General features: G+C 47.3%; 1 protein-coding gene across 6 annotated transcripts; it reads left to right on the forward strand.

Annotated features, from left to right (window-relative positions):
- Positions 1 to 20422: 20422 nt before the first annotated feature.
- Positions 20423 to 106782, forward strand: TMCC1 (transmembrane and coiled-coil domain family 1). Of its 6 annotated transcripts, XM_044301175.1 has the most exons (8): positions 20423 to 20557; positions 34117 to 34159; positions 39785 to 39893; positions 40049 to 40759; positions 99139 to 99399; positions 100064 to 100758; positions 102800 to 102935; positions 105117 to 106782. In XM_044301175.1, the coding sequence occupies exons 4-8, from the start codon at positions 40244 to 40246 to the stop codon at positions 105429 to 105431; spliced, it is 1923 nt and encodes a 640-aa protein (XP_044157110.1). In that variant the 5' UTR covers positions 20423 to 20557; positions 34117 to 34159; positions 39785 to 39893; positions 40049 to 40243; the 3' UTR covers positions 105432 to 106782. The 6 variants fall into 6 exon arrangements, with proteins under 6 accessions (XP_044157110.1, XP_044157111.1, XP_044157116.1 ...); XM_044301176.1 differs by lacking the exon at positions 34117 to 34159; XM_044301181.1 differs by lacking the exons at positions 20423 to 20557; positions 34117 to 34159; positions 39785 to 39893; positions 40049 to 40759 and adding an exon at positions 59776 to 60035.
- Positions 106783 to 132876: the final 26094 nt, after the last annotated feature.

Below are 132876 nucleotides of genomic sequence, written 5' to 3' on the forward strand. Positions count from 1 at the left end.
GCACATCGAATACCTTCCGAAGAGAAGCAACAAAACCGGAAAACTCGGCAACCACCGGATTGTTGTTCTCCCATAAAGGGCTGGCCCAGGCCAAGGCCTTGTCCGAGAGCAGCGAGATCAAGAAGCCCACCTTTGATCTCTCAGTAGGAAAGGCATGTGGCAGCAACTCGAAATAAATGCCCACCTGGTTAAGGAAACCTCGGCACTGAGTTGGCTCTCCCCCAAAGCGCTGTGGAAGGGGGGCAGAACCGGTCATACCCCGAGACACCGCAGGCGCAGCAACAAGTGTCGGGGTAGACTCTGGCGCAACAACCGGAGCGGCAGTAGGAGCGGGCCCAGGAGCGACAACCGACCCATCGGCAACGGAAGCGAAATGAGCCGTGCGTTCAAGCAGGGTTTGCAACGCCACAGCGAACCGACCCAACAGGTGATCCTGCTGATCAAGTCTGGCAACCAGCGTAGGTAGCGAGGATGGCCCTGTACCGTCAAAATTCATGGCTTGGTCCTAATGTCATGGAACCATGAACCAGACGTACAACAAGAGATAAGTGGAAATAAGAAGGCTTTATTGAAAAACAAGCCGTAAGCAAAAGTCCAAACGGATGGCTAAACCGAAGCAGGGTCTTGCGTAGACAGAGGTCAGGAACCAGAAGGGTAGTCAGACGAAGCCAGGATCAGGAACCAGCAGGGTAGTCAGACGAAGCCAGGATCAGGAACCAGCAGGGTAGTCAGACGAAGCCAGGATCAGGAACCAACGGGGTAGTCAGACGAGGCCAGGATCAGGAACCAGAAGCAGCAGCAGTCTTAGAAGCATGTGAACACAGGAGGACCAAGCAAGGAACTGAAGCCACAGACCTCCTATATATATGAGCTAGGCATCCAGCTCCTCCCAGTGGGAAGGAGAAGCCGCAGGGTGGGAGGCTACAAGAAACCCAGAAACCAAGATGGCCGCCAGCACATGTCAAACGAAGGAGTACAGTAAGAAGGTAAGACCATGACAATCTGTTGTTTAGTTTTTTGTTTCAGTAGTGTTTACATTTACATTCCGCCGTTCCGTTTTTCCGTTTGGTTTCTGTTTGTGATCCGTTTTTTTGTGGATCGCAAACAGAAACAGAAGCATACAATAACGTTGAAACAGTAAGTACATAAAAACATTGGGCTGGGCATACCATTTTCAATAGATGATTAAGCAAAAACGGAGCGGATATGGAAGACATACGGATGCATTCCATTTTTTTTCGCGGAACAATTGACTTGAATGGAGCCACGGAACATGATTTGCGGGCAATAATAGGACATGTTCTATCTTTGAACGGAACGGAAATGGAATGCACACGGAGTAACTTCCGTTGTTTTTGCGGACCCATTGAAGTAAATGGTTCCGCATACGGACCACAAACGGAACCCGCAAAAACGGAACGGAAACGGGAAAAAAAAAGTTAATGTGCAAGAGTCCTTATACTACCAGTTAAAGGGTTTGTCCACTTCTATTTTTACTGTCTGAAAAACGGAACGCTTAAAAATATATACTTTAATAAATACACTTATTAAAACTTATGTGCGGCTCGCCACCATTGTATCTCAGGCCTCCTGCATTTGCGGATCCGCAATACACTGGCCCAGTTACGTGTGCATTCCGCATTACGGGTGAGGACCCATTCACTTCAATGGGTCCGCAAATCCGGAGATGCGGAATGGTGCGGAACGGAAGCACGGAACGGAACCCTATGGAAGCACTACAGAGTGGACACTATGTATCATTATGTATCACTATGTTGCTCTCCATCTGCTACATATAAAACTAGCTGATCTGCTGCAGAGGGAAACAGCTGGTTCTGCTCACACATTGAATGTTATGAGCGCATTATTAACAACCCCAGCGCTCGCCATCTCCCCATACACCCCATCAGCGCACTAATCTTGGTTTGTTTAAAACCCTTCTATTCTATATTGCGTCTGCTCGGCGCGTTTCTATACTTGTTTACATAGCATGTCATCAGGAGCAGAGTAGGGTAACTGCGCGCCCCTGCACTCAGAGCATAGCAGTATTATATGGGGTACAGTGAGCACTGCCCGCCGGCGTGTTAGCAGCGCTCACACAAGAGTAGGACTGCACGCCGCTGATGGCGCGCGCGCAGTGACTGTACGCAAGCAGAGCCTCCGGCACTATGACGGCCGTCACACATTAGTTTTAATAAGTGTATTTAAGTTTTCAGACAGTAAAAATGTGTTCAGTTTGTGGTAACGCAAACTAGTGTATCGTGTAGTACTTTGTCCACTTCTATCCTGAGGTTAGGTCATCAATATAAAAAAGCGGACAATGACCTCAGTGTATACGAAAAAACCACCATTGACAAATCCGAATATATGCCAGCAGATCACTAGGTACGAAAATTCTGTGCCACTAGATCACCAGGAACCATGACACAACCAGATAACAATAGTAAGACCTCAGTACCTAAGGACCAGGGACCAGCACCAGTACATGACACTAGATCACTAGGGAATTATCTTAGTGCCTACGACTAGGTCAACAGAGAATCACTGGACTACTAGATCACCAGGGACAAAAGCACAGTATGTCCCGCTAGATCACCTGGAGTCAACATCAATATATCCCGTTAGATCACCTGGGACCAACACCAGTATATACCACTAGATCACTAGATCACCAGGGACAAAAGCCCAGAATATCCCACTAAATTCCTTTTTCAGTATACACCACTAGATTGCCATAGATCACTATATACTACCAGATACAAATAGAAAGACCTCAGCATACGCCACTAGGATCACCAGGGACTGCCATCGCTATATACCACTAGATCAGAAAGAAGTGACCTCCGAGAAACCACTAGGTTAATAGAGAGTCACTAGACCACTAGATCACCAGTATAACACATGGGATCACCAGGGAGTGATCTTAGTATACACCACTAGACCTCCAGGAACGGACACCGGTATATACTACTAGATCCCTAGGGAGAGAAGGTGCAGGTGTAAGCAGAGAATCACTGACAAGATCACCAGTGGAGAAGTTCAGTATATACCACTAGATTGCCAGGGACCACTATATACCATCAGATTACAATGGAGAGAAATCATTATATGCCACTAGATCACCAGGGATTGAGCTCAGTATACAGGTCCTTCTAAAAAAAATTAGCATATTGTGATAAAGTTCATTATTTTCTGTAATGTACTGATAAACATTAGACTTTCATATATTTTAGACTCATTACACACAACTGAAGTAGTTCAATCCTTTTATTGTTTTAATATTGATGATTTTGGCTACAGCTCATGAAAACCCAAATTTCCTATCTAAAAAAATTAGCATATTTCATCCGACCAATAAAAGAAAAGTGTTTTTAATACAAAAAAAGTCAACCTTCAAATAATGATGTTCAGTTCTGCACTCAATACTTGGTCGGGAATCCTTTTGCAGAAATGACTGCTTCAATGCGGCGTGGCATGGAGGCGATCAGCCTGTGGCACTGCTGAGGTGTTATGGAGGCCCAGGATGCTTCACTGCGGCGTGGCATGGAGGCAATCAGCCTGTGGCACTGCTGAGGTGTTATGGAGGCCCAGGAAGCTTCAGTGCGGCGTGGCATGGAGGCAATCAGCCTGTGGCACTGCTGAGGTGTTATGGAGGCCCAGGATGCTTCAGTGCGGCGTGGCATGGAGGCAATCAGCCTGTGGCACTGCTGAGGTGTTATGGAGGCCCAGGAGGCTTCAATGCGGCGTGGCATGGAGGCAATCAGCCTGTGGCACTGCTGAGGTGTTATGGAGGCCCAGGATGCTTCACTGCGGCGTGGCATGGAGGCATCAGCCTGTGGCATTGCTGAGGTGTTATGGAGGCCCAGGAGGCTTCAATACGGCGTGGCATGGAGGCAATCAGCCTGTGGCACTGCTGAGGTGTTATGGAGGCCCAGGAGGCTTCAATGCGGCGTGGCATGGAGGCAATCAGCCTGTGGCACTGCTGAGGTGTTATGGAGGCCCAGGATGCTTCACTGCGGCGTGGCATGGAGGCATCAGCCTGTGGCATTACTGAGGTGTTATGGAGGCCCAGGAGGCTTCACTGCGGCGTGGCATGGAGGCAATCAGCCTGTGGCACTGCTGAGGTGTTATGGAGGCCCAGGAGGCTTCAATGCGGCGTGGCATGGAGGCAATCAGCCTGTGGCACTGCTGAGGTGTTATGGAGGCCCAGGATGCTTCAATGCGGCGTGGCATGGAGGCAATCAGCCTGTGGCACTGCTGAGGTGTTATGGAGGCCCAGGATGCTTCAATGCGGCGTGGCAAGGAGGCAATCAGCCTGTGGCACTGCTGAGGTGTTATGGAGGCCCAGGAGGCTTCAGTGCGGCGTGGCATGGAGGTAATCAGCCTGTGGCACTGCTGAGATGTTATGGAGGCCCAGGATGCTTCAATGCGGCGTGGCATGGAGGCAATCAGCCTGTGGCACTGCTGAGGTGTTATGGAGGCCCAGGATGCTTCAATGCGGCGTGGCATGGAGGCAATCAGCCTGTGGCACTGCTGAGGTGTTATGGAGGCCCAGGAGGCTTCAATGCGGCGTGGCATGGAGGCAATCAGCCTGTGGCACTGCTGAGGTGTTATGGAGGCCCAGGAGGCTTCAATGCGGCGTGGCATGGAGGCAATCAGCCTGTGGCACTGCTGAGGTGTTATGGAGGCCCAGGAGGCTTCAGTGCGGCGTGGCATGGAGGCAATCAGCCTGTGGCACTGCGGAGGTGTTATGGAGGCCCAGGAGGCTTCAATGCGGCGTGGCATGGAGGCAATCAGCCTGTGGCACTGCTGAGGTGTTATGGAGGCCCAGGAGGCTTCGATAGCGGCCTTAAGCTCATCCAGAGTGTTGGGTCTTGTGTCTCTGAACTTTCTCTTCCCAATATCCCACAGATTCTCTATGGGGTTCAGGTCAGGAGAGTTGGCAGGCCAATTGAGCCCAGTAATACCATGGTCAGTAAACCAGTTACCAGTGGTGTTGGCGCTGTGAGCAGGTGCCAGGTCGTGCTGAAAAATGACATCTTCATCTCCATAAAGCTTTTCAGCAGATAGAAGCATGAAGTGCTCCAAAATCTCCTGATAGCGGCTGCATTGACCCTGCCCTTGATAAAACACAGTGGACCAACACCAGCAGCTGACATGGCCCCCAGACCATCACTGACTGTGGGGACTTGACACTGGACTTCAGGCATTTTGGCATTTCCCTCTCCCCAGTCTTCCTCCAGACTCTGGCACCTTGATTTCCGAATGACATGCAACAGTCCAGTGCTGCTTCTCTGTAGCCCAGGTCAGGCGCTTCTGCCGCTGTTTCTGGGGAATGCGGCACCTGTAGCCCATGTCCTGCACACGCCTGTACACGGGGGCTCTGGATGTTTCTACTCCAGACTCAGTCCACTGCTTCCGCAGGTCCCCCAAGGTCTGGAATCGGTCCTTCTCCACAATCTTCCTCAGGGTCCGGTCACCTCTTCTCGTTGTGCAGCGTTTTCTGCCACACTTTTTCCTTCCCACAGACTTCCCACTGAGGTGCCTTGATACAGCACTCTGGGAACAGCCTATTCCTTCAGACATGTCTTTCTGTGTCTTACCCTCCTGCTTGAGGGGTCAATGATGGCCTTCTGGACAGCAGTCAGGTCGGCAGTCTTACCCATGATTGCGGTTTTGAGTAATGAACCAGGCTGGGAGTTTGTAAAAGCCTCAGGAATCTTTTGCAGGTGTTTAGAGTTAATTAGTTGATTCAGATGATTAGGTTAATAGCTCGTTTAGAGAACCTTTTCATGATATGCTAATTTTTGTAGATAGGAAATTTGGGTTTTCATGAGCTGTGGCCAAAATCATCAATATTACAGCAATAAAAGGCTTGAACTACTTCAGTTGTGTGTAATGAATCTAAAATACATGAAAGTCTAATGTTTATCAGTACATTACAGAAAATAATGAACTTTATCACAATATGCTGATTTTTTTAGAAGGACCTGTATACCATTAGGTCAATGGAGAATCACTACACCACTAGGTCACCAGGGGCAAAAGCCAAAATATCCCAAAGATCACCAGGGAATGATCTCAGCATAGACCATAAGAAATGCACTTAGACTGGCATTTTATGCGCCAATATGTTGGAAAAAGATCCACCACATTTATTAAAGGGGTTTTCTGGAGGTTTTAGGGCTCATACACACAAGCGCAATGGCTCAGTGCCTGTGCTGCGGACTGCAAATGGTGGTCCACAATGCCCGGGCACTGGCTGTGTGCACTCCATTTGCAGATGCAGACCCATTGACTTAAATGGGTCAGCGATCCGCAAGATGCAGCCAAAGATAGGACATTTTCTATCTTTTTTTTCGGTGCGGAGGTGCTTCGTAGTGCTTCCTTGGGCTTCCGGTCAATGCCTCCGCTCCGTAAAAGATAGGTGACAACGTATCTTCGGTCGGATCTGGCGGATGGCGAACCCATCTAAGTCAATTAGTCAACATCCACAGCACAGAGTGCACACGGCTGGTTTGCATGGTGTGCATGAGCCCTTACACTTATGACCGATAGGTCATCAGTATCTGATCAGTGGAGGTCTGACACCCGGGAACCCTCCCGATCAGCTGTTTTGAGAAGGCACCGACACTCGCAGTAGCGCCCCAGCCTTCTCTCGGCTTTCTGTAGGCCATATGACCATTGAAAGTGACGTCACTGCACATTGAAGTAAATGGGGCTGAGCTGCAATACCAAGCACAGCCACTATACAATGTGTGGCGCTGTGCTTGGTGAGCTGAGAGAAGTCCATAGAAACATAGAATGTGTTGGCAGATAAGAACCATTTGGCCCATCTAGTCTGCCCAATATACTGAATACTATGGATAGTCCGGGGTGCTACTGCAAGTTTCAGTGCCTGCTTCATCAGCTGATCACCAGGGGTCCCCATATGTCGGACCCCCACCAATCAGATACTGATGACCTATCTACAGCATAGGTCATCAGTATAAAACTCCAGGAAAACCCCTGTAAGTGAAGTGCGGCCGTCCATGGGCCAGAAATCAAAAATCTATATCCCATTAGATCAGAGTAGTAGCTGGAGCTTCTGACACAGAGCTCCATACTCTTTATATAAAAAGCTAAAGGGGCTTTTAGCTTTAACCCTTAAAGTACGTGACCATCGCAGCCAGTCTCTGGTGGTGTGATACATACTGCCAACATATGGTTCAAGAGAACCCCTTTAGATGATAATATTCACACTACCTACAGCCACCACTAGAGGGAGCTTATGAGCTTACAAATCACATGAAAGCTCCCTCTAGTGGTGGCTGAAGGTAGTGGGAATGTTATCATTACACTCTGTTAAAAGGTGGACCTTCACTTCAAGAATAAATGCTACTTGTTGAATGACGTCTTTCTCACTCAATGGAACAATGACTGCTGTGTATCATATTATATTATATAACATTATATTACGCTAATGTAAACTGATGAATAAGCCGTTGTCCCGGAATCTGATAAACAGCCCCAGGGAAGTGGCTGATATAAACCTATTGACTCTGCTCATGTTGTTTGCTGAAGGTTGGAATGATGTCATGTGCAGAATTATTTCCTGCTTTGTGGTTAAATGCAAAGGGGAACTAACAGGTTTCACTGTAATTAAATCTTTCTTGCCAGTATATAGACACATCCGATTGACGCTTCACTATTAGTCGCTACAGATGCAAAGTTGTCCACAAAGTGGGAAGAGTGACCTTTTATGAAAGTGAATGGGGCCGGCTGCATCCCAGAGATATAAAATGGGAGTGCCCCTTTGGATTAAATCTTTTATCACTTGCAGTACCACTTTCTACCACTACCCTAGGTGATGCATCTCTTCCATAGAGAATAATGCAACAGCGCCCCCGCCTTCTACTGCGCAGGCTTGGCAGTAGTAAAAAGAAACTGCCCTTGTAAAGGCCTTTCCAGTGAATCATGGTTCCAGTATACTTTGTGTTTCTATTTCTCACCATTTCTGGATCTTTCCCCTCCTTCAGTGAATGAAAACATTTTGAAAACCCCCTAGGGACCTGATACTTTGTGCAGCTGCAGGGGTTGTTACAATGCATTAGCACAGGGAAGAGCTATCAACCTAGAGCGCAGGAGAGGTATTCCAGTTAGAGGATAACTATTAGATAAGCGGGGGTCATACAGCTGGGACCCTCACTGGTCACGAGAACGTGGGACCCCATACCCCATGTAGCCCCCCTGAAATGGACCGGGTGGCAGGTCGGAAAGACAAGCCGCTGCTCCATTCATTGCTATGGGAGCATCGGATATAGGGGAGTGCTGTACTCGGCTATCTCCGGCACTCCCATAGAAATGAATGGAAGGGCTACGCGCATTTCCAACCAGAATCGTGGCAGTACCACATGCAATTAAAAATAAAATCTCCATCTAAATATACCCTAAGAGAGCATCACCTGCGCTGATATCTGCAAAAACACTGCAGCTGTGTGAACAGGTCAGGTGGGATTTTAACAAGGAGATTTCCATTCACTACCAGCAAGCAGAGACCTTTGGTGACTAAGGAGAATGAAAGGTCCCTCTGCCAAATAGGAAGACAGCAACATTATGAATGGCACAGTATCACAGGGTGCCAGTGTACAAAGTGCAGACAGATGATGGCCGCGCTGCTGTGTGTCTGCCGGGGACTGACAGATGCTAAAGGACTCGGCCATTGTCAGCCTGTGGGGCTGAATGTGCAAGTTCTGTCACTAAACAAAGCAGCTTCTTGTTTTCTGGAATGTGTCAGCGTGGTAAACTATGCGGCCATGAGTTGGGGGGGGGGGGGGTCAGATGACTGGGGTAGGGGTGGCCTGTCATTCTTAATTTCTCATACAGAGTGAGGGACATGCAGGGCACACTGGGTGCAATCGTATCATCACCGGTGGCCTTGTAATGTACATCATACAATATACCGGTGCACCGCCTGTACTATAGTGTGCAGGTGTAATGTACAGCATATAATATACCAGTGCACCGCCTGTACTATAGTGTGCAGGTGTAATGTACAGCATATAATATACCGGTGCACCGCCTGTACTATAGTGTGCAGGTGTAATGTGCATCATACAATATACCGGTGTACTGCCTGTACTATAGTGTGCAGGTGTAATGTGCATCATACAATATACCGGTGTACTGCCTGTACTATAGTGTGCAGGTGTAATGTACATCATATAATATACCGGTGCACCGCCTGTACTATAGTGTGCAGGTGTAATGTACAGCATACAATATACCAGTGCACTGCCTGTACTATAGTGTGCAGGTGTAATGTACAGCATATAATATACCCGTGCACCGCCTGTACTATAGTGTGCAGATGTAATGTACATCATATACTGCCTTTACTATAGTGTGCAGGTGTAATGTACAGCATATAATATACCGGTGCACCGCCTGTACTATAGTGTGCAGGTGTAATGTACAGCATATAATATACCGGTGCACCGCCTGTACTATAGTGTGCAGGTGTAATGTACAGCATACAATATACCGGTGCACCGCCTGTACTATAGTGTGCAGATGTAATGTACAGCATATAATATACCGGTGCACCGCCTGTACTATAGTGTGCAGGTGTAATGTACAGCATACAATATACCGGTGCACCGCCTGTACTATAGTGTGCAGGTGTAATGTACAGCATATACTGCCTGTACTATAGTGTGCAGGTGTAATGTACATCATATAATATACCGGTGCACCGCCTGTACTATAGTGTGCAGGTGTAATGTACAGCATACAATATACCGGTGCACCGCCTGTACTATAGTGTGCAGGTGTAATGTACATCATACAATATACCGGTGCACCTCCTGTACTATAGTGTGCAGGTGTAATGTACATCATACAATATACCGGTGCACCGCCTGTACTATAGTGTGCAGATGTAATGTACAGCATATAATATACCGGTGCACCGCCTGTACTATAGTGTGCAGGTGTAATGTACAGCATATAATATACCGGTGCACCGCCTGTACTATAGTGTGCAGGTGTAATGTACAGCATATAATATACCCGTGCACCGCCTGTACTATAGTGTGCAGATGTAATGTACATCATATACTGCCTTTACTATAGTGTGCAGGTGTAATGTACAGCATATAATATACCGGTGCACCGCCTGTACTATAGTGTGCAGGTGTAATGTACAGCATATAATATACCGGTGCACCGCCTGTACTATAGTGTGCAGGTGTAATGTACAGCATACAATATACCGGTGCACCGCCTGTACTATAGTGTGCAGATGTAATGTACAGCATATAATATACCGGTGCACCGCCTGTACTATAGTGTGCAGGTGTAATGTACAGCATATAATATACCGGTGCACCGCCCGTACTATAGTGTGCAGGTGTTATGTACATCATGTAATATACCGATACACCGCCTGTACTGTAGTGTGCAGGTGTAATGTACAGCATATAATATACCGGTGCACTGCCTGTACTATAGTGTGCAGGTGTTATGTACATCATGTAATATACCGATACACCGCCTGTACTGTAGTGTGCAGATGTAATGTACAGCATATAATATACCGGTTCACCGCCTGTACTACAGTGTGCAGTTGTAATGTACAGCATATAATATACCGCTGCACCGCCAACTAATTCGAGAAAAGTCCCCCAGAATCCAACATTCCACAATATATGGAATCACTATTTTCAGTTTTTGAGTAATAATTTTGGCTATTGCCTCCCAATATTCTGTTAGTTGTATACAAAACCAAAACGTGTAAAAAAATCAGCCCCAAGTGAATCGCACCGTGGGCAATCAGCCACCCTTCTCAATCCACATTTATTAAGCCATACTGGTGTGACATATAGTCTGTGTAAAATATTAAATTCAACCAAAACATGATTCAAATTATGTGACACTAACCTTAAATTATTCATTTTTTTTCCCCCAATCAACAGATTGGATCCTTAAAATAGATTCCCAAACCTTTTGTCCGGAGGAGCGTATATTATTAAATAGTGCTCCAAGAAGCAATTTATATAGTTAAGAAATTTAGAATTTCTGCCCCAACTTTCCCATTAAATCATTCAAAGGTGTAACAGTGTCTATATGTCACAGAAATCTCTCCTTCACACTAGAAAGTGCCGAACATAACTAAATATCTAAACCAAGATAGATTGTTTATATGTTCTCTTTGTGTCAACTCCAAAAAAGGAAGTATATCTCCATTATTTAGCCCTTGTGCAACATACAGAATATTGGTTTTCTGCCAGTACTTATCTTCAGCTAAACCATCCAACTCCTGTAGATAATAATTATGCCAAAGAAACGTACATGGGACGGATCCCTTTATTCCGGACCAACCTCTCACAGTGCCCCACGTCTTACTGAATAATTATCTGGATTCCTTATAATCTTGTTGGACTCTGGCTAATGGTCCAGACTCTAATAGTGTAAACTTATTATCATATGTAGATCTACTCAACGAATTCCTACAGAATGGACTTTCCTCCTAATGATTATAAAGCCATCGCTGTGAAGCTATGAAATAACCCTTAAAATAGGGAATTCCTAAGAATATAGAGGAGTTGGGGTAATATTCTGTCGGCTCTAGATAAGGGAAGTCGAAGTCATTTAGTCACTTTGGACCTCAACTTACTGATCAATGGAATCAGGTTTAACTATAAGAAATCTTCAACTTTAGGGGATATAATCATACCCAAGTACTCAAATGAATCAGAGAGCCTCAGTACGCTCAAAGGTCCCTCAATAGAATCAGGTCTATCCACCGGCATACATATCGTCTTTGACCAATTAATGTCGAAACCCGAGACTGCACCAAAGGCATTAACTATAGAATATCCCTGGTTAAGATGGTGATATTGCCCCAACTCCTCTATATTCATAGGAATTCCCCAGTGTGGATTGAGGATACGTTTTTTAAGTTAATTGAGAGAATTATTAATGATCTACTGTGGCGAAGAAAACGTGGGAGGCTCAAATTGTAAAATCTCTATAAGTCAATTGAACAGGAAGGGTTGAACCTTCCTTATTTTAAGGGTTATTTCATAGCTTCACAGCTATGGCTTTATAATCATTGGGAGGAAAGTCCATTCTGTAGGAATTTGTTGAGTAGATCTACATATGATAATAAGTTTACACTATTAGAGTCTGGACCATTAGCCAGAGTCCAACAAGATTACAAGGAATCCAGATAATTATTCAGTAAGACGTGGGGCACTGTGTGAGGTTGGTTGGGAATAAAGGGATCCGTCCCATGTACGTTTCTTTGGCATAATTATTATCTACAGGAGTTGGATGGTTTAGCTGAAGATAAGTACTGGCAGAAAAACAATATTCTGTATGTTGCACAAGGGCTAAATAATGGAGATATACTTCCTTTTTTGGAGTTGACACAAAGAGAACATATAAACAATCTATCTTGGTTTAGATATTTACAGTTATGTTCGGCACTTTCTAGTGTGAAGGAGAGATTTCTGTTACATATAGACACTGTTACACCTTTGAATGATTTAATGGAGAAGTTGGGGCAGAAATTCTAAATTTCTCAACTTTATAAATTGCTTCTTGGAGCACTATTTAATAGTGTACGCTCCTCCGGACAAAAGGTTTGGGAATCTGTTTTAAGGACCCAACTTGATGATTGGGGGAAATAATGACTAATTTAAGGCTAGTGTCACATATTTTAATCATGTTTTGGTTCAATTTAATATTTTACACAGACTCTACGTCACACCAGTATGGCTTAATAAATGTGGATGGTGAAGGGTGGCTGATTGCCCACGGTGCGATTCACAGATTTTTTCCACATGTTTTGGTTTTGTATATAACTAACAGAATATTGAGAGGCAATCGCCAAAATTATTTTAAAAAACTGAAAATAGTGATTCCATATATGGTGGAATGTTGGATTCTGGGGGACTTTTCTTGAATTAGTTGTGATAAGTACAGAAGACTCCTTCTTATTAAAATTGTCTTTTTTTGCCAAGACTCTTAATCACGCGAGTTTGGTTTTCATCTGATACTCCTAGTGTACATACGTGGTTAAATATGGTCAATGGGAATAAGAAATATGAAGGAGTCTTATATAAGCAAAGAAATATTGAGGAGAAATGGAATAAGGTATGGGGGATTTGGGGATCCTAAATTTTTCCTGCCCTCATCCCACTGTTATCTCTATTCCATAATGGAAGCGCTCATTAGTATTCACCTGGGGCTGGGGAATCAGCAGGGGGGGCACCTGGGGGGGCAAAGAACAACATGGGGGGGGGGCGATTGTCAGACCCCCACCGATCAGATGCTGATGATCTATCCAGAGGATAGATCATCAGTTAAAACAAACTGCAGAACCCCTTTAACTTTAATAATTTAATTTATTTTCATTTTGAGGGATATCTTTTCCATTCACACGTCCGCAAAATGGGTCTGCATCCGTTCCGCAATTTTGCGGAACGGGTGCAGACCCATTCATGTTCAATGGGGCCGGAATGTGCTGTCCGCATCTGTACTTCCGTTTCTGCAAAAAAATAGAACATGTCCTATTCTTGTTCGCAATTGCAGACAAGATTAGGCATTTTCTATTATAGTGCCGGCGATGTGCAGTCCACAAATTGCGGAATGCACATTGCCGGTGTCCGTGTTTTGCAGATCCACAAAACACTTACGGATGTGTGAATGGACCCTCATAGTAACATTATTAAAGGTTATGTCTTATCTTTATGTATATTCTAATGGATTTTGCCTTCCGTGTACAATGTTATAATATACGTTCTATGTTAGACGGTATATTATAGTGCATTTGTATTGTGCGGCGGTCGTGTGCGGTTCTGCTGCGATACTGCAGGTATATAGAGGGACAAGCGTTATTGTAACAAATCATTTCTACTGGTGTGATATACCAGTCCCCACAAAAAAACTGATTGAAGCGGGGTGTTATATACCAATATACTTTCTTTATAGTGCATTTGTGCATGCGCGTACGCAAAAATTATATTGCTGATATTTCGCATTGAAAAAAATAAATGGAGATCGCAAATTTGAATAATCCATCTGGGGTCAGTGTCCATGTTGTGGGACTATTTGTGCACTTCTAGTAATTATTTCTTGGCTGCAAATATGATCTGAAGGTTTTTCAGGTTCGCCTGCCATTAAAATGAATGGGACCCGTCGCGAACTTGGAAACCGTCCCGGCAGATGTTCGTCCATCACTAGTCCCTATGTCTCTGGATTCAAGATTATCCGTCTCACTCGCTGAATCTGTGATTTCGGAATCACCTTTTTTAGCGGTAAAGGGTGAGCACTATGAAAATGCAATACACCATTCTTATCAGTTTCCTTCCTAAAAAGGTTAGTAGGGCAGTGTATATAAACCCTTCTTCATCCTTAATCACCACAGTATCCAAAAAACTGACCCTCACCTGATCATAGGTAGGTCATAGACAATTTTAAACCGTTCACTGAATCATTCAAATGCTTATGGAAGGCCAAGAGGGACTCTTGTGGTTTAATTCATATTAGGGAAACTATGCAAACTGGGAGAGATCCAGGGCCGTCTTTAAAATTGCTTGGACCCTGGGAAAAAATTTACTTGGGCCCCCTGGATCCCGCCATTCCCACACCTTAGAAGGCAATCACACCCCCCACCACAACACACACACAAAAAAATCCACACATCTGGTAGAGTGAATGACTGTAAATACTTCCAGTTCTGAAGACTCCAGCGGCTCAGGATCAGTGCTCTGGGCTCAGGCTGGAAGTGGGCACCGATATGTTCCTGACTGGAAGATATTGGCAAAATTCTCAGCTTTTAACATGGAATTGGCTAATATTGTCAGTTGCGTATCATTTTGGTGCATTTTTTTCAGTGAATTGATTTGTCACATTATATATTATATGGGTGCAGAGCAGATACTGGGGTCTGGAGGTGTCACATCATATACTATAGGGGTGCAGAGCAGATACTGGGGTCTGGAGGTGTCACATCATATACTATAGGGGTGCAGAGCCGATACTGGGGTCTGGAGGTGTCACATCATATACTATAGGGGTGCAGAGCAGATACTGGGGTCTGGAGGTGTCACATCATATACTATAGGGGTGCAGAGCAGATACTGGGGTCTGGAGGTGTCACATCATATACTATAGGGGTGCAGAGCAGATACTGGGGTCTGGAGGTGTCACATCATATACTATAGGGGTGCAGAGCAGATACTGGGGTCTGGAGGTGTCACACCATATACTATAGGGGTGCAGAGCAGATACTGGGGTCTGGAGGTGTCACACCATATACTATAGGGGTGCAGAGCAGATACTGGGGTCTGGAGGTGTCACATCATATACTATAGGGGTGCAGAGCAGATACTGGGGTCTGGAGGTGTCCACACCATATACTATAGGGGTGCAGAGCAGATACTGGGGTCTGGAGGTGTCACATCATATACTATAGGGGTGCAGAGCAGATACTGGGGTCTGGAGGTGCCACATCATATACTATAGGGGTGCAGAGCAGATATTGTGGTCTGGAGGTGTCACATCATATACTATTGGGGTGCAGAGCAGATACTGGGATCTGGAGGTGTCACATCATATACTATAGGGGTGCAGAGCAGATACTGGGGTCTGGAGGTGTCACATCATATACTGTAGGGGTGCAGAGCAGATACTGGGGTCTGGAGGTGTCACATCATATACTATAGGGGTGCAGAGCAGATACTGGGGTCTGGAGGTGTCACATCATATACTATAGGGGTGCAGAGCAGATACTGGGGTCTGGAGGTGTCACATCATATACTATAGGGTCCAGAGCAGATACTGAGGTCTGGAGGTGTCACATCATATACTATAGGGGTGCAGAGCAGATACTGGGGTCTGGAGGTGTCACATCATATACTGTAGGGGTGCAGAGCAGATACTGGGGTCTGGAGGTGTCACATCATATACTGTAGGGGTGCAGAGCAGATACTGGGGTCTGGAGGTGTCACATCATATATTATATGGGTGCAGAGCAGATACTGGGGTCTGGAGGTGTCACATCATATACTATAGGGGTGCAGAGCAGATACTGGGGTCTGGAGGTGTCACATCATATACTATAGGGGTGCAGAGCAGATACTGGGGTCTGGAGGTGTCACATCATATACTATAGGGGTGCAGAGCAGATACTGGGGTCTGGAGGTGTCACACCATATACTATAGGGGTGCAGAGCAGATACTGGGGTCTGGAGGTGTCACATCATATACTATAGGGGTGCAGAGCAGATACTGGGGTCTGGAGGTGTCACATCATATACTATAGGGGTGCAGAGCAGATATTGTGGTCTGGAGGTGTCACATCATATACTATAGGGGTGCAGAGCAGATACTGGGATCTGGAGGTGTCACATCATATACTATAGGGGTGCAGAGCAGATACTGGGGTCTGGAGGTGTCACATCATATACTATAGGGGTGCAGAGCAGATACTGGGGTCTGGAGGTGTCACATCATATATTATATGGGTGCAGAGCAGATACTGGGGTCTGGAGGTGTCACATCATATACTATAGGGGTGCAGAGCAGATACTGGGGTCTGGAGGTGTCACATCATATACTATAGGGGGGCAGAGCAGATACTGGGGTCTGGAGGTGTCACATCATATACTATAGGGGTGCAGAGCAGATACTGGGGTCTAGAGGTGTCACATCATATATTATATGGGTGCAGAGCAGATACTGGGGTCTGGAGGTGTCACATCATATACTATAGGGGTGCAGAGCAGATACTGGGGTCTGGAGGTGTCACATCATATATTATATGGGTGCAGAGCAGATACTGGGGTCTGGAGGTGTCACATCATATACTATAGGGGTGCAGAGCAGATACTGGGGTCTGGAGGTGTCACATCATATACTATAGGGGGCAGAGCAGATACTGGGGTCTGGAGGTGTCACATCATATACTATAGGGGTGCAGAGCAGATACTGGGGTCTAGAGGTGTCACATCATATATTATATGGGTGCAGAGCAGATACTGGGGTCTGGAGATGCCACATCATATACTATAGGGGGGCAGAGCAGATACTGGGGTCTGGAGGTGTCACATCATATACTATAGGGGTGCAGAGCAGATACTGGAGTCTGGAGGTGTCACATCATATACTATAGGGGTGCAGAGCAGATATTGTGGTCTGGAGGTGTCACATCATATACTATAGGGGTGCAGAGCAGATACTGGGGTCTGGAGGTGTCACATCATATACTATAGGGGTGCAGAGCAGATACTGGGGTCTGGAGGTGTCACATCATATACTATAGGGGTGCAGAGCAGATACTGGGGTCTGGAGGTGTCACATCATATACTATAGGGGTGCAGAGCAGATACTGGGGTCTGGAGGTGTCACATCATATACTATAGGGGTGCAGAGCAGATACTGGGGTCTGGAGGTGTCACATCATATACTATAGGGGTGCAGAGCAGATACTGGGGTCTGGAGGTGTCACATCATATACTATAGGGGTGCAGAGCAGATACTGGGGTCTGGAGGTGTCACATCATATACTATAGGGGTGCAGAGCAGATACTGGGGTCTGGAGGTGTCACATCATATACTATAGGGGTGCAGAGCAGATACTGGGGTCTGGAGGTGTCACATCATATACTATAGGGGTGCAGAGCAGATACTGGGGTCTGGAGGTGTCACACTCATATACTATAGGGGTGCAGAGCAGATACTGGGGTCTGGAGGTGTCACATCATATACTAGGGTCAGAGCGACTGGGGTCTGGAGGTCACATCATATACTATAGGGTGCAGAGCAGATACTGTGGTCTGGAGGTGCCACATCATATACTATAGGGGTGCAGAGCAGATACTGGGGTCTGGAGGTGTTACATAATATACTATAGGGGTGCAGAGCAGATACTGGGGTCTGGAGGTGTCACATCATATACTATAGGGGTGCAGAGCAGATACTGGGGTCTGGAGGTGTCACATCATATACTATAGGGGTGCAGAGCAGATACTGGGATCTGGAGGTGTCACATCATATACTGTAGGGGTGCAGAGCAGATACTGGGGTCGGGAGGTGTCACACCATATACTATAGGGGTGCAGAGCAGATACTGGGGTCTGGAGGTGTCACATCATATACTATAGGGTGCAGAGCAGATACTGGGGTCTGGAGGTGTCACATCATATACTATAGGGGTGCAGAGCAGATACTGGGGTCTGGAGGTGTCACATCCATATACTATAGGGGTGCAGAGCAGATACTGGGGTCTGGAGGTGTCACATCATATACTATAGGGGTGCAGAGCAGATACTGGGGTCTGGAGGTGTCACATCATATACTATAGGGGTGCAGAGCAGATACTGGGGTCTGGAGGTGTCACATCATATACTATTGGGGTGCAGAGCAGATACTGGGGTCTGGAGATGCCACATCATATACTATAGGGGTGCAGAGCAGATACTGGGGTCTGGAGGTGCCACATCATATACTATATGGGTGCAGAGCAGATACTGGGGTCTGGAGGTGTCACATCATATATTATAGGGGTGCAGAGCGGATACTGGGGTCTGGAGGTGCCACATCATATACTATATGGGTGCAGAGCGGATACTGGGGTCTGGAGGTGTCACATCATATACTATAGGGGTGCAGAGCAGATACTGGGGTCTGGAGGTGTAACATCATATACTATAGGGGTGCAGAGCAGATACTGGGGTCTGGAGGTGTCACATCATATACTATAGGGGTGCAGAGCAGATACTGGGGTCTGGAGGTGTCACATCATATACTATAGGGGTGCAGAGCAGATACTGGGGTCTGGAGGTGTCACATCATATACTATAGGGGTGCAGAGCAGATACTGGGGTCTGGAGGTGTCACATCATATACTATAGGGGGGTAGAGCAGATACTGGGGTCTGGAGGTGTCACATCATATACTATAGGGGTGCAGAGCAGATACTGGGGTCTGGAGGTGCCACATCATATACTATAGGGGTGCAGAGCAGATACTGGGATCTGGAGGTGTCACATCATATACTATAGGGGTGCAGAGCAGATACTGGGGTCTGGAGGTGTCACATCATATACTATAGGGGTGCAGAGCAGATACTGGGGTCTGGAGGTGCCACATCATATACTATAGGGGGGCGGAGCAGATACTGGGGTCTGGAGGTGTCACATCATATACTATAGGGGTGCAGAGCAGATACTGTAGGGGGGCAGAGCAGATACTGGGGTCTGGAGGTGTCACATCATATACTATAGGGGGGCAGAGCAGATACTGGGGTCTGGAGGTGCCACATCATAAACTATAGGGGTGCAGAGCAGATACTTTGGTCTGGAGGTGTCACATCATATACTATAGGGGTGCAGAGCAGATACTGGGGTCTGGAGGTGCCACATCATATACTATAGGGGTGCAGAGCAGATACTGGAGTCTGGAGGTGTCACACCATATACTATAGGGGTGCAGAGCAGATACTGGGGTCTGGAGGTGTCACATCATATACTGTTGGGGTGCAGAGCAGATACTGGGATCTGGAGGTGTCACATCATATACTGTAGGGGTGCAGAGCAGATACTGGGGTCAGGAGGTGTCAGATCATATACTATAGGGGTGCAGAGCAGATACTGGGGTCTGGAGGTGTCACACCATATACTATAGGGGTGCAGAGCAGATACTGGGGTCTGGAGGTGTCACATCATATACTATAGGGGTGCAGAGCAGATACTGGGGTCTGGAGGTGTCACATCATATACTATAGGGGGGCAGAGCAGATACTGGGGTCTGGAGGTGTCACATCATATACTGTAGGGGTGCAGAGCAGATACTGGGGTCTGGAGGTGTCACATCATATACTGTAGGGGTGCAGAGCAGATACAGGGGTCTGGAGGTGTCACATCATATACTGTAGGGGTGCAGAGCAGATACTGGGGTCTGGAGGTGTCACATCATATACTGTAGGGGTGCAGAGCAGATACTGGGGTCTGGAGGTGTCACATCATATACTGTAGGGGTGCAGAGCAGATACTGGGGTCTGGAGGTGTCACATCATATACTGTAGGGGTGCAGAGCAGATACTGGGGTCTGGAGGTGTCACATCATATACTGTAGGGGTGCAGAGCAGATACTGGGGTCTGGAGGTGTCACATCATGTAACATATGGATGGCTGCGCCTTCTATATCGGTAACTGCAGGTGCAACACACAAGATAACTACCACTGCCTCTAGCGGTATTTCTTGGTATTGCAGCGCTGTGCCGCTTGTTTTTGTATCAAGCTCTAAGCCCCGCCCTTTCTCCGATTGTTTGACTGAGAAAGGGCGTGTTTATCTTCTTACTGGGTGTGGCGTTTCTGAAAGGAAAGCCCCGTTGCTGCAGGCCACGCCTTTACGTCATGACGCAGACGCCGGCTGAGGGGAGAGCGGGTGTGATTTCTCCCGGCAGGAGCTGTGGGTGAGGAGCCGCTCGGTGCTCCGTGTCAGCCCGGCGGGTGTCGCCGCTGTGAGGAGCCGCACGGCCTGTCCGCTGCGGTACCAGGATCCGGAGGTAACGGCTCTGTGAATGACCGGGGTGTCCAGGCAAACCTCAGGCTCCCCAGCTGTTGTGGGACTTCAAGTCCCAGCATGCCCGCCATTGAATGACCTAGGGAGACATGCTGGGGCTTGTAGTTTGTGGCTGTAAGGTTAGAGCCTGAGGTGTGCGGTGCTGTGTGAATGATGCGATGTTTGTGCGGTTCTGGATTGTTGGTAGAGACCCCAGAGACGAGTTCTGTGGGCGTCAGGGGCTTCCATTCACTTCAGGGGGGTGACAACGCTGGCTGCGACATTTGGTAACCACCATGGTGAGCCAATATTATTATTCTTGTTGCTTGGTTACCTCTTAGTGTAGTTATAGGGTACAGATGTGGGGGCGATCGGATCTTGGGGTGTTGTATGCTAAATTAAATGATGGGGATCATTGGGATGGGATGTGGTTGCCCCAGCAAAAGTATTCACACCCCTGTATTGGGGAGCTCCCAGTGCCCCCAGCAAAAGTATTCACACCCCTGTATTGGGGAGCTCCCAGTGCCCCCAGCAAAAGTATTCACACCCCTGTATTGGGGAGCTCCCAGTGCCCCCAGCAAAAGTATTCACACCCCTGTATTGGGGAGCTCCCAGTGCCCCCAGCAAAAGTATTCACACCCCTGTATTGGGGAGCTCCCAGTGCCCCCAGCAAAAGTATTCACACCCCTGTATTGGGGAGCTCCCAGTGCCCCCAGCAAAAGTATTCACACACCTTTATTGGGGAGCTCCCAGTGCCCCATATTTTAACCCTTTACTCTCCAAAGGGTTCTGTCTTTATACATCTGACAGCAGAGGGTTTGTTACCATTGCAGGCAGTTGTGTGTCACCTAACACATCTGCATTTTGCTCCAATGTATCAGTCTGCCGCCCGGGCCGTGAGAGTTATCAGTTCTGTACTGATTTTTCTGCCTCTGTATGTTAACAAGCATTTTTTTTCCTCCTTCATTAACAGCAAGCAGAGATTTTGAAATGCTGCAGGATTTAAAAGCAAAGCCTGTTAGGGTAACACCTTTTAAGGGGGGGGCTCTCCGGAAGTTATAAGTGATGCTCACCGCAGGGCCCCCCTGTAGCGATGTATCCTGCAGGGGGGTTTATATTAATATTCCCGCGCCCCCGCAGGTTGGCATGTCACTGGTCACGGGCTGGGTGCTGGCAGATCCGTGCATGCCCGGCTGGGAGCGGCAGGTGGATCTCCCAGGAGCCTCGTCCAGAGGTGCGAAAAACAAACTTTCTGCCCGGGCTGTCGGAATCGAGGGGTTAATCTTGCATGCTCCCTCGGTCTGGATCTGCACTAATGAAATAAACGTCTCTGCGTTTTCTCTTCCGCCATCCTCTCGCTGTGAGCGGCGCCCGGTTGTCACCGCAGTTTTTTTCTTTTGTTCAGTAGATCCCTTCTTCCTCCTCCTCTCACCGAATCTGCTCGGATGACAAATTGAGATCTGGGACTTCGCCAGGATCCGTCTCTTAGAGACACGTTTGATGCCTTTCTCAAGGGGCTGGTAGCTGCGCGGTGGCACACGTTGGCATGTGCGGCTTTTTTTTTTGGTTATGGTTTACAGTATAGGGGTGCGGGAGTCACTGGTTTTGGTAAAAGAGGGGGTGGGACACAGCGGTCATGTGACTAAGAAACTTGAAGAATGTGAATTTGGCAACTTCTTTTTTTTTATTTTTTTTAAAGGGATTGTCCATAAATCTGTGGCGTAGGTAATGACTGGACTGGCGCCGTTGCCCATAGCAGACTATCGGATTGCTGGGCAGTGATCGCTAACCTACGGCACTCCAGCTCTGGTGAAACTACAACTCCCAGCATGCTCCATTAATTTCTGTGGAGTTCTGAAAACAGCCAGGCAAGTGTCCATCTTGGGAGTTGTAGTTTTACCACAGCTGGTGTGCCGCAGGATAGCCATCACAGCGCGGGTGCAATGCGTGATGTGAACGCATAGCACCCGCACTGAATCCTGACCCATTCATTTCAATGGATCTGTGTACACGAGCGCTGTTTTTCACGCATCGGTTCTGCGTTGCGTAAAAATCGCAGCATGTTCTATATTCTGCGTTTTGCACGCAGCCCTGGCCCCATAGAAGTGAATGGGGCTGCGTGAAAAACGCATTGCATCTGCAAGCAAGTGCGGGTGCGATGCGTTTTTCACTGATTGTTGCTAAGAGATGTTGTTTGTAAACCTTCAGTTTTTTTATCACGCGCGTGAAAAACGCATCAAAACGCATTGCACCCGCGCGTAAAAAAACTGAACACAATCGCAGACAAAACTGACTAAGCTTGCTTGCAAAATAATGCGAGTTTCACTGAACGCACCCTGACCTAATCCGTCACGCTCGTGTGAAAGGGGCCTTAGGGGGAGCAGAGCTAGCTGTTGCACCCGTACCCTGCTTCCTTCCCATGTGCCCCCTAGCAGGACAGCAGAGCTAGGTATGGTACAGGATAGCATCGAGCGTCATATTACACCAGCTGTTGTGAAACTACAACTCCCAGCATGGTCCATGCACTTCTATGGGACTGCCGAGAATAGAAGAGAAAGTGTGCATGCTGAGAGTTGTAGTTTTCCAACAGCTGGAGTGCCGGAGGTTGCTGACCCGGGTACGCAGCAGTACAGGAGCGCCTGCCGAGCATAACTAGACTGACCTGCTATTCAGGAGCTTAGTACAGCTGCATGTCAGTGTCGTCAGAACTGTCATAGGGACCGTGCGCGTTGTCCTCCATCTTTCCCAGGGGCTGACTTATAGAGCGGTAGGAGCAGGATCCAGTCAGCATCTGGATGTCGGCAAGATTGGGAACAATTCACTGACTGCCAGCAGAGATCTTGAGGAACTGGAACATAGTCTGCTAGAAAGTTTAGTAACTTTTAGTGGCTGTATGCGCCCCCCCATCCCCGATTTTTGAGGGTTCTTCTTTCTCAGCACTAGCTTTTGGGGACGGGGTGGGGGTCATCCGCTAAACGTGACCCTTTTAATAAATCGGCCGCTGAGGTCTGCAACGTTAGTTCGTTCCTGTATTGACGTTTCCTTTCTCCTTTGTATTAATTAGCGGCTTCTCGTTACTTCTGCGCGGTGCAAATCATCTGCCTTAGGCTACATGCACACGACCGTGCCGTTTTTTGCGGTCCGCGAAAAACGGAAGGCGTCCGTGTTGCCTTCTGCAATTTGCGGAACTGGCGCCGGCAATATAAATGCCTATTCTTGTCCGCAAATCGCAGACCAGAATAGGACATGTTATATTTTTTTGGGCGGTGTCGCGGAACGGAGCCACGGATGCGGACAGCACATGGAGTGCTGTCCGCATCTTTTGCGGCTCCATTGAAATGAATGGGTCCGCATCGACGGCCGTGTGCATGAGGCCTTAATTTGAGGAAGGGGCCATGTGCCCGGGGGAGCCCGTGGTCTCGGCTCATGTGCATCAGCTGGGGGTCTTTGCACTTCTCCCTCTCTAAGTACGTTGCATAATTATTAATACCCATCTGTGCGGCTTTTTCAGCCGAGGGATTTACAGCAGGAAGGGAAAATAGGCAGTGGATTTATCTAAAAAGTGTTTAAATTTAACTATTTTTCTTTTTTTCTAAAATTGTAGCTTAAATGTGGACTCGGATCCCCCCTTCCCCCATGTTTCATGATGCACCACTGACCCTCCTACAGTATCTGATGCCAATGTCACTATGTAGTCATAGATTCTTTCTTGTGTTCTAGTCCTGACTATGCTTCCTGTCAGTGAATGGGGACCAGTTTTCTTTACATCCAAAGGTCAATAATCTGTCCTGTCACAGCTGAAGGTTTGTTACTGTTGTATCCAGTCCAGACAATCCACTGTGAATGGAACACATCAGTTCCCTAATGTGTCTCCTGTGCTTATAGTTTGCTACAATGTATCAGTGCAATGTAACCATCTGGACCCTTTAGTTCACAGAGGATTGTCTGCATTGGATACAATTATAGCAAATCATCAGCTGTGAGGATTAGGTCTGTTATGGTTCCCATTCACTGAAGGCAAGCAAAGGTCTGGAAAATGGTCAGAAAAGGAAGCAAAAATTCTACTAGACAGTTGGAAATCTTTTAATTGTACGGTAATTAAAGGGGTGTCCCTTGGTGGGATATTTGGTCAGATTATAATCGGTGGAGGGTCGACTTCTGGGACCCCCACTGATCCTGAGCAGTAGTAGTGCTGTGGGGTCACTGGGGTCCCAGAAGACGGACCCCTCACTGTCTTAATGTGGTCACCTGTCAGCAATTTGGGAGTGTGAAAAATTAATCGTTTAAGTAAACCTGTCAGAAATCTGTAACGCGCTACCGCATCGCTGCCAAAGACCTCTTGCCCCCCCAGTGCCGCTGTGGTTAGATTGCATGTAGGATGGATTTTCGAAAGTGGAGTCCGGTACGTTCCTCAGTCGCCGTGAACTTGGATCTGGGGCATCTCTGTGCCTCGCTGGGGTCACGCTCCTCCATGTCCCCGGGCTGCTGCCTGCTTTTAGCTGCATTTTCCCAGCGCTTTCTCGTCTCCCAGCGTGAAGGACGCTCGCTCCGGTCTATTTTTATCCATCTCCTGTCTTGCAGCGAGAGCCATTAAATCCGCGTTCCCAGAGCAGATAATGGCAGATTTACTGTTACCCTGGACGGAAAATCCATTTACCTCCTCAAAGGAGGTTTCATTTTTGCAGATCCGTTGTCACGCCCGAGCCCCGTACGAGTCCGCGCCGCCAAGTGACGTGAACGAGAAACATTTCCAGTATGTCCACCATGGCAGCTCTCATAGCCACTGTCACCCAGCTTTTCTAGAGATCAGAAAAGCAGTTCTACCAGTATACAGTGATGCTGACTATGGATTGTCTGAGAATCCGGGTGGCGGGCCCTGTGGGTGCGGACACGGCCATGGAGGTTGGACGCGTTTTTTCTCTTTTGTGCATTGATGGATGTGGACGGACACGTGCTGCTTGTTGAGGGGCGATGTGCAAGACGTGGCTACTTTCATCCAGAAACAGCGCCACCCTCTGTGTGCTCTGGTACTGCAGGTCAGCCCCTCTGAAGCTGCAATACCACACATGGACAAAGGTGGTGCTTTTTTTTTTTTTTTTTTTTTTTTTTTTTTTTTTTTTTAAGGGGTCGGCCAGTTTCTACCCAAGTTGCTCGCCATTGTCCCTGTAAGAAGAGCATCTTGTGCACGGCTGGCGCAATGTGGGCACATGACCATGTCAATTTGACGTGTACTCCTTAAAAGCAGAATGATCCCCTGAGATCATAGATACATGAGAGATGATGTGATCCCGGACCACCACCGATTCCCAGAGTGGAAGGTTCTAGAGATCCCGCTCCTTTGGCACCACGCAGAGACTTCTGCTACAGATATGTCCGAGCAGTGACACAGGGCTGGATATGTCAGAGGAGCGCAGGTAACATCTATGTAATGGCGAATGGGCAGGTTTTGTTAACCCATGCACTGCCGTCTATCATTGCAGGGTCCTGATGACCCCGCTTCCAATCTGCTACCGCTTCACCTGCTTTCCCAGTCTGGCTTCCAGCTGTTTCCATTTTACCAGGCCGTCTAATAGCCGCCGGCTGGCAGCGCGCCTGCCAGGGATTGATTTAGGTTTATATCTGTTCTTCAGGTCCAGGAAGATAAATTGCTGTGTAAACAGGATTATTATAAACCCGGATCTCGTCCTGCTGGGTCCGATGGGAATAACTGCAAAATACTAAAGCTGCCCTTGGAATATTCTAATATTTTATTGCTCAGTACAGCCTTTGTGGTCACCTGGAGGGGGTCCACCCAGCTTTCCCAGGCTCCTGTATGGCTTGCAAAGCTCTCACTTGGAGCATCACTTATCTTTCCCAGGCACCAGTATGACCCATAAGGGTCTTACTAGGAGCGTCACACAGCTTTCCCATGCTCCTATATGGCCCACAGTGCTCTTACTGGGAGCTTCGCTCAGCTTTCCCAGGCTTCTGTATGGGCCACAAGGCTCTTACTGGGAGCTTTGCTCAGCTTTCCCAGGCTTCTGTATGGGCCACAAGGCTCTTACTGGGAGCTTTGCTCAGCTTTCCCAGGCTTCTGTATGGGCCACAAGGCTCTTACTGGGAGTGTCACCCAGCTTTCCTAGGCTCCTGTATGGCCACAAGGCTCTTACTGGGAGCGTCACCCAGCTTTTCCAGGCTCCTGTATGGCAGCCAAGGATCTCGCTGGGAGCGTCATGCAGCATTTCTAGACTCCTCAATTCCAAGCCTGCCTATTTTTCGGAGCTCTATGCCTCGCATACCCTGCGTATGGGCGTCACCCTCTGTCAGAGCTCGGTAGGTGGTCACCCAGCTTTCCCCTAAACCAGGCATGCTCAACCTGCGGCCTTCCAGCTGTTGTAAAACTACAACTCCCACAATGCCCTGCTGTAGGCTGTTCGCACATGCTGGGAGTTGTAGTTTTTCAACAGCTGGAGGGCCGCAGGTTGAGCATGCCTGCTCTAAACAAACTTGTGACCTTTCACAGCTCAGGAATTTTCTGCTAATTCTCGAGGTGCTGGCCCTTTAAACGGAGACTTGTTTCCCTTAAGGCCTTGAGTGTTGCGCCTCCTTGACATCGGCGCACTCTCCGACCTTCTAGCATTCCATTAGTCGGGGCCAAACCTCTCCCCGGGGATCTCCTTCCTTTTAATGTTCCATAAACTCTCCTCTTAATCTATTGATTAACACAAGGACCTTCATGATGGATGATGAGGGTGTGATCCGGGGACTACTGCCAATGAGATTGATTTCCAGTTCCTCTGTATAGCTTTCCCTGATTGGTTTTACTTAATAAAGTAAATTAATGAAACTATCTGCATAGACCTCATGCGTTGATTCCTCACGATCGTCAAGACCCCTGCTTGCTGTCAGTGACGGGGGAACATCTTAATTTACATCCAGATCCTGTAGAGATCGTATTCTACTTATGGCACTAGGTTTGCTAACATTGTATCCAGTTGTGAGGTAACGATCCTGATACATTTTACCTGCACTGATGCATTGTAGCAAATTATCTGCTGTAGCTCTTGGAGGATTTCCCAAGCTTTATGCAGGCAAATAGTCTTGTGGAAATCCTTGAAAATGGGAGTCTCTCCTATTAAAGCGGTTCTCATTACGTATTGATGGCCTATCCTCAGGATAGGCCATCAATATGAGATCAGCGGCGGTCTGATTCCTGGGACCCCTACTGATCAGCTGTACGAAGAGGCTGTGGTATTCCATGAACGCTGCGTCCTTTTCCTAGGCTGGTGACATCACCCTCATCGGGGAGGAGCTCAGTCCCACTGAGGTGAATGGGCCTGGGTTGCAATATCAAGCACAGCCACTATAAAATGGATGGCGCTGTGCTTGGTGTGTAGCACTTACGGGAGCCCTGCAGCCTCCTCAAACAGCTGATTGGCAGGAGTGCCGTGTGTCGGACCCCCCCCCCGTTCTCATATTGATGACCTTTCCTGAGGATAAGTCATCAATATGTAAATCCCAGAGAACCCCTTCAGGACCCAGGATCAGGGTAGTCTGTCCGCCTATATGAAATGGTAAGATGAACATGGCCTTAAAGGGGTTGTCTACTTTTGACTGTCCTTGCTTGTTAGGAGGGTCCTAGAGAAAATCCCAGCAATCTCCTATAATCTGTGTAAGTGTTCGGTTTCTCTGTGGCGCCTCCACAGGGCAAATGAAGCATTAGTGTTCATTCGTGTCTGTGCAATACAGGACAGGTCCTCCAGAGCAAGAGATGCCCTTTGTAAAAGATGAGAATTCCCCCCCCCCATTACAGATGTGTAGAAATGGGGGTTTTCTCTAATATAGACAAGCACCTTAAAGGGAATCTATCAGCAGTTCTGTCCTTATGACACCGGCTGACCTGTTACATGTGTATCTTGGCAGCTAAAGGCATCTGTGTTGGTCCCATGTTCATATGTGCCCGCATTTCTGAGAAAACGGGTGTTTTTAATATATGCAAATGAGCCTCTAGGAGCAACGGGGGCGTTACCATTACACCTAGAGGCTCTGCTCTCTCTGCAACTGTTGCGTCCTCTATACTTTCACAGGGCCAGACGTGATGATGTTTTCACTGCCTGGCCCTGTCAAAGTGCAGAGGGCGCGGCAGCTGCAGAGAGAGCAGAGCCTCTAAGTGTAATGGTAACGCCCCCGTTGCTCCTAGAGGCTCATTTGCATATTTTAAAACCTCATTTATCTTAGCAATGCGTGAACATGGGACCAACACAGATGCCTTTAGCTGCCAAGTGCACATGTAACAGTTCAGCCGCTGTCATAGGTACAAAACTGCTGACAGATGCCCTTTAAAGGGTCGGCCGTCTTTCCTTGGGTGCACTGACGTTATTAGACTCCAGAGCTGGATAATATTTGCTCATCCTTCTCCTCCGCGTTTCCTCCAGGGTCATTTATGCCATTATTAGCCGGCAGTGTAATGAAGCTGCTGTTCTGCGGTCGCTATTATTGCTGTCATTTTTCCTGTTTTCTGCTACAAATGCAGAAACCTAAAGCCTTGTTCATCCTGAGCTTCCCGCTTCACAAAGCTCATCCCAGAACTATTGTCACAGCTTACAAAGGCGTAAGGGTAGAGTCAGGGCTTTGGGCTATGTAACAGCATTCCAGCTCTTGTGAAACTACAACCCTCAGCATGGAAACTTGCTTGGCAACTTCTATAGATGTGAATGGAGCATGCGGGGAGTTGTAGTTTCACAACAGCTGGAGTGCTGGTTCATAGCGCAGTAGTATGTCTTCTGGGCTCTTTGGGAACCTGGGTGACAACGCCGTTTGCCGCTGTAATGGTGACCGCTAGGAGTTGTCAGTTGCACTCCCACAATGCACACTTGCTTGGCTGTTCTCAGAACTCCATAGATATGAATGGAGCATGCTGGGAGTTGTAGTTTCACCACAGCTGGAGTGCCGGAGGTAAGCAATCGCTGTACTAGGCCATGCCTACAGCCCGGTATGTAGCAGTGGATGTGATGTCATCGTTATAAAACATTGATTAGTGCAAAGGGATCGTAACTGCGCTGCCTGAAAAAACGGAACATTCCTATCTGTGAGGACAAGCGTCGCAGAGAGCAGTAGGTGGACAGCCGGTCGTATGTGGGATCTGCAGCTCCAGCCAAGCACATGTCCTTCCATTCTCAGTAGATGGCAGAGCTCGGGCGCAGCGAAGAGTGACGGGACCCGCCAGGAGCAGACGGCTCCGTGGTAGAGCGTGGGATTGCGGTATCGGCACATGTTGTGCATCCTCCGTGTCCAGATCTACAGCAAAAGCTGCCAGGACACCCCCCCCCCCCCCCTTCCAATCACCGCGGGGTTAACGGCTAATCATCTTATGACGCTTTCCAATTTATTTAATGGAACACGTGTCCAGGCAGATGTTTGATTTATGCATTTGGTGAAGGGAAGAAAGGTTGTCACCTAAAGCTTCTACATACCGCAGAGGTCACACTACATTTTTTCCGGAAGAGTAAAAATACTCCTCTTACTATTTTTGAGGAGTATTTTTACCCGAGGAGTAGTATGAAATTTGCAGTAATTCAGATACTTAATATATAGGCCTACAGATTCTGTCAAAAAGACCAGAGAAAAAAGCCTCATATGCAGCACTTTTATGTCTGGTAAAAAGACAGATCTGAAGGGGGGGGTCTGTTCAGCTTCTTCCCTGTAGGCTAGGCTGGGTTCACATCAAGTTTTTGTCATACATTTAATGTACACACAAAAAACTTATATATGTTAACAGCCGCCGCCATACTGTGGCATCTGTCACCATAGAATTCCATAGTTCAGAACTGTCCTCTCACCTCTCCTCCTGCTCCCTCTTAGACCGCCTACAATCTGGCTTCCGACCCCACCACTCGACTGAGACTGCCCTCACCAAAGTCACCAATGACCTACTGACAGCCAAAACCAAGAAACAATGGCCTGTCCTCTGCCTTCTCCTTGGCCTGTCCTCTGCCTTCTCCTTGGCCTGTCCTCTGCCTTCTCCTTGGCCTGTCCTCTGCCTTCTCCTTGGCCTGTCCTCTGCCTTCTCCTTGGCCTGTCCTCTGCCTTCTCCTTGGCCTGTCCTCTGCCTTCTCCTTGGCCTGTCCTCTGCCTTCTCCTTGGCCTGTCCTCTGCCTTCTCCTTGGCCTGTCCTCTGCCTTCTCCTTGGCCTGTCCTCTGCCTTCTCCTTGGCCTGTCCTCTGCCTTCTCCTTGGCCTGTCCTCTGCCTTCTCCTTGGCCTGTCCTCTGCCTTCTCCTTGGCCTGTCCTCTGCCTTCTCCTTGGCCTGTCCTCTGCCTTCTCCTTGGCCTGTCCTCTGCCTTCTCCTTGGCCTGTCCTCTGCCTTCTCCTTGGCCTGTCCTCTGCCTTCTCCTTGGCCTGTCCTCTGCCTTCTCCTTGGCCTGTCCTCTGCCTTCTCCTTGGCCTGTCCTCTGCCTTCTCCTTGGCCTGTCCTCTGCCTTCTCCTTGGCCTGTCCTCTGCCTTCTCCTTGGCCTGTCCTCTGCCTTCTCCTTGGCCTGTCCTCTGCCTTCTCCTTGGCCTGTCCTCTGCCTTCTCCTTGGCCTGTCCTCTGCCTTCTCCTTGGCCTGTCCTCTGCCTTCTCCTTGGCCTGTCCTCTGCCTTCTCCTTGGCCTGTCCTCTGCCTTCTCCTTGGCCTGTCCTCTGCCTTCTCCTTGGCCTGTCCTCTGCCTTCTCCTTGGCCTGTCCTCTGCCTTCTCCTTGGCCTGTCCTCTGCCTTCTCCTTGGCCTGTCCTCTGCCTTCTCCTTGGCCTGTCCTCTGCCTTCTCCTTGGCCTGTCCTCTGCCTTCTCCTTGGCCTGTCCTCTGCCTTCGGCCTTGGCCTCTGCCTTCTCCTTGGCCTGTCCTCTGCCTTCTCCTTGGCCTGTCCTCTGCCTTCTCCTTGGCCTGTCCTCTGCCTTCTCCTTGGCCTGTCCTCTGCCTTCTCCTTGGCCTGTCCTCTGCCTTCTCCTTGGCCTGTCCTCTGCCTTCTCCTTGGCCTGTCCTCTGCCGCTGACACGGTTGACCACTTCCTTCTGTTGCAAACTCTCTCATCTCTTGGCATCACTGACCTGGCCCTCTCCTGGATCACATCATACCTCACAGACCGGACGTTTAGTGTCTCCCACTCCCGCACCACCTCCTTGTCTCATTCCCTCTGTTGGTGTCCCGCAAGGCTCTGTCCTAGGACTCTTCTCTGTCTACACTATTGGCCTGGGACAGCTCATAGAGTCCCATGGCTTTCAGTATCACTCCTACACTGATGACACACAAATCTACCTCTCTGGTCCAGACATCACCACCTTACTATCCAGAATCCCACAATGTCTATATTCTAGATCATCCTTCTTCGCCTCTCGCTTTCTAAAATTTAACATGGATAAGACAGAATTCATAATCTTTCCCCCATCTTGCTCACCTTCCCCCCCAACAGACCTATCTATCACGATCAATGGCTGCACACTCTCCCCGGCCAACCAAGTCCGCTGCCTTGGAGTGACCTTGGATTCTGCCCTTTCCTTCCGACCGCACATCCAAGCCCTTTCCGCCACCTGCCGCCTCCAACTCAAAAACATCTCTCGCATCCGCACTTTCCTTAACTTTGAATCTGCGAAAATGCTTGTACATGCCCTCATCATCCCCCGCCTAGACTACTGCAACATCCTCCTCTGTGGCCTTCCATCCAGCACTCTCGCACCCCTCCAATCTATCCTCAACTCTGCTGCCCGACTAATCCCCCTCTCACCCTGTTACTCCTCTGCCTCTCCCCTCTGACAATCCCTTCACTGGCTCCCCATTGCCCAACGAATCCACTTCAAAGTACTTACAAATACATACAAGGCGTCCATAACCTGTCCTCTCCCTACATCTCTGAGCTACTTTCCCGATACACCCCCACACGCACTCTCCGATCCTCACAAGACCTCCTTCTCTCCTCTTATCGCCTCTTCCCACAATCGCCTCCAGGATTCCTCCCGTGCATCCCCCACACTCTGGAACTCACTGCCCCAACATATCAGACTCTCACCGACAGTGGAATCCTTCAAAAGAAACCTGAAAACCCCCCTCTTCAGACAAGCCTACAACCAGTGACCCTGCTGCCTCTATACCGCCATGACCAGCTTCACCCGCACCTACTGTGTGCTTCTCCCATACCATGTAGATTGTAAGCCTCGCGGGCAGGGCCCTCTCTCCTTCTGTACCAGTCTGTAACCCGTCATGTTCATGCTTAGTGCAATGGTTTGTATTATGTATGTGCACCGCTTATCATATGTACAGCGCTATGGAATGAATGGCGCTTTAATAATAATAATTGTTTAAAAAAAAAAGCTGAAAAAGTATATGTTAGCCCAGGGCTGTCCAGGCATGCTGAGAGTTGTAGTTTTGCAACAGCTGGAGGGTCACACGTTGGGCATCTATGTGTTAGCCTATACTTTCTTTTTTTTTTTTTGCTGGAAAAAGATGGAAGAACATGGTACACTACACTTTCCCATCCTGCAGAGTCCTGCAAAAAAAAGTATACTTTTATTTTTACAATAGAACTCTATGGTGACGGATGCCACAGTACGGCGTCTGTCTGAGGCGTCCGTTAATGTATACGGTTTTTGTGTATGTTGAACTTATGACAAAAACCCAGCCCTACGTGCCTGATCCAGCACATTAACGGAGCAGAACAACAGAAATATATAGTGGTGGTGTGAACGTGGCCTAAGAGGTGGGTATTTATGTGGGGGAACCATTACTAACCTAAATAACAGCAGGCAATTATAGCTAAGGGATGACGTCCAGTCCAATATACTGTGTCTTCCCTGTACGTTATCACTATAGCCTGCATTCACTACATACATCAGGGTGTGATGCATGTGGGGCAGGGAGGAAAATGGCCTGAACAGGCGTCAATGACTCTTGTACAGGCGTTATTGCGACCTCTGACATACAGTATGCCCATAAGGGGTTAAACAGCAGCAAAACTGTATTGCACTTGAACGGTCCCTCCACGTGTCTCCCAAGTCGGACATGCTGCTGACAGCGCTGTGTCGTCTCCTACTGTATAAATTCCCGTGAAACCCCTTTGGTCTTCTGGTTCTCTTTAACCCTTTCCTTGCTGACCGGCCTGGTTCACACTACAGGGTACCTAAACCTTCACCCAAAGCACCTTTGCACCAATCTGCACCTTGTTCTTGCATCGCCTCTGCTCTTGCAGCATGCAGAGTGCAGATCCCTACAGAGCTCATAGGCTCCGTACTCCGCATACCATGAGGCGCCGCTGCTTCTCCCGGGCTTCGTGTGGAGGTTTAGTCACATCCCGCCTGGTTCTGGAGGTCTGCGCTCACCCTCCACATGGCGACACCATCTGAGGGCATCTGCCACTCTATTATATTTTTTTTTTGGCGGGCTCCCCGGTGCTGGAATAACTCGTCGGACCGCCTTCTGCTTCTCTAAATCATCTGTTTCCCGGAACCATCTTTTGACTTTGACCTGGGTCAGAGCAGTTCCTGCCAGCGGTGGTTGTCAGGTGGAGTTGACTTTATTTTGTGCTGTTGGTGACGCTATGTCCCTGTTTCTGCAGGTGTCCCCTCGTCGGCTGCGTCTCCAGGCCGCACGCTCTTCAGGTGAGAGACTTTATATTATTTTTATTTTTTCATTCCAGATGTCAGCAGCCGATGCGCCATTGCTTAAAGTGGACCTCCGAGTTCTTTCCCCGTTGGTTTAGTTGGTTTTAATCATTCTGCCTGGTAATAGAAAATCATCTCTCCAAGAGCAGATTTCCTGCTGAGTTTGTGCTTTATGTATAGTGGCCAGTGTGAGTGAGTAGCGCTGCACTGTAAAGCATAGGGGATGCCTCTGATCAGTCAGGAAGTGATATTTAGACATTGTAGCTGTGCAGCAGTTGCAGGAGGCCACTCTATATAAACGGACATAAGGGTCCATTCACCCATCCGTAGTGTATTGCGGATATTGCAATACACCTGGCCGGCACCCCCATAGAACAAGAATAGGACATGTTCTATTATTTTTTTTCCGGAGCTGCGGACCGTAAGATCAGGGCCACGCTCCGGAAATTCGGATGTGGAGAGCACATAGTGTGCTCTCCGCATCCATTCCTGCCCCATTGAGAATGAATGGGTCCGCACCCGTTCCGGATATTGCGGAATGGATGCAGACCCGTTCCACGGACGTGTGAATGGACCCTATTGGAGGTATCTGTGTCATGCCACCCCTTTTATACCCAGTTATAATCCTCCACCAGTGGTTAAGCATTTAGCTCTGATCATACTGATCTTTCAGTCGTGTGAATAAAATGCCAGAGCTGCAGTGAACACTGACACTTGCAGGGAGGCAGCTAGAGTCTTAGGCCCCCTGCACACGATCAGGATTGCGTGCGGAAAATCCGCACCGTAGGTCATGTACATTGTATTCTATGAGAATTTGAAATTCTCAATGCACGCGATGCAGATTTTTTCCGCGCGGATTTTGACTTGCGGTGCGGATTTTAAAATCCGCGACATGTCAATTTTATTTTTCCTGACCGGATTTTCTTCATTCACTTAGTGAAATCCGCACCAATTAATGCTATTTGACCGCACAGATTTGCCTGCGAACACCTGCAGATTTCAGTGCAGATTCTCCGCACATGAATCCTGAACGTGTGCATGTACCCTTACAGCTTAGGCTAGTTTCACACTTGCGGCAGGACGGATCCGACATGCTGTTCACCATGTCGGATCCGTCCTGCGGCTATTTCGCCGTGCCCGCGGACCGCCGCTCCGTCCCCATTGACTATAATGGGGGCGGAGCTCCGGCGCAGCACGGCGGTGCACGGAGAAAGCCGCCGGACTAAAAAGCCTGACATGCAGTAATTTTAGTCCGGCGGCCTTTTGCTGTGCTGCGCCGGAGCTCCGCCCCCGCCCCCATTATAGTCAATGGGGACGGAGCGGCGGTCCGCGGGCACGGCGAAATAGCCGCAGGACGGATCCGACATGGTGAACAGCATGTCGGATCCGTTCTGCCGCAAGTGTGAAAGTAGCCTTAGGGTTTGTTACAGTTGTATCCAGTCTGTCATCTGAGCTAAATAGGCTGCACTCCAGAATGATACATTTTTACTTGTGCAGATAGTTTGTTACAATGTATCGGTACAGTTAAAGTGTATTGAAGTCCACAGATTGATACAGCTGTAACAAATCATCAGCTATGGTGTTCAGCCTCTAAATGCAAGCAAGAATGTTCCTATTCACTGACAGCCAGCAGAGATCTAATAAAAAAAAAAAAAGTGAGTAATTGAAAGGCAAAGCAGATTAGAAAGTCACAGAACTTATCTGTGTGAAGCCTCTGTAACTGTCGCACTGCTGGATGCCGTAATAAAACATCAGTCTGTGCTTGGCTGTGTACTGGGGTCTGACTAGTCATCCTGGGACTTGTAGTGCCGCCCTCTCATACACCTGCCGGCTGATGGTGTTGTTCCTCATCGCCTTGTTTTTCTGGCGTCTCCCGCTCGCTCTCTTCTCCCACTACCTCTCCTGCCTTTCATGAGCCGCACGGATCCCGCTGCCTCCTTACTGATGCTCAGGCAACGTCTGTTCCTGCCTCCACATTCCTCTAATCATTCTCTCCTACTCACTGCTCCACGGCGGGGGGGAGGGGGACGCTGGAGCTGCAGGCCCACTCAACTGGCACAAAACCCTTTTTTTGTGTCCTTTTAAATTTACGGTTTTCTTTCTTTTTAACACCCCGGCTGGTAAAGCTTGCAGCAGAGTCTTTGTGCGCGTCGCCTGATGCCGAGGCGAGGCCGCCATCGATCTACACGGATTTGCTACTGTATCTATAGAGACGTATGTAATGTGTATCTTATGGCTGAGATCATTACTGGCATAGTGGCCGCTTTAGTGTCACCCACTCCCCTGCCTGTGTGTCAGGCTTTACTGTAGTTTTGCATTGCGTTCATGAAACGGGAGGATCGGGATGTGGGGGTGTGCCTCCCATAATACGTCCTGGAGGTGAGGTCTCTGTGTCCAGCAATTGCGAATTAGACCTCTTTCACACGAATGTGTGCGCTCCGTGGCCGTATTGCGGACCGCATTTGCGTATCCGCGATACACGGGCGCTGTTTCCTTGGGCATTCCGCATCACGATGCGGACCCATTCACTTGAATGGGTCCGCAAACCCGGAGATACGGAACGGAACCCTACGGGAGCACTACGGAGTGCTTCCGTGGGGTTTCGTCCCGTACTTCAGTTCTGCAAAAAGATAGAACAGGTCCTATCTTTTTGCAGAACGGCCGGATCGCGGACCCATTAAAGTGGATCGGTCTGCGATCCGCTGCGGCTGCCCCACGGGACTCACACGTTCATGTGCAAGAGGCCTTAGGAACTTAGTTACCCTGGAGGGAGGAATAGAAAATCTAAAGGTGGCCTCATGTAGTAGGTGGGGTCAGCCAGCCATAATGGAGAGTAAAACTGAGTAGTCCTCTTAATATTGTGACTGATGACTATGTATGGGTCTATAGTGGGGGGGTGCCCACTGCGTCCACATAACCTCTGGTGGTATACTGACACATTGCGCCGGCTCCTTGGTCTCCAGTCCGTCTCCCATCCCACCACTTTGCACGGCCAGTTCCTGCTCTGTATTGTAAGATCGTTGTGATTCTATCCCTGCAGACTGCCATGTGTGTGCATTCCTCCCTATCTACAGCCTGTGTGATTTGGCCTCCTCTTTGGTTGCTTTTCCCCCCCTCTGTCATGCACCACCTCCTCTCCATCCCTGCTGCTTCTGTAACACAGAAAGAGGAGGAGAGCAGAGAGCGGTCAGAAAAAAGAGCAGAGCTCTGGTGATTTTGTGTCCGGTTCAGCAGCACCAGCAGCTAAGTGAAGGACTTGCATGCGCTCTGCAAAAGTAAAACAATAGGAAATTATTAAAAGGGTTATCGAAGTTATTTATCTTGATGATGTATCCTCAGGATAGGTCATCAATATATGATTGGTGTGGTCCGACACCCTTGCCGATCAGCTGGTTGAAGAGAAAGCATACACCGTGCCAGCGCAGTCTTCCCTTCATTGTTTACCTGCTCGCCGTCGCACAGCGGCGATGGGCAGGGTGTAACTACAAGAAGCCGTCCCATTAACATTTATGGGACGGTTTCTTCCTATACACTTGAAGTGAATAGGACGGCCCCTTGTAGTTACACCTACCCATCGCTGCTATTGCGACGGCGAGCAGGTAGACAATGAAGGGAAGACTGCGCTGGCACGGCGAGTGCCTTCCCTTCAACCAGCTCATCGTGCCGGGTGTCGGACCCCCACCGATCTGATATTGATGACCCATCCTGAGGATAGGTCATCAATATAAATAATTGGACAACCCCTTTAATGAAGATTAAGCCGGCTGCTTCATTCTGCATCTAGGAGGAAAGTGAACAATAAAACGATGCCTCTGTCTGACGACGTGCTGCTGCATTATATCTGATAAACCTCTGCTTATTACGTTACGGTGCTCGGCGTGTGCAGAGGAAATCTCCGTCCTACAGAATTGGATTAGAAGGATGTTGGGAAGTTCCTGTGTCATTGTCAGTACAGCTGGAACAAGGTTAGGGTCCATTCACACATCCGCAGTGTTTTGCGGATCTGAAAAACACCGGGCTGGCACCCCAATAGAAATGCCTATTCTTGTCCGCAGCTGCAGACAAGAATAGGACATGTTCTATTTTTTTGCTGCGTTGCGGACCAGAAATGCGGATGCGGACAACGCACGGAGTGCTGCCCGCATATTTTCCGTCCCCATTAAAAAAAAAGAATGGGTCCTCGCCCGTTCTGTACAATTGCTGAACAGATCCGGACCCAAAGTGCAGATGTCTGAATGGAGCCTTAGGCCTCATGCACACGACCGTTGTTTTGGCCACATCCGAACCGCAGTATTTGCGGCTTCGATGTGGACTCATTCACTTCAAAGGGGCCGCAAAAGATGCGGGCAGTACTCTGTGTTGTCCGCATCCGTTGCGCCGTTCCGTGGTCCGCAAAAAAAAAATATAACTTGTCCTATTCTTGTCCATTTTGCGGACGAGAAAAAAAGGCAGTTATAGTAATGGCTGTCTGCGCCGTTCCACAAATTGCGGAACGCACACAGATGCCATTCATGTTTTCCGGATCCGCAGTTTCCGGACCGCAAAACCACAAAACACACAATGGTCGTGTGCATGAGGCCTTAGGCTGAGTTCACACTTCTGTTATTTCCGTCTGTTATTGTGAGCCAAAACCAGGTGCGGGTCAGAAATCCAGAACAGGTGCAGATCTTTCCATTACACCTGATCTCTGCGGAGGCTTCACTACTGGTTTTGGCTCCCAATAACTGACCAAATAACGGAAGTGTGAACTCTGCCTTGCCTGTATATACCGTACATGTGCCCCTCCCCCTCTTACATCATTAGGTGTGACTTCTGTTAATTACAGTGAGTGCTTTGTCCTGCTTTGCACCCCGGTTACTTCACACCTCGCGGTGTAAGAGCACCTCCTTAACATGCTGACTTAAAGGAGGCGGACAGGATTACGGAAACGGCGTCGCTCTTGTTCATGGCCGTGTCTGGGATTCAAGTGACTTGTGCTGTGCTGCAGTACCAGTCGCAGCCTGTGCACGAGAGTGGCGCTGCAGTACAGTGGTAGAAAGTCCCCCACCCAACTAGAGGCTGGGTGGAGCAGGTCATGCCGCTGCAGACTCAATTTGGCAGCATAGGTCTCTGCCCACCATTTAAGGCGTCAGCTCCTGGCCAGTTTAGGGTTAACTGTTGGCAGAACGGTGGTCACATAATAAAGGGTATAAATATAGCATAAAATATGCATGTGAGCATCGCCCGGAGGAGTGTGCCAGATCTGTCCTGTGTTATTAGCTCCATATAGCAGGCAGGAAAAGCAGTGCCCTTGGAATAAGCGGCGCCCGACTATAGCTGCTGTTCCCACTGCTGCAGTACTTATTAGTCGCTGACTAATCCTTCATGAGAACGGTCATTAGAAATGGTTGGGTTACATTTAAGGGTTTTTATTAAAAAACTGTCCCTGTGACAACACTTCCTGTCCTGTGCCCTGACCGTGCGCCTTTGTCACATTGCCCTCCGTGTCAGCGGCCACAACCTAATTTCTACATTTCCTGCCTGCTGGGAAGTGGACAGTGGTGGCAAGACAGGAAGTGTTGTCATAGGGTCGCTTTTCTTCGTTGCTTTTCTCACGCCAGCTTATGATTCTTTCGTACACAGCTCACCTGTCAAGTCAGTGATGGCTGCAAACTTCATCCCTACTGATGTCGGGGAAGGAAACCGTCAGCAGGAGCGATACTAGAGGCCCAGCCGCAGTCACCGGCCATATGTAAGAGACGCTCAAGAATATGTTGTGGAAAGTGGGTGGAGGAGTTGGTTGGGGTGAAAAGGATGTTATAGGGTGGGTCAGGTAGAATTTGGGGAATCCTGGGGGTCTGCCCTCCCCACTCCCACCTTCTAACATGTATTTTCATCTCTTTGCAGGTTTTTGAGGATCTAAAAGGACGTTGCACTGAGGAGCCCCGACCTCCTGCCACGGCCTCTCCACTCTTATGACTTACCTACGCCCATCCCAGCGCGTTTCGGGGGCCTACTCTATCCATTTCAAGTTAAAATAACTTCTCAGTGATCTGTGCACTGAAGATTCGGGGGGGAGGGGGGCATGGTTGATGTTTTCTGATGGAGGCACCTGGCAGCGACAGCCTCTGCGATGACAATGACCCTGGGGGTAACGAATACAAGAGGCTGGTGGACGGGGAGCAGAAGGCCCCCAAAGGCTCGCACTTCGACAACATCAACGTGATTGGCCAGGGCCTGAAGCACTTGTTTCAGCATCAGAGACGTCGTTCCTCCGTCTCCCCCCACGATGTGCAGCAAGTCCAGCCCGAGCCGGAACCAGAACCGGATCAGGCGCAAGAATCCGATGGGAGTGGTCAGCCCACAGCCCTGAATCGCGTCCTGCAGCAGATCCGTGCCCCTCCAAAAGTGAGGAGGGGGAGCAGCCTGCAGCAGAACCGCAAAGGCAAGACGCGGGGGAGTCCGCAGATCGGCCGGCGTTCTGCTCAGGATATCATGGCCGTCCTTTCCCATCCAGGGCGCCCACGGTCCTCGTCCACCACAGATGCATACATGGCTTCTGCTGCCCTGGAGATGTCCAGCGCCTCCTATCTGTCTGGAGAGGAATCGTCAGAAAAGGTGAGAGGCTTTGACTCCTAACAAATCGTGGAAACGGCGTTTCTAAAGAGTGTGGATCTTCAATTGTAGATTCTTGTGATTGTCTCAATCTTGTCCCTTCTGGACCCCCAGGTCTCATGATACTTTAAATTTGCTCATTAACCCTTTCTGCACCTCACTGTGACCTCTTCCTAGGCTGGTGACGCCATGTTCATTGGTCACATGCCCAATTTGCAGCTCAGTTCTATTTATATGAATGGGCCTGGGCTGCAACACCAAGCACAGCCAGTATACTACTTGAACCGCGAGGGTGCCAACCATCAGATATTGATGACCTGAGGATTAGCCATCAGTGTTTACCTTCCAGGGAACCCCTTTAGCCCCTTAGATGCTGCAGCTAGTAGCGACTGCATATCTATGCCTGACCCTACATATTGGATAGCTGATGGCCTCAACTAGCAATCTTCCCCCAACTACCCCCCACACATGCACACTGCTGAGTGGTAGGAGGCTAAGTGTCTGCCAGACGCCTCCCAGAACAAAAAGATTGGGTATATTGGTAACTAACCTGCTTGATTCTTGTCTCTGACATCCTTTATGGGGGGCCCCAATAGACGTTAAGTGGTCAGCTGGTCCCAGCACAGTCTGGTTTGGCTGCCATACATCCAGTGTGTTTGTGGACAGCTGAAGGGGTTCGGCAGAGAAGGGAAGCTTTTTGTTTCCTTTGCTACAGGTTATGGTTATTGGGGACCTAATGGTCGCATCTGGGCCTGCTAAATGGCTATTGGGACATGCCAAATAATTGTTGTGCAAAATTAGTAATGCATAAAAAACTACTTAAAATCCTATACGTATTGGGTATCGGAGTAATCGTGCCAACATGTGTGTACGCCATGCAGCCAATGGTGTAAATAGGAAATGCAGTTCTTTTTACTGATCATCAGCATCTGCAGAACCCCTTTAAAAATATATTATGGCGCCTTAGAAAAACACAACTTGTCTCGCAAAAAAAGCAAAACCCTTGTATGGCAACACTGAATAATAATAAGTCTAGACTTTTGGAATACGCAAAAAAAACATATAGAAATGCCCTGTCCAGGTGGCTTGAAATAGGTTGGTGCTGAAAGGGTTAAAGAAACCAGCAGCAAAATACAAAACAAAAACCCCTCAGCTTCCTGTTGCCACCACTAGGGGGTGATCAATACACAGATCCTATGTAGGTCAATAGAGGACATCAGCAGCTGTCCTGTTAGTCAGGTGACCTAATGATTCCGTGTAATATATCGCCTGCCGCAGCTTTCGCCTGCGAATCTCCTCATAGATCTCCGACCTTTCTTGCACTTTTCGGGTCGTTGTCTCTTTAAGAACGTAAAGCGTACGGTCTCTGTGCCGATGCCAAGGACATCAGATAATGCTAGTGGCCACGAGCCGTTACTGACCCAGCTGGAACGTGGACTTCACATTCAAGCCACCTTGTAAGACAAGGGGTTAATGCAGATCTGATAAGGGTTCCTGAGACAAGTCTGTACAAAGTTCAGGGACGCTCGGTGTCTGGTACTGCCAGCTCCTGGCTCTACGTCTTGCCACCCATGCTTGGCGCTGGACGCTGCATTCCCGTTTTCTGATCAGATTACACCTCGTCACCTCATGATCTGCTTGTTATAGCAGAAAGTGACGCCCCCTCCGCCCCTGTTCTGTGGGTTGTCGCGCTTTGCCAGTCTGGGCACCTGGCGACATGTTACCGTGGTAACTTGTGATGGTTGTAACACCCGCAGGGTTTGTACAGCTGTGACGAGTTGCGCCATATTTGGCTTAGGTTAAGCTGATCGTTGCATGCGGTGTTACATTAGGACAAGACACCAGAGTAATCTTTCCATGTGTCGCTGTCATGTTACAGTTTCACCACTAGGTGTTGCTCACGTTCTGCCTGTTCCGTCCACCAGCACTGCAGCGTCCTCCTATTACAGAAACTTTAAAGGGGTTGTTTGGGTTCAGAGCTGAACCCGGACATACCCTTATTTTCACCCAGGCAGCCCCCCTGAGGTTAGCATTGGAGCATCTCATGCGCTCCCTTGCCCTGTGCTAAATCACGCAGGGCATGGGCTCTTTGTTTATCATAACACACTGCCGGTATTCTATCAAAAAACCCTACCCCGTGAAAATACCATACCCCCACGTGACTTCCAGTGAAGCGATTAGCTGGAGAAGGGGGCGTGTGCCTCAGCGCAAGCGCACTACCACGAGTGCGCAATATGGGCCAGGGATCGCTCGCACAGCGAACCGACAAACAATCATTCGAACTCCTTACCCCTAAGGGCGCACGCGCAGTGTCCGTGAGTCCACTCGAGCGCACTGAGTGGTAGGGAGTTTGGATGGTGTTTCGCTGTGCGAGCGATCCCTTGCGCTGAGGCACACTCCCCCCCTTCTCCAGCTAATTGCTTCACTGGAAGTCATACGGGGTAGTTTTTTTTTTTTTTTTTTATAGAACACCGGGCGGAAGCTTTCACACGGCAGTGTGTTCGGTGACGTCACCGGCTCTAATGGGGGGGGGAGTTTAGTGCTGCACTAGCCGTTTTACTGACTAGGGCAGCGCTAAATCCCGCCCATCAATGCCAGTGACGTCACCGGGCTTCCTGGCAGCCCAGTGGAGAGCCAGATACGTCACCGGATCTCCTGAAAATGCCTTTGCCCTGCGTGATTTAGCGAAGGGCAAAAGAGGGCATCGGAGCATGAACTGCTCCGATACTCATGTCAGGGGGGCTGCCTGGGTGAAAATTAAGGTATGTCCGGGTTCAGCTCGGAACCCGGACAACCCCTTTAAAAAATAAATAAATATGCAAAAAAAGGAACAGAATTGTCAGATTTTTACTTCCCGGTTGAAGCAGTAATTATTGAAATCTTAATTTAGTTTCAGAAAGTTTACAGATACTTTGAATATGTTGTATTAAAGGATCATTCCCTTCATTGAAGGTGTTTGTATATCTTCGAGACCTTCTAATTGTGAGGGGCCAACATCTGTGAACCCCCATATATTTTTAATCCATAGTCCCCGGCAATTCCTTCTGTGGTCCCCCCGGCAATTCGTAAGTGCAGCACAGTCCCATTCAAGTGAACAGGGTGTTGTGCCCTCCCCATACACATGAACCAACCAAGAAAGTTGCTGTTACACCACTGGCAGTAGCTTATCTCCCTGAGAACGAAGGGATCGGGCAGTAGAAATCTAACATGCCCAATCCTTATCTCGCTAGCGTCGGCCATGGGGGAGCATTTGGAGGTCGCCGTACGCATTAGATGGTCAGCCGCACCTGCCGAAATCATTTATCTAAGGCAGGGATGGCCAATCTACAGCTCTGCAGCTGTTATAAAACTACAACTCCCACCATGCCCTGCTGTAGGCTGATGGTAGTCAGGGCCGCAGGTTGGCCATCCCTGATCTAAGGCCTCATGTACATGACCGTATTTGTGGTCTGCATCTGATGCGGACCTATTCACAGAGCACGGCTTGCTGTCCGCATTGTATGTGTCTTCCACAGTCCCGCAAAAAAAGATAGAACATGTCCTATTGTCTGTTTTGCGGCTAAGAATAGACATTTTTTTTACAATGGTATGGAACGAAAAAGTGCGGGTTCGCACACGGCCGGATCTTCTCTGTACAGGCCCTATCATTGGGGGAGAAGATGGCTAGAAGGTTGGAGGAGTGTTTAGGCTTGGGGGGGGTAATTACATTATAGGAGGGGAGGATAGTGCAGATAGAGACCGGGGGCAGGTAGTGGGACTGGGGGAGGAATGGAAGGAGGGACTAGAACAGTTCAGAAGAAAAGGTGTGGGGTAAAAAATATACATCAACCTCTCAAATGTATGTATACTAATGCCAGAAGCCTGACTAATAAACCTGGGGAGCTGGAATTAGTGACGTGTGAGGAGGACTATGACAGTGGGAATAACTGAGACACGGCTGGATGATAGCTATGACAGTGGGAATAACTGAGACACGGCTGGATGATGGCTATGACAGTGGGAATAACTGAGACACGGCTGGATGATAGCTATGACTGTGGGAATAACTGAGACACGGCTGGATGATAGCTATGACTGTGGGAATAACTGAGACACGGCTGGATGATGGCTATGACAGTGGGAATAACTGAGACACGGCTGGATGATAGCTATGACTGTGGGAATAACTGAGACACGGCTGGATGATAGCTATGACTGTGGGAATAACTGAGACACGGCTGGATGATAGCTATGACAGTGGGAATAACTGAGACACGGCTGGATGATAGCTATGACAGTGGGAATAACTGAGACACGGCTGGATGATAGCTATGACAGTGGGAATAACTGAGACACGGCTGGATGATAGCTATGACAGTGGGAATAACTGAGACACGGCTGGATGATAGCTATGACTGTGGGAATAACTGAGACACGGCTGGATGATAGCTATGACTGTGGGAATAACTGAGACACGGCTGGATGATAGCTATGACTGTGGGAATAACTGAGACACGGCTGGATGATAGCTATGACAGTGGGAATAACTGAGACACGGCTGGATGATAGCTATGACAGTGGGAATAACTGAGACATGGCTGGATGATAGCTATGACAGTTGGAATAACTGAGACACGGCTGGATGATAGCTATGACAGTGGGAATAACTGAGACACGGCTGGATGATAGCTATGACAGTGGGAATAACTGAGACACGGCTGGATGATAGCTATGACAGTGGGAATAACTGAGACACGGCTGGATGATGGCTATGACTGGGGGAATAACTGAGACACGGCTGGATGATGGCTATGACAGTGGGAATAACTGAGACACGGCTGGATGATAGCTATGACAGTGGGAATAACTGAGACACGGCTGGATGATAGCTATGACAGTGGGAATAACTGAGACACGGCTGGATGATAGCTATGACAGTTGGAATAACTGAGACACGGCTGGATGATGGCTATGACAGTGGGAATAACTGAGACATGGCTGGATGATGGCTATGACAGTGGGAATAACTGAGACACGGCTGGATGATGGCTATGACAGTGGGAATAACTGAGACATGGCTGGATGATGGCTATGACAGTGGGAATAACTGAGACACGGCTGGATGATAGCTATGACAGTGGGAATAACTGAGACACGGCTGGATGATAGCTATGACAGTGGGAATAACTGAGACACGGCTGGATGATGGCTATGACTGGGGGAATAACTGAGACACGGCTGGATGATGGCTATGACAGTGGGAATAACTGAGACACGGCTGGATGATGGCTATGACAGTGGGAATAACTGAGACACGGCTGGATGATGGCTATGACAGTGGGAATAACTGAGACATGGCTGGATGATGGCTATGACTGGGCAGTTAATGTACAGGGTTACAGTCTGTTTAGAAAGGATCGTCAAAATCGGAGGGGGGGGGCGGGGGGTCTGCCTTTATGTAAAGTCCTGTCTAAAGCCCACACTCCATGAAGATATAAGTGAGGGACATGGACATGTGGAGTCTCTGTGGGGAGAGATACATGGAGCTAAAAACAATAATAAATTACTAATAGGAGTTTACTATAAACCACCTAATATACCGGAGTCCACAGAAAATCTACTACTAAACGAGATAGACGAGGCTGCAGATCATAATGAGGTGGTTATTATGGGGGATAACCAAAGACCATTACCTCTCCGAACTGGTTCCGGACCCGACTAGAGGGACGGCCATACTGGACTTAGTATTAACCACTAGGCCTGACAGAACAAAAGATGTGCAGGTCGGGGGACACCTGGGAAATAGTGACCATAAAGTAATAACATTCCAATTATCATTCAAAAGAGCGTTTCTACAGAGAGGAACAAAAATACCAAACTTCAAAAAAAGCTAAATTTAGCCAAGTAAGAGAGGCCATAGGCCGAACTAACTGGGACAAAGTCCTCAAAAATAAAAATACAGCCACAAAATGGGATATCTTTAAAAGCATCCTAAAATCTCATTGTGAGAGGTACATACCGTATGGGAATAAAAGGTTAAGGAACAAGAAGAAACCAATGTGGATAAATAGAACTGTAAAGAAGGCAGTAAATGAAAAAGAAAGCATTTAAATCACTAAAACAGGAGGGTAGCACGGAAGCACTGAAAAACTATAAGTAAAAAAAATAGAATATGTAAAAAAACTAAAATGCAGCCAAACTAGAGACCGAGAGATTAATTGCCAAAGAGAGCAAAACTAACCCTAAAATGTTCATTTATATAAATGGTAAAAAGTATAAATCTGAAGTTGTCGACCCTCTACAGAGCAATGAGGGGGGAGTTGCAGAGAGCGATGAGGAGAAAGCAAAGCTGTAAAAAAATGAAAAATTCTCCACTGTAGTCACTGAGGAATAAACTGTCAGATAAAATGCAGGATGTAAAGGTAAATTCCCCATTAAAAGTGTCCTGTCTGACCCAGGAAGAAGTACAACAGCGACTTAAAGGGAACCTGTCACCCAAAAATCGCCTATTAAGCTGTTTACAGTACCTTATAGTGCTGTATAGTCGTTTCCTGATGCACTTTTTGTTAGTTTTGCAGCATGTATGCTCAGTCAGAAATCGATGTTATATTCAGCTGCTGCCCCGTGCTTCAAGTCAGGCTTGAAGTCACGGGGGCAGCGGCCTCGGCGTCTTACATGGCCCTCTCCCCGCGCCCGCGCCCGCGCCCAGATGCCGGGCGCGGGCGCGTTTGATACAGGATGTCGGGCGCATGCGCAGTGCGGCGAAAGTAAGACGGCGCGTAGTACGCGCGGCAGCCGGGACCGCGCTCCAGCCGCCCTTTACTGCGCATGCGGCCGTTGAGCGCGGTCCCGGAATCGGATTTCGGCTGTCAGTCACAGAGGCAGGGGGCGGGGAGAGGGCCATGTTAAGACGCCGAGGCCGCTGCCCCCGTGACTTCAAGCCTGACTTGAAGCACGGGGCAGCAGCTGAATATAACATCGATTTCTGACTGAGCATACATGCTGCAAAACTAACAAAAAGTGCATCAGGAAACGACTATACAGCACTATAAGGTACTGTAAACAGCTTAATAGGCGATTTTTGGGTGACAGGTTCCCTTTAAAAAGATTAAAATAGACAAATTGCCAGGACCAGATGGCATACACCCCCCCCCCCCCCCCCGTATCCTAAGAGAAGTAATGTCATTAGCCAGACCCTTATTTCTGATATTTGCTGACTCTACACTGACTGGGAATGTCCCACAGGATTGGTGCATAGCAAATGTGATGCCAATATTCAAAAAGGGTCCAAAAACAGAGCCTGGAAACTAGGGATCGACCGATTATCGGATTTACCGATATTATCGGCCGATATTCAGGATTTTGACCGCTATCGGTATCGGCATTTATTTTGCCGATATTCCGATAGTGTATGGGAACACAGATCGCGCTGCTGTCAGCGCTCTCCGTGTTCCCTCAGCAGCAGCACAGGGGAGAAGGAGCAGTGTCTCCTCCCCCTGTGCTGCTGCCGCCAATGAGAGGACAGGGGACAAGAGGAGGGGAGGAGCTATGGCCACTGCGCCACCAATGAAGCTTAATCTCTCATTTATTCATATACAGGAGGCGGGCCGGGAGCTGGCTCAGGCTGCGCAGGATCACATAGCCGGCTCCCGGCCTCTATGAGCTGTAGCTGCGATCTGCGGTAGTTAACTCCTCAGGTGCCGCGGATCGCAGCTACTTGTCATAGAGGTCGGGAGCCGGCTATGTGATCCTGCAGCCAGCTCCCGCCTCCTGTATATGAATAAATTAGAGATTAAGCTTCATTGGTGGCGCAGTGCGCCCCCCCAAGCCCCCCAGTATTAGACATTGGTGGCGCAGTGCGCCCCCCCAAGCCCCCCAGTATTAGACATTGGTGGCGCAGTGCGCCCCCCCTCCCCCCCAGCATTAAGCAGAGGTGGCGCAGTGCGCCCCCCCTCCCCCCCAGTATTAAGCAGTGGTGGCGCATGCGCCCCCCCACCCCAGTCGCAGTGCGCCCCCCCCCCCCCCCCCACAGGATCCCCTCCTCCCCTGCTCCTCCGATCGGAGCCCCAGCAGTGTAATGCTGGGGCTCCGATCGGTTACCATGGCAGCCAGGACGCTACTGAAGCCCTGGCTGCCATGGTAAGCTCCATGCTGCTGTGTGCACAAAGCACACGGCAGCAGGGACAGTGTGAGCTCCTATTCACCCTGATAGATCTCTATCAGGGTGAATAGGACAAGGGTTCTAGTCCCTAAGGGGGCTAAAAGTTAGTAAAAAAAAAAAAAAAAAGTTACAAAAATAAAAACACCAAAATATTAAATATAAATGAAAAAGAAAGATTTACAAAAAAAAAAAAAACACACATTAACAATAAACATTAATTTTCAGCAGATTTGTGGGAATTATTTTTTTTTTTTCAAAAATGAAAATTCCCAGAATATCGGTATAAATTATCGGCTATCGGCCTGAAAGCTCACAAATTATCGGTATCGGTATCGGCCCTAAAAAATCAATATCGGTCGATCCCTACTGGAAACTATAGGCCGGTAAGTTTAACATCTGTTGTGGGTAAACTGTTTGAAGGTTTTCTAAGAGATGCCATCTTGGAGGATCTCAATGAAAACAAGAAAATAACGCCATATCAGCATGGCTTTATGAGGGATCGGTCATGTCAGACTAATTTAATCAGTTTCTATGAGGAGGTAAGTTCTAGACTTGACAGCGGCGAATCAATGGATGTCGTGTATCTGGACTTCTCCAAAGCATTTGACACTGTACCACATAAAAGGTTAGTATATAAAATGAGAATGCTCGGACTGGGAGAAAACATCTGTATGTGGGTAAGTAACTGGCTGAGTGATAGAAAACAGAGGGTGGTTATTAACGGTACACACTCAGATTGGGTCACTGTCACTAGTGGAGTACCACAGGGGTCAGTACTGGAGGGGTCACTGTCACTAGTGGGGTACCTCAGGGGTCAGTATTGGGCCCTATTCTCTTCAATATATTTATTAATGATCCTCTAGAAGGCTTGCACAGTAAAGTATACATTTTTTCAGTTGACACTAAACTGTGTAAAGTAATTAACAATGAAAAGAACAGTATATAATATATATAGGAAAAAGAGACAATGCAGCAGCACCCTGCAAATCAGATAAAGTACAATAATGACAAAAATTATAGTGCTAATGCTACGCTTATTTATAAAGTGAGATGCTTGGCCAATGCATTTTGTACAAAACCATCTGAGCCCGTCTGCCTAACGTCAAGGCGATCTCTGTTAGACAGGTCCGAACACTAAATACTACCTGTTATGCGCCATAATGGCCGCCATAAAGTTCAGGGAGTGTTGAATCCACATGCATGCTGTATCCACTCTGCTTTTTACCATTTTTGGTGCCATAATTGTAGAGTGGATCCAGCATGCATGTGGATCCAACACTCCCTGAACTTTATGGCGGCCATTATGGCGCATAACTGGTAGTATTTAGTGTTAGGACCTGTCTAACAGAGATCGCCTTGACGTTAGGCAGACGGGCTCAGATGGTTTTGTACAAAATGCATTGGCCAAGCATCTCGCTTTATATAATTATACAGTACAGACCAAAAGTTTGGACACACCTTCTCATTCAAAGAGTTTTCTTTATTTTCATGACTATGAAGGCATCAAAACTATGAATTAACACATGTGGAATTATATACATAACAAAAAAGTGTGAAACAACTGAAAATGTCATATTCTAGATTCTTCAAAGTAGCCGCCTTTTGCTTTGATTACTGCTTTGCACACTCTTGGCATTCTCTTGATGAGCTTCAAGAGGTAGTCACCTGAAATGGTCTTCCAACAGTCTTGAAGGAGTTCCCAGAGATGCTTAGCACTTGTTGGCCCTTTTGCCTTCACTCTGCGGTCCAGCTCACCCCAAACCATCTTGATTGGGTTCAGGTCCGGTGACTGTGGAGGCCAGGTCATCTGGCACAGCACCCCATCACTCTCCATAGCCCTTACTTTCAAAGGTTTCCCAATTTTTCGAACTGACTGACCTTCATTTCTTAAAGTAATGATGGGCACTCGTTTTTCATTACTTAGAATTTGTATTATGGCAAGAAAAAAGCAGCTAACAGTCTATTCAGTAGGACTATCAGCTGTGCATCCACCTGACTTCTCCACAACGCAACTGATGGTCCCAACCCCATTTATAAGGCAAGAAATCCCACTTATTAAACCTGACAGGGCACACCTGTGAAGTGAAGACCATTTCAGGTGACTACCTCTTGAAGCTCATCAAGAGAATGCCAAGAGTGCAAAGCAGTAATCAAAGCAAAAGGTGGCTACTTTGAAGAACCTAGAATATGACATATTTTCAGTTGTTTCACACTTTTTTGTTATGTATATAATTCCACATGTGTTAATTCATAGTTTTGATGCCTTCAGTGTGAATCTACAATTGTCATAGTCATGAAAATAAAGAAAACTCTTTGAATGAGAAGGTGTGTGCAAACTTTTGTTCTGTACTGTATATACTACAGAGGACAATATACGGCTACAGAGGGATCTGGATAGATTGGAGGCTTGGGCAGAGAAGTGGCAGATGAGGTTTAACACTGACAAATGTAAGGTTATGCACATGGGAAGGAATAATGCAAGTCACCCGTACATACTAAATGGTAAAACACTGGGTAACACTGACATGGAAAAGGACCTAGGAATTTTAATAAACAGCAAACTAAGCTGTAGAAACCAGTGTCAGGCAGCTGCTGCCAAGGCCATTAAGATAATGGGGCATAGATGTCCGTGATGAGAACATAGTCCTACCACTTTACACATCACTGGTCAGACCACACATGGAGAGGGTTCAGAGGAGGGCAACTAAAGTAATAACTGGAATGGGGGAACTACAGTACCCTGAAAGATTATTGAAATTAGGGTTATTCACTTTAGAAGAAAGACGACTGAGGGGAGATGTAATTACTATGTACAAATATATCAGGGGTCAGTACAGAGATCTCTCCCATCATCTATTTATCCCCAGGACTGTGACTGTGACGAGGGGACATCCTCTGCGTCTGGAGGAGAGAAGGTTTGTACACAGACATAGAGGTGGATTCTTTACGGTAAGAGCAGTGAGACTATGGAGCTCTCTGCCTGAGGAGGTGGTGATGGGGAGCTCACTAAAGGAGTTCAAGAGGGGCCTGGATGTATTTCTGGAGTGTAATAATATTACAGGCTATAGCTAGTAGAGAGGGGTCGGGGATCCAGGGAGTTATTCTGATGCCTGATTAGGGGGAAAATTCCTTCCAGACTCTAAAGTGAGGAAAATTGGCTTCTACCTCAGTATATTTTTTATTTTTTTGCCTTCCTCTGGATCAACTTGCAGGATGACAGGCCGAAGTGGATGGACGGAAGGCTTTTTTCGGCCTTATGTACTATGTTACAAAACTGATACTGTCGTGTGCATGAGGCCTTAGGTGTACCCCCACGATCAATCATAAGCTAGCCATACACATATCTTGTACTCCAGTCATGTCCAGAGCTGCATTTAGAACTGGAAGGAAGTTTCAGAAGTCTGTTACTGACAGCCTAAGGCTACTTTCACACTAGCCTTAATATTTTACGGTATTTAGATCCATCATAGGGTCTCAATACCGGAAAAAAACGCTTTCGTTTTGTCCCCATTCATTGTCAATGGTGACAAAATGTAACTGAACAGAATGCTCCAAAATGCGTTATGTTCTATTCCCATACCGGAGAACCGCGTGCTGCGGTTTACTTTCAGTCTTGGGATGCGGAGCAAGACGGATCCATCATGACCCACAATGCAAGTCAATGGGGACGGATCTGTTTTCTCCGACACAATAGAAAACGGATCCGTCCTCCATTGACTGATCCGTCTTGGCAATGTTAAAGATATTCCAATCGGATCTCTTCATAACGGATGCAGACGGTTGTATTATCAGTAATGGAAGCGTTTTTGCTGACCCCTGCCGAAACCAGCAAAACCGCTGGTGTGAAAGTAGCCTAAGCTGCACACTGCCTATTGCTTAAAGGGGTCCTCTCACTTCAGCAACGGGCATTGATCATGTAGAGAAAGTTAATACAAGGCCCTTCCTAATGTATTGTGATTCTCCATATTGCCTCCTTTGCTGGCTGGGTTCCTTTTTTCCATCATACTATACACTGCTCGTTTCCATGGTTATGACCACCTTGCAATTCAGCAGCGGTGGTTGTGCTTACACACTATAGGAAAAAGCGTAGGTTTCTCTGGTCGATTCTATTAAAGTGGCCATTGGATTTTCCTGTAGTGTGCAAACACGTCCACCAGTGCTGGATTCCAGGGTGGTCGTAACCATGGAAACCAACCTTGATGGAAAAAGGAATCCCGCCAGCAAAGGAAGCAATATAGAGAATCCCAATACATTCAGTAAGGGCCTTGTTTTCACATTATCTATATGATAAATGCCATTTGCTGAAGTGAGAGGACCCCTTTAAGTCATGTGAGGCAGAATTGTGCATGCAGCTCTGAATGCGACTAATTGCTCTGGGTGTGTGCGCCACTGATTTCAATAGGATTTTATTTATTTTTTCTTTTATTCTTGAAAACCATCAGGCCTGTGATTGGATTCCAGTACAGAAGTCGTTTAGGGAGTTGCTATTTATGCGAGTGTTATTTCCAGTCTCTAATCATTCCCATGGCACTACTCCACTGAGCAGTGTGGATCAGACCGTACTACAACCCTCACACGAGCCGCTGCATCATCGTCCCATAACTCTCCAGCCGGCAGGACTCCTGGTTACACCACGCGGCGCCCGCTCCGCTCCCCCTGGCAGTGCGCCCGCTCCTCTGCGCACGGACATGTCACACAACTCCATCCTCCTCCAAATGTTTGTGTTTCACTGAAACCCCAGACGATTTGGAGGAGATTTGTCAGGTCGCGGTCAGCAGAGAAGCCGCTATTAACGTTAAAGTGGGTATTTTCCACCATAATTGGTGTCGATTTAGAGGTTAACCAGTTCCTTGCTGGAGAAACTTGCCCTGGTCTATCAAGGCAGAGTCTGCCAGACGGTGGCGTAGCCTGTGCCAGCTCTTGTGCCCCCTAGTGGAGTGATATCAACTGGCCACAGGTGGTTAAAGGGTAAAAAAAAAAAATGCATTTGTGTAATGAGAAGCTCTTTACTACCTTTTTCAAGATCCCTGCTTGCTGTAGCAGAATAGAAGGGTCCTTGTCGTGAAAGGATGCCCTCAGGGGCAGAAATAGTTCTGCATACTTGTTATTTTTATTATGTATTGCGCCTAAAATGACTGTAAATAACGGCAGCTGCCAGCGTCTGGCGGCATATACTGAGATGCCCTCTACACCCGCTCGGCGGGGGGTGGGTGGTATGATGACCTGATCTGCCCAAAAGATTAATCTGTTCCAGATGTCCGCCTTGTTAAAGACCCGTTATCCTGGCTGATTAAACCGGGCGTCTCTTAATACCCAAGACATGCCAGGAATCCTGGCTATTTGCTGCCCCCTGCCTGGATGCCGGAGCGGCTCGTGCCTGGTCCGCGCTGCTCTTAGGACCGTAACGGACTCTACAGCAGTAAAACAAACAGCGCCACCCCAGTGCAGGGTCTGGTATCGCAGCTCAGACATATGGAAGTGAAAGGGGATGAACTGCAGTACCACGTACCGCCTCTGGACAGGTGTGGCGCTGTTTTTGGAAAAAAGGCATCTGTCTTTTTCTATTTTGTGAAATAGCTCTAATCTGTCCCTGGGAAAACAATCAATATGGCCGCTAATAAAGATCACACAGCTGTCCTAGGCTTCTGGACGGCAAATCTGTCCAGATAAAACAGCAGAGGGGTGTATGCCAGGCTACTGGTGGCGTCCACTGTCAGAGCTGGAATGGCAGCCATGGTGGGTGTCACCCAGATGTTTTCATGACTGGGTTTAAAGGGGTTCTCCGTAGAGACGCTGCGTCCTGCAGAGGCGATGGGAAAGGACTTGGATCAGTCATAAAAAGGCATCAACTTCTAGCTACAAAATCTGACCCGTTGTTTGTCTTTGCCACAAGGTTGCGCTGCTTTTCACCATTTTTAAAATACCCGCTTGCGTTCAGTGAATAGGACCATTCACATACAAGGAAAAGTGTAAACCTTTAGGCTACATGCACACGACGCAGTTAAAAACACTCAGTTTTTCATGACCATTTTTCAACCACTTGTGCATCCATTTTCTGGCTGGCTGTCCGTTTTTAATGGCTGTTTTCCATCAACATTAAAAATTGGTGAATTTCGTTGGCTTTTTTTTTTTATAAATTAAATCCCATCCCCCGCAGTATACATTTCCTATTGTGGTCCTGTTATGTTTGTTTTTGGCAGGGGTAAAAAATATATATATCTCACTCGCCTCATCCACTTGCATGCGCAGCGGCAGTCGCTCTTGTGATTCTGAAGGACCTGCGCTGTGTGATGATGTCATCACGTGCACTTATTGTGATCGCGTGGGAGAAGCTGCTGCCTTTGCGTGTGCAAGTGGATAAGATGCCCCCCAACTGCTAAAAACAAACATTACAGGACCACTATGGGGGACATTATGTATACTGCAGGGGATGGGATTTTATAAAAAAAAAAGCTATGAAATTCATCCGTTTTTAACATCCATGAAAAACGGATGCAAAACTGCCATTAAAAACGGACAGCCAGCCAGAAAATGGATGCACAAATGGTTGAAAAGTGGTCATGAAAAACTGAATGTGGCTGCTTTTTTTTTTTTGTGGACAAGGTGAGCGATTTTTTTTTTTAAAATGTATTTTTAACCCCTAAAAGGCCATTTGCACCAGCGTACTTATTTTTTAATGACCGTTAGACGGCTGCAGTCCTGTCTATATGGCTGTTAAAAACGGTCACATTGACTTCAATGGTCTCTATCTGGCTGTGAAAACGGCCAAAAATCGGACGAGTCCTATTTTTATTTATTTTTTGACAGCCTCTATTCACTGGCTGTTAAAAAACCGTCTGTCTGAATCACTCCATGGACTCCAATGGTTTTGAAACCGGTGGTGTGACGACCATCAAAAAAAACGGTCGAGTGCATGCAGCCTTCAGTCAGGGATCACAAAACGATGCGACCTGCGAGAAACCCGTCAGTCATTGAGCAGATCTCAGGACCTCAGCTCGAGACGTCACCGGAGCAGCAGAATCGTTAAGGTCGTCGGTGTAGTCCTGTGCGATGACGTCGGGAGTCGGGCCTTAAATGATTTTTTTTGCAACTCCCTCATCTTGTCACCTCCTGCGCAGCCCGAAGCCTTTACTGCACCCCTAGCAATGAGACTTCTGTCTCACAATGATTTCTAACTTGCGGCTTTCTGTATGTTTCTAGCCTACAGCTCCCAGCGTGCTCTGACAGCCTGCGTGCTGGGAGTTGTAGTTTTGCCACTGGCTGGAGACTGCTTCTCTAAAGAAATCTGAGCAGTTGAATATCCGAGCGCAGGAGAACAATAAGCTTTAGTCACTGACTGTGCAGCCGCTCCCCGCTCCAACCGGTTCCACATCGCACTTAACCTCTCCTGCCCCAAGCTGCCGAAAAAGGTTTCCTATTGATTATCTGATTATTTCACCTTGGAAACTTCGCGCTGAGATCATGGCTAGAACAACACTCATAAAACGATCGCCACATTCCTCAAAATGTGGCAGTGTGATACGGTGGGAGCAGATTGCGGCATAACAGACGTCTCCCTCCTTGCATGTCATGGCCCGTTCATAATACATCCGGCGCTTTAGTTTAGATCTGTCCCAGGATTGCGCCATTTTTCTAGGCTGATAACTGGATCAGTATGTTTTGCGTTGAGCTATTAATGCTGCATGAGTCTCCAGCTGTTCTGAAACTACAACTCCCAGCATGCCGTCACAAATTGTGGCTCTTGGGGCATGTTCAGTTGTGTTTTTTAATAGCTTAAAAAATAAATTCTACATGGTTTGTCTAGTGTGAAATCTGCTGCTTTGTGAACTCAAAGGTGCAGAGAGAAGAATGGCCGGAGGCTGCAGGACTGATGAGTGCAGACTATCGCTCTATCAACCATTTCAGGACGGATAGCGGGGAGTAATAGACTGTATTCTCCTGTCCTACAGTCATCCTCTCCCCTGAAATGGCTGATAACAGGGAGCAATAGACTGTATTCTCCGTCCTACAGTCGTCCTCTCCCCTGAAATGGCTGATAACAGGGGGCAATAGACTGTATTCTCCTGTCCTACAGTCATCCTCTCCCCTGAAATGGCTGATAACAGGGGGCAATAGACTGTATTCTCCTGTCCTACAGTCATCCTCTCCCCTGAAATGGCTGATAACAGGGAGTAATAGACTGTATTCTCCTGTCCTACAGTCATCCTCTCCCCTGAAATGGCTGATAACAGGGAGCAATAGACTGTATTCTCCTGTCCTACAGTCATCCTCTCCCTGAAATGACTGATAACAGGGAGCAATAGACTGTATTCTCCTGTCCTACAGTCATCCTCTTCCCTGAAATGGCCGATACCAGAGAGAAATAGACTGTATTCTCCTGTCCTACAGTCATCCTCTCCCCTGAAATGGCTGATAACAGGGGGCAATAGACTGTATTCTCCTGTCCTACAGTCATCCTCCCCCTGAAATGGCTGATAACAGGGAGCAATAGACTGTATTCTCCTGTCCTACAGTCATCTCCCCTGAAATGGCTGATAACAGGGGGCAATAGACTGTATTCTCCTGTCCTACAGTCATCCTCCCCCTGAAATGGCTGATAACAGGGGGCAATAGACTGTATTCTCCTGTCCTACAGTCATCCTCTCCCCTGAAATGGCTGATAACAGGGGGCAATAGACTGTATTCTCCTGTCCTACAGTCATCCTCTCCCCTGAAATGGCTGATAACAGGGAGCAATAGACTGTATTCTCCTGTCCTACAGTCATCCTCTCCCCTGAAATGGCTGATAACAGGGGGCAATAGACTGTATTCTCCTGTCCTACAGTCATCCTCTCCCCTGAAATGGCTGATAACAGGGAGCAATAGACTGTATTCTCCTGTGCTACAGTCATCCTCCCCCCTGAAATGGCTGATAACAGGGGGCAATAGACTGTATTCTCCTGTGCTACAGTCATCCTCTGCCCTGAAATGGCTGATAACAGGGGGCAATAGACTGTATTCTCCTGTCCTACAGTCATCCTCTCCCCTGAAATGGCTGATAACAGGGGGCAATAGACTGTATTCTCCTGTCCTACAGTCATCCTCTCCCCTGAAATGGCTGATAACAGGGAGCAATAGGCTGTATTCTCCTGTCCTACAGTCATCCTCTCCCCTGACATGGCTGATAACAGGGGGCAATAGACTGTATTCTCCTGTCCTACAGTCATCCTCTCCCCTGACATGGCTGATAACAGGGGGCAATAGACTGTATTCTCCTGTCCTACAGTCATCCTCTCCCCTGAAATGGCTGATAACAGGGGGCAATAGACTGTATTCTCCTGTCCTACAGTCATCCTCTCCCCTGAAATGGCTGATAACAGGGGGCAATAGACTGTATTCTCCTGTCCTACAGTCATCCTCTCCCCTGAAATGGCTGATAACAGGGGGCAATAGACTGTATTCTGCTTTATCGGCCATTTCCGGTGCCTGCTGTGCTCTTCAGGAGGTGCACCGCGCTTCCCCCTCCCGGACACTACTTTACACCACGTCTCCAGAGACATGTACATCATACGTGTGACTGATATCCGCTGCTGCTCTTCTAATGCTGATACACTTTTAACAAGTCGCAGATTTGAGGGTTAATGTCCCTTTAAAGGGGTGTGGCTGTGACAACCCTTCAAGAAAAGAGGGTGGTTGTCGCTAGAGATGAGCGAATTTCTGCTTATGAAATTCGTTCACGCTTCATTTGTTGGTAAAAGGTGAATTGCGTCATGGATTACGTTAGCACGGACCATAACGCAATTGACGGAATGCCTTTAGAGGCGTTCCGTTATTCATTCCGTCATAATAGAAGTCTATGGGCTGCAAAAAAGGATCCCGTCCCCGTTTCCGTTTTGCAGGGGAGTCCTCTCCTTTCTCTAGAGGCATTCCGTCATAGAATTGCATTATGGTCCGCGGTAACGAAATCCATAACGCAATTCACCTTCTACCAACAAACGAAGCGTGAACGAATTTCAAAATATGAAATTCGCTCGTCTCTAGTTGTCGCCAGTGAGAGAGAATGTGGGAAAGTCTTGCACATTCCCAACAAATGGCTTAAGTAACAACTCCATAATAAGATGCTATTTACCTATTGGTATGAAGTGTGCGGTGAAGGTATTCTCTACTGCAGGGATCAGCAACCTTCAGCACTCCAGCTGCTGTGGAACTACAACTTCCATCATGCCCGCTTACAATAACTCTTTATGGGAATAGCTATTGGAGCACTTTTCTTGACACCTTCCGTATATCTGTGGTGGTCCTTTTTTTTTTTTTTTTTTTTTTTTTTTTTTTTTTTTTTTTTTTTCTTTTTTTTTTTTTTTTTTTTTAAGTTGAATACATCAATCGCTTAACTAACAATTCCCCAACATTTTCATATATCATCCTTTACTAACTGGAGCGTGTGGGTGCAAGGGACGCTGCTTCCTTCCCTCCCTCCGGGCGATGTCTTTGCCGCTGCCTCCCTAGACATAGTACAGGCTGCCAAAAACGGCAACTGCCTCTCCTACTGGGATTGCGGGACGGGTGCCGGGGATTCCCCATAAGTTGTGTGTTATGGAATTGCTATTTATGCAGTTCGCAGCGAAATGTAGATAGTTGCTAGGAGGAGGAACTGTGCTGTGCAGGGGCTTCTGGACTGTATGCACCCGGCTGCACGTAGGGTCTGCTGTAAGTAAGTGAACCCTGCAGGCTAAATGCATTTGCTTTAATTTCTGCAGCTAATGAAATTGTGGTAGTGGAGGGGTCAGGTGGATGCCGGGGGAGGAGGAGGGGGATAGTGTATCAGGGGGATTGTCTTCAGGGTCCATCTGTCTCGTACCCTTTCACAGCTGACTCACAGGAAATGTGGAGAGCAGCGGCGCCCCTCCCTCCTGCTCTCCCTGGCAGCGGAGTACTCGAACAATGAGGTGCCATGAACTTCAGGCTGCGCTGCTCTCTGCCTTCTCCTCCGTGCTGAGCTCCTGATCCGGGGGCCCCTCCGCCTACCCCGACTTATCCTGCTCCCTGACATCAGGAACATGCCATTTTAGTGGCCGGCAGGCACCACGCCCTCCTGTCTCTTTGTGTAAAGAAGGGTTCACCATGGTCCAGCGGTTCAGCCTGAGGAGGCAGCTGTCTAAGGTGGGTACGGGGCAGGTCGCCGCCGCGCTCCTCCTGTGCGTTCAGGGTGATTGGGGCACATCTGGGTTCTCTGTCCTTGTCACGTCTGTGCTGCAGCACGTGCAATTTGTAAAAAATTATTTTTTTGTGTTTTATATTTCAGTAGTAGTTTTTACACAATAATCCCCAGTCGATAAAGTCCTCGAGCCGCCCTCTGTTCCTCCGGATCACCGCTAATATTCGTGCCATTTCCCCTCCTATGGGGGTTGTCACCCAGCAATTAAATGTCAAGCTGTCATTTTGTTACTAGACAGTTTGGCCATTCAGGAGTCCAGGAGAGCTGGGTGCCTGGCACAATAAGAGCTGTGAAAGCAATTACAGGATAAGGCTACATGCGCCCGACCGTATGTGTTTTGTGGTCTGCAAATTGCGGATCTGCAAAAAAAACGGATGACATCCGTATGCCATCCGTTTTTTTTTTTTACTTAGTTTTTTTTGCAAATCCATTGTAACAATGGCTAAAACGGACAAGAATAGGACATGTTTTATTTTTTTGTGGGGCTACGGAACAGACACGGAAATAAACAACGTTCGTGTGCATGTAGCCTAACTAGGTAAGATTACCATTCCGGAGTCAGAGAAAGCCGGGTGGGAGCTGCGCTAGCGGCCATACTGGGGATGTCGCCCAACTTTCCCAGAAACAGACCTATAGAAAGTCTGACAGGAGAGGATGACACTTTGGGGTCCCTGACATCAGGTGGGCGCACATTCCGGCATCAGCGGAGTTCTTGCTTTGTCAAATGCCAGGAATGTTTCCCGAGCCCTGCCCAGTTCCTTCAGCAGTGGCTGAGATCATCCGGCTTCCTGCCCTCCGATGAGCCGCGGTGCAGTCAGCCCTCAGGACGACCCAATGTGTCGCCCCCCCCGCAGCTCGTTCTGTGCCTCCTCCATCGCTGCTCGTCTTCTCAGAGCTGGATCTAGATCATCCGCTCGGATCTCTTCTCACTGTTCTGGATCTTGTACGCTCCGTGCTCCTCTTCTCACTGTTCTATCGAGACATTATGCACTTTACCTTTTCTGTGTTACATTCTCTTTTTTTTGGTTTTGTGCATCCTCCGGTGCTCGTCTTGCTGTTCGTCACTTCTTACCCTTACGTCTTTTGATTTTTACGGTTTTTCAGCCCTGCATTTATTTATATATATATATATATTTTCATTCCGGCAGCACTCGCCTTTAGAGTTTATCCGGTGCACGCGTCTCACCCTTGACATCAGGCATGTATATCCATTAAAAATCACCGCAGCACTCCTCTTGTTAAAAAACGCAGTGTCTTTATTCACACATGTGACACAAAATAGGCAACGTTTCAATCCCCTTCCGGGATCCTTCTCAAGCAAAGACACTGCGTTTTTTAACAAGAGGAGTGTTGCGTTGATTTTTCATGGATATATAAATATTCGGGTAAATCCGATATTATAGATCTATTGAAGACGATATTACTTATTACAAATACCACACATTGCGTTTCTCTTATTTTTGGAAAAGTTGGGGGGGGGGTCGCTTCATAGGCAAACTGACCCTTCATGACTATAGAAAAGTTGGGTGACAACCTCAGTCAGAGCCATATGGCACCTGTATTGGTTGTCACCCAGCTTTTGCACACTCGGGGGCGACCCTCCCCCGAATAGTTACTGTACATGTCCCATAAGTGTCTGGCTGTTGGGCGTCCCTCCCTCATTCACTGTGCTGCTTTCTTAGCCTCATTTTACCCGGCACAAACCTTGTCCTGCTGTAATTAAAACGGAAGCCACCAGCGGGGATAATGACATTTTCATTAAGAAACTGATCCGTTCTAACGAACCTTAAGTAAGCCTGTGTTTAAGATGATGGAGCTACTGCTCCGCGCCTTGTGAGAGGGTGGTGTTCTGCAGCAGCAGCGGCTCCAGCTTTAAAAAAAAAAGAACTTCTGCAACATTCCTTTTTTTTTTTACGGGTGGGGGGGACATAGATGGAAACCATCAACAAGCAGGCTGGAGGATTTCTATAATGGTTAGTGCACGCTCATGGAACCTCGGCCATTAACACTTGTCTACCTGATGCTTGTTAACACAGGAAAACAAGGAATGGACATTCGGCATTTCCGTATGCCCGATCCGTTCTTGTGCCAGGAGATAAGCAGCTGCCATGTCAGTGTCAGGTAGCAGCTTATAAGCTTAAGGCCCCTTTCACACGGGCGATTATTCCGCGCGGATGCGATGCGTGAGTTGCATTGCACCCGCACTGAATCCTGACCCATTCATTTCTATGGGGCTGTGCACACGAGCGGTGATTTTAACGCTTCACTTGTACGTTGCGTGAAAATCGCAGCATGCTCCTCTTTGTGCGTTTTTCACGTAACGCAGGCCCCATAGAAATGAATGGGGTTGCGTGAAAATCACAAGCATCCGCAAGCAAGTGCGGCTGCGGTGCGATTTTCACGCACAGTTGCTAGGAGACGATCGGGATGGAGACCCGATCATTATTATTTTCCCTTAAAACTTGGTTATAAGGAAAAATAATAGCATTCTGAGTACAATAGCGCTGGAGGGGTTAAAAAATAAATAATAATTTTACTCACCTTAATCCACTTGCTCGCGTAGCCGGCATCTCCTTCTGTCTTCATCTTAGCTCTGTGCAGCAACAGGACCTGTCACTCCGGTCATCACATGGTCCATCACCATGGTAAAAGATCATGTGATGACCGGAGTGACGTCACCACAGGTCCTGTTGTTGCATAGAGCTAAGATGAAGACAGAAGGAGATGCCGAATGCGCGAGCAAGTGGATTAAGGTGAGTAAAATTATTTATTTTTTAACCCCTCCAGCGCTATTGTACTATGCATTCTGTATTCAGAATGCTATTATTTTCCCTTATAACCATGTTATAACGGAAAATAATACAATCTACAGAACACCGATCCCAAGCCCGAACTTCTGTGAAGAAGTCTGGGTACCAAACATGCTCGATTTTTCTCACGCGAGTGCAAAACGCATTACAATGTTTTGCACTCGCGTGGAAAAATTGTGCGTGTTCCCGCAACGCCCGTCTGAAAGAGGCCTAAGAGTCCAGTCACACGTCCGCAAAATGGGTCTGCATTCGTTCCCCATTTTGGCGGAACAGGTGCGGACCCATTCATTTTCAATGGGGCTGGAATGTGCTATCCGCATTTGCGGATCTGAACTTCCGTTTCGCCAAAAAATAGAACATGTCCTATTCTTGTCCGCAGTTGCGGACAAGAAACAGCATTTTCTATGAGCGTGCCGGCGATGTGCGGTCCGCAAAATGCGGAACGCACATTTCCAGTGTCCGTGTTTTGCGGATCTGCAAAACATATACGGACGTGTGAATGGACCCTAAGGGCTCAGGCCCGTGCTGCGGACCCCAAATTGTGGTCCGCAATGCACATGCACCGGCTATGGGGCCACTGAATGCGGATCGCACTGCAAAAAAGTAGTGCATGCAGAGGTACTGACGGAAACCCCATGGAAGCACTCCGTAGAGCTTCCGTGCCTTCGTTCCGCACCGACCATCCGGATTGTGGACCCAATTCAAGTTAATGGGTCCGCATCCGCGATGCAGTGCCAGAATGTCCGGGGCCTGCTCTTTGCGGGCCGCACACGGTCATGAGCCCTTACACAAAAGGCATAACCATGCGTGCGCAGCTAAAGGTGTATGGTTTTAGTGAGACCCAGTGAAACTTCCCTGTGTTCTCTTGTTGTGTACAGGACTTCACTTCTTCAGCGCAGCAGTTTGCTCTCCAGAGCGTCTCTTCTCTCTGCAAGTAGCCCCCACTGTCACCCTTTGTGCGTCCACACACTTGTACCTGCTTAGAGAGGACATCCACATGATAGCCCATCTGGCGCTAGCAATACATGTAGTGCACCAAGGTCTGCAGGAAATGGAAGTACAATTGGGGGGGATCTCCTGGTTATCTGTAGGTGGGTCATGGAGCCTTGGTGCGGCCCTTTAAGGAGCCACAGAGCCAGGTCCTGTGGCGGAGGCATAATGATTTGTGCTGCTGCAATGTGCCGGCTCCAGAGGTGAAGCCCTAAAACTTGTGATCAGGTATTTTTGGCTGATTGCTCCCAGGAGTGGATGAAGCTGCTCACGTAACGGGAGATGAAGACTTGCTGCGCGTGCAGCCATTTTAGGCTGTCACCATTTTCTGCCTGCACATAGGTACTGGCCCTGTGGGATTTCCATCCGCCAAGGTGATTAGCAAGACACATGGATTATGATGTTGCCTTTAAAGGGCCACGCCCCCTAAAATTACCAGCTTATGCTAGTACTGGATAGTTGGGGTCCATTCACACATCCGCAAAAAACGGACACAGGCAATGTGCATTCTGCAATTTGCGGACTGCACATCGCCGGCACTATAATAGAAAATGCCTAATTGCGGACAAGAATAGGACATGTTCTATTTTTGTGCAAAAACGGAAGCACAGATGCGGAAGTGCGGAGTCTGCACCAGTTCTGCAAAATTGTGGAACGGATGCGGACCCGTGAATGGACCCTTATAATCTATTATACTGGTCTCTAAGGGTCAAGGGACTGGGGCCCGACTGCTTCGGCTACTCCCCTGGTCATATTTAGTGCAGGACCCAGAGAACCCCTGTGTCATGCTCCACCCCCTTAGCCCCAGCATCGGACAATACATAGTATTTCCCTTTTTGTACATAATGATCCTTTCATTTCTGAAATGGCCGGAGCAGGACAACATCTTGAACATGCCCGAGTACCAAGCACGACGGCCCCGCCACCCTCTTAGCTTCCTACTCAGGGAGTCTGTTGAGAAAGCAGTTTCATTGATAGAGAAAGAACATTTATAAAGTTGCAATTTACAGACCAGCTGCCTAACCGCACATCTGAACTTTCCCTCTAAATGATACTATTTGTCCTGTTGCACAATGGCCTTTACCCTGGTGCCGTACAGGAGAAAGCGTAAGGTTTCATTAATGCAATTCGGATCTAACATTTCCTCGCAGAGCTGTAATAGTCCGTCTGGACCACGCTGACCCCGGGCGGTCGGTCGGTCGGTGGTGGTCAGCTCTCACCGTGTGTAGAATTGGAGAGAATGAACCAGAACTAGGATCACAGTAGAGGTAGTTTAGTCTCCAGTAGAACCAAGGGGGCTGTGCGTTTTACATCCATCTTAAAGGGGTTGTCTCATCTGAGACAATTGGGGCATATCGCTAAGATATGCCCCCATTGTCTGATAGGTGTGGGTCGCACCACTTGGACCTGCACCTATATCAAGAAGAGAGTTCCAAAAGTAGGGAGGGTGCACTGCGCGTGAGCCCACCGCCCTCCATTTATTTTATATTGGGCCGCCAAAAATAGCCGAGCACTGGGCTCATAGAAGTGAATGGGAGCGGTGGCGGTCATGCGCTGTACGCCCCCATTCACTTCTATGGGTAGAGGGCTTGGATGTGGCGGGACCGGAGGCCTCCAGCCACCACTTTGCGGGGCTCTGTTCCCAATATAGGTGCGGATCCCACCGCTGGGAACAGAGCCCTGAAAGTGGTGGCTGGAGGCCTCTGGTCCGGCCACCACCAAGAGATATGCTCCCGCTGTCTGCGATGAGACGACCCCTTTAAGGCCTCACACGCACAACTGTATGTATTTTGTGGCCCTCAAATTGCAAATCCCGCCCGTGGCGCATCTGCATGTTTTGTGGACCCATTCACTTCAGTGGCTCCGTGGTCTACAGGTTGCAGCCGTGTAATAGGATATGTTCTATCTTTTTGCAGAACGGACATACGGATGCAGAAAGATCTGTGCTACTTGTGAATCCATCCTTATGGCTACAGGACACTGTCCAAGCGGTTTTAGTCTTCAAACCAGGGTCTGACTGGCTGCAAAAATGCAAGGTCTGAAACCAACCTCAGGGCTCGTTCACACAAACGCAATACACGGGCACCGTTCCATGACCATACCGCATCATTCATTTCAATGGGTCCGCAAATCCAGAGATGCGGAACGGAACACTACGGAGTGCTTTCTGGGGTTCCGCTCCGTGCTTCTGCATCGCAAAAAGATAGAACTTGCTCTATTTTTTTGCGGAACGGAAGGATCGCGGACCCATTCAAGTGAATGGGTCTGCGATTCCCATGCACCTGCCCCACGGAAGGCGCCCGTGCATTGCAGACCGCAATTTGCGGTCCACAGCACGGGCTTCACACGTTCGTGTGAACAAGCCCTTAGGGGAGGACACCTGAGCATGTCCAAGAAAACCCGCCTAGGGCTGTGATGGCTAACCTCCCGCACTCCAGCTGTGGTAAAACTATAACTCCCACAATGCACACTTGCTTGGCTGTTCTCAGACCGCCATAGAAATGAATGGAGCATGCTGGGTGCCGTAGTTTCACCACAGCTGGAGTGCCGGAGGTTAGCCTTCACTGCCCTGGGGTCTGTTCACACAGGGCTGATATCCATTGCAGGGGAAAAATCTGCAGCGTATGACGGTAGCAGCCGAGAGGATGAGTTTTATCACCGCGCTGCGGAAGGAATCTGCAGCATAAACTGACCTGAGGTGTGGAATAGAAACCTGTGGATTTCCCCCCACGGATTTCGCTTTTTGCCGTGCACCGAGTGAAATCTGCAAGTAGCACGTGGATCTGGCACTAAATCCACACTGTGTGTCCGTATCCTAACTGGGAAAACCGGGTCTAGAACTGGTTAAGATGCCCTGTTATCACCCCCTTCTTTTTATTGTTTACCCCCTATGTCACCAGCCGGACAATCTGTATATAAATCCCCATTGTCTGGATCACAGGAGGATTATGGGATGGATGCAGCGATGGGCGAGGAGCTCGGGGTGACACAGGGTGTCACTATTGTGTCGGAGCGGGCTGCGTTCATGTCTTTTCCACGTCACTGAGATTATTTCTATAGGCCGATCATCTATAGAAAGTGACCATTGTCCTCGAGGGCTGTGGTCTGGCCGTGGCCCGGTGCTGTGATTGAATGGGGGAGGGGGTCATTACTTCTTTTTTAGCTTGCAGCTCCCTGACCATCCCGGATTCACCTAGTCAGTGACCTCGCCGCGATGTCATCGTTTGGCCCTCATCCCCTCACAGTTGTGCGAGTCATATGTCGCTGCAGCTCCAGATAACTGGTTGTTCCCCTAATCAGCTGCCTCGGCTCTGCTTAATCTGTGTGACCAGCTCCTTCCTGCAGAGCGAAAACAGGGCAAAGTTCATCGGTAAAAAAGTCAGCCAAAAACTTGTGGTAAGAAGGGCGGCGCCGTAATGTCACACACTGCCATTTTGGTATGATAGATGTGGCCACAACTACAACTCCCATCATGCTCTGGTACTGACGTCGGTTCTATCAAATTGAGTCCGGGAGCTGAAGAAATAGCAACAAATCTGCTCCTCTACCAATAGTTACAATGTATCGCATCAGAGCCTTGTCCACACTGGATACAACTGTGACAAATCAGTATCTGTGATGTTTTCAGCTCCTGGAATGTCACCATTCACTGACAGCAAGCACGAAGTAGATTACACAATTGCAGTCAGTTTTGACTTGCGTTCTGTTATCACGCGGGAGCAATGTGTTTTGCACGCGCGTGATAAAAAACTGAATGTGGTACCCAGACCCGGACTTCTTCACAGAAGTTTGGTGTTGTGTAGATTGTATTATTTTCCTTTATAACCATGTTATAAGGAAAATAATACATTCTGAATAAAGAATGCTTAGTACAATAGCGCTGGAGGGGTTAAAAAAAAATAGTGAAATTTTAACTCACCTTAATCCACTTGTTCGCGCAGCCGGCATCTCTTCTGTCTTCTTCTGAGGAATAGGACCTTTGATGACGTCACTGCGTTCATCACATGGTCCATCTTTTACTATGGTGATGCATCATGTGACTGACCATGTGATGACGTCATCAAAGGTCCTTTTCCTGTGCACAGCAAAGAAGAAGACAGAAGAGATGCCGGCTGCGCGATCAAGTGGATTAAGATGAGTTATATTATTTTTTATATTTTTTTAACCCCTCCAGCGCTATTTTACTATGCATTCTGTATTCAGAATGCTATTATTTTCCCTTATAATCATGTTATAAGAGAAAATAATAATGATCGGGTCCCCATCCTGATCTTCTCCTAGCAACCATGCGTGAAAATCGCACCGCATCCGCACTTGCTTGCGATTTTCACGCAGCCCCGTTCAATTCTATGGGGCCTGCGTTGCGTGAAAAACGCTGAATATAGAACATGCTGCGATTTCCACGCAACGCACAAGTGATGCGTGAAAATCACCGCTCATGTGCACAGCCCCATAGAAATAAATGGGTCCGGATTCAGTGCGGGTGCAATGCGTACACGTCACGCAATGCACCCGCGCGGAAAACTCGCTCGTGTGAAAGGGGCCTAAAACTGCAGAGAGCGACATGCAGAGCAAATTTATGCAGTGCACGATGTGAAATCTGCATGTAATTTCATGTGGATTTTGTTGCCGTCCTTCGGGGGCGTTCACACGATCGTGTCCGTTTTGCGGTCCATGTGCATCCTGCACTTTTATCCGGGCCTGTTGAAAAAAAATGACTATTCTTGTCCACAAAGCGGGGAAGAATAAGACATGAGCTATAATTTTCGGCTCCACTGTATGGATGTGGACGCAGTTGAGTCGTGAGCTGTCTGATTTATTTATTTTTTTGCAGCCCCATGCTGCATGCGGTCCAGAAAAAATACGGAGTGGGAGCAGACCGAAATTACGGTTGTATGAATGCATCGTTAGGGTGCAGATTTCCCACAGCTGCATTTTTGTGGATTTCATGCTGTGCATCGCAAAGAGTGGAATCTGCAGCGTAAATCGGCATGTCCAATCCGCACCCAGTTTGTGCTGCAGCCTTTCTCATCATGCAGCCCCCCCCTCCAAAATGGGACGTCCCGTTATGGTGAATTCACACATGGCAGATTTTGTAGCAAAAAATTCTGCAACCGGTTCCATTCATTCATCAAATTTTTATTTTATTTGGGGGGGGAGCTGACGGATTTCTGCAAGCATCGTTCAGATGAGTAAACCAGTCGTAGAAATATCTGCAACAAATCTGCCACGTGTGCAATGGCTGAGCCCGTTTTGTGGACTGCAAACAACTGGCACCTTGCTTCATGATCCACAAGATACTGCCAAAGATCGGACATGTCCTATCTTTTAAGGCACGAAGGCGTGGATCCGGAAGCGCGCATGTCCTATCTCTGGCTGCATCTTGCGGATTGTGGACCCATTGAAGTCAGTGGGGTCCATACTGTGAAAGCGGGGTGCACACAGTCTGTGCGGTTTGCAGTCCACAAAACTGGCATGGTCGTCATACGTTTGTGTGAGTGCACCCTCACTGCTTAATTCCGAATTAAACATAACACGCCATATTGTGTCCATGTAGCAAGCCTACCGTGAAACATCCCATGACTCTGGCCCCCCACACTGACCAAGCGATGGCCGCTTTCTCAGCCAATCAGATGCATGAAAAGTGGTCGCTTCCACCTGGGATGACGTATTGAGAAATGAGGCCGGTTCTCCTGTACTGTACAGCTGGGGACTAGTGCAAATCTGAACTGCATGTGGCACCATCTACTGGCCAGGTTGTGTATAACAGGTGTCCAAACCACTTCAGCTGCACCCCCTTCCAGCTTTGACCCATTATTAAATGTTATTTTAAGTCCTAAAAGCGAATTATATGTTTACGCCAACGGCTGGAAACTTACTCCATGTAAACCAGCTGCTGTGTGGGCAATGCAGTGATCCATGAACTGATCATTAGGGGAGCAAGGGACAACTTTCCATCTATTGCAGGCAGTAGTGGTCAGTGCCCGAAGTAAGTTATCTACTGGAAACCATCCCGGAACATTGCACCTTCATGAGGCTACATGCACACGAACACGGTTTGGTTCTTCATCTGAGCCACAGTTTTGGCGGCTCGGATGTGGACCCATTCACTTCAACGGGGCCGCAAAAGATGCTGAAATATAAATATAACCTGTCCTATTCTTGTCCGTTTTGCAGTTATATTAATGGCTGTCCATGCTGTTCCGCAAATTGCGGAACGCACACGGATGCCATCTGTGTTTTGCGGATCCGCAATACACACAACGGTCGTGTGCATGTAGCCTTAGTCAGTGATAGACGCGGCTTTGGCAACGTGAAAGTCGTTCCTTTACCCAACCCGTGCCGCCTGACTTGTGTATTCCGATAGCTCAGGCGATGCCCTCCTGGCTTCTTCGGCCTCATTTTGCAGAGCTTCAGCCTTAGAACAATATCCCCTGCACTCAAGTTTCCGGAGACGTGCGTCTTTGCGGCGCCAACTCAATCTGACACCCCTGATCAGATGAAGGGATCAAGGATCAGAAGGGGGGGGGGAGCGTCTCTGCGACGTATCGCAATTCAGGTTAAGTCCTCCAGCCGGTGCGGGCGTTGCTTTCCACTCGAGATTTGGTTGTTTATTTAGCAGCTTCATCAAGAATCGGCCAAAAGAAACTTGTGGAAAGTCCGGACCCCCGGGGGATGGAGCAGACAGGATGCATGGAGTGCGGGCGAGAGGGACACGTTCTGCAGCGGATGATTAAAAAAAATTATTAAAGCCATTTGTGCGGGGAGCACAGATATACGCAACACTTCCTGCAGCTCTCGGGTTGGATTCAATCAAATGCTAATGATAAGGTCATTAGGGAAGCCATGAAATTTAAAGGGGATTACCATATTACTTTCATACAGTCATGGCTGACAGCAGTGTTCCCTCTCCCCATTGCCCAGTATTCATGGTGCCTCTCGGAACAACGCTCGCACCGTTACCACCGAGACCACCCAGGTAAGCCCGGGTCCACATCACAGTTGTGATCCATCTGACAGGGATGTCAAACTCGTGGCCCTCCAGCTGTTGCAAAACTACAACTCCCATCATGCCTGGGCATACTACAGCTATCAGGGAATGATGGGAGTTGTAGTTTTGCAACATCTGGAGGGCCATGAGTTTGACATCCATGCATCAGAAGAACACAAAAATAAAGATAAAAACGGATCTTGAGCATCAGTTATGCACAGTTGGCATCCGTTTTAGCCATTTCCGTCTGAGATCCGTTATTTTAGATGAGTTTGCAGAGGTCGGACCCCACTGATCATAAAGTGATCGTAGAGACCTGTTCTATCATTTTATAAGATGGGAGTACCCCTTTAAGTTCATCTATAGACCTTGGAGAGGTTTTTTTCACCTGTGCTCAGTGCTGCCCCCTGCTGCATAATATACTGTGGATGAGTGGGGGAAGGGAACGGACTACTGCTAAGCACGTTTCTGGCTTTGAATGGGTATTCCCGTATGCCATTACAGTGATAAGTGGGGGGTCTGACCTCCAGGAAGACTGCAGCGCTGCGCACTCGTCACAGTTGATGCTGATACAGTGAAGGGGCCACAGTGCTGGATTATCCTTGTCCCCTTCTTTCTCTGGACTAGAGGGGGGGGGGGGTTGCAGAGGTCAGCCCCCACCGATCATAACGTCATTTTTTAAGATGGGAGTACCCCTTTAAGTTCACCTGTATCTTTATACCTTGGAGAGTTTTTCTCCACACAAGACCGGTGCCCTTAAAGGGCAGAACCCCCCCCCCCCATATCCATTACCGCCATATACTGCAATAGAACATATGGAAAGACCTTCTCCAAAGCAGAGAGCCCATATAACCCTGAGGTCCGTCGCACAGACGGGCGTCCGTTTCTTTGGTAACCGGGTGACAGTCATTGTTAGGAGATACTTCACGGGGACCAGGAGCCTTCAGTTTTTTTTACGTTGGCAGGGCCCCAAAATAAACATCAGCCTTGAGAGAAGCAAACAGACGGCCCGACCTTAACCCAACACCAGCGGAGGGGCAGAAGAAGCTGAGGAGCCCGCAGGGAAGCTGCACAAATCCACCCCCCCAATGTCTAACCCCAACCTATTTTGATATGGTGCCAGCACGGCTCTTGATCAGATTTGCTGCATGAAGTGATGCGTCCATGGGGTGATCTTCGGGCAGCGGCCGCTCTCCTCCTTCACGGTGACACAGGCACACGGACCGCGAAGCTGTTTATACAGATCTGTATCCCCACACCCTGATTACTAATCTCAAGTGAAACCGGTTTGGGGACAGACTCAGCCAACGGGAGAATGATCCTAATATTGTGTCACCAGCTCTGGAAGTGCTCACCTTTGGCTAACCTGCACTTCTTCCCAAACAATCCAGCTATTCCGATTGCGGATTACAGGCCGGAGGAGTATGTCAGCAGGTGTAGCATAGCCTACCATAGACAGCAGCTCTCCTCTCTCTAATATATGCAACGCTATAACCAATGACTAAATGTAAGGAGATTGCTATTCATGCAATTCCTTACCTGTCCCCCCTGCAGAGTCGGAGGAGCTGAGCTTCACTGGAAAAGATGGAGAACAAACTTATTTACACAAGACTTGAAATAAACCACACAAAGGATTTGCAAAAAAAAGTGCTGTGGGTTTTCTTCATTTATCATTAGATTCTGCAGGAGAGGGGGGGGGGGGGGACTCATCACTCATCAGTGAGAGGAGATGCTTCATGAGCTGTAATAGAAGTAATCATTCAGGAAAGCTAGTGAAGACGGCAGCATCCTAGACACACAGACCTCGCAAGCGGCATATACTTTTGGGAGGGACACATCCACATGAGAAAAGTCTGACAGGAGCGGACAACTAACCTTGGCTCATCGGAGCCCATACATTCTAATACTGTATGGAGACTAGGGATCGACCAATATAGATTTTTTGGAGCTGATAATTGGTGAACTTTCAGGCCGATATAATATATAAATTATTAGTTGGTAGTCACTGAGGTGGTGGAAATTAGCATTTGGCACTAGTATATTATAAATGTACGGTAAATTATAAATTAATAAAGCCCTTAGATGGTAGTCAATTTATAATATACTAGTGCCCAATGCCAATTTCCACACCATCCCCCCCTTCTCACTGACTTTATTAACCCCTATCAGACCTCAGATCACACTTTAACCCCTATCAGACCTCAGATCACACTTTAACCCCTATCAGACCTCAGATCACACTTTAACCCCTATCAGACCTCAGATCACACTTTAACCCCTATCAGACCTCAGATCACACTTTAACCCCTATCAGACCTCAGATCACACTTTAACCCCTATCAGACCTCAGATCAGACTTTAACCCCTATCAGACCTCAGATCACACTTTAACCCTTATCAGACCTCAGATCAGACTTTATTTAACCCCTATCAGACCTCAGATGAATAAAATAAAAATAAAATCCTCACCTCTCCAGCGCCGCGGCTCCTCTTAATCTCCGGGTCCAGTGTCGCACTCCCCTGTGTTCTCCGGCCCACGCTGCACTTTCACCTGACAGCGCTCAGTGTCAGGTCATAGTGCGCGCACTACGTCCTGACGCTGTACGGGGTCAGGACAGTGCAGTGCGGGCCCCTATCAAAGAAGGCCAGGGAGGGTGAGTATCGGAAGCGCTTGCGCTTCTTTCCTGCTCCCGATACATACTAGTGAGCGCTTCCATAAGCGCTCACTAGTATTCGCTTTATACACATTATCGGCAAGCTTAGATGCCGATACCTATAATGTGCAAAATCCTTAATATCAGTACCTCCAATAATCGGTCGATCCCTAATGGAGACGAATCTCCGTACAGTATTAATCCAAAGTTTTGAACACTAGTGCTCAATGTCAGATCGGATGGGCCCCCCCGACCGCTCAGCCGGTTGAAGGAAAGGACGCGCTCCGTGCGAATGCTGCCTTCTCTTCACGATTTACCTGCTCACCGTCGACAGTGCAGCGGTGAGCTGGTGTAACTACAAGAAGCCGTCCCATTGAAGTGAATGGGGCGCCTTGTAGTTACACCGACGCACTGTCGACGGTGAGCAGGTAAATCGTGAAGAGAAGGCAGCATTCGCACGGAGCGCGTCCTTTCCTTCAACCAGCTGATCGGCGGTGGTGATTGGTGTTGTACCCCGCCAATCTTATATATTGATAACATAGCCTGAAGATAGGTCATCAATAGTAAAACCCCTTTAACTTGGCCGCAGAGGGAGAAGAGTGTGCAGGGACTGTGCCTGTCTACGAAGCCCGGGTGACCCCGTGACTGCACGATGGCTCCACAGAGGAATCGCATCAGTTCTGCTCATTATCATCCTTGGCCCTTTTGACCTTTGGGAAGAGTGAAACTCCTGCAGGTCTGCGCTGCCGTGTCACCCGCAGAGCCTCGCAAGTAGCGATTACCGTCCTTATCTTCTATTTTTCTAAGCAATAAAGATAACGCGCGTTTTATGAGAAACTCGAATGGATCAAAATCCTCCTCCCGCCGCTGTAATGGCCAGAGAGGAAGCGTTTGCGTATGTTCAGGCGCCGCGGCTGAGCTTGTTATATAACTGTTATGAGAGACTTTGAGACTGGTTTTATGACAGAATTACTTTATGGTTTGGTTTTTCTAAGGATCCATGTAGAGATCGCGCCGCCACATGGCCCCCCTGATCTTGCCAGTTTTACATGGCGGCCATTCATCTGAATACAATACGGTTCTGTTCCTCCGTTATTCCTTCTGAAAACGTATGAATATCTTAGAAAGGAGTTACTCCTCTTGTCAGATGTTGTCCATTCATACATTTCCAGGAGGAATAACAGAGGCGCTACACAATGCAGCATTTTAAGAAAGGAATGCATCAGCATTGTTCCTGCATGGGGGCAGTAGTCCCACAACAGATGTCAGGAGTGAGCGTCGCCTATTTAAAGGGCCAGTTCACCTAACATCTGCAGCTTGCAAGCACAAGATCACATGTGGCTGTTGCAGAAGTTTCTGCACCTGTCGTGGGATTAGCAGAAATCTGTGCACCTGCTGCAGAAATCGGACTGTTCTGCTACAAATGTGCCGCGTGTGAATATAACCTATTGGTGCAACAGCTTTATAAGAGCAAGTACTCTGCAAAAAACGGATCCGCAAAAAATATGGATGACGTCCGTGTGCATTCCATACGGAACAGCTGGCCCCTAATAGAACAGTATTATCCTTGTCCGTAATGCGGACAATAATAGGACATGCTCTATTTTTTTTGCAGAACAGAAATACGGACATACGGAAACGGAATGCACACGGAGTACCTTCTGTTTTTTGCAGACCTATTGAAATGAATATTTCCGTATACGGTCCGCAAAAAAACGGAAAGGACACAGAAAGAAAATACGTTTGTGTGCATGAGCCCTAATGATGATGGGGGCAGTAGTCCCGTGGCTGATAACAGAGAACTTTCAGTAGCACAGCACATGGAGAGACAGCAGACTGTCCCTTTAACTAGAGTTCATTGACCTGAGAGGGGACAGCAGGGCCCGAGAAGTGACCCCCGTCCTCTCACAAGGGCAGCAGTCGCCGGCAGTATTTATAGCGCTGCCTCTGATCTCATGTGACCGGTCAGCTGGTCCCTCCCGCCACAATTGTGCAAACTGTGTTCTAGAATGAGTGAGCAGAGCCGGGCGGCAGCATGCGGGTCCACACCAGCCGCCGCGCTCACAGACGGGATGGAAGCCTCAGCCGAAAACGTATGTGACCCTGTATGGGCATGGGAGGGTGGGGGTAGCCTTAACTGGGGAAATCCTGCCAAAACGACCACCCTCCCCCATAAAGTAGTGACATGCCAGTGAGCCTTGTAGAGAGCAGAGAGGATGGTGGTAGTAGTTTCACCAAAAATAAACCCCAAACCGTCCAGGTCTAAGGAGCCAGCTCCGCAGCTCTGGGAGCAGGAGGTGGATGACCACGCCATTAGAGGTCTTCACCCAGCTTTCCCAGATATGGATATGACAAGGCTGAATGCAACCGGTCAGCAGTCTTATTTCACAGGCGTCCATTGGCTCCTTCTTACGAATCAGTGTGATCTGCCCTAAATATTTCCTTGTGCCCCCTTCTGTTTAGGCTACTTTCACACGGGCGTTTTGGCTTTCCGTTTGTGAGATCCGTTCAGGGCTCAGCGGTCCAAAACGGATCAGTTTTGCCCTAATGCATTCTGAATGGAGAAGGATCCGCTCAGAACGCATCAGTTTGCCTCCGATCCGCTCTGGAGGCCGCCTGCAGCGTTTTGGTGTCCGCCTGACGAAGCGGAGCCAAACGCACACAATTGAAAACGGATCCGTCCCCCATTGACTTTCAATGGTGTTCAAGACGGATCCGTCATGGAAGACATAACACAACCGGATCCGTTCATGATGGATGCATGCGGCTGTATTATTGTAACGGAAGCGTCTTTGCAGATCCATGACGGATCCGCAAAAAACGTTTATGTGAAAGTAGCCTTATCCAGGTGCAAACATCCCCAGCGCCACGTGTCATGGCCGTCCAGGCGCCTCGTAGACATCTGTATACAAGAGGCGCCAGGTTGTTAACCATAAAGCTGCACCGACCTCACAGGGAGAGGCGGGAGCAGAAATGTTATCACGGCGTGTGTATGTATAATAGAGCACGACCCCAGACCCGGATTACAGGGGTCTGCCGGCCTTATGTAAGTCAGGCTTAAAGGGGTATTCCAGTCAGGGTCGGTGACTGCATATTGCAGGTCTCATGTACCCCACTAATCACAGACCCTCCAGGACTCTCTGCACAGCGCCACCGCCGTCCTTGCACACCCGGATGCCATATCTGAGCAGTATGGCATAGTTAACCCCGGAGGCGCAGGGAGGGACCAGGGGCGGAAAAAATAATAAAAAGACTGTTTGTCGCAGCAAAATATTTCCATCTGCTACAAGTCAGGACTGCGGCATCTCAGCACTGAAACAGTTAAGTAGCAGGACCATCGGGCTTTGTAAGCCGCCATAACTTTTATCCGTACATGTCCATCCAGCCGTCCATGACATTCAGAGCGGTTTCCTGCCGCAGACCTCACCATTTCCTCCGCAGGGTGAGCGAGCTGGCGCCGAGGTGACAGGAAGGGCACAAGTTACCGCAGTTTATTCTTGTGTACCCTGCGCTACATAAATACGAAGGAAGATGGGGGGGTGTATGCTTCTTCCTATGCAGCGGAATACAGGCTGCCATCTTTCTTCACATGCTGTTCCCTAAAGTTGGAACAAAGGCATCCAGTTTTTTAATTTTTTTTACACAGGAGCCTATGGGGGGCATACTCTTATACAGCGGCATGTGCCAACCAACGCCAGACACTACAAAACACAGATAAGTCAATGGCAGAACGATGCGTAAACGTGACCTTCCCTGCGTTGGTCGCAGTTAGGGCTCATGAATGTATTTTCTCTCCGTTTTTTTTTTTTTGCGGACTGTATGCGTAACCATTCATTTCAAGGGGTCCACAAAAAAATAAAAAGATAACACGGAAGTTACTCCGTGTGCATTTTTTTGTCCGCATTATGGACAATAGTACTGTTCTATTAGGGGCCAGCTGTTCCGTTCCGCAAAATACAGAATGCACACAGACATCATACGTATTTTTTGTGGACCGCAAAATACATATGGTCGTGTGCACGAGCCCTTAGTGCGATCCTTTGGCAGACGGATCAAGGGTAGAGCAGAACGTTTACATGGTCATCAGACGGATTCCTTCCCAGAGAAGGATAATTAACTCTTAATGGTAACATATACAGTAACCTGCATAGGAATGTACAGTTCTACGCTGCCACCTGCTGGTGAGATGTGGGTATTGCATCAATCTCCAATGCATCAAGGATTTATGGCGCGTTTTCATTTTTTACTGGCAGCAGCTTTTTCCGCTCTTCCATCAAAAACACAGGCATGCAGAGGTTGCGCTACACTTTTCCGGAAGAGTAAAAATACTTTTACAATTTTTGAGGAGTATTTTTTATCTAAGGAGGAGTATGAAAGTTGCAGTAATACAAATTCATTCTTCGTAGGAATACGTAATGTTAAGGGCTTGTTGGCATCCGCGTTGGAGCCTGTGTTTGGGCCTCTGTCACAGATTCTGTGAAAAAGACCGGACAAAAAAAGCATCGCATGCAGGACTTTTCTGTCTGGTTAAAAAAGACAAGATCTCGAACGGAAATTGAACAGACTCCATCATAGTTAGGCCTCATGCACACGACCGTTGTGTGTTCTGCGGTCCGCAAATTGTGGATCCGCAAAACACGGATGCCGTCTGTGTGCGTTCTGCAATTTGCGGAACGGCACGGACGGCCATTGATATAACTGCCTATTCTTGTCCGCAAAACGGACAAGAATAGGACAGGTTATATTTTTTTTGCGGACCACAGAACGGAGCAACGGATGCGGACAGAACACGGAGTGCTGTCCGCATCTTTTGCGGCCCCATTGAAGTGAATGGGTCCGCATCCAAGCCGCAAAAACTCGTGTGCATGAGGCCTTAATGGACGCTGTTTAGCTCCGTACAGGTCAGTTATGTGCCCGATCCAGCACTTGAAATAAATATCAGTGGTGTGAACGTGCCCTAAGAGGTGGGTATTCATGCAGAGGAACCATTACTAGTAGGGATGAGCGAATCGACTTCGGATGAAACATCCAAAGTCGATTCGCATAAAACTTCATTCCAATACCGTACGCAGCAGGAGCTCCGTACAGTATTAGAATGTATTGGCTCCGATGAGCCGAAGTTTTTGCTTTGTGGAGTCTCGCGAGACTTCGGGTAATAACTTCAGAAATTAATTTGTACTGTAAAAAACTATTTCCCGAACTCGGGTTCAGTTCCAAGTGGCAGGTGCGAATGCGATGCGTTTTTCACTGATGATTGCTAAGAGATGTTGTTTGTAAACCTTCAGGGTTTTTTTTTATCACCTGCGCAGACGGATCACAGACCCATTCACGGTCCCCAATGCACGGAATGGCCGCACAACGGCTGTGTGCATGAGGCCTTACAGGTGACAAACGGCTGCACAGAGATCTCTGGGTGCTCCGAGACTCCATTAGCACTGGGACCCTCTCCTTGTCCGCACCGGTGGATCCCGTGACCTGTAACATGGGACTGAACCAGCGCTATAGAGAGCGGCCAGCTCCAGACCGTGCCTTCGCTTCCAGCCATAGTACTGCAGACAGACATGGGAAGCACAGCAGGGCACAGGCCTGCCCCTCACAAATCCCACTGCCCTCCACATGAGCAGTGCCAGGGCATGCCCCCTCCTCAGAGCACACACACACTGAAGGCTGCAGCGCCAGACACCACAGACACCTGGTGCCCCTCACTACATGAGAACGGGAGCTAACTTACCGAGCAGCATGTTCACTGGTAGTGGGGCAGGAGGTCGGGCACCGCTATAGTTCTGGGGCTGTAGAGTGTGGGCAGCACCTGCTGCTAGAGCTGCGCCGCGCAGATGGTGTGCGCTGAATGGTCCGGCAGCCCGCCCAAACTGACCAGTTACCACGCTCCTTGCCGTACGGGGCTTTGCAGGGAAACGTCTACGTATTGACACATGGGAGTAAAATGGCGTTATTGCAATCTCTGCAGGCAGCCTCAGCCAAACCGAGCATGCCCACGTACAGGGATTCTGAAGCTGTAGCTGGTATAAGGGCACCGTTAGCGGAACTACAGGTCACAGCATGTCTTGGCTGCCAGACTTGCAGGGCATGTTAAAGGCATTGACCTGTCGGAAAAAGAATAAATAAGGAGGCGGCAGGACGGCTTATACCTCCCAGCTCGCCCCCTCCAGACATGTCAAAATGCTGAAATAAACTGCCAGTTTTGGACAATACGCCCCGCCCTGGATGGATCCATTACACGGCCGCCATAGACTGTAATGTATACATTAGGAAAGCCGGAGGGGACGCCCATGACCTCAGTATTGTCAGCCAGACAGCATTTCTCAAGTCCCAGTGATTGTGCCGTCAGCCACCTGCGGCTCCCATCCCCCGCCCCTCACACACAGGTGATAAGAGCCTATATGTTCTCAAGATGCCGCACGATTAACCCATAGAGGACCAGCTCGCTGGAGGTGGTGAAAACCGTTCACAGTGCGACCCGAGAGCACCTTATCTACTGGGCTCATGTTAGGCTGTGCGTCCCAAAATTTCTGCACATCACCCCCAAAAAGGTACGCATTCTGTGATCTAACGTGGGGGGCATTCCACTGTTGCAGGATGCGTCCGTGATTCTGATAACAGACTGATATTAAAGGGGTTGTCTGGGCTTTTACTATTGATGACCTATCCTCAGGATAGATCATCAGTATCAGATCGGCGGGGGTCCGACACCCGGCACTCCCCGCCAATCAGCACACGAAATGCGCACGTGCCGTCTCTTCTTGCTGCTGGTATGTCTATGGCAAGCATGCTGCGAGTGCCTTCTCGCTGATCTGGTATCGATTAACTATCCTGAGGATAGGTCATCGATATTAAAAGCCCGGAGAACCCCTTTAAGGCCCCTTTCACACGAGCGAGTGCAATGCGTGACGTGAACGCACAGCATCCGCGCTAAATCCTGACCCATTCATTTCAATGGGTCTGTGTACATTAGTATTGTTTTTCGCGCATCACTTCTGCGTTGCTTTAAAATCGCAGCATGTTCTATATTCTGTGTTTTTCACGCAGTCCTGGCCCATAGAAGTGAATGGGGCTTCAGTGAAAACGCATTGTATCCGGAAGCAAGTGCGGGTGCGATGCGTTTTTCACTGATGGTTGCTAGGAGATGGTGTTTGTAAACCTTCAGTTTTTTTATCACGCGCGTGAAAAACGCATTGCACCCGCTCAGAAAAAAATTAACGCAATCGCAGACAAAACTGAGTGAACTTGCTTGCAAAATGGTGCGAGTTTCTCCGAACGCATCCGGACCTAATCCGTCACGCTCGTGTGAAAGAGGCCTAAGGCAGTCGTTCCTACTGCAGTTCCTTGAGAGCTCGTGCACATGGCCGTAGCTTTTTTGCAGTTCACAAATTGTAGACAGATCCAGACACATTCAACTTGAACGGGTTGGTTTTCCGTCCGCACTGCAAAAAAATAATAATAATAATAATAGAACATGTTCTATTTTTTTGCAGTGCAGCGGCGCTGAGAGAAAACCCACGCGGAAGCGCTCAGTGGTGCCTCCATGGGGTTCCGTGCCTCCATTCTGCATTGCACCTTCCAGATTGCGGACTTGTCCAAGTGAATGGGTCCGCATTCGTGATGCGGTGCAAAAACAGCTGGGGCTCGTGTATAGCGGATCCGAGATACAGGCCTGGCCGGCGCACGGCTTTTCAGGCATACCCTCCTGTGACTGTAAACTCCTGCCCCCCTCCCCTCAGCATTTATTATAGCACTGCTGCGAGGGTGACTTCAGCCTATGCCCCCCCCATAATTACAGCACTGTTGGGCCCACATGCACCAGCATATCCCACGAGCCTGGACCGTGTGTGATCAGCAGCCCGGCTTCCTGTCTGTGTTGATAGGGGCTCAGGTGTCCGCACCGTTTCTCCTCATTTCGGCCGCACCCAGCTCTTGTTTGCAGGGATGAATCCTCAGCAGTGAAGAGTCGGCAAACAGCTCGGCGGTGGAAAGATCCACAAATCCTGCCCCCTCCCCCGCCACCTGTGCGCTGCACCTGTGTTTCGGGTACCTTGCACTGAATCCCCATGCAGGTCTCGGAGCAATGTTCAGCCGGTTCATATATGTCCATATAAGTGTTCTGCCCGTTATACAAACGCCTGGACGTGGCGCTAATGCTGCAGACCGGGCACCACAGAATTGAGGGTGGCGTTAATTGGCCTGCGGATCATGTCAATGTGTGCTGCGTATTTCCACCCTTTACAATAGGAGGATGAAATGTTTTACTGCAGATTTATATGCAGATGTGTTTTTTATGCTGCGGATTCGTGTGCAGATGCGGTTTTGCTGCGGATTCGTGTGCAGATGCGGTTTTGCTGCGGATGTAAATGAAGATGTTGGGGGGAGATTGATCAAAACTGGTGTAAGAGAAGAACTGGCTTAGTTGCCCATAGAAACCAATCCGATTCCACATTTCATTTTCCAAAGGAAATCTGAAACATGAACGGTGGAATCTGATTGGTTGCCAGTTTTCCCCTCCAGCAGTTTTGATCGCCCCCGTTTTTCGTTTCCCCTGTGGATTCTTGGCAAATATTCTGCTGCAAAAATTCCATGCTGTGTGGCTGTGCCCTTAGGGTTCATGTACACGAGCGTTAGTGGTCAGTGCCCGTATTGCGGACCGTAAACGTCCCTTACGCAATACACGAGCACTGCCATGTACTCTCCGTGCTGTGGACCCATTGGGGCCTATTTGCTAAAGTGTCTGCTCCACGTTTTTTGTCGTATTCTATCCTTGATAGCCTTAGGTTTTTTTGTGTCCGCAAAATTAACATTGTTGCGCCAGTTTTGTTGTATTTTGCGATGCCTGCGCCATTTTCTGACGACACACTCTTAAGGCTCCCTAATGTACGTCTTTTTTTTAGGACACATTTAACATGTGCACCTATTTGTCCGGCTTTTTTTTTTGTGTACAGAGTGGCTTGAAACTACGACCCTGGGGGCGGCGCTTTTTTTTTTTTTCCACATGTGTGTGATTATTTTTATTTATGTTTTTAGAGCACTTTTTCAGATGTGTTCTGCAATGTAATCTTTGACCTTTTCTAAACAGCTTTTTGTCTAATAAACTTAAAGTTTTAGGGCTCGTTCACACGACCGTATGGCTTTTTCAGTGTTTTGCGGGCTGTTTTTAAGGGATACGTTTTTTGTTTCAGTAGTGTTTCCAGTTCCGTTTTTTCTAATACAGTAATTACATAGAAAAAATTGGGCTGGGCATAACATTTTCAATAGCTGGTTCCGCAAGAACGGATACAGTACATTCCGTATGTGTTCCATTTTTTGGGGCGGACCCATTGACTTCAATGGAGCCACAGAACGTGATTTGCGGGCTATAATAGGACATGTTCTATCTTTGAACGGAAACTGAATTCATATGGAGTACATTCCGTTTTTTTGCGAAACCATTGAAATCAAAAGCAAAAAACGGGCCCTAAATGTGAGCACATATCGGGGGGGGGGGGGGGGGTTGTACAGGAAATTATGGAGAAAAATGGGAACTTAATAAATGTGCCCCATTGTCTTGAACGGGTCCGCATCTGCGGTGCGGAGGCACTATGAAGCGCTTCCGTGGGATTTTGGTCTGTGCCTTTGCACCACAAAGAAATAGAACATGTATTTTTTTGTGGTGCGGACCATATATTGCACATCGTGGACCCATTCAGGTCTATGGGTCCGCATCTGCAAGCGGCGTGCACCTCGCCTGTGCATTGTGGACCAATATTTGAGGTCCGCAGCACGGGGCACGCACGCTCGTGTGCATGAGCCCTCAAACATTTTGTGCATGTCAAACCCAAATCCCACAAACTATGACAGGTATCGGCTTTCCTTCGAATACCACGTTCTTATCTGACTGGAATATGGATTGTGCCTGGTTAACGGTTAATAGCCGAGAAACGGAAAGATTCTAATAAACCTGCAGAAACTGGTGTAAGCCCCGCGCACGCCGCCATATTAGGGTCCAAATCTTGTGCCCGTAGAACACTATGGGCATAGCAAGTTCGCCTACCGAAGCTTGTCGCTAGACCCGCGGTCGGGTTTGCCCCCACATTACGGCCGTCTGAGGCCTAATACTAGCCTTATCGCCATAGCAACCATTCCATAGGCCGCCATGGAGAGCCTGTCATTACCAGCATCTTTCCGTTACAGGTCAGAGCAGCTCATGGCGGCGACGGACACAGAGCATGACAGAAGGGTAACTTGCATGTCTTAAAATACGCGGAGGTCGCGTCACGCCATCGATGCCTGCCTACAGCTTCCCCTTCAGTATTTTTTACCTAAGCAAGTATCCGAGCGCACAGGTCCAGGTCTGTAAACATCGCGCCGCTTACTTTGGCAAGAAATCTGTTTACACAACTGGGACGGGATGAGGCACCTGCAGCGCGCCGTTAATTGGGTAGACGGCCTGTGCCCACTGCTGCCATGTGGAGGCGAGGTAGTATCTGCGTCTGTCACTGGGGCCTATTCGCACAGTGCGGACAAATGGCAGCTTTTAGAAATCAATGTAAACTTGCAGCATTTGGTGGCAATAAACTGCGATTTGACCACATCACGTGAATAGACCCGTACAGGCGATGAGCGGGCGCGGCGGTCACGTGTGGGAATAATTAGCGCTGTCTACAGGGATTGCGGTGTTACTGCAGAGGATGATCTTCTGATTTCTGCCACGGATTTCTCATGTCGTGGATCTGACCACAGATGAGACCCATTCATTGCGGCCAATCCGCCAGTGGCAATCCAGCTACGTTTTCTGCATGGATTTCGCGTGGATTCCTGCATTAGGGAGTGACGTGTCGCCTCAGACGTGGGCTGCAACATGGAAGCAATGGCCCGCGGACTTGTATTGGTTTTTACACACATTTCTGTACAGCAAGTGCTCCAAAATCCATGGGGATTTTGGAACATACCCTTAGATCCCAACAGACAAGGCAGCTAAGCAGTGTAATAAGAGCAGAGCTGCAATGAAAAGTATGGTGGCGGGTCAGAGCAACAGCCCAAGCCTCGTGTGCGACTTAAATTAGATTTTGGACTACCTCAGACTCCAACAGACAATACAGCTGAGGAGGCATGTAAGGTGTGGTGAGCTGGCTCGGTGGGCATGTAAGGTGTGGTGAGCTGGCTCGGTGGGTATATAAGGTGTGGTGAGCTGGCTTGGTGGGTATATAAGGTGCGGTGAGCTGGCTCGGTGGGCATGTAAGGTGTGGTGAGCTGGCTCGGTAGGCATGTAAGGTGCGGTGAGCTGGCTCGGTGGGTATATAAGGTGCGGTGAGCTGGCTCGGTGGGTATATAAGGTGCGGTTAGCTGGCTTGGTGGGCATGTAAGGTGTGGTATGCTGTCTCGGTGGGCATGTAAGGTGTGGTGAGCTGGCTCGGTGGGTATATAAGGTGCGGTGAGCTGGCTCGGTGGGCATGTAAGGTGTGGTATGCTGGCTCGGTGGGCATGTAAGGTGTGGTATGCTGTCTCGGTGGGCATGTAAGGTGTGGTGAGCTGGCTCGGTGGGTATACAAGGTCTGCAATAGGCTGTCTGCACACTTATCCCTCATTACTGTCATGGATGATTTATCAGAGTTGCAGGAAGGGCTGATTATCGGCTTTCAGGCCCCGGGTGGCGGGATTTCTGACACTGCGCAGTGTGAACTCTTCACTGCTGCTGTGGTGAAAGAGTACCTTGAGTGGACAAATGGCGCCATGTGAATAAGAGACATGGAGACTGCGGAGCACCACTTGCACTTGATGTGAGAGGTGAACGTCGACTATGAAGGTGCTCGAGGGTGGAGGACACACTACAGGGGAGCAGCTCACCGCAAATCCAGAGATGCGGAACGGAAGCACTACGGAGTGCTTCCGTAGGGTTTTGTCCCGTACTGCTGTTCCGCAAAAAGATAGAACATGTCCTATCTATCTTTTTGCGGAACGGCCGGATCGCAGACCCATTAAAGTGAATGGGTCTGCGATCCGCAGCGGCTGCCCCACAGACGGTGTTCGTGCATTGCGGCCTGCATTTTGCGGGCCGCAGCATGACCACGGGGCGCACACGTTCGTGTGCAAGAGGCCTAACCCAATAGTACAGAGACCTACTGCGTATGGGGCTCCGGAGCAGACGGACGGTCACTGCTCCTCTGGTGAAGTTACATCAGGATCGGACTCCGCTGATTGGTAAAGGGTTGTCTTCTCCGATGAGTCTTGTTTTCGTCTTCATGGAACGGATGGACGTTGGGGTGTCAGGAGAGAAACATCAGAGAGGGAACACCCAGCAGCCATTGCTGGAAGAACACAGGCTGGTGGGGGCAGCGGTATGGTCGGGGGAGGTTTTCCTGGCATTCTCTGGGCCACTCATCATTGTGGAAGGCGCTCTCAACCAGGGGCAGACTTGGAACTTAAAGTGGCCCTGGAAAAAATACTAAAAGTGGCCCCGTTTTGTATTTGGGTCCAAATTTGATGGAAGGCAGGGCCAGCAATACCATATTGCGGCACATTATACTGCCCCAACAGAGCCAAATACCACAGTCCATCACAAAATACTGCCAGCAGCGCAATTCACTTCCCAAAAAACTTCCACTGGCCGGCAGTGAGGAGGGCTCAGGCGGCCCCCTGGGGATCGGCCCACCGAGAAATTTCCCTGTAAGGTCTATGGCCAATCCATCCTTGCAGATCACGTACACCCATACATTCTGATTGTCTCCCATGGGGCGGATGAGGTCTTCCAGCCACACAATGAGACCCGTCACACGGAGAGAAATGTCTGACGATGGTTGGAAGAACATGACAAAGACTTCCAAGTACTACCTTGGCCCCCTAATTCCCTAGACTTGAACCATCTGTGGGACCACCTCGATGGTCGTGTTCGCTCTATGGTGGTCCCCCCCCATGCTCCTCCGGCAGCTGTGGGATGCACTGCGGTCAGCATGGCTCCAGATACCTATGACAACCACCCAGGACCTTATGGAGTCACTCCGGGCCCGTCTATCCGTGCTGCACACGGCGGTCACTCTGTGTACAGTATGTCGAGGTTCTCACAGCGCCAATTACAAGGAACGACCTAAGTGACTGCTTAGAATATTACGTGTCTTGACAAAGCAATTACCACAGATGAATCTCATCCGCCCGTCCTGTCTGTACGCTGCAGCTGGCAGAAACCCGGCCCATGTACACATTCCTCAGAATGAATCGGCCGAGGTGATGCATACGCTATACGAGGGTTCACTTATTTATACTGCTCCAATAACAGTTTACACAGAACGCGCGGGCGGGAAATGACGGGGCGCCGGTTATACGATCACGTGGTTACAGTGGGCCAGGACCCATGTGCCTACCGTCAGAAGTTGTCCTCAAATCCTTAACATTCTGCTTACCCTAGTTATATCTGTTTGTGGGAAAGCTGGGTGATGACCAATATGGCCACCGTTTCAGCTCCCAGAGGGGTTGCACGCCAAAGCTGCACAACCATTATGGCCGTTACCCTACTTTCCCAGAAGCCGCTGAATTAGCTTTTCTATTTTTATTTATTTTTTGCATGACCAAACAGGACTGTAGGACCAGTCAGGCAGCCATTTTGTCTCCTCCATTACTCGGAATCTCTGACATGAGGCAGCTCACGTCTGTCTGATATTGCGGGGGTCAATGTCAGTCGTCGTCTCTTTCGGTTATGCGAATGAAATTTGTCTAAAAACCATAAAAATGCGTAGGTGGCGATGGTTGAGCCTCCGGAGGATCCGCGTGTGATGGGAGCTGGGGACAAGTGTTGATTACTTTCCATCGCACTCATTTGTGTCTCTAGGGGTTTCACGCGGATGTTGCCGCCCTCCACATTACCCCCGTCTCCGGCTGATCACGTATCTCTGTATGTGGCTGCTGTCCCGCATTGGTAACATGGTCTACATGGGGGGGCCTCCATAACGCCTGATGTTGCTGCGTACGGTAATAACCTGGATGTTTGATGGACTTAAGTCCGCTCTGTACTGATAACGCCGCTCTCGCTCTGACCTTTGGTACACACAGGTGTGCGACACTTCGAGAAAATGCAGGCGACTGCAGCCATTTTTATTTTTGCCCCTTTTTGGGTTTACGTCCAGGTTTGGGGTTCAGTAACGTCCCTGTACACTGCTCTGAGAACGTTCCTCCCAGGTATTTTATTTTTTAGAATTTAAAATATCTAACGGCGCACTGTGATTGAAACGCGGACAATGTGGGCGCTGAAGCTTATAGACTATCCGTAAAAACAAGGAGTAAAATAATGGATAAATAGAAATATAGAGTTAGGCCAGGGGGTCAGCAAACTTCGGCACGCCAGCTGTTGTGAAACTACAATTCTCAACATGCTCCATTCATTTCTATGAGCGTTCTTAGAAGAGCAAGTATGCATGCTGGGAGTTGTAGTTTTACTCTGCTGGAGGTTGCCTACCCCTGATCTAGGCAATAGTAGATAGATTATATACATTTAATACACGCCACAAACAGGATTAAGGCTCATACACATGAACGTATTTTCTTTCCACTTAATTTTTTTTTTTTGCGCACCGTATGCGGAACCTTTCACTTCATTAGGGCTGTAGAAAATACAGAAGTTACTCTGTGCGCATTCCGTTTGTCCTCATGGCCGTTCCACAAAAAAGTAGTGCATGTCCTATTATTGTCCGCATATCGTGGTCTGAGGCCCTATTCGAGTCAATGGGTCTGCAAAAAATAAGGAACACACACAGAACACATCCATATTTTGCGGATCCATACTGTAGAAATGCTATGCCCAGCCCATATTGCTCATGTGTTTGGTGATTAATAAGTAACTTTTTCTATATACGATCCTCAAAAAACGGATCAAATACGGAAACCATACGGATGTGTTTTGTGCAATAACTGAACGGAAGAATACTTGAAACAGAGAAAAAAAAACTCCGATGCAGAACAACGCATCAGTGAAAAACGGACCGCAAAACAACAACGGTCGTGTGCATGAGCCCTAAAATAAATAATAAACATTAGAATTGATTCCTAAAACTGACAGTATATTAATGGAATACCAGATATTATGTAATCAATCCTTCCTAAGAAGTAATATACTGCTTATTATTATGCAATTTTCCACATTAAAAAAAATATATATATATATATATATGAAAAAAAAAAAAATTATGATAAAATAAGTCCAGCATTGTAGCTGAAATTGATTAGAACATGTGCATATCCAATAATGCAATGGTATATCGCAGGGATCAGCACTCCAGCAGCTGTGAGACTTGAACTCCCATCATGCACACTTACTCCACTGTTCTTGTAACCCCCATAGAATTGAAAGGAGGATTCTGGGAGTTGTAGTTTAGAACAGCTGAAGTGCCGGAGGCCGCTGATCTCTGGTATATCGAATAAAGCAATAGTATCAGTAACGGCATTCAATATAAATTTTCATCTACAATTCTGGACTTTATTTTATCATTTTTTTTATATGTTTTTTTAATGTGGAAAATTGCATAATAATAAGCGGTCTATTACTTCTTAGGAAGGATTAAATACATAATATCTGGTATTCCATTAATATATTGTCAGTTTTAGGAATCAATTCCATCGTTCATTATCATGTCATTCCTGTTTGAGGTGTATTACTGGTTAATAAATGTATATAATCTGTCTACTGCTGCCCTGAGGGCGTGCGCCCGCTCCAATATTACTATTTAACCAGTATTTTTTTTTTTTAGATAGGGGCCGCGCTGAATACCAAGGTGTCTTTGTACGGTGTCAGCGATCTACACAATGAAGTCATCTCTGCTTCAGGCGGTGTCTGCCTGCTACAAGATTTCCCAGACCGAGACTGAACTTCCTAAGTGTAAACTGATAGGCATCATGGGTCCTGCTCTGGGGCCGAAATCTGTCCTGTATGCGCCCCAGACAGAGCGGCCGCGAGGGTGTCAGGGCATCACTTTTCTTCACGATGCTTTATTGATGCGGTCTTCACGTCGCCGAATTCCAGGAGTAAATCGGGTGCGTGATTTAAAAGTGTTTTCCAGGATTTTTTTTTACTAATTGGATAGGTCATCAGTATCTGATCGTGGGGGTCCGCTGACTTCTCTCAGCTAAGCATACACGGCGTCGTACGTTGTATAATGGCTGTGCTTGGTATCGCGCTCAGCCCCATTCACATCAATGTGCAGACAGAAGGCCGCGGCACTCACAGGAGCGCTCCTGCCTTCTCAAACAGCTGATCGGCAGGGTCATCCGTAAAAAAAAAAAAAAATCTCGGAAAACCCCCTTTTTAAAGGTGTCATCCCATCCTTCGAATGAGCGCTCACCAGGGGAAGCAGAGTTACGGAAACGGCCAAGCTCGCATCCAGCATAGCACAGCAGGCTAGAGTAACTCCGACCATCGTGGCCCCTACTTAGTCGCAGGAAAACCCCTTTAAATGCTCCTATTTGGCACCCTCTATTAATTGGCAGTGAGGTGATAACAAAAACCGCATCACATGGCCATCTAATTACCCCCCAAAGAGGCGCCTGATTGGTCCCATGCAGATCTGACCAGAACCGTTCTTGTCTTTAACATAGTTTCCAGCTGTTCCAAATTTGCAGGGACTGTCCCTTATTTTCAGAGACAGTCCCGCCAAATTTTAGCTGTTTTGGGTCGATGGTGGGTAAGACTAACACCAATCCCGCCCATAAGTGGGTGTTTCTGGGCAGGTTTAGGGTGTTCCTGAGGCAGCCCCGATTTTATCAGCTGAAGTGTTGGTGAGTATGCTTTCATTGACCTTTCCCTGTGGGGACGGCGACACGGGGCAGAATTTTGCAGAAAAATGCTGTGATTTTACAGAGGATTCGCCTTGAAAACCACACCATAAATTCAACACGGGTTAATCGACGGCGAGTTTGGATGGGATTCGCTAAAATCTCATCCTCATTGCTATTATGGGAATACGCTGCAGATTTACCGGTCGCAAATCCGTATCTTTCCAATGTGGACGTGTCGGTAAAGTGACAACTGCAGCTCTGGGTGAATTGTGCTTAGTGGTTGTCACTTCCCCTCCTCCGCACAGTAGTGAAGGCAGTATGTTTTTTTTCTTCTTCTCATTTTAATTACCCCCTATCTCATTTCCATCATGAATCCTCCGAGGTATTACTTTCTTATAGATTAACTTGTCAGTAATAGAGCCGCAGGCTTTCCATCGGCGTCCATCTCTGCTCGCTGTGCCTGCCTTCACAGACATGTCATCCGTGAGATTACAGGCATGTGCCCAGCCGTGAACGCACATCTCATTAGCCTTCCATTTTCCTCTTTCACTGCTTTTATAGAATATGTTCTTTTTTTTTTCCCGCTTCATTTTCTTTTCTTAAAGTGCACCGTCGTGTAGAGGATGCCATTTTAGGAACTAACCCTACTTGAACGCGTGAGGCTTAAGTTTATTGAGACGTATTCTCATAGAGTTTGTCTCCGCTGACAAAATATTGCCTGACCAGCTGTCAGAAATATTGTGTTATGCCACAAAATGGCTGCTTGGACAGTCTAGGCCTCAGAGAATGTGGTGACCCATAGCAACCAATCAGAGCCCCAGTTTCATTTTTCTAGGGCTGGTTAGAAAATGAAAGCTGATCTCTGATTGGTTGCTATGGGCAACAGGATCTCTTCTGAGGTAGATTTGTTGTTTGGCAGGCCTAGGCCTCATATTTCTTACTGTGAAAATTACCACAACAATTGATGGAGAATTCTCATGTCCTAAATATGTCCAGGGTATGCCATAGATGTCTGCTGGATGCAGCTCCCACCTCAGGGATGCCCACCTGTATCTGGATGTGTTGGGACTTGCATCTAGCAGACATTTATGGCGTATCCTGTGGATATAGGACATGGGAGTAACCCTTCAACCTCTTGAGGATGGGAGTGATTTTCCATTTTTGCGTTTTTTCAGTTTTCTCTGCCTTTCCGGAGCCATAACTTTTTTTATTCTTCCATTCACATAGACGTATGAGGAGCTTGTTTTTTCAAACACAAGTTTTACTTTTAATGGCACAATTTAATATTGCATATGAAGTAGTGGGAAGCTGGAGAAAAAGTAACAAACTAGGTGATATTGGGAGAAAAAACCCAATTCCACCATAGTTTTATGAGTTTTGTTTTTATGCCATTACCAATGCGTTAAAACTGACCTGTTCCCTTCATTCTCCAGGACCGTACGATTACAGTTATACCACATTTATATAGTTTTTATACTAATATGTGTTTTAATACTTAAAGGGTTTCTGCGGTTTGTTTAAACTGATGATCTATCCTCTGGATAGATAATCAGCATCTGATCGGCGGGGGTCCTACACCCGGGACCCCCACCGATCAGCTGTTTGAGAAGGCAGCGGCGCTCCAACAGCACCGCGGCCTTCTCACTGTTTAACGCTGGCCCAGTGACGTCACGACTAGTATCAACTAGCCTGGGCGGGGCTAAGCTCTGTTCACTTGAATGGAGCTTAGCCGCTCCCAGACCATTGATACTAGTCGTGACGTCACTGGGCCTGCGGGAAACAGTGAGAAGGCCGCGGTGCTGTTGGAGCGCCGCTGCCTTCTCAAAACAGCTGATCGGTGGGGGTCCCGGGTGTAGGACCCCCGGCCGATCAGATGCTGATGATCTATCCAGAGGATAGATCATCAGTTTAAACAAACTGCAGAACCCCTTTAATAATATTAAAAACTAAAATTAAATAAATTAAATACAATTATTTTTTCTTTCCATTGCCCTATTCAGACTCCTATAACTTTTTTATATTACATCTACGGAGATGTGTGAGGGCTGGTTTATTGTTTGCGGAGCGATCTGTAGTTTTTATCGATACCATGCGTATGATTTTTTTGATTGCTTTTTATTTTATTTTTTTTGAGATGAAGCGACGACAAAACAGCAAATCGGCCATTTTGATTTTGAATGAAATTTTTTAAGAATATTTTTTTTAAACTTTTTTCCCACTTTTTTTTCCCACTTATATTTGAACGTGTCATCGCATGAGATCTCTTGTCCCATAGACTGCAATAAATTACCATTGCAGCCTATGAGACATTCAGTACGTTTCCATGGAGCTCCTATGGAACGATCGCTGTCCCAGAAAACATGTACGGTGGATATCTGCAATTTTGTTGTTGTTTTTTTGTGTTTCGGTCAGACGGCGGCGGCGGCACCTGCTTTGTGCGCCCTGCAGTGATTTATGGCGCTGAGGTTGGATGTTTGCCATAGATTAGGCTGTAATGGGATCTGGCTCAGGTGTTGACTCTCTAAAGTAAATATTCGCTGCCGGCATGTCCTGACTGCCAGCTGTACTCCCATCCTCCTGTACATAATGGGATTACATGGCTTTTAGTCCTATGTTATTGTCCTGTAGGACTGCAAGTCTCAGCGATTCCTGATCAGAGAGCTGTGTATGTTCGGGGTTCAGGCAGTGTGAGCTGTGTATGTTTGGGGCTCAGGCGGGGGATCTGTGTATATATGGGATTTGGGCAGGGGCTGATGATGATGATCTGGTCTGTGTACTGGGGGGCTGTGGCAGTGTCCCTGTATTACGGCAGGGGATCTGTGTATATATATATATATATATATATATATATATATATATATATATAGGGTTCAGCCAGGGGATCTGTGTATATATGTAGTTCAGGCAGTGGGATCTGTGTATATCTGGGGTTCAGACAGGGGATCTGTGTGTGTGTGTGTGTATATATATATATATATATATATATATTAGTTCAGGCAGTGGGATCTGTGTATATATATAATATATATGGGGGTTCAGGCAGTGGGAGCTGTGTATATTTGGGGTTCGGGCAGTGGGAGCTGTGTATATTTGGGGTTCGGGCAGTGGGAGCTGTGTATATTTGGGGTTCGGGCAGTGGGAGCTGTGTATATTTGGGGTTCGGGCAGTGGGAGCTGTGTATATTTGGGGTTCGGGCAGTGGGAGCTGTGTATATTTGGGGTTTGGGCAGGGGAGCTGTGTATATTTGGGGTTTGGGCAGGGGGTTGTGTATTATCACTGGCTGATGATAATGAGCTGATGGTCTGTGTATTGGGGGCTGTGGCAGTGTCCCTGTATTACGGCAGGGCAGGTATTTTGCACGTGTGTAGGGTGCGCTCACTCTCGGGTAGGTGTCCGGGCCCCAGGATGTACACAGGCAGGATCCTGCTGTTTGCCCGGGGCGCTGAGCCATCATGTACTGTATACTGGGGGTAGAGTCACTTCCTGCCCTTGTATCAGCTGTGTCCTCCAGTCCCTCCCCAAGGTGCTGTTTTCATGCCATAAACATGAGCTGTGCGCCCTGTCACCATGATGTCATGAGAGAAGTAGTTTCTTTTAACCCTTTGTCTTCAGGGCAGACGCTGTTAACCCTTCACCACCCATCCAGCCATTTCCAATCCACAACCTTTACAAGCAAATATTATAGAATGTGATTAGTGACATGGAAGTTAATCTAATTTGTGTTGCTATGCAAATTCCTGATTACATGGAAGTCTCCTGCCTTGATACACATTGCTGCTGACACAAAGGAAATGGTCATCCCCAGGCTGGAGACCAAGCGGCCCTGGGCTGCAGCTGAACTACAAGTCTCAGCATGTCTCCAGCTAAAGTATATGTAAAATTAAAAAAAAGCTGATTAACCTCCAGAAATGTTTACAGCCATATGTCTCGCTGATATCAGCCGCTCCTCTTATTACACTGGTTAATTTACACGGACCAGTATGGGACAGCCACAGAACTTTCTGCAACAAATCTGCCACGTGTGAATACCCCCCCACCTCTAAGCTGAATACTTTCGGTGACCTGGCCCTTTAAGGGATGGCAGCTGCTGCAGAACTTGAGGCTCGTGGCCTTCTCATGAAAAAAAGCTATTGTAAACCAGGGCGAAACTTCCCAACAGCTGGGGGATGTAGTAACGTCTTAAATGTCCCAATCTGTGAGCACAGGGCAGCGTTCACACTTCACCATGTAAGGTCGGAAGGGATGCCAGAGACAGATTTCTTTTTTTTTTTTTTTTTCTGTCCATAAACTGTAATGACCAGTTACACAATAAGAAAAAAAAAAGCATAATACAGGATGAAGAGCGAGCTGGCAGACGCACAAGAATGTGACGGTCTGTGCCCACATCAGGGCCCCCCGGATGAAAATAAACCCTTTATTTGAGTGAATGGGGTCAGAACCCTCTGAATTCCAGCCCACTTATGGCACAGCCATGTGTCCCACAATGTTTTTTTTTTATAATACCCCCCATTTGCCACCTGTGACTCAACAGCGCTGGTGAAACTACAACTCCCAGTATGCTGGTTGCTGGAGAACCATTGGTTGCAGACCGTAGCTCTGTGTGGGTCAGCAGGCAGATTGTGTATGGGCTGAGGCTTTGGGATACTGGACGCATTGTTCCTGTGCGTTATATAACCCTATACCAAGAAGACATTGTTTTTTCGCACTTTGCGTAACTGGATTATACCCCAGAATTAATCCGCTATCACACGGGAACATAGATGGATCGGATTAATCGAGAGAGAGTGAGGAGGGCTGGGGCCGCACCGTAGACTGAGGGACGCTTCTGAAATCTGCGGTGGCATGAGCGGCCATACAGTCGTGGGAGAAGTTTTGTGTAATAAAGTTCTGAAGCTTTTTAATATACTGTACTTTGTGTCCCAGTTTTGCATCTTCTTCAAAATTTCCACTTGTCAGTGAATGGGAACAATCATAACAAAAACACACAGACCGATTGATACAATTGTATCCAGTTTAGACAATCCTCTGGAGGTAAATATTTAGAATAATTTCCAGACTGATACATTTCAAACTGCACTGATACATTGTAACAAACTGTCAGGACTGGAGAGAGGTTTGTGCTGCTGCTTACAGGGGATTCAATTATGCACATAAAGTACCAGCAATGTGACTTAACAAACCTCATGCACACTTTTGCTTTTCTGTGCACAAATTTCCGTGTGGATTTATGTGTGTTTCTGCAGCGTATCTGCACCAAAATTGCGGATTTTGGTGCGGTTTTACTACAGAACTCAGCCTTCCATTGAAAAGGTGATAATCGGCTATGCTATTAAATTTGAAATCCGCATTGCAGGTCAAAATCTGCAGTCTCCATGAGATTATACACTTTGCTGGTACTTTTATACCCTGTAGTTTTTCCGTACGGGAATCCACGCAGAAAAATCGCACGCATTCAGCAACATGTGCAGGTGGCCTTAGGCTGCTTTCTTGTTTTGTTTTTTTCTGTGAATTTCGAGCCGTTTCCCCTCTATAGGTAAAACAAGATAAAAGGATTTGTTTCACCAGTAAAATGCGTGATCCGGAAATGGTGGCGATCTGTGCTGAAGTGAGCATGGTTATGTTGCATGGCATGTGAGCACAACCTTACGGTATATACAAGTGGTGCAGTTGCGCCGAGACCCATGAGGGGCCATGACTTGCTGCTGTTCACATGACAGAAATACACATCGTAAAACTACAACATTTTTTTTGCGTCGGGTGAAATCCTCTGCGGATTTGGACTTTGCGTGCTCCAGATTTTTCCTGTTGCAGTTTCTGCGCAGAATGCTTCAAATCCACCTATGGAACTTCACTGCGTAAGGGTCACTTATACTCTGCGGATTCTGGGGGTCATTTGCAACGAGCACAAAAAAGACCCTGTTTTGCAACTTTTTAAATCTCCATTACACGTTATTTTGTTGCATGTTTTTACGCCACCCTCACCACTTGGGAATGGCGGGGGAGATTGGGCCCGACACATTTACAAATTTTTACAGACATAAAGCAGAGTAGAAACTACTCCAGTCAGGGGCTGGATGGCCGGAGGTCCGTCTACTTTACGTTGAGGTGCACGACTCGCCATATATCAGGCGACTCCTCTGGCAGCGCAGGGGAAGGGACAAAGCCAGGCATAAAAAGACGATCTTTGTAAATGACCCCCTTCGTAGCAGAAATTTCTGTGGAAATCCGTTATATTCCCCTGGATGTGGCTTGCAGGAATGAATGGAACAGAATTTTAAGTTGCGGCAAAATCAGCGGCGTGTAAATGCACCCTGTTTTTTATCTGTGGATTTCACATGTATTTTGGGGCAAAAACATGCTACCCTACCAGTAATGAGATGACCCTACCAGCTGTGTAATTGCGGCATTTGAGTCTAACGGTTTATCGAGTGACACGTGCTAGCTGCGGAGCCGCAGCATTTTGCAAAAGAACCACATGCGTTCTTTTTTTTTTTCGGCCACGTGCCAACAACTCCAGGTTTATTCACACATCGCAGTTAGGTAGCCCCTAGGCCTGCACAGGTTTTTAGTCTCTGGATGGAAACAAGAATGGTCATATTTACAAACAGCAAGCAGAGATCTTGAAATTGGTAATCAACTGAAACACGTGCTGTGTCCTGGCATGTAAGCTCCACAGACGAATGACCTGTGTTCCCTGTGGATGTTTCTGATGAGCTGTGATCTGACTCATAGGTGATAGTGAAACTCCCAGCAATCTCTCTGGCAAGTAAAGGGTTAGGTCACCTCTCGCCTGGGGCGGTCCCGCCTCATAGGGGAGGGGCCATGAGCTCATCCCCTGATTGACACTCTCAGGTGGTGAGATACCTCTGAGCTCACAAGCAGCGGAGCGCCGGGTATGAAGGAGCCGGCAGGGACCAGATATGCACTGGGACCAAATACTGAGACTGCACAAAAAGGAGGTGAGGAGCGGGCAGTGCCAGCGGCGGGGGCAGCATGCCATGGGAACAGGGGTCAGTGATGGGAGGGCATGGCCGGTGTGTGAGGGTCCCACAGGTAGTATTGGTCTGTGAGTGCGGCCCAGGTAACTACTGATGATTGTGCCTTGTTAATGCCCCGGGCGCAGTAATTAGCATGGCATGAATAGCTACTATGTAGTGATTGTGCCCGGGTCACTGGGATCGGCTTGTGCAGTCACTCCAGGATGGCAGTGATCAGTCAGTGTCCCAGTTGTACCGGGTGATGCTGATCAGTGTGCTGGCATTGTGTCCGGGTGACTCTGATCGATGTGCTGGCATTGTACCCGGGTGATGCTGATCAGTGTGCTGCCATTGTGTCCGGGTGACTCTGATCGATGTGCTGTGATTGTACCTGGGTGACGCTGATCGGTGTGCTGTGACTGTACCTGGGTGACGCTGATCGGTGTGCTGTGATTGTACCTGGGTGACGCTGATCGGTGTGCTGTGATTGTACCTGGGTGACGCTGATCGATGTGCTGTGACTGTACCTGGGTGACGCTGATCGATGTGCTGTAACTGTACCTGGGTGACGCTGATCGGTGTGCGGTGACTGTACCCGGGTGACGCTGATCGGTGTGCGGTGACTGTACCCGGGTGACGCTGATCGGTGTGCGGTGACTGTACCTGGGTGACGCTGATCGGTGTGCGGTGACTGTACCCGGGTGACGCTGATCGGTGTGCGGTGACTGTACCCGGGTGACGCTGATCGGTGTGCGGTGACTGTACCCGGGTGACGCTGATCGGTGTGCAGTGACTGTACCTGGGTGACGCTGATCGGTGTGCAGTGACTGTACCCGGGTGACGCTGATCGGTGTGCAGTGACTGTACCCGGGTGACGCTGATCGGTGTGCAGTGACTGTACCCGGGTGACGCTGATCGGTGTGCAGTGACTGTACCCGGGTGACGCTGATCGGTGTGCAGTGACTGTACCCGGGTGACGCTGATCGGTGTGCGCTGACTGTACCTGGGTGACGCTGATCGGTGTGCTGTAACTGTACCTGGGTGACGCTGATCGGTGTGCGCTGACTGTACCTGGGTGACGCTGATCGGTGTGCGGTGACTGTACCCGGGTGACGCTGATCGGTGTGCAGTGACTGTACCCGGGTGACGCTGATCGGTGTGCAGTGACTGTACCTGGGTGACGCTGATCGGTGTGCTGTGATTGTGTCCGGGTGAAAATAGTTTATGCCGCGCTGAGTGCAGATTTTATTACTGATTTATATCCATTGATTTCAGTTGTAAAAAACTGTAATGAGCGAGTAATGACAGCAAACAAAGAGTTAAGTGACAGTTTGTTGCCCCTCCTGTCGGGGGGCTTCTGTAAGGGACCCCTCCTGACCATAAGACTGGTCCATTGTTCACCCGGGGCCTGACACCTCTAATCCTCCCTGCTTCCTCCTGACTACTCTGAGATTTACAGGATTACCCCGGGGCCACTAATACAATTACCGAGGCACTATTAACCCCGTCCCCACTGGACACCGGCTGCGGAATCTCCCTCACATTCCTGACAATGACTGGCTGCGGGGGAGGGGCCCCGGCTTTAAATAGATGCTTTCCTTTTGCTAATGACCACCCTCATTTATTCATGTTCTGGAAGTGCCGGAGGCCTGTCCAATCACTGGGGAACTGAAGGTCCCAGCGGATGTTGCTGGGATTTGTAGTTGCGTATCATCTATGAATGTACGCCAATCAGTACGGCTCACTCAGCTTTTCTAGGCCCCTGAAAGGCAATATGGCTGCAGGGGGTAGGACGGCATCACCGGGCAGGGCTGCCATATTGGTTGGATATCTTTTTTGGACTCCGTTCACATGACGCATTGTGACTGTTTTGTCTTTTGCAGCTCGATCGGTTGGAAGGCGGAGGCCTCTCACAGGCATCCAGTATGGTGGCCTCGGGGGCGGACGGCATGTTGGCCGCAGACACTGTCGACGGAACTCCTGACCCCCAGCGGACCAAGGCGGCCATCCTGCAGCTGCAGCAGAAGATCCTCAAGCTGACGGAACAGATCAAGATCGAGCAGACGGCCCGAGACGACAATGTGGCAGAGTACCTGAAGCTGGCGAACAATGCGGACCGGCAGCAGGGCGCACGGATCAAACAGGTGAGGAATGGGCGGGCAGGCACGGGCCGACATGATCCTGGCACCGCTAGTCTCTCTGGGGAAGACCCTGTTCACACCTGTCACCTGTTCCACGCCAACATCCACATCAGATCCGGTCACATGTGTGAATGGCGTGTCACATTTTGTTACAGAAAACATTGAGCAGATCGTCATTGACATCACCGAAAAAAATGTATACGCTTATTGTCGCTGATTCCTCGTGGAAAGGTCGGGGCTTCGCCCCCTCGCGCAGATCCGCGCCAGTTCATACTCTGCCCAATCCTTTCTGTCGGATCCCTCAATGTCCAGATAGTGTCCCCTTGATCCTATAGATGAGTTGGAAGTTGGGGCCCCTCAGGTATCAGGTGCATCGCCCATTGTCATCCGATCCGGTCTATGATGGGGTTAATAGATCCAGGCAGAAGTAGCAACGGGAGAGGCGGGAATCCTGGATCACTGGATGGAAGAGGAGCCGTCAGGATATGGCCGCTGGTCGAGCAGGTTTTGCAGGTTGCTGCAGGCTATTCATGGCATCCAGCATCCTCAGCCATGTCCTGACCATGCTAATGACATCAGCAGCATCTCCGACGCTTTGTTACAATGTATCAGTGCAGGTAAAATGTATCCGTTATCATTTCCTGACCTTCTCTCTTGTGCTCCTCAGGTGTTTGAGAAGAAGAACCAGAAGTCTTCTCAGAACATCCTCCACCTGCAGAGGAAGCTAGAGCACTATCACCGCAAGCTTCGCGAGGTGGAACAGAACGGAATCGCGCGTCAACCCAAGGACGTCTTACGGGATATGCACCAAGGCCTGAAGGGCGTGGGGGCCCGGGTTAGCGGCTTCAGTGAAGGGGTGGTGGACAGTGTTAGGGGTGGACTTTCAAGCTTCTCCCAGGCCACCCACTCGGCCGCAGGGGCAGTAGTGTCCAAACCCCGGGAGATCGCCTCCTTGTTACGGAACCGCTTTGGCAGCAGTGACAACATTTCCTCCCTGGACGATGGCACCGGCCTGCCCTCCACCCAAGGGGAGGACGGAGCGCAGCATGGGAAGAGCCTGGCACCTATGAACATGTTTCAGGCGAGTCCCAAGTACGGAAGCGAGGAGGACTGCTCCAGCGCCACCTCGGGCTCACTGGGCGCCAACAGTACTAGTGGGGGGCCTGGCGGGGGTGGAGGGGGCAGCTCACGAACAAACACCTTGGATATGCAAGGACTGATGGGGTTTGAAATGGTGATTCAGGAGATCCAGGAAATGCGGGAAACCCAAAACCAACTGGAGGAGTCTCTGGAAGGACTCAGGACGCAGTATCAAAGTGACTACTCCTTCATCCTCCAGTCTCTGCAGGAGGAAAGATACAGGTCAGTAACCGAGCGCATGATGAAAAGGGGGGCATAGTATATAAGGCCGAAAAAAGCCCTCCGTCCATCCAGTTCGTCCTGTCATCCTGCAAGTTGATCCAGAGGAAGGAAAAACACCCTGTGAGGTAGAAGCCAATTTTTCTCACTTTAGGGGGAAAAAAATTCCTTCCCGACCCCAATCAAGCATCAGAATAACTCCCTGGATCAACGACCCCTCTCTAGTAGCTATAGCCTGTAATATTATTACACTCCAGAAATACATCCAGACCCCTCTCTAGTAGCTATAGCCTGTAATATTATTACTCTCCAGAAATACATCCAGACCGCTCCTGAATTCCTTTATTGTACTCCCCATCACCACCTCCTCAGGCAGAGAGTTCCATAGTCTCACTGCTCTTACCGTAAAGAATCCTCCTCTATGTCTGTGTACAAACCTTCTTTCCTCCAGACGCAGAGGATGTCCCCTCGTCACAGTCACAGTCCTGGGGATAAATAGATGATGGGAGTGATCTCTGTACTGTCCCCTGATATATTTATACATGGGTATTAGATCTCCCCTCAGTCGTCTTTTTTCTAAAGTGATAATGTTGATAATCTTTCAGGGTACTGTAGGTGCCCCGTTCCAGTTATTACTTTAGTTGCCCTCCTCTGGACTCTCTCCAGCTCTGCTATGTCTGCCCTGTTCACAGGAGCCCAGAACTGTACGCAGTACTCCATGTGTGGTCTGACCAGTGATGTGTAAAGTGGTAGGACTATGTTCTCATCACGGAGATCTATGCCCCTTTTGATGCAACCCATCACCTTATTGGCCTTGGCAGCAGCTGTCTAGCGGAAAGAGCAGGGTCCACAGCAGCGCAGAGTATTTCAGGAGAGGAGACAGACAGCAGGCCACAGAGAGTTACATAGTGAAAGGAGCATGGTCCTCCCAGCAGCACAGAGGATTTCAGGAGGGGAGTGTGCTGATCTTGTAGGAGGTCACAGGCTGAAAGTTACATAGTGGAGGGAATAGGTTCAAAGGAGCACAGAGGATTTCAGGAGAGGAGTGTGCTGATCTTGTAGGAGGTCACAGGCTGAGAGTTTCATAGTGGAAGTAGCAGGGCCCCGATCAGCACAGAGGATTTCAGGAGATGAGTGTGCTGTACATTCCTAGCAGTAGATGAGCTGTATATCCTTCATGGTGTGTACGGTGCCGCTCGTCATCTCTGCGGCTCATCAGCGGTGTAGTAATGAGGCAGTAAACGCTGCGCTGTGTGATTAATCCCATCATTAACGTTACATAACGTCCTGTTTTTATGCTTTTTCTTCCGGCACATGATGTTCTGTGTAATCTGGTGCCGGGCTCATAAAAACCTAGTCTCCGGGAGCAGAAATCCTACACGATGTTCCCGTCGGCACACGTCCTGTATCTCGCTGTATCTCCCGCTCAGATTCAGGAGCCGGTCATGTGTCCTGCTTAAAGGGATCAGTTCTCAGCCATATTTATATTTATTATGCAAAAATAGATTTTCTGTAGATACTGGAAGAATATCCCTGGGTTTACAGATGGGAAGTTCCTGGGGTTTTATTTTAAGCTAAGATTTTATTTTATTTTATATTATTTTTATGTATTAAATCCACGATTGACTGAACATGCAGTGCATTACACGGTGCAGCAGGATATATACTGTAGATAGGGCTGGTGAATCCGTGGGTGGGAGCTCCACCTAGTGGTGATTTTTTAGGAATGACAGATTTGTTAATGTGTAGTTTGAGCTCCATCTAGTGGTGATTTATTGGTATGACCAATTATTTGTCATTATAGAAGGTATGGGCTCTAGCTTTTGTGAAACTACAACTCCTAGCATGTACTGATGACAAATCAATGATGAACAAGTTGATATGTAATGCACCCACCATTCGTATTTTTGGGACACAGTAAATTTGCCACTTTTCCATAAACAAAAAAAACAAAAAACGGTTTGAAGGCTCTTGCCCTCTTGTGGGATTTTTTTTAAACCAGAAACCACATCTCTAATATCTTGTATGTTCTTTTTCCTGTCAGATGTGAGCGGCTGGAAGAGCAACTGAATGACCTCACCGAGCTCCACCAGAACGAGATTCTCAACTTAAAGCAGGAATTGGCCAGTATGGAAGAGAAAATCGCTTACCAGTCCTACGAGAGGGCGCGAGACATACAGGTGAGCGGTTCTGTGTGATCCTGGGCCTGGACACCTCTAGGTTGTCTCAGGGATCTGATTTCACTGATCCGGCTCTGCAGTGATCTCATCACACCCTGTTGCATTACTTTTCATCCATAATTCCCAGTCCACTCCATGTTTGCGCTTGGGAGCTGCTCGTCTTGATTGCATTCAATATAGAGAACTCTTCACTCTTTTATAGACTTGAAGCTTAATTGGCATCTGTCAGCAGTTTTGTCCCTATGACACCGGCTGACCTGTTACATGTGCACTTGGCCGCAGAAGGCATCTGTGTTGGTCCCGTGTTCATATGTGCCCGCACTGCTGAGAAACATGATGTTTTATTATATGCAAATGAGCCTCTAGGAGCAACGGGGGCGTTACCATTACACCGAGAGGCTCTGATCTCTCTGCAACTGCCGCACCCTCTGTACTTCGACAGGACCGGGCAGTGAAAACATCATCACCCCTGGTCCTATCACTCAAAGTGCAGAGGGGGCGGCAGTTGCAGAGAGAGCAGAGCCTCTAGGTGTAATGGTAACGCCCCCGTTACGCCTAGAGGTTCATTTGCATACATTAAAATATCATTTTCCTCAGCAATGCGGGCACATATGAACATGGACCAACACAGATGCTTTCAGCGGCCAAGCGCACATGTAAAAGGTCAGCCGGTGTCTTAGGTACAAATCTGCTGACAGATGCACTTTAATCCCTGTACAATGAAAGGTTTTGCAATTTCTAATAGACTTTGTGTGTCAGTTCCTCATGATTTTCAAGAAATCTGCTTCCTGTCAGTGAATGCAAACATTTTTGTTTACATCCAGAGGCTGAAAATTGATCCTGACCTAATACTTATCACAGCTGAGGATTTGCTACAAATGTATCCAGTCTGGACAATGTAATGCCTCACTCACACGTCTGTGATTCACAGATGTGTGCTGTACGCGTTCTCCACGAAAAGCACACATACCCATTCATTTTAATGTGTATATTCACACATCCGTGTTTTACCACGGATGAATGCTCTATTTTGTCCATGTTCACAGAACAGAGTCTATGGGTCCATGAAAAACATGGATGCAACAGCGATGCCATCCGTGTTTCACGGATTATTAGGAGGAGATGCTATGAAAATGAATTTTCTGTGTACAGTGTCCGTGAAACACAGATGACTCATAAAGAGCAAATAACGGACACACAGACCACACACTGATTCTTCACGGATGAATCACTGACCATCCTATCATGGATTTCATCACAGACGTGGACATAACAAAGTATCAGGGGGGAGTTTTGTGCTGCTATTTGTTCAGCAGTTGGATTCAACTGTAGCAAAACCTCAGCGTTAGGAACAGTTCATTAAAGGGGTTGTCCGAGTTATGAAAAAAAATAATATAGCACTGAAAATCTGATATATAACTGAGCTAAGCAAGTTTTATGCAAAAATATATATATATTTTTCCTCATTTCCCTGGTTCTTTTCTGGCCCTTTGTTTACATGCAATAAAAACAATCTCTGCCCCTCCCCCACTCTGCTAAGGGAGTGAATACAAGAGCTGCCCTGAGTGCTGGGAGACTCTGCAGCATGTTGTATGTGTAGGACTACAAGTCCCAGCTGTATAATGACACTGCTAATACACACAGGATCTTCCCCCTACCTTCTTGTGCAATGCTCTCGCTAGTATATCAGCTCCAGTGCCCAGCATTGTCTCCTCACTGCTGTGCAGCTGAAGGGGTTAAGAATACTAGCAGAGAGCAGACGGCAGGGAAGAAGGGGGGGGGGCGTGGCCAGCACAGTAAACCACCTTTATCAGAGCAGGGAGAGAGGCTGACATCACAGGTCATGTGACCCTCAGTGAAATCTGAGAAACCAGCCACCGGAGATAAAGTGAGTGAATTGGAAAGCTGTTATATTTGCTTAGTTAGGAACATAGAAAGAATTTAAAAAAAACTCGGATAACCCCTTTAAGTTCCGATTCACTGACGGGAAGCAAGAAAATGAAACTGCAACCTGTGGCTCTCCAGCTGTTGTCAAACTACAATTCCCAGCATGACTGTACAGTGGTAGGCAGTCAGGACATGGTGGGAGTTGCAGTTTGGAGCAGCTGGAGAGCCACCAATTGGAAACCACGGCTGTAGCTTCTCTGCATTTGAGCTGACTTTGTATGTTTTGCCTTCTAGGAGGCGCTAGAAGCTTGTCAGACCAGGATCTCCAAGATGGAGCTACAACAGCAGCAGCAGCAGGTGGTCCAGCTGGAGGGCTTGGAGAATGCAACCGCTCGAAACCTTCTGGGCAAGCTCATCAACATCCTGCTGGCCCTCATGGCCGTGGTCCTGGTCTTTGTGTCCACTGTGGCTAATTGCGTTGTCCCGTTACTGAAGACCCGCGGCCGGACGTTGGGGACGCTGCTCCTGGTCCTGCTGGCTGCGCTCCTCTACAAACACTCGGACACATTCTCTGGGTACCTGGAGAAACTGCTGTCGCCACCCAGATAACCAGACTTGTTTTTTTGTTTTGTTTTTAATCCCTCCAAGATTGGGACATGGATGGTACAGTCTTTTTATTTAGATACACTGGGAGAGCCCATCTGGCTTGTGCCTAGGGGGTTATAACTTTTCTGATTATAGGGATAGTCCCCAAATTGAGGCCATTTTGAGTTGGATACCTGCCAATTCACACTGCCCCGTCCTCCTCACGCCTTAAAATCCAGGAGGGTCACTGGGCATTCTGCAGCACCCCGACCCCCAACATGTTTGACTTGTAGTTTCTGGGTTGGACTGGGAGGAAGGGGGCAGTCAGATGTGAGAGTGTACTGTTTACATTGTACAAGAGAATTTTGGACTTTTATGTGTTTTTAATTTTATTTTTGTGGGGGGGGGGGGGGGGCGGCTCTATTACTGAAGGACTACGGCTGCCATATGTTTTAGCTCTGCTAAGCACCATACCCTGCCTCCCCCTGTAACCCAGTTCTGTGCCTTCAGGGTCTGTGTCCAGGGGCAGCTCTGACTGCAGCAAGGCATGCCTGGACTTCCGATGTGGACGCCGAGTGTTGGCAGTAAAGGCACTCCAACCCACGTCTGCCATCCTCCCGACCCGGGCAACATCAGCTCTCCCAAGTGCCTTATTACATCCATCTCTCGGGGAGTGGGGTACATTTTTGCACCTTGCAACAAAGCTTTGAGGTCAATAGGGGGGAGGGGGTCCAAGCTGCCTTTCCACTCTCAGCCCCCTTAATTAAACCTTTCTTGGCTGGAGCAGAGCCCGAAAGGCAGCGCCCCACGTAATGCATTGCAAACGCCTACAGCTACACATTCCTCCAGGCGGTAGGGGGTGATGACTCCGGCGGGCGTGAGGAGAGGGGTGACTGATGCTTCTTCACGAGATAAAAAGAAGTCATGTCCGCCCCTCAGCTGCTCAGGATGTCGTCTTTTCGGCATCTGCCCTCCTCACCCCTTGTACAAACACGTCAGCGCAGTATTTCTGGTTGTTTTTATTTGTCGTTTCTTGAACTCTTCTTTTGTTTTTTATATTTACGGTAGCAGTGAAGCCGCCATTGTTTGCCAGAGGGGCAGCCGCAGCACTATCCAGGCCCCTCCGGCAGAGAAAGGCATGAAATCGATTGCCGCACTTTTTCTTAAAGAGATGTCCGTGCTGCTGAGAGCCACTAGAGGGCACTAGTGGTGTCTGTGGGAGACGCGGAGCGGGTCTGTCTGGAAGCAGCACTCGCTCGGTACAGTGTTCCCTTCTGCTGTGTGTACGGAGGATTGTTATATCCTGTTTCATATTTTAATTAATATTATTTGGAGTGGGGGAGGGGGGTCTCGATGAATAAAAGTCCTGTTTTTAAACAAACGTTTTGTCGTCTTTGTAAATCGTCTTTTTAATCTGCCGCCGGGACGTCGTACTTCAGTATGTGACCTCAGCCATCACTATAAGGCCTCATGCACACGACCGTATTTTGTTTCCGTGTCCGATTCATTTCAATGGGTCCGCAAAAAACGCAGACAGCACACCGTGTGCTGTCCGCATCAGTATGTCGGTTCCGTTGCTCCGCAAAAAAATAGTGCATGTCCTATTTTTTTTTCTAGTTTGCAGACAAGGATAGGCATTATTACAGTGGATCCGCAAAAAAAACGGATGCCATACGGAACGTCATCTGTATTTTTCTTTTGCGGATCCGCAATTTGCGGACCGCAAAACACATATGGTCGTGTGCATGTAGCCTAAAGGATGAAGCTGGACGTAAGCATAAAGTATGTGCACTCCTGTGAGAGGGGTGCACTGAACAAAGGAGACGACTTCAGCCCAGGGCTTCTTTAAAAAAACTTATACACAGACCAATGGAGACTAGCTGGGAATCCCCAAACAGTGTGTGTATTGTCGGAAGCAAGCCCCTTTTTTCATGGGAAGATGGCCTACAAACAATGATTCCAGCAAATGCATGGCCGATTAACCCTTTTTGAAAGGGCCGTAAAGCTCTGTTCACACACAGTAAATTTGTTGCAGAAATTTCAACTAAATGTCAGTTACATACATGAATGGGGTTGTTTTTTGCAGTAGGTGCAGGGATTTCTGCAATAAATTTTGCCACAATGTTAATTTACTTACATAGTATGGCTCCACCTGGTGTTCAGTTACTTACATAGTATGGCTCCACCTGGTGTTCAGTTACTTACGTAGTATGTCTTCACCCGGTGTTCAGTTACTTACATAGTATGGCTTTACCCGGTGTTCAGTTACTTACATAGTATGGATCCACCTGGTGTTCAGTTACTTACATAGTATGGCGCCACCTGGTGTTCAGTTACTTACATAGTATGGATCCACCTGGTGTTCAGTTACTTACATAGTATGGCTCCACCTGGTGTTCAGTTACTTACGTAGTATGTCTTCACCCGGTGTTCAGTTACTTACATAGTATGGCTTTACCCGGTGTTCAGTTACTTACATAGTATGGATCCACCTGGTGTTCAGTTACTTACATAGTATGGCGCCACCTGGTGTTCAGTTACTTACATAGTATGTCTTCACCCGGTGTTCAGTTACTTACATAGTATGGCTCCACCTGGTCTTCAGTTACTTACATAGTATGGCTCCACCTGGTCTTCAGTTACTTACATAGTATGGCTCCACCTGGTCTTCAGTTACTTACATAGTATGGCTCCACCTGGTCTTCAGTTACTTACATAGTATGGCTCCACCTGGTCTTCAGTTACTTACATAGTATGGCTCCACCTGGTGTTCAGTTACTTACATAGTATGGCTCCACCTGGTGTTCAGTTACTTACATAGTATGGCGCCACCTGGTGTTCAGTTACTTACATAGTATGGCTCCACCTGGTGTTCAGTTACTGCCATAGTATGGCTCCACCTGGTGTTCAGTTACTTACATAGTATGGCTCCACCTGGTGTTCAGTTACTGACATAGTATGGCTTCACCTGGTGTTCAGTTACTTACATAGTATGGCTCCCCCTGGTGTTCAGTTACTTACATAGTATGGCTCCACCTGGTGTTCAGTTACTTACATAGTATGGCGCCACCTGGTGTTCAGTTACTTACATAGTATGGCGCCACCTGGTGTTCAGTTACTGCCATAGTATGGCTCCACCTGGTGTTCAGTTACTTACATAGTATGGCTCCACCTGGTGTTCAGTTACTGACATAGTATGGCTCCCCCTGGTGTTCAGTTACTTACATAGTATGGCTCCCCCTGGTGTTCAGTTACTTACATAGTATGGCTCCACCTGGTGTTCAGTTACTGCCATAGTATGGCTCCACCTGGTGTTCAGTTACTTACATAGTATGGCTCCACCTGGTGTTCAGTTACTTACATAGTATGGCGCCACCTGGTGTTCAGTTACTGACATAGTATGGCTCCCCCTGGTGTTCAGTTACTTACATAGTATGGCTCCCCCTGGTGTTCAGTTACTTACATAGTATGGCTCTACCTGGTCTTCACTAGTGATGTTGCGAACATAAAATTTTCCGTTCGAGAACGGCGAACGCGAATTTCCGCAAATGTTCGTGAACCGGGCGAACCGCAATAGACATCAATAGGAAGGCGAATTTGAAAACCCACAGGTACTGTTTGTGGCCACAATAGTGATGGAAAAGTTGTTTCAAGGGGACTAACACCTGGACTGTGGCATGTCGGAGGGGGATCCATGGCAAAACACCCATGGAAAATTACGTAGTTGACGCAGAGTGTGGTAAGTTGAAATCGCAATGCGATTTATAGAACTTGAATTAATCGCAGTGCGATTTCAACTTAGAGCTTCTGCCGACTTCCGTGCTCATGGAGCGTCCCCATCACCATGGGAAAGGCTCCATGCTAGAATGTACTGTCGGATTTGAGAAAGTTGTAATCGCAATGTGATTAATGCAGGTTATATTAATCGCATTGCGATTACAACTTAGAGCTGAGTTCCTAATGGTTGTATTGCTAGAATATAACGAAGATTAAGAATATAGTGCTGTATTTGTTATATTCGTCAATTCTAGCAATACAACCATTAGGAACTCAGCTCTAAGTTGTAATCGCAATGCGATTAATATAACCTGCATTAATCACATTGCGATTACAACTTTCTCAAATCCGACAGTACATTCTAGCATGGAGCCGTTCCCATGGTGATGGGGACGCTCCATGAGCACGGAAGTCGGCAGAAGCTCTAAGTTGAAATCGCACTGCGATTAATTCAAGTTCTATAAATCGCATTGCGATTACAACTTTGTGACACTGCAGCTTCAGAATTAATCTAAGATGGATGCTGTCCTGGAGGTGGGAGTGTCTGGGAGGGAGGGTCTGCTGCTGATTGGCTGGAATGTGTCTGCTGACTGTGAGGTACAGGGTCAAAGTTTACTCAATGATGACGTAATAGGGGGCGGACCGAACATCGCATATGTTCGCCCACAGCGGCGAACGCGAACAAGCTATGTTCGCCAGGAAATATTCGCCGACGAATAGTTCGGGACATCTCTAGTCTTCACACTGTGTACAGCAATGTGCAGGTCCACCTTAGAGCTGAGTGCTGGTGGTCACACACGCTCAGTCCCTCTCCTCACACTTAGGCGGCCAATAGAAGTAGCTTTCTGCTTGTTAGGGAGCGGCAGAGCCTCTGCAGTACATGGCAGTATAGAACACTTAACCTCCAGGGAAAGGCAGAAGACACTACAGTCGTGGCCAAAAGTTTTGAGAATTACATAAATATTGGAAAAGTTGCTGCTTAAGTTTTTATAATAGCAATTTGCATATACTCCAGAATGTTATGAAGGGGGATCAGATGAATTGCATAGTCCTTCTTTGCCATGAAAATTAACTTAATCCCAAAAAAACCTTTCCACTGCATTTCATTGCTGTCATTAAAGGACCTGCTGAGATCATTTCAGTAATCGTCTTGTTAACTCAGGTGAGAATGTTGACGAGCACAAGGCTGGAGATCATTATGTTGGGCTGATTGGGTTAAAATGGCAGACTTGACCTGTTAAAAGGAGGGTGATGCTTGAAATCATTGTTCTTCCATTGTTAACCATGGTGACCTGCAAAGAAACGCGTGCAGCCATCATTGCGTTGCATAAAAATGGCTTCACAGGCAAGGATATTGTGGCTACTAAGATTGCACCTCAATCAACAATTTATAGGATCATCAAGAACTTCAAGGAAAGAGGTTCAATTCTTGTTAAGAAAGATTCAGGGCGTCCAAGAAAGTCCAGCAAGCGCCAGGATCGTCTCCTAAAGAGGATTCAGCTGCGGGATCGGAGTGCCACCAGTGCAGCGCTTGCTCAGGAATGGCAGCAGGCAGGTGTGAGCGCATCTGCACGCACAGTGAGGCCAAGACTGGAGGGAAGATGGCCTGGTGTCAAGAAGGGCAGCAAAGAAGCCACTTCTCTCCAAAAAAACCCATCAGGGACAGATTGATCTTCTGCAGAAAATATGGTGAATGGACGGCTGAGGACTGGGGCAAAGTCATATTCTCCGATGAAGCCTCTTTCCGATTGTTTGGGGCATCAGGAAAAAGGCTTGTCCGGAGAAGAAAAGGTGAGCGCTGCCATCAGTCCTGTGTCATGCCAACAGTAAAGCCTCCTGAGACCATTCATGTGTGGGGTTGCTTCTCATCCAAGGGAGTGGGCTCACTCACAATTCTGCCCCAAAACACAGCCATGAATAAAGAATGGGACCAAAACACCCTCCAACAGCAACTTCTTCCAACAATCCAACAACAGTTTGGTGAAGAACAATGCATTTTCCAGCACGATGGAGCACCGCGCCATAAGGCAAAAGTGATAACTAAGTGGCTCGGGGACCAAAACGTTGACATTTTGGGTCCATGGCCTGGAAACTCCCCAGATCTTAATCCCATTCAGAACTTGTGGTCAATCCTCAAGAGGCGGGTGGACAATAAAAAACCCACTAAGGCCTCATGCACACGACCGTTGTGTGCATCCGTGGCTGTTTTCCTTTGATTTCGCGGACCCATTGACTTTCAATGGGTCCGTGGAAAAATCGGAAAATGCACCGTTTTGCAGCCGAGACCGTGATCCGTGTATCCTGTCCGTCAAAAAAATATGACCTGTACTATTTTTTTTGACGGACAACGGTTCATGGACCCATTCAAGTCAATGGGTACGTGAAAGAACACGGATGCACACAAGATTGGCATCCGTGTCCGTGATCCGTGGCCGTAGGTTACTTTCATACAGACAGATCCGTCTGCATAAAAGCTTTTTCAGAGCTGAGTTTTCACTTCGTGAAAACTCAGATCCGACAGTATATTCTAACACAGAGGCGTTCCCATAGTGATGGGGACGCTTCAGGTTAGAATATACAACGAACTGTGTACATGACTGCCCCCTCTTCCCCCCCTGTAGTTAACCCATTGGTGGCCAGTGCGGCCGCCCCCCCCCCCTCCCTCCCCTCCCCTGTAGTTAACTCATTGGTAGCCAGTGGGGCCCCCCCCCCCCCTCCCTTGTAGTTAACTCGTTGGTGGCCAGTGGGCCCTCTCCCCTCCCTCCCCCTCCTAATTAAAATCTCCCCCCTATCATTGGTGGCAGTGGAGAGTTCCGATCGGAGTCCCAGTTTAATCGCTGGGGCTCCGATCGGTAACCATGGCAACCGGGACGCTACTGCAGTGCATGGTTACTTAGCAATTTGTAGAAGCATCATACTTACCTGCGAGCTGCGATGTCTGTGTCCGGCAGGGAGCTCCTCCTACTGGTAAGTGACAGGTCTGTGCGGTGCATTGCCTAATGATCTGTCACTTACCAGTAGGAGGAGCTCCCGGCCGGACACAGACATCGCAGCTCGCAGGTAAGTATGATGCTTCTACAACTTGCTAAGTAACCATGGCAACCGGGACTGCAGTAGCGTCCCGGTTGCCATGGTTACCGATCGGAGCCCCAGCGATTAAACTGGGACTCCGATCGGAACTCTCCACTGCCACCAATGATAGGGGGGGAGATTTTAATTAGGAGGGGGAGGGAGGGGAGAGGGCCCACTGGCCACCAACGAGTTAACTACAGCGGAGGGAGGGGGGGCTGGCCACCAATGAGTTAACTACAGGGGGGGAGGGGGGGGCCGGCCGCACTGGCCACCAATGAGTTAACTACAGGGGGGGAGGGGGGGGCCGGCCGCACTGGCCACCAATGAGTTAACTACAGGGGAGGGGGGGGGGGGCCGGCCGCACTGGCCGCACTGGCCACCAATGAGTTAACTACAGGGGGGGGAGGGGGGGGGGGGCGGCCGCACTGGCCACCAATGAGTTAACTACAGGGGGGGGGGGGGCGGCCGCACTGGCCACCAATGAGTTAACTACAGGGGGGGGAGGGGGGGGGGCGGCCGCACTGGCCACCAATGAGTTAACTACAGGGGGGGAGGGGGGGGCCGGCCGCACTGGCCACCAATGAGTTAAAAACGGGGGGGGGGGCAGTCATGTACACAGTTTTTTAGTATATTCTAACCTGAAGCGTCCTCATCACCATGGGAACGCCTCTGTGTTAGAATATACTGTCGGATCTGAGTTTCACGATGTAACTCATATCCGACAGTATATTCTAACATAGAGGCGTTCCCATGGTGATGGGGACGCTTCAAGTTAAAATATACCATCGGATTGGAGAAAACTCCAATCCGATGGTATAAAAGGGACTCCTGACTTTACATTAAAAGTCAATGGGGACGGATCCGTTTGCAATTGCACCATATTGTGTCAACGTCAAACGGATCGGTCCCCATTGACTTGCATTGTAATTCAGGACGGATCCGTTTGGCTCCGCACGGCCAGGCGGACACCAAAACTACTTTTTTTTCAGGTCCGTGGATCCTCCAAAAATCAAGGAAGACCCATGGACGAAAAAACGGTCACGGATCACAGACCTACGGACCCCGTTTTTGCGGACCGTGAAAAAATACTGTTGTGTGCATGAGGCCTAATTCTGACAAACTCCAAGAAGTGATTAGGAAAGAATGGGTTGCTATCAGTCAGGAATTGGCCCAGAAGCTGATTGAGAGCATGCGCAGTCGGATTGCAGAGGTCCTGAAAAAGAAGGGCCAACACTGCAAATACTGACTCTGCATAAATGTCATGTAATTGTCGATAAAAGCCCTTGAAACGTATGAAGTGCGAGTAATTATATTTCACTACATCCCAGAAACAACTGAAACAAAGATCTAACAGCAGTTTAGCAGCAAACTTTGTGAAAACTAATATTTGTGTCATTCTCAAAACTTTTGGCCACGACTGTATATAATCAGCTACCAGAGGGGGAAGGAGACTGATTCTGCTTAGAGTCCACCCCAGAAAAACCAATTGGTGCACATGGAAGCAAAAAATGTTGAAAATGACGTCTGCAAGTTACTGTAAAATGACTATTGACAGCACTGCAGGAGTTTTTGTATGAACACGAGTCTTGGGAGAACACCTTTGATGTAAATAATGGTGCTGAGCTTCGATGCTGAACATGGCCATGGACAATAGTGACTAGGTTATAGAGATAAGGCAGATCTTCACCGTATTCATGTGGTTGAGAACCGCATCCATCGCAAAGGATAGATCCCATTACCCGTGACTGCGCTTGTTCTGCACCATGTGCATGGAAATCAACGCTGTTTACATGTATGGTGCAGGTGCAGAAAGTTCTGCAACAAATCTGCTGCGTGTGAACATAGAAGCCATCGATCATGCAATTGGTGCAAAGCTGTGTGGCTGGGATATTACTGTATAATGTCACATACAACGTAATACGTGTTACAGCCAGCAGGTGGCGCTGCACACGCAGGATTGTTTTATTCCTATTCATTTTAGTCCTACACATTTTTCAATATTTCCTCTTTTTTATACCCAGTTTCCATAGTAACCTCAAGCTCTTCCTGTTTCTGATTTTGTCACCCAGCTTTCCTAGAGAGCTGAACCGTAAATCTTTAAAAGCTGTGAGTTACATATCTGTTGTGACCCAACTTTCTCAGGAAAAGATACTACAAAAGAATGTCCATGGGGACGACTGAAGGACTTGCTGTGGGTTTCTGGATGCTCCTGTGTGTCAGGGCTTATGCACATGGCTGTTGCCCGGTCATGGCCGTATTGCGGCCCGCATACAGCAGGTCCGCAATACAAGGGCAATGCCCATGTGCACCCCGCATCACGGATGCGGACCCATTCACTTGAATGGGTCCGCAATCCGGGAGATGTGGTGCTGTGCGGATCGGAAGCACGGATCGGAAGCACTACAAAGTGCTTCCATGATGTTTCTGTCCATGCCTCCGCACCGCAAAAAAACAGAACATGTCCTATTTTTTTAAATGGTGTGGACGGATCCGTCTTGGCCGCCGCACGGATGTTGCCCGTGCATTAGAGACTGCAAATTGGGGTCCCCATTGCACGGAACGGCCACGTGCATGAGCCCTCAGTGACGGGACAACTCCGCCTGCCGATTGCCCTCCGGCGGTCAGACAGCGTGATTCCAGGGGGATAATCTTCCCCTATTAGCACCCAGTATGGATACCGGGGGTCTTGTCCGGTTGGCGCTGAGGTGATGGCCGTTCCCCTCCTCCCAGCCAGTGATTTCATCTCTTATCAAGCCTCACAGCTTCCACCGGATCTGAAAACACAGGCGGCCGCTTATCTACAGGAAACACAATCCTTTGCACACACAGAAGTACAGCTTACACTTCCCTAAGGGAAATGGCGACCCCGATTACACCCTCGCCCTTCCTCAGAGCGACCCCTGCTCTGTGTGCACCGGCCCCGCGCCTCTCACCTCCGAGAGAGCTACAATTATATATACAGGAACCTCAATGCTGAATCACCAGATATTCTGGATTATCAGACGGGCACAGGAAAGTCCAGAAAACACAGCGGGGGTCATCTACTAACAATCCTTACGGCGGGTTAATAGCATCAGATTGCACTAAAAACAACATCCGTTTTTCTAGCATCAGTTCTGATCAGTTTGTGTCACTTCCGTCAGAGATCAGTTATGGCATGCAGGCCTTTGTCTCCCGTCCAAAACGGATCTCTGACGGTAATGACACAAACTGATCATAAATGATGCTAAAAAAACACAACAAAAAAACGGATGTTATTTCTAGTGCAACCTCAAAATAAGACGGATCAGTTTTATTTCATTTGGATCTGAAGAACAGAAAGCAAATTGCAACGTTAAGAAAGACCCCGTTTTGTGACTTTTTAACACCCGTGCGACAAAATTTTGCATGCAGCGTTTTCATGTCGACCTCAGCACTGGGGTGGGGCAGGAGCCTCATTAACGAAGATTTACACCAGGAAACTACGCTTGAAATCTACCTCAATTCACTTCACTTGAATGAGGTCCGCGATCCGTCCATTCCGCAAAAAGATAGGACAAGTTTTATCTTTTTTGCAGAACAGAAGAACGGAACCCCACGAAAGCATTCCGTAGTGCTTCCGTTCTGAGGTTCCGTTCCGCACTGCATCTCTGGATTTGCGGATCCATTCAAGTGAATTGGCCCGCATCCGTGATGCGAAATGCACACGGCCGGTGTCCCGTGTATTGCGGACTTGCTTGCGGATGATTGCGATTTTCCCGCAGCCCCATTCAATTCTATGGGGCCTGCGTTGCGTGAAAAACGCAGAAATTATAACATGCTGCGATTTTCACGCAACGCACAAATGATGCGTGAAAATCACCGCTCGTGTGCACAGCCCCATAGAAATGAATGGGTCCGGATTCAGTGCGGGTGCAATGCGTTCACCTCACGCATCGCATCCGCGCGGAAAACTCGCTTGTGTGAAAGAGGCCTAAGGGTATGGCTACACAGCGATTTTGGGTGCGACATGTCCATGTCACGCCAAGGTATCGCAGTGTATCGGGTGGCCGTTGGAATGAATCGAAGATCTTGCATGAAATCCTGTGTGCGGTGACGTCATCACGGGCCACGCAAGATTTCACGCTAGATCTTGAATCAAGATGGCGGCATCCGACTCTTCACAATCAAACAAAGGAGGTAAGTATGATTTTTTAATATTTTTTTTGTAATTTTACACTTTATTATTACTGTCAGATGCCACGGTCAGCTATGAATGCGGCATCTGAGGGGTACAATGATGGGGATCGGCGTAATCGCCGATCCCTGTCATTGCATCCACTACTTAAAAAGAAATGCGCTTCGTGACAAAGTAATTTGTCAAAAAGCTAATTTTTTTGTAAAGTTCGGCGAAGCAGTCGAATCAAATTTTTCAGTACTCTAGAATGAGCCTCAAACCACCCGGCAGGGGATCCCCTCTTGTAGTGTTCACCCCCCTCTCTGCAAAAGGCTTGTAGTCATGGCACCCCTTATCTCTACTGATGGAGGGGGAGGGGAGACAGTCGCTGGGTCTACTGTGCTGTGGTGTAAATAAGTGACAACAGGGCCCCATAGCAAAAGTCAAAAGTGCGCCATTTTACATCTTGGTCTTTAACATGCAATGACATGAAGTTCCTGGTCCCCAAATACAAAATCTGGACCGCGGCGTTAATACCCCTGCTATTATTGCACCACCTATAGCTACTCCATACACGGTTTTCCATTGATCCAATGACTCCATTACTTACGTAATGTAAAAGTCCTGATAAGGGTTAAACCACAATATTACAACTTGCCAGAAATAATGAGTCTCTATGAACAGTCGCCCCGAGTCACGGGTGATAATAGAGCGGGGAATTACTTCTGGGGTCTACTGAGGCCATTGCCGCTCTATGGAGGAGACCCCAATTATCAGCAGCCGCCCCTGAAACAGGAAATGGGATGTAAGATGCAGGAAAAACAAATTGTCACTTGGCCTCTCCTGGTTTTACTGGGATCTGATACCCCCCCCCCCCCCCCCCCCCATAGGAAGTGGCATTAGCTGTGATAATGACTCACATCATCCTGTGCAACCCCCATCATCATCAGGGAAGTGGGATCTGTATACATCTGACAACTACCTAATACACTGCTAAAATACATCCCTGCCCAGGGGCAACAGCTGTAACTATATCATTGTGGCCATGTTATACCAGCTGTACATATATAATTATATACAGGAGATACCCAGGTTATACCAGCTGTACATATATAATTATATACAGGAGATACCCAGGTTATACCAGCTGTACATATAGAATTATATACAGGAGATACCCAGGTTATACCAGCTGTACATATAGAATTATATACAGGAGATACCCAGGTTATACCAGCACGGTCCATATCACTATATACAAGAAGATGTATAACTTATACCAGCTGTAATATATAATTATATACAGGAGATGCCCAGGTTATACCAGCTGTAGATATATAATTATATACAGGAGATGCCCAGGTAATACCAGCTGTACATATATAATTATATACAGGAGATGCCCAGGTTATACCAGCGTGCTCCATATCACTGTATACAAGAAGATGTATAACTTATACCAGCTGTACATATATACTTATATACAGAGGATACCCAGGTTATACCAGCACGGTCCATATCACTATATACAAGAAGATGTATAACTTATACCAGCTGTAATATATAATTATATACAGGAGATGCCCAGGTTATAGAAGCATAGTTCTTATCACTCTATACAGGGAGATGCTTATGTTATAGCAGCTGTACATATATAAAACTGAATAGTTAGAGCTCAGGTCCTGTCTACTTGTCAGTGATTTCCATCTTCAGAATGAGCTGCTCCCCGGGGATATTAGGGCATTATTCCCTGACAGGCAGCATGTTATTGGATCTCCCACTGTCCCCCTTCCTGTATGTATATTGTACCTATATCCTCTTCCTCCTCGCGCCTATTTTTTTGTCTGGTTCCTGCCTCTAAATCTGTGTTTCCTTCAGCCACTTCCTTGTTTTACCCCCGGGGGGCGCCGGTTAGATGCCTCCTGCCTGATGCTGTAAAGTTTTTACAATGACGAGCCCCGGCAGAGCCCCTGTCCATAGAGAGTGGGGTGTTTTATACCATCTAAAATAAGAAAACAAAAAGAAAAAAAAAATGTGCACTAGTAAATTCGATTAAATTCATATTTGTTTCTCAGGCTACTTTCACAATCGCATTTGGTGCGGATCCGTTCAGATAATATAACCGCCTGCATCCGTTCAGAACGGATCCGTTTGTATTATCTGTAACATAGCCAAGACGTATCCGTCATGAACACCATTGAAAGTCAATGGAGGACGGATCCGTTTTCTATTGAGCCAGATTGTGTCAGAGAAAACAGATCTGTCCCCATTGACTTACATTGTGTGTCAGGACGGATCCATTTGCCTCCGCTTCGTCAGGCGGACACCAAAACGCTGCAGGCGGCCTCCAGAGCGGAATGGAGACTGATCGCAGGCAAACTGATGCCTTCTGAGCGGATCCTTTTCCATTCAGAATGCATTAGGGCAAAACTGATCCGTTTTGGACGCTAGTGAGAGCCCTGAACGGATCTCACAAACGGAAAGCCAAAACGCCAGTGTGAAAGTAGCCCTTTTTGTCATGGGATATGCTGGCAGTGTTATGGGGCACTCTTATTGTCATGGGGTATGCTGGCACTGTTATGGGGCACTCTTATTGTCATGGGGTATGCTGGCACTGTTATGGGGCACTCTTATTGTCATGGGGTATGCTGGCACTGTTATGGGGCACTCTTATTGTCATGGGGTATGCTGGCACTGTTATGGGGCACTCTTATTGTCATGGGGTATGCTGGCACTGTTATGGGGCACTCTTATTGTCATGGGATATGCTGGCACTGTTATGGGGCACTCTTATTGTCATGGGATATGCTGGCACTGTTATGGGGCACTCTCATTGTCATAGGGTATGTTGGCACTGTTATGGGGCACTCTTATTGTTATAGGGTATGTTGGCAGTGTTATGGGGCACTCTTATTGTCATGGGGTATGTTGGCACTGTTATGGAGTACTCATATTTTCATGGGGTTTTCTGGCACGGTCATGGGGCACTCGAGCTGTTGAGGGACAGTAGCACTCTATGGGACACCGACATCGAACAGTTAATGGCAAAACTGTACTGAATAGAGCAAGCTGGAATAGTAAGTGGCACTGTGTGGGGCATACAGGGCACTCTCGCAATATTATGTGGCACTATGGTCATGTTATGGCATGACTGGCACTTTTATGGGGGCACCCTGGCTGTTGTTACGGCTGCATGGACAGTTTTGGTGGGTGGTGGTATAAAACACATCTAGGGTCTCCTTTCCATGCTTTAAGCTGGCTTTATGTTGGTCTAAGCCAGTGCTTCTCAAATAGTGGGGCGCGCCCCCCAGGGGGGGCGCCAGGCTCCGTAAAGGGGGGCTAGTTCAGGACCGGCCTTTGGGGTGTGCGGGCTGGGCGCCGGGCGGCCGACAGCTCGCAGTGTAATATGCGGCAGGGAGATGAGCGCTTCCATTGTGGAAGCGCTCATCTCCCTTCCTCTGATCAGAGGCCGGCGCAGGCGCTGGACGCGATGTACGGAGCGGGGGCCGGGGGAGGGACTGGGAGGAGGAGCTGGGGGCCGGCAATAGCGGTGGGGCAGTGCGGTCACTGTACTATAGCCCCGCCCCACCGCTCCCTCCGGTATACTAATATAAAATGTATTATTGAATTAAAAGTTATTAAACATGCCCCCCTCACTCCTAATAGTACCGTATATCCGAATTTCTTCTCTATAATGCCGGCAGGCAGGCCGGGCGGCCGGCGCGTCCCTCAGTGATGTCACGTGCCTGCGCCGCCTGCTTTATGAATGAAGCACGCGGCGCAGACAAGTGACGTCACTGATGGACGCGCCGGCCGCCCGGCCCGCCTGCCGGCATTATACAGAAGAAATTCGGATATACGGTACTATTAGGAGTGAGGGGGGCATGTTTAATAACTTTAAACGGCGGCGGCGGGCACACGGAATCTGTGGATGGCACAGTTAAGGGGTGGGGGTCTGTGGATGGCACTGTTATGGGCTGGGGGGGCACTGTGGATGGCACTGTTATGGGGTGGGGGGTCTGTGGATGGCACATATATAACAGTGCCAGCCACAGATCCCCTTGTAACAGTGCCAGCCACAGATCCCCCCCCATAAGTGTCCGTCATCCACAGATCCCACCATACTATTTACAGTCGCGCGGGGGGCGCGAAATGTTTTCTTCTTCCTAGGGGGGGCATGACAGAAAATAATTGAGAAGCACTGGTCTAAGCCTATAGGTGTACGATTAGAGTGTAAGCTTCTGGGGATTCCAGTGACATGATCGGGCATATAGGGCTTCCTGCAGGGTCAGTTGTACAGAGCTCCTCTCTATCAGACCTAGAACTGTAACAGATAAAAAACATTTCTGAATTTCTCCATTTCTAAATGATATATTTCCTTCCCACATATTCATCTCTGTGGTGGAGATTTCTGGTCCCCAGGTCAATGGGGTGAGTCGGTCGCTCACCGATCTCCAGAATGTAAAGTTACCAAAATTAATCAAAATGACTCACTATTTTCTAGAGCTCTGCTTCTTGACAAATAAACTGGAACATTGGGGTTGACGACTAAGGGTTTGTTACAATTGTATCCAGTCTGGCCAATTCCCAGTGATCTCAACAGCCCTGGATACATTGTAGCGAACTATCAGGACAGGAGAGAGGTTTTGTGCTTGGCTTAGAATGGATACAATTGTTGCAAACCTTAAAGGGGTTATCACATAAGTAATAATAGTAGCAATAATATAAATTAAAGGGGTTATCCAACCCCTATAATGCCCCCCGGGTGACGCTAGGGAGGGGTCTGGGCATTTTTGGGGTTGGATAACCCCTTTAAAATCACATACCATATAGAACATAACAACCTCTTTCTAACTAATTTAGAACCACCCCTGTACCTTCCATGGATTCAGATATTTGCCCATTCAGTGCTGCAATTGCTCTACTAGATTAATTTCAAGACGTCAGTTCAGGGGGTGTTTCCTTTCTCAGGGGGTGTGTCCTCGGCAGCTCCTTCCTCAGTGCGCCTGCGCCGGGTGTAGATATGACGTCATCAGCGCAGGCACACTGAGGAAGGAGCGGGCAAGCGAGCACCCTCCTCTCAGTGCACCTGCGCCGACTGAAGACCGGTACGGCGCAGGCGCGTGATTTGGAACGCAGACAGGGCCAGCCGGAGGAGGAGAGTGCTCGCTGGCCCTGTCAATCAACAGGAGGTGGGGCGTTTTTTTTTTTAAAGGAGGATGCGGCGGCTACCAGCAAGCAACCGCCCTACATGCTGGTAGCGAGGTAATTAACATATTATAAAAGTGCAGTTTTTAAAGAAACTAAGCCACAGAAAAAGGTAAGAGCACTATATATTGAATAATTGCACTATAAGGATTTTAATTAGCCCAAAAATTAAAAATGACTTTTGGGGGGTGACAATTCACTGTCAGCAAGTTGAGATCTTACAAAAAAGTTGCACAACTTTTCATTGTACAGTCATTAATCTTTACGTATGATACTGGGCCCTATAGGCTCCAGCAATGGACCAGCCTATGTGATGCTGTAAGTTTCCTGGTTAATACATTTTTTTACGGTTATTACGCATTAGATGTTAGTATTGCTCTTTATATTAGTCCAACAGTATAATAAATAGTTGGGTTGAAATCCCATTCAATCCCCTTGTGTGCAGTTCCATAGATATTACTCTATTATTTTTTATTATTAGTATTAAATTCTTATTACTATTCGGACATGTTATACCACATCTTACCACTAGAGGCGCTGTTTACCAGTTAGATTATACAGCGCAGTAAAGAATGTGCATATAATTACTTCACCGCGCAACAATGATTTTGCTACTGAGAGAAAAACATGTGATTTATACTAAAATGAGCTCGGTGATTCCAAATATGAACTCGGAATTTGCCTGACACATCTAGATTTTAACCCCTTAAGGACTCTGGGATTTTCCATTTTTGCATCTTTCATTTTTCACTCCCCGCCTTCCCATAGTCCTAACTTTTTTATTTTTCCATTCACATAGCCTTATGAGGGCTTATTTTTTGCGGGTCAAGTTGTACTTTCTATTGGCACCATTTACGGTCGCATACCAAATGGAGAAGAATTGGGAAAAACACAATTTTGATAAAGGTTTTGATTTTTTACGCTGTACATCTTCATTCTCCAGGTCAGTACGGTTACAGAGATACCACACTTGTATAATTTTTCTTGCGTTTTAATACTGAAAAAAAAAATTAAACCTTTTTTGTAGTTATGTACGGGGCTGTGTGAGGGCTCATTTTTTGTGGGACGATCTATTCTTTTCAGTGATACCAATTTGAAGTGTGTGCAACTATTTGATCACTTTTTATTAAAAAAAATATTGGATAGTTGAAGTGACAAAAAAATAGCAAATTGGCTGCTTAAATTTTTTTTCCCATTTCGCCATTTGCCGTCTGCCATTAATATTGTTATATTTCAATAGTATGGGCATTTCCGCACACGGTGATGCCCATGATATTTATTTTTTTATTGTTTAAGTATTTTTATTTTTATTTTAAGGAAAGGGGGTGATTTTAAAATTGTAGTTTTTTTTTAAATATATACACTCACCTAAAGAATTATTAGGAACACCATACTAATACGGTGTTGGACCCCCTTTTGCCTTCAGAGCTGCCTTAATTCTACGTGGCATTGATTCCACAAGGTGCTGATAGCATCTTTAGAAATGTTGGCCCATATTGATAGGATGGCATCTTGCAGTTAATGGAGATTTGAGGGATGCACATCCAGGGCACGAAGCTCCCGTTCCCCCACATCCCAAAGATGCTCTATTGGGTTGAGATCTGGTGACTGTGGGGCCATTTTAGTCCAGTGAACTCATCGTCTTGTTCAAGAAACCAATTTGAAATGATTGGAGCTTTGTGACATGGTGCATTATCCTGCTGGAAGTAGAAATCAGAGGATGGGTACATGGTGGTCATGAAGGGATGGACATGGTCAGAAACAATGCTCAGGTAGCCCGTGGCATTTAAACGATGGCCAATTGGCACTAAGGGGCCTAAAGTGTGCCCAGAAAACATCCCCCACACCATTACACCACCACCACCAGCCTGCACAGTGGTAACAAGGCATGATGGATACATGTTCTCATTCTGTTTACGCCAAATTCAGACTCTACCATTTGAATGTCTCAACAGAAATCGAGACTCATCAGACCAGGCAACATTTTTCCAGTCTTCAACAGTCCAATTTTGTTGAGCTCGTGCACATTGTAGCCTCTTTTTCCTATTTGTAGTGGAGATGAGTGGTACCCGGTGGGGTCTTCTGCTGTTGTAGCCCGTCCGCCTCAAGGTTGTGCGTGTTGTGGCTTCACAAATGCTTTGCTGCAGACCTCGGTTGTAACGAGTGGTTATTTCAGTCAACGTTGCTCTTCTATCAGCTTGAATCAGTCGGCCCATTAGCAGATTGTGAAATACTCAGACCGGCCCGTCTGGCACCAACAACCATGCCACGCTCAAAATTGCTTAAATCACCTTTCTTTCCCATTCTGACCTTCAGTTTGGAGTTCAGGAGATTATCTTGACCAGGACCACAATCCGACATGCATCGAAGCAACTGCCATGTGATTGGTTGACTAGATAATCGCATTAATGAGAAATAGAACAGGTGTTCCTAATAATTCTTTAGGTGAGTGTATATATATATTTGCAAAAAATTTTTTTTACTTTTTTTAAGTCACCTTGGGTGACAATAACTGGCAATCATTAGGTTGCCTATAGTGTTCATTGATTTCTATATAGACACCATTGAACACTTCATTTGCACTATACCAATACAATGCTGCCACCTAGTGGCCTTTATTGGTATAGTCATCTAATAGGCACCGAAGCCTGCTTGAGGCTTCAGCCTATTAGATCAATGTAACAGGTTCCCCGATCTCAGCCGGGGAACGCTGTTACCGGAGCGGAAGTGGGCAACTTCCGCTTACGGACTGCGCTGATGCCGTGGTCACATTTGACCACGGCATCTGAAAGGGGAAATGTGCCGTGGGTCTCTGCTATTTAAAATAGCTACATGTCTTTTTTCGGCCTTATGTACTATGTTACTATATGTGGCAAATACACTACCTATGATCAGAGCAAGAATCTGAGGAAGCGAGTGCGTCTTGCAGCTCGGGATGCGTTTGTGCTCGTAGTGCTGACCTTCCTTGGGAGCAGACGAGCTGCAGACTCTGCTGAATCAGTAGACAACCTGCGCACAGCACATGGACAACTTGGCTGCCGAATGTCATTGAAAGTGCATTTCTTACATTCCCATCTTGACTTTTTCCCACCCAATTTGGGACACGTAAGTGACAAACATGGAGAGCCGTTCCATAAAGATATTTCTACAATGGAGAACAGGTATCAAGGCCGCTGGAATCCCAACATGATGGCGACTACTGCGGGTTTTTGCAACGGGAAAACATGACCGTTCACAATCGCAAAAGCAGAAGCCTGAGGCTCTTGTCACAGTTCTGGGCCTCGCTCACGTAAGACTTTTAAACTGAAAAACGAGACTTTTAGAAATTTTGTAATTCCATTACATTTTCATACACTGTTTACTGCGCAAACTTTCATGTAGATCAGGAAATTGTTGGAGTAAGTGCTTCATTCATTTAGGCACACTTATGCATAGCAAAAGATCGTGACGCGTTACAACAATTCTGACTTCGGATTTATAATCCGCACACTCGGTTTAGTGTAGGACAGATGGTTTTTGCCCAGTAGCAGATGAAAAGTATTTTTTGGTTGCGTGGTGTTTAATGTCCATAACTGAGATTACAAATTAAAAACACCTCATCACCAGATATCACAACATCTCCAGGGTAAATATCCTGACAGAACAGGGTGACGGCTGATAATGAGGTCAAGTTTTCATTCAAGACCAAAAAAGCTGAGGAATTCCTCATCCCAGACCGGACGAGAAGTCTCCAAACAACAGGAATTGGTGTTCCTCAGTCAGCATGCTAATGCTGCAGGCTTCCTTCCTGCTGTTTCCGAGGGTCCTACAGAGTCCCCAGCTCCTTTCATCGTTACCCTGCCCTGGTAAGGCTTGCCAGACACATTTGTTTGCATTATAGATTTTTGGTTAAAACAATGACGGGAATTCTGCAAAGAAAACATCTCTAAGATATTGTGATTAGAGAAAGTGTCACCTAAAATGGCCCACAGGACCGTGACACTAAAATGATTGAGAGTGCTGCCTCACACAATAGATGTCACATTTCAAGTCCATTATGTCAGTTCTGTCTGCCTTCATACTGTCCGATAAAGGAAAGAACATAACCAATGTGACAATGTCTACTATAATACTGCTCCTATGTACAAGAATATAACTACTATAATACTGCTCCTATGTACAAGAATATAACTACTATAATACTGCCTCCTATGTACAAGAATATAACTACTATAACACTGCCTCCTATGTACAAGAATATAACTACTATAATACTGCTTCCTATGTACAAGAATATAACTACTATAATACTGCTCCTATGTACAAGAATATAACTACTATAATACTGCCTCCTATGTACAAGAATATAACTACTATAATACTGCCCCCTATGTACAAGAATATACTACTATAATACTGCTCCTATGTACAAGAATATAACTACTATAATACTGCTCCTATGTACAAGAATATAACTGCTATAATACTGCTCCTATGTACAAGAATATAACTACTATAATACTGCTTCCTATGTACAAGAATATAACTACTATAATACTGCTCCTATGTACAAGAATATAACTGCTATAATACTGACTCCTATGTACAAGAATATAACTACTATAATACTGCTCCTATGTACAAGAATATAACTAACTATAATACTGCTCCTATGTACAGAATATAACTGCTATAATACTGCCTCCTATGTACAAGATATAACTACCTATAATACTGCCTCCTATGTACAAGAATATAACTACTATAATACTGCCTCCTATGTACAAGAATATAAACTACTATAATACTGCTCCTATGTACAAGAATATAACTACCTATATACTGCTCCTATGTACAAGATATAACTACTATAATACTGCCCCTATGTACAAGATATAAACTACTATAATACGGCCCTATGTACAAAATATAAATACTATAAATACTGCTCCTATGTACAAGTGAATAGAACTACTATAATAACGGCTCCTATGTGCAAGGATATACGATAATACTGCCCTACAAGTATAACTACTGCTCCTATGTACAAGAATATAACTACTATAATACTGCTCCTATGTACAAGAATATACTATAATACTGCCCTATGTACAAGTATAACTACTATAATACTGCTCCTATGTACAAGAATAACTACTATAATACTGCTCCTATGTACAAGAATATAACTACTATAATACTGCTCCTATGTACAAGAATATAACTACTATACTGCTCCTATGTACAAGAATATAACTACTATAATACTGCTCCTATGTACAAGAATATAACTACTATAATACTGCTCCTATGTACAAGAATATAACTACTATAATACTGCTCCTATGTACAAGAATATAACTACTATAATACTGCTCCTATGTACAAGAATATAACTACTATAATACTGCTCCTATGTACAAGAATATAACTACTATAATACTGCTCCTATGTACAAGAATATAACTACTATAATACTGCTCCTATGTACAAGAATATAACTACTATAATACTGCTCCTATGTACAAGAATATAACTACTATAATACTGCTCCTATGTACAAGAATATAACTATATAATACTGGCTCCTATGTACAAGAATATAACTACTATAATACTGCTCCTATGTACAAGAATATAACTACTATAATACTGCTACTATGTACAAGAATATAACTACTATAATACTGCTCCTATGTACAAGAATATAACTACTATAATACTGCTCCTATGTACAAGAATATAACTACTATAATACTGCCTCCTATGTACAAGAATATAACTACTAATACTGCTACTATGTACAAGAATATAACTACTATAATACTGCTCCTATGTACAAGAATATAACTAGCTATAATACTGCCCTATGTACAGAATATAACTACTATAATACTGCCTCTATGTACAAGAATATAACTACTATAATACTGCTCCTATGTACAAGAATATAACTACTATAATACTGCTCCTATGTACAAGAATATAACTACTATAATACTGCTCCTATGTACAAGAATATAACTACTATAATACTGCTCCTATGTACAAGAATATAACTACTATAATACTGCTCCTATGTACAAGAATATAACTACTATAATACTGCTCCTATGTACAAGAATATAACTACTATAATACTGCTCCTATGTACAAGAATATAACTACTATAATACTGCTCCTATGTTAACAAGAATATAACTACTATAATACTGCTCCTATGGACAAGAATATAACTACTATAATACTGCTCCTATGTACAAGAATATAACTACTATAATACTGCTTCTATGTACAAGAATATAACTACGATAATACTGCTTCCTATGTACAAGAATATAACTACTATAATACTGCTCCTATGTACAAGAATATAACTACTATAATACTGCTCCTATGTACAAGAATATAACTACTATAATACTGCTCCTATGTACAAGAATATAACTACTATAATACTGCTCCTATGTACAAGAATATAACTACTATAATACTGCTTCCTATGTACAAGAATATAACTACTATAATACTGCTCCTATGTACAAGAATATAACTACTATAATACTGCTCCCTATGTACAAGAATATACTACTATAATACTGCTCTATGTACAAGAATATAACTACTATAATACTTGCCTCCTATGTACAAGAATATAACTACTATAATACTGCTCCTATGTACAAGAATATAACTACTATAATACTGCCTCCTATGTACAAGAATATAACTACTATAATACTGCTCCTATGTACAAGAATATAACTACTATAATACTGCTCCTATGTACAAGAATATAACTACTATAATACTGCTCCTATGTACAAGAATATACTACTAATACTGCTCCATGTACAAGAATATAACTACTATAATACTGCTCCTATGTACAAGAATATAACTACTATAATACTGCTCCTATGTACAAGAATATAACTACTATAATACTGCTCCTATGTACAAGAATATAACTACTATAATACTGCCTCCTATGTACAAGAATATAACTACTATAATACTGCTCCTATGTACAAGAATATAACTACTATAATACTGCTCCTATGTACAAGAATATAACTACTATAATACTGCTCCTATGTACAAGAATATAACTACTATAATACTGCTCCTATGTACAAGAATATAACTACTATAATACTGCCTCCTATGTACAAGAATATAACTACTATAATACTGCTCCTATGTACAAGAATATAACTACTATAATACTGCTCTATGTACAAGAATATAACTACTATAATACTGCTCCTATGTACAAGAATAACTACTATAATACTGCTCCTATGTACAAGAATATAACTACTATAATACTGCTCCTATGTACAAGAATATAACTACTATAATACTGCTCCTATGTACAAGAATATAACTACTATAATACTGCCTCCTATGTACAAGAATATAACTACTATAATACTGCTCCTATGTACAAGAATATAACTACTATAATACTGCCTCCTATGTACAAGAATATAACTACTATAATACTGCCTCCTATGTACAAGAATATAACTACTATAATACTGCCTCCTATGTACAAGAATATAACTACTATAATACTGCTCCTATGTACAAGAATATAACTACTATAATACTGCTCCTATGTACAAGAATATAACTACTATAATACTGCCTCCTATGTACAAGAATATAACTACTATAATACTGCTCCTATGTACAAGAATATAACTACTATAATACTGCTCCTATGTACAAGATATAACTACTATATACTGCTCCTATGTACAAGAATATAACTACTATAATACTGCTCCTATGTACAAGAATAACTACTATAATACTGCTCCTATGTACAAGAATATAACTACTATAATACTGCCTCCTATGTACAAGAATATAACTACTATAATACTGCTCCTATGTACAAGAATATAACTACTATAATACTGCTCCTATGTACAAGAATATAACTACTATAATACTGCTCCTATGTACAAGAATATACTACTATATACTGCTCCTATGTACAAGAATATAACTACTATAATACTGCTCCTATGTACAAGAATATAACTACTATAATACTGCTCCTATGTACAAGAATATAACTACTATAATACTGCTCCTATGTACAAGAATATAACTACTATAATACTGCCTCCTATGTACAAGAATATAACTACTATAATACTGCTCCTATGTACAAGAATATAACTACTATAATACTGCTCCTAGTACAAGAATATAACTACTATAATACTGCTCCTATGTACAAGAATATAACTACTATAATACTGCTCCTATGTACAAGAATATAACTACTATAATACTGCCTCCTATGTACAAGAATATAACTACTATAATACTGCTCCTATGTACAAGAATATAACTACTATAATACTGCTCCTATGTACAAGAATATAACTACTATAATACTGCTCCTATGTACAAGAATATAACTACTATAATACTGCTCCTATGTACAAGAATATAACTACTATAATACTGCCTCCTATATACAAGAATATAACTACTATAATACTGCTCCTATGTACAAGAATATAACTACTATAATACTGCTCTTATGTACAAGAATATAACTACTATAATACTGCTCCTATGTACAAGAATATAACTACTATAATACTGCTCCTATATACAAGGATATAACTACTATAATACTGCCTCCTATATACAAGAATATAACTAGTATAATACTGCTCTTATGTACAAGAATATAACTCCTATAATACTGCTCCTATGTACAAGAATATAACTACTATAATACTGCCTTCTATGTACAAGAATATAACTACTATAATACTGCTCCTATGTACAAGAATATAACTACTATAATACTGTCTCCTATGTACAAGAATATAACTACTATAATACTGCTCCTATGTACAAGAATATAACTACTATAATACTGCTCTTATGTACAAGAATATAACTACTATAATACTGCTCCTATATACAAGGATATAACTACTATAATACTGCCTCCTATATACAAGAATATAACTAGTATAATACTGCTCTTATGTACAAGAATATAACTACTATAATACTGCCTCCTATGTACAAGAATATAACTACTATAATACTGCTCCTATGTACAAGAATATAACTACTATAATACTGCTCCTATATACAAGGATATAACTACTATAATACTGCCTCCTATATACAAGAATATAACTAGTATAATACTGCTCTTATGTACAAGAATATAACTACTATAATACTGCTCCTATGTACAAGAATATAACTACTATAATACTGCTCCTATGTACAAGAATATAACTACTATAATACTGCTCCTATGTACAAGAATATAACTACTATAATACTGCCTCCTATGTACAATAATATAACTACTATAATACTGTTTCTTGCCGCTTCTCTGGGTATATATATTGTATCTGGCTGGAGTGAAGGTGAAGTCCTCTGGTTACCTGGCCCGTACCGGCGGTGTACCCCTGCTGGCAGGTTCTTGCACCTCCACATACACTTATCATACATTAGCACTGATACAGCTTCCTGTGTATACCCCCTGGCAGCTTGCGACGTGCTGACTCCGTGCGGTTCGCTCTGACACATTCTCTCGTGTTAACACCTTCAGAATTGATCATCTTATTTTTGGGGCTGTATTTACCAGGTGCAGAACCTTCACAGCTGCGATCATCTTCCCCCCCCCCCCCTTCCCTCTTCCCTCTTCCCTCTTCCCCTGGAGCCCAATCACGTCTCAGGAGCCTGCACTGAAAATAGCGTTGTCTCTTTAAATCAAGAAAACCCTGTTCCTCTAGGTCGTCCACCTCTGTCCATTCTTTGCAATCCCTCTTTAGGTCAATCTGTTCCTGGGAAAGTTGGGTGACAATTATCATGGCCATCGTTACAGCTCCTCCTACCACTCATCTTTCCTAGGATCCTGAATGGAACATTAGGACGATGCATCTGTGCATTTGCAACTCAGGATTCCGGGGTGCAGTTGTAAATGAGGCCGTTCTGGTCACCCAGCTTTCCCAGGCTCCTGAATGTCAAATAATCAGCGATTTGAGGAAGCTTGTTTGGACTCCGTGCCCCCCTTCCCCCCTATACTCAGTAATAGGCGCTGATTGGATGTGCAGATAATTTTAGGCAATTTATTTTTATCTCAAGGCCAGGCGGGCGTGAGCAGCGTGTGTCAGATCTGCAGCCTGAGCAGCGGCGCCCGCACATCGTCCACTCATTACATATCAGGTAAAATATTTCTGCCGCCTCAGCTCTTCTTCAGAATAGTTTCCGACATATATTATGTTACGCAAACGACAAGTCAGCCATGAATCTCACCATTTATCAATGACCTATACTTCTGTTCATCCTGAGCCTCCTGCTTCATGAACGGAATGCCAGAAGTGAAGTAAAGACTGACACAGAAGCAGAAAAGGTACTAGAGGTTTCAGACCCCCAGACAAAGCTATGCAAAGGTTGCCCCGTTCAGGGGCTGATCCAGTGACCCCCCAATGCCACAGGGTATAGGCGGCTCACACTGAATATTTCACTGCTGGCACAAGAAGGAAGGTTGTTTTCTTTAACCAATATCCGGACGTTTGCCAGTCCTGGCCCTTGTGATATAATGAGATCATGCCAGGAATGAAGCCGGACACGTGGACGGGCATCGATTCTCCACTGTGACTGCTGCATTGTAGTGTGGAGGGTAAATATGACAACTTCTAGGGTATCATGTGCCCACCATCCTGTATGCTGCCCATAGTGCCCCCTTGTGGAAGGAAATTGTGCCAACCCTAAACTATCATGGAGCAGAACTGTATATTCTATTAAAGGACTATCCCTCCAAGCCCCATGGATTGCAGTCTCCAGTGCAGCGTTGCTTACTGAGGATAGGGTTCACTTTCTTTACATTCTCCCACAATTCCACGCTCTACAACAATGCCTTGTTCATCCAGATCTCCGTGGTAATCCCTGTGGCTGTGGTTCAGGATTCTGTGCTGATGAATATCATTACATCTATATTTTTTGGGCTGCCTGCAGTCACCACTAGGGGGAGCTAATTACACAGCTTAGCTCTCTATGTGTTTTATAAATCTGCATCTAGTGAGCTCCCCCTGGTGGCGGCTGGAGGTAGTGCCAGCATGTAGGTCAAACAGCACACTGTATGCCCTGTCTCTGTGACGGGTACGGCTTTGCCCAGTCCAAGTAATGAACCTTTACTTGTGTAATCAATCTTCCTGCTACCTTAGTCTATGCCGTATTTTACTGGAATTGGAGCAGGGCTGCAGTAACCAGCATGGTCTCTATACAGTGTACGGAGCT

Source organism: Bufo gargarizans, chromosome 7 (assembly GCF_014858855.1).
Source record: "Bufo gargarizans isolate SCDJY-AF-19 chromosome 7, ASM1485885v1, whole genome shotgun sequence".
Classification (NCBI taxonomy): Eukaryota; Metazoa; Chordata; class Amphibia; order Anura; family Bufonidae; genus Bufo; species Bufo gargarizans.

What these genes read in the sequence shown, in the direction of transcription:
- TMCC1 (XM_044301175.1), top strand. Translation starts at nt 40,244, where the DNA reads ATGGAGGCACCTGGCAGCGACAGCCTCTGCGATGACAATGACCCTGGG. An exon ending in AGGGCGCACGGATCAAACAG is followed by an intron (nt 99,400 to 100,063) that starts GTGAGGAATGGG and finishes TGTGCTCCTCAG; the next exon opens with GTGTTTGAGAAGAAGAACCA. An exon ending in AGAGGGCGCGAGACATACAG is followed by an intron (nt 102,936 to 105,116) that starts GTGAGCGGTTCT and finishes TTTGCCTTCTAG; the next exon opens with GAGGCGCTAGAAGCTTGTCA.